The following is a 131,273-nucleotide window of genomic DNA, read 5'->3' as shown; positions in this document are numbered from 1 at the left end:
CTTCTGATGAGCTTCAAGCTTTCCTCCTTCATGTTGCAGTCGAGTTTCTTTTCCACGTGTGGTGGTTGTGCCATCGCCATATTGTCGATTGAGTCGTGTGATGAAGAATTGTCGGCCTAGTGGCCAATGATAGTGCTGGAAAAGCTTGAAGGAGCTTTAGACCTTCTCTCTCTCAAGAATAAACTCAGAAATCCAAAAACCTCTCCTCGAAGTTCCCAGCAATAGAAAGAGATGCAGAGACCTCACGAAATCCTACAAAGATCACAAAGAAATCCTCTGACCTTCTCTGAACACCATATCATGAGTTCCAAATATTAGATCTAGGAGCTTTCTAAAACAAAATGAAAATGAAAATGAGATTTCTAAAGCAAAATGAGCTCTACAAGAAGAGCTACTGAAATGAAGAAGATGCCTTAGAAGGAGGGCTTATACCTTGACTAAAGCGAGGGCTTGTGCTCTCTCTCATGATGGAAAACTCTCTCATACAAGAAATGAAGCTCACAAATCTCTCACGTGGAGATGGAGGATGTCTCGCAAGGAGGGCCACCATGTAAGCCTTTAAAGGAAGTCAAACATAAACAAGGCCAAAGTGGAGCTCCACTTTGAAAGAATACTACCTCACCATGCAAAAGGGCCACTAACAAGCCAAAGGGGCAAGACGTGCAAACTCTTCCATAAAAGTCGGACTAGCTTGGGGACCCTAGTAGTGATAAGATTCTTCACTAGACTCCTGACTATCATCAACTCAAACAAGTCAATCTCATTGCTTTGTTGTGGCTCCTCAAGTGCTAGGAAGTAGAGGAGCAGTTCTTGGCATCCTCTTATTAAGGTAGTCTCTCATGAGTCTCTAGAATTTGGATCCAATGGGGGGACATATTCCTTCCATGGTTTCTTCTATCAAAGGATCAAGCTACATTTTGGCAGAATCTTGCCATGGGGTGAAGGTTGTTCAGATCCCATTCATGAAGGCCCCCTATATGTTCTACTTTTTTAGAGTCATCTCCATTTAGGGCAGTTACGCATTGCTAGTACTTGCCCAAGCGAGCATGGGCAAAGTGTGGATTACACACCAAGAAAACAAGATAACACTATAAGAGCAATATATTTATTATTACAAGCATGTCAAAATGCCTACTTTGTTTAGATTGAGGGACTTGTGATTGGATGGTGGGAGTTCAAATTGTCTTTTTAGAGGCTAGGCGGGGCGATGAGCAAGGGTACTACTTGCCCAAGACAATGGGCACCCCTTTTTTTCATAGAAAATTGCTTCACCATGTGGATGCCACATTGAGATTTATTCAATTCCTTCTCCTTTCTCCTTGCATCTTGAACTACATCTTTTGGTTAGGCCTTTAGGTATTTCTGACAACCATGGTCGATGGCCTATTTGTTGGTTTGTCCATTAGAGAGCTACTCCTCCGGTGTGTGAGGGGTGCTCTTCCACCAATTTAGTACTAGGAGGACCTTGAAATTCTTTGAAGTGATAATCATCCTCTCTGTTAGTTGCCTATATCAAACTAGGTCAATCGTTAGGAGGTAATTGTAGATAGTTAAACCCATCGATATGTATTGCACTTTATTTGGAAAAATTCCCAAGAATTCAATGCAGCACTTTGCTACGATGGAACTGCACACCTCCATTGTCCACTACATCACTTCTACTACATACACTTTGTGAATAGCATTGGTGCTCACATGAATGAGCCTCTGGTGCCCTAGCACCTTTTGGCTTATAAAACCTATACTATCCTTGCTAAAAGTTATCAGAGTAGTTGCTCATGCTTAACTTCCATCCACCCTTAGCCTATACCTCTCCCTGATATCTTGACAAGATGCATGTATTCCATCAACTACTGATCAAGGTTGTTGAATGACACATATGTTGACGTTACAATTTTCAAGCATTCATCAAGATCCTCGACCAGGTGGGAAAAGGATTCAAGGGGATTCTCTTAAAATGAGATAATCCCTCTAGCCTTCACCACAACAACAAAGCTAGAGAGTTCAAGTGTTGAGGATAATGGAGGGGAATAACTGTGTATTTTGGTAGAGTGGGTGCCTCCCATCACCTCTTATAACCATCAATTGGAATCGAGCTAGTAGGACTGCTCCTCATAGTACGTGGTGGCACATACAGGCAACATCCTCTCACTTCAAATTCAAAATTTGTGATTTCTTTACACCATATTGCATGATGGAGCATTAACTCTAGTAACAAAACAAATTGGACAATGTAGGATGATAGCTAGCACCTTCAAGACCTTGTTTGTCCTTGTACCTTTGGCAACAATAAACTCCTTTTCTGGGTCAAATTCTCATGCAAACCTGACCTTCATTTCATTTCCCTTTGTCAAAAAGCAAACTTTTTCACTCGTATTTGTCTTGAAAAAGTACACTTTTCTAAAACAAGAAATTTCCAGCAATAATCAAGCCCTTCTAGAGTACTCATCAATACTTCACGTTTTCTGGCATGACAAACTTTTCAAAAGTGTAGACCTTGTACAAAAAATCAACAATTTATTTCAAACTCAAGATTTGACCACAATATGTATACTTCTTGTGTAATGGTGTGCAACAAGGGCGTTTAGCTACCTTGTTTGAATCTCCTAGTTTGATAAAATATTTACCATTTAATCTTTGCAGTTCCATAAATAAAGTACTCAATCTTTGGCATACATACTAGAAGGTCCAAGATATTACCTCACTCTTAGCACAAATTGGGTTGTTGAGAATTGAGCAATTTTGGATTTTGATAAATAATGAATTGTAATAGACTAGTCTACTACTAATTCATGGGTCTTCATGACTCATACAATAGAACTCAATGACCACATAATCAACTTTCAATGACCATCCTCTAGAATAACAAAAGGTAGATTAAATAGTTTTTGAGCTATTCATTTGATAGACTGACATGATTAGCTATGATATCAAATGAGAGATGGGCCATGAGTGGCCACACTGAGGCCATCGATCATCTATAATGTGCCCATGGCAGATTTTGCATGTACAACCCTGTCGCATCACAAGAGCATATTCTGCTTATTTAACTATTATGGCTATCAATATCACAGTCTATTCTTGATTCCTTCCTAACTCATCCTGAGAGTGTGGACCTTCTCCTCCAAATGCTATACTTGGTTTTGGCTACATCAACAGCCTCTATTTGATGCTTCTAGTTGTTGTCAGACCTCTTTAGAGTCTTTAGCAACTTCACTATAGGCCTCTTGCAAGAATAAAAGAGTACTTTGGGTCCCAAAAAGATGGAGGACCGCCTCTCCAAATTTTCAAGTGCCATGGCATGCTGCTCTGCAATGGTATTGGCATTGTGCTTATCTTTCCAATAGTTTGCCTTCTCTTTCCAATGCAGCACATTCTCATTCTTCCTATGTGCTCCACCACGGCTGCTCTCTGCTTTATTTGCATCTCTCCTGCTTCCTTCTCGAGTTGTATCCTTTTGGCTTTAAATCTCTCCTACAACTCTTGCACTAGTGCCATAGTGTCTGCATTGTCCCTTCTCAGCAGAGCTATAATATCATCTTTCTACTATTCAAAACGTTCTGCATCTAGAGATTTTGGTAAAGAAATTCCTTTTCTTCTCTTTAAGCATCGAGTTGTTCTTTCATTTTTGTTAGATTGGCCTCTGGTTGTTCTCATCCATTTTAGTGTCTTCAAGCTGCTACTATAGCAGCAGGTACTTGAACCTTTTCCTTGTCGACCATTTTTAAAGCTTCTCTTGCTTGGGCCTCAGCACCCTAGTTTGCCCTTTTGCCTATAGGGCCTTTGCTTTTGCCTTCTCTACCATGTCTTGTACTAGCTCTACATTGGCCTCTTCATTCTCCTTAAGGATCTTCTCCTATTGTACTGTTGATGTTGCATGGGTGCTTCCCTCTATAGCTTCCTCATCTCCTTCTCATATTGGCAAAAGACTATATTGAGGCCAGATGAAATCCAAATCTGGTGGTCTCAGATGTCATTTTTATGTATTTTTTGTCCTTTATATTCTTCGAGTTTAGCATGGTCCTAGAGATCACCCTTAAGTAAGAGATCGAATGTCTGTTCAATTGCTCTACTGCTACTTGAACCTGCCAGAACTTCACAATTCCTCTCATATTAGGAAAGAAATGCCTTGTCCCTTTAAAAAAGCCTTAACATTTGCTGAAATCTTGAAGCCTTAACTCCACCATTTCTACTAATCTAAGCTTCAGGGACTAAATCTAAAACATCCTTTTGCCTCCATGCCTTCTCCAAGTAACAAGCTTGTGAACTGCCTCTAGGGATGTTGAGTGCCTTTCCAATCACCCTTTTGTTGATAGAGTTTTTTTTATTATGACAGAAAATATATCCCTCCTTTGAGTTCAAGTCTTTTGTCTCTTGGTGAAGTTGTCAAGAGAACACATAGTTAGCACCTAAAGCTGGTGGAAGTGTGTATCATGATTTCAAGAGTGGAGGAAAGTTGGATGGGACTATGTCTCACAATTTCAAGATGCAAAGAGCTGGATGGAGAGCCAAAGGGATCCATTGGGGAGGGACTAGATGGCAAGCCAAAGGGATCGATAGAGGAGGGGCCGGGTGGCAAGCCAAAGGGATCCATTGGAGAGGGGTTGGATTATGAGTTTTGGAGCTCCTTGTGTCTAGAGGGGAGGGGAGAGAAGTCATAGGAGGGGATAGAACCTACAGGAAGTTCAAGGTGGCTAAGTGCAAGAGAGTGTGCAAGGGTGTAAGGTCAAGAATTGCAAGGGAGTGTGCAAGCAATTGAGATGGCTGAGTGCAAGGAGTGAGTTGGCTGAGTGCAATGGAGTGTGCAAGGGTGGTGTAAATTTGGTGTGGATGATGATATCCAGCTTGCACACACAACCAGGCTTGCATGCACCATAGGATTTGCATGTAGAGTAATAAATTGATTGGATGCAAGTATACGACTCAATTTAAGAATGTAATGATGACTTGTATAGATTGATTCTTTAAATGATTTTGCGTATGTTCAATAATTTCTATGCATTAAAATGACAATAACAAGGATTACATGCCGAGTATGCAGAGCTAGCAGTTAATTAAGAATCATTGACAGTAAATTTGGTGGTCCAGCCATTGGGAATGAAGCCACCTAGCTGGCATGCTTGAAACACAAGGATGTTTAAACTGAGTGTGTGTGTGTGTAAGTTTTGCATCAATTTGAAATAATTTAATGATGATTGGAAATGCAGCCATGATGAGGAACCTCAAGATTGCAATTTCTTCCATTGCACCAACCACCGAGCTTGCAGTTACTTACTAGTCTCACGACTACTTAATTTGGTAGCCTAGCTGGCTGGCATGCATTGGATGCATGATGATTTGGAGATACCACCGGTCTGGCATGCAGGATTAATTAGGCTTGAATTTAGATAGATGGAAGCCAAAACAATTTAGATTTATTGAAGGCAACTCATGATTATTGGACTTGCCACGGGCATGCGTGATTAATTCTGCTTGAATTTAGATTGATTGAAGGAAGCTCATGATTATTTAGAAGTATGCATAAAAGAGAAATTGAAGTCTATTCTACCCACTCTGATGGGTTACATGGAATTACTTGTGAACACAGAGGTTTGCTATGTGAATGATGCCATTGGGACATATTTGTCTAGTCAATATGGCACTTGCTCCTAAAGGGGACCACTCAAGGGGCACAATATGGCCCTTTCCCCTAAAGGGGACCCCTTAAGGGCCATATTTAATTTGATTAATTGAAGTCCTCTTATCATTATTTGGACATGCCAACTGCTCAAACGACATGTGTTTGACTAGGAATTACCGGCTAGTAATACTTAGACACGAGCATAAAAGAGCACCCTTGTCTCTTGCTCATCGGCAATTTCTCCACTACTCATCAGCTCCCCTATCGACTGGGCACAAAAAAGGGTGAGAATGGAAGTGGATGAGTAGGAGGCAGCTAACCAAGCTAAACCGGCTAACCAAGCTAAACCCAACTCTTCACCTGGGAACAATATTCCTACACTTGATTGTGTTCAACATACAAGTTCTCCTTGTCTACCAACTTCCCCAACATAAGAGTCCAACACATGTCAAAAAATTGACTATATGTGCTAATTGCCATGGTGCTACATATGCCCATGGCAATTAGCACATGGCAATCTAGATGTACTTGATAGGACAAAAGAGATGTATCAAAATCATGTAGTTCTAACAAATCTTAAAGGAGGTAGAATCTAATATGCTTTAAAGAACAAGTAACTATGCTATAAAGTTCAAAAAAATGAAAAATTAAAGTACATATAGTGCTTGAATATGACAAAGAACAAAAAGGGAATATTACAAGAACATGCAGGGCATGGCTATTGGAGGAGAGAGGTGAAAAGCAATATCCATTATGCTGTAAAGCAATGAAATATGGTGATTTTCACATGGGCCAATGCATGATTGGGTGTATCCTTTTTTGTGAAGTTTAGGGAATATATTGCATATGGGTAGCTTTCCTGACCCATAACTTCTGCATGGGGCTTAGCATTTTGCGAGTTTTGCGAGTTTTTATTCAATTTTTTCTATATCTCATGGCATGCCATTAAAGATCATATGGTGTAGAACTCTTACAACCACCTTGATTTATAGCTACAAGGATTGATTTGACTTAACCATAATGTTTTTTTTAAATGGGAAAATTTAAGCAAAACTATGCATTTAGCATTGGAAGAAATTTAAAATAATGTTATACTTGTATTCTTACATGCTGAGGACCCAATACAAATAGACACATCTCCCACAAAACTAGAAATTACTGATGTTCAAATATTTGACCTATGGATGACCATTGTTAATATGCTCCATTGGTACAAATTCCTTAAAACAAAACAAAACTTGAGCTATGTTGCCAGAGAGGTATAAATTCCTTGGAACAAAACAAAACTTTTGATACATACACAATTTCACCTCTTTGAGACTAGAAATGAGCTCAGAAAGCCCAAAAACCTTGGAAACAACTGCAAACATAGGTACCTTAAGATGAAACCCCAAAATGCCATCTAGGAAAAAAGTTTTTGGCACCCTATCTTTGTAGCTTGCCGGCGAGCTATTGTTTCAAGCTATTTATGCTTGGCTCAATGAATGCACAAATGCAATAATCATTTGCTAAAAATTGCTTGCCTTTGTAGCTTAATGGTGAGCTATTGATTCAAGTTATTTATCATGAGATCTTGTCCTCTAATAGAACTAGCTCTCTCGTTTACATTGAGTGTTTCCTATGTTTAAGAAATATATTGCCTAGTTTTATTATTATTTATACTTGCATGGTGATATGTAAGAATTATAACTAGCCACTAGCTATTAAATTCACACATAAAAATACTTGAAAAACTCGCAAACTCACAAAAAAATTTACTCAAAAAATGTCAAAACCCTGCATGCATTGGCCTAACAAAATCTTAGTTTTCACTCTATTGGTTCATTGATCATCATGGCAATATGCCACTTGTCACGGCTTGCAAGAGAACCAAACAAAGGTTGCTAGATAGGATAGCTAAAAGCTTGGTCAAGGTACCACGAATAGATTGAGGGGCAAGGAAATAAATGGAATAGTATCAAAACAACAACAGAAGACATGTTTGCAATGTCTATAGAGGGAGAAAGAATGTGAAGCAAAAAGGCTCTTGCAGAGTAGAAGAAGGTAGAAGTGGTAGATGCATGCATTCAAACATTGCAATCAAAGCAAAGAAAATAAGTTATGGTCTCACAATTAGTGGGAGCATTTGTGGTAGCAACGTCATGCCATTCCAATGATGAATACCAGTCTCGAGTCTTCAAAATCTTTAGCTTGCACCCAAAAATTCATGGAGTGACAACTGTACCAATACATTGAGAGATGCACACCCTGGTGAGTTTACTCTCTAACTTGAGAGATGGCCTATGTAAAGTGAAAAGGGGGCACAACTTACATTAACTAGATATAAAGAGGGTGACATTAGCTATGTTGGCGCCCCTTGAAACAAACAAGAAATCACTTGGGTGCACAACATCAAAGATATTGTCAATCAGAACAATGTGGCTCTAGTAATGGTCATAGAGGGGAAGTGATGTAGCTCCATCCCAATGTGAGAAGCTTGTGGGCATCAATAGAATGCAAGAAAAGAAAGTCATTGCTAAGTGACATTATTATGGCATAACAATACAAGAGTTTCAAGGACATATGCAAAAAAGGGACAGGATGCAAGTAGTTTGATGAGCACATTATACACATGCTTGACACAATGCAAGTCAATAAATATTGTTACAATAAGCTAGGTTGTCTTGGAGCTCATGTGATTGTCCTAAACCAGACTAATGATTAAAATTATTGTCTTGTAATAGTTTAAATGTTGAATTTCCACCATATTTTTAATGGTAAAAGAAGTTCTATAAAAGAAAAGAGAAAACACATCTATGTCAGGTTCAAACATGGGTCTACTGTCTAGGGTCCTAAACTTGCTTGATGGTTGGAACAGCAATATATGATGGAGCTGGTTTAGGTCAAACACCAGTTAATGTGATTGTCCTAAACCAACCATGTGGTTGGAACAAAAATGAACAACAAACATAAAGTGGCTACAACCAAAAGGCTCCTGAGTTCGATACATCTAAAAGTCTTTTTGATGTCCCAGAAATAGATGTTTTTGTCTTTCATGAGTTGTGGGCTGTGGCTATGTTTTAGAGTCTTTTAATCAAAAGCTTTTCCAAGTCTTTAAAAATGGTTAATGGCTATATTTTTTCAATAGTTTAATTTATATTCTTAGCATGCCACCAACCCATGTTTATTTTTAATGGTAAAAGAAGTTCTATAAAAGAAAAGAGAAAACACATCTATGTCAGGTTCAAACATGGGTCTACTGTCTAGGGTCCTAAACTTGCTTGATGGTTGGAACAGCAATATATGATGGAGCTGGTTTAGGTCAAACACCAGTTAATGTGATTGTCCTAAACCAACCATGTGGTTGGAACAAAAATGAACAACAAACATAAAGTGGCTACAACCAAAAGGCTCCTGAGTTCGATACATCTAAAAGTCTTTTTGATGTCCCAGAAATAGATGTTTTTTTCTTTGATGAGTTGTGGGCTGTGGCTATGTTTTAGAGTCTTTTAATCAAAAGGTTTTCCAAGTCTTTAAAAATGGTTATTGGCTATATTTTTTCAATAGTTTAATTTATATTCTTAGCATGCCACCAACCCATGAACCAGCTCTATGGTTGGAACAACATGTTTATATAGTTTAATTGATAGTTTATGTCTATTCAACCAATCCAGTGGTATAGTATAATTTATGTTGTTTATGTTAGCCCTGGTTCATCAAGAATCTCAAAGTTTGGGATCTGTGATGTTGCACAACACATATAGACTTTGACCTAGCCTGAAAAGCTTTGAATGACTTGAGATGCAGTCATGCTTGAGCATTGTTTCATGGAGATGGATGCCCATGTATCATAGATGAATGCCTAGTTTGTAGGCCACCTAGATCCTCATCATGTGTTAAAAGGGAGACCAAGTTTGGTAGCCTAAGGTCAGTGTGGGAGCAAGTTGCTCTATCCAAAGGTACACTCTGAGTGGCACTCCAGTGAATGCATTTGTGGCAAATGCAAACATGGGTGAGGCAACATGTTTAACCAATGCAAACATGGGAGAGTGAAGGTAAAACAACATGTTTGTCCAAACGAAATGAGGGAAGACAACCTTTGTTTAAAATGGAGGTGATTTGAACATGTTGTTGTTCAACGATCAGAGTCTTATAGATCACTTGGTTAAATCCATCCCAAAATTTGTGCCTCACAATTTTGCAGCTAGCTGCAAAGGTAAAAAATTTAGGACATGCCTTGCTATATTTCCCCATGACACAATTATTTTCGTGCTAGGAAAGTACAAAAAGCTACGAAAAAGTACTAAATTTATCATGGTCAAACAGTGCTAAAAAATGGTCAAAAAGTGCTATAAAAAGATCTCAAATTCTCTTAAATCCTATAAAAGCACCATGCTAGTTGTAATTAATCCTGAATCAATTAATTGGTACTACCATCGTGTTGGTTATAATTACTCCTAAAACACGTATATTTTACAACCACCATGATGGTTGTAGTTAATCCTAAAATAGCTTGTATAAATGAAAATTATGTTCTCATTGCTAAACATACAAGAAATTTGGCAGAATGGTTTCATTAAAAGTCAAAGATGTACATCTCAAAAATTGTTGTAAAACCATTGGAATAGCTCATGCTTAAGCTTCTTCCTCCCTTCATGAGGGGGCTGCTCCTTCCCTTCATTCAACAAACAGAGCCTTTCTTTTTACCGCCGTGAATGCACATTCAGCTACTACTTTCTCTTGATAGATAGCTACAGTAGGCATGCACAGTTGGTGTCTCCATGACATGAACATTGGCAAATGACAAGCTCTGCATACAAAATTTGCATGCACAAACACCCCAAAGTAAAATACATGCACAAAGTCGCCACATTGAGTCCATCGATCTCGCACTCATCTATAATGTGCCCATGGCAGATTTTGCATGTACAACCCTGTCGCATCACAAGAGCATATTCTCCTGATTTAACTATTATGGCTGTCATAATGAATTATGTTCTCATTGCTAACATACAAGAAATTTTGCAGAATGGTTTCATTAAAAGTCAAAGATGTACATCTAAAAAATTGTTGTAAAACCATTGGATGTTGTGAAACAACTTGTTTCATTAGCTAATAAGATAAAAGTCAAATGCATACACTTTTAAATGAGTTGCATTGTCCTTCCATAAAAAATATCAATGCATGCCCAAACACAAAATCCTAAATTCATACATAATTTTGAGAGGTATGTAAGATGTTGATTCTTAGAGACTAGGGTAAAGTAGCCTACTAACAATGAGTACAATACACAAAGGATGAAGGCTCATTTGGAGACCTTGGCATTTTGATGCTATTAAATTTGTTGCTTTAGTGACATGGTGGAGAGGTGTTATGACTATAGCATGTTGCAACACATGTGTTCTCTATGGTTGCATCATCAGGAGCATGTGAATGCAACTGGAGTGCATATGATTTTATCAATTTGAAGAGACATAACCTAATGAAACCACCAAGGGCTATCAACTTGGTTTATTGTTTTGGACATCTAAGACTCTTGAAAGGATTTAATGTTGTGACTAGGGAAGTAGGCACATCTAACACATTAAATAATTTAGTTCAATAGTTCATTATAGAATTCATGGCAAATTGTCAGGGAAGAGGATGATGAACTTGAATTACTCAGTGAAGCAAGTGAGATCAAGGAGACCAATGATATTATGCATGTGTTAAATGTGACATAGAATGTCCTATGATGCACATATGAAGATTTTGCATCTTGTGTAGTTGCTTGGAGATGGATTCACCAATATGTGCTATGAGCAAGCTCAATCCTCGTGAGTAAGAGAAATATTATAGGAGATGGAGCAAGAGCATGATAGGTCTAAGAGTGTACTATCTTAGTCTCATGGCACACATAAGGCATCACAATAATTAAGAATCCATCTGTCTACTTTTGTCTTGCCATCTAATGTTTCATGTGTATGGAAGAATGTGATAGGCTAAGATTGCACCTCTAAAGAATATAGATATTCCTATAACAATGGTACCATTGCTCTCCTCCAAACACTGAACCTAGCCCCCATGCTTTAAGTCTATTCTCATTCTTGCTAGCACCCCTTGATCCCACCACTACATGAACACAAGGACTTGGTCAAATTTGAGTCAAGGAAAAATGTTTACCTAGTCGTCCAAGCAGTCCAAGTAGCTAGGACAACATAGTGGTAGTCAAGAGTTTGAGACTATGAGCATCGAGTGGGCAAGGCAAGCTGGCATTGAACCTCCATTGAACACTAACATAAGCATAAGAGGCAAGAAAGGCATGGCAAAATCAATGGACAATATTCCCTATTCTATTTGAGTTTAAAGATCGATGTAGAATGGGTGAACTTTTTCTTACTATTATGGGACTACTGCTACTCTGGTTAGTGCCACATAGACTTTGGATAGAGGCTAGTGTCTTGAGTTGAGATGAGGAAGAGAAATTTGACCACCATCATTGTTCTTGCATGAGAGCTTTTCTAGCCATGACTATTGCAATGGGCTATGAGCCTCTTTTTCAAATAATAGAAGTTGCATTTGATTATGCTTTCTCCCCACAAGGAGTGCAAGAGAGGGCATCTTTGCAATACAAGCATCGTTTTGTGCAGTGAGCACTAAGTACTCACTGGTCAATCAAGGGGTGAGGAAAAAAGGCTAGCAACACCCCCATCCATCTTTCATTTCACTTTAGCTTGGGGATAGAGCATTTTAGAAGGTAAAAATATACACCTTCATCATTCTTGTCTTCTATAGGTGTGGCGAAGTTGTCCCCTATAGCAAGCAACATACTTAGGAAGTCACCACTCTCTATTGGTTCATCCACAACAATATCAACAGTATACTCCCCTACATCCTTAATAGGCTTAAAAATATATATTTTCACTTTGTTTGAACGAGACTATATCTTTGAACAAGATGACTTGAAAGCACTATGCACAAAACCATCATAGTAACAAGGCAAATCTCTTATTGGAAATTGACTGCTATTAAAATTACTAAAGATGCAAACGCTACATAAAGCTCATGAGACCACAATCCTTGCATGATTCCACCTCATGGACCTATCTACATCACCGATCTTTATCTCTAAAAATATCAATGCTACTCACCTTTCTTTTTCACTGCTACTCATTGCATTATTGTGTGTATCCTTCAAGAAGCCACAACATCTGCTACTTTATGCAACACTACCCCATCAGTCTTTCCTTTTAACAACTACACTTTCTCCATCGTGTTCACCTTTTCCATGCCCAAAGCCAAAAAATTCCCAACTCATCTCTATACTAGTGAGACCATAAAACCATGCAACAAAATAGAGTGGTCTAGCAGACTTGATCTATGTTGCACATCCATCTGACCATACCTAATTCTTTGTGAATGTGAACCCTTATTCTTGCAACCACTTGCTATGTATTAGTAAAAACTATTGCAAAAAGAAAGAAAGAAAGATCTATTAATGTCTGTCGAAGACCTCACGGGTCTATGAGAGTATCATGATCATTGTCATCTGAAATATAAGATTGTCTTTGATTAGACTCTCCTTGACAAAATATGAAGAGGGGAGAGGAGAAGAGTGGAGATGAGGAGAGAGGGCACAACTAGAGAGCACACCACAAATGACTAGATTTAGTTGAAAAAATATTTAGGGTTAGGGTTAGGGGATCTAACCCTTTCCTTTATAGCACTCTATAAGGTTAGTGCTATGCACATATGATCACATGATGGTGCTATGCACACGTGATCACATGATGTTGAGCGTGAACTCTCAACACCTTCCCTTAAGATCAACATCATGAAGTAGGCCTTCCCTCAAGATGATGATTCTAGGGAATCGAAGAAGGACTGAGCATTACATTCCATCACACCCCTTTAATGGGAATGTCCTTCCTCTGCGTCAAACCAAGAGCTAGTCGATGTTACTCGAATAGCTCTTTACCGAGTGGTTTGGTAAAGATGTCTGCAACATTCTCTTTGCTATCACAATGCTGCAGTGTGATGTCACTAAGTAACACTCTTTCTTTGATGAAGTGCTCTCAGACATCAATTTGCTTTGTCCTGGAGTGATATACTGGATTCTTGGCCAATGCTTGAGCCAATTGATTATCACAGTATATAGTTGTTGGCTTTGACTCATCAAAGTAATCTATTTCTGACAATAGTCTTCTGAGCCATATAGCCTCACATGCACCTGTAGTGCCTATATTCTGCTTCAGTCAAAGACAAAGAAACAGTTGGTTGTTTGTTTGACAACCATGATATAGCACCTTGACCAAGGAAAAATGCATATCCATGTGTCAATCTCCTGGTCTCCTGATCTCCATCATAGTCACTATCACAGCATCCATGCAACTGTGGATGACTTCCTCTGTATTCTATCCCAAACTGTCTTGTACCTCTGATGTATCTCAAGACTATTTTGGCTGCATTCCAGTGAGACTGTTTTGGATTTTCCATAAACTATGCTAGTGAGCTTACTGCATTAACAAATATCTGGCCGAGTGATAGTCAAATATATAAGAGATCCAATGAGCTGCCTGTAGTACCTGTCATTGACTGTAGGCTTTTCTGAATCTTTAGTAAGTTTCAAACTCTGTTCCATGGGAGTGGCTGCAATCTTGCAATCTGCCATATGAAACTTCTTAAGGAGACTGTCAACATACTTGACCTGACTCATGAATGTGCTATCTGAATCTCTCCAGAACTCAATTCCAAGACAATAGTGCATAAGTCTAAGATCTTTCATGTTTAACTCTGCAGATAAGTCTTGTTTTAGTTTTTTGATGAAGCTATCCTTGCTTCCTGTCACAATTAGATCATCTACGTATAAAAGTGCAATAGTAATGTCTTTCCCTTGAACTTTGTAGTAGAGAGTATGATCTGCATTGAATTTCATGTATCCCAGATTAGCAAAATACTTGTCAATTCTGTTGTACCAACTTCTAGGTGCTTGCTTTAAGCCATAGAGACTTTTCTTGAGATGGCAAAACTTATTCTCCTTTCCTGGTTTAACATAACCTGCTGGTTGTTGCATGTAGACTTCCTCGTCTAGGTAACCATTGAGAAATGCATTCGTGACATTGAACTGGTACACATTCCATTTGCTGAGTGTCGCTAGTGATATCAAGAACCGTATGGAATCCATCTTTGCTACTGGAGCATAAGTCTCATCATAGTCCTGACCATATTGTTGCGCAAATCCTTTTGCAACTATTCTGGCTTTGTATCTTTGAATACTGCCATCTGGATTGTACTTCACTTTGTATACCCATTTGTTTGCTATGGCCTTCTTTCCTGGTGGAAGGTTGCATAATTCCCAACTATTATTCTTATACAAAGCATCCATTTCTTCATTCATAGTAGTTTGCCATTTTGGCTTGTCTACTGTGTCTTCGAAGTACACTGGCTCTTATGTAGCCATGATGGTAGTCATAAGAGCATAATTGGTGGTTTCCACATGAATTGCTTTGCCTTTCTTGAGCATATGTCAATCTGGCTGGAGGTCTGCTTTCTTTGCCTTTCTTGAGCATATGTCAATCTGGCTGGAGGTTTGCTTTCCCTAGTAGACCATCTGAGCTGCTGTGGCTCTGCTTGGGGTGTTGCTGGCAATTCTTGCTCTTCTTTATCAGCCTGTTTTATAGATGATTGTGAAGTCGATGCTTCTATCTCCTGTGTAGGTGAGGTTTTCCATTCTGATTCCTCATCAAAGATTACATCTTTGGAGATAATGACCTTGTGGTTGATGGGATCATACAACTTGTATGATTTGCTTTCTTCACTGTAGCCAACCATGATGCATTTGCGTGACTTCGCATCCAATTTCTTGCAGATGATCATCATGTATGTGGGCATATGCTATGCAACCAAATATGTAGAGATGACCAATGTGTGGCTTGTGTCCAGTGAATCCTTCATAAGGAGTCATACCCTATATCGGTTCGATAGGAAGCCGATTAAGTAGGTAGTTTGCTGTAGCTATTGCTTCTGCCCAATACTAATTTGGAAGATGCTTTTCCCTAGGCATTCTGTTTGCTAAGGTCCCATTCTTCCTTTCTGCTCTTGCATTCTGCTAAGGAGTATCTGCAAATGTGAATTGTCTTCGTATGCCGCAAAAGTTCATGAATGCTGAAGACATGTATTCACCTCCTCTATCTGATCTCATGACCTTGATCTTTCTGCCTGTCTGGTTTTCTACCATGGCTTTGAATTCTTGAAATCTAGAAAACACTTCAGATTTCTCTTTCAAAAAGTAGACCCAACAATATCTGCTGTAGTCGTCGATGAAAGTCAAGTAGTAAAGTGAACCATTGATGGTGCGGGTTTGGGCATAACCCCATACATCTGTATGTATCAAATAAAGAATACCTCATGCACGAGAGGTACTTCTGCCAAAGTTGGTTCGCTTTTGTTTTGCCGAAGCAGCATGCTTTGCAAACTTTTCCAAGAAACTGTAGCTTTGGAATCCCAATTGCCATATTCTAATTCCTTGAGATCTAACAAGTACTTGAAATTAACATGACCATATCTTTTGTGCCATTTTGCAGATAATGGCATCTGTTGCGGTTGAGCTAACATGGCATGCTTATCTGGTACTGTAGCTAGCATTCTATATAAGCGTCCTTCCTTGACACCTTTTGCTACTAGGAGCTAACATCTTTTGGATTTATCTCTGATAGTGCATTCATCACCATCGAAGATGAATCGATAATTGTGTTGACCTACTGAACAAGAGATTCTTGCTGAGCTTCAGAACATAGAGCACATCTTTCACCAATCCTTTCATACCAGTGAAATTGTTCATAGGGATAACACCTATCCCTTGAACTGGATCCGGTGTATTGTCTGCTGTGTAGATGACATTTTTTTGACCTTCTAATGGCTTCATTTCTGTGAACCATTCCTGATGATTTGTCATGATGATGCACCACTGTCGATGTACCAAGGATCCTGTTCCACTTGGTTGACTTGATAGCTTTAATCCTCTTTGGGATTGAAATTAGAGTCTAGGTACACTGTATCAGTCTGATGCATTTCCTCGCTTGTAGGAAACACATTTCCATGTTCATTTGAAAAATGACTATGACTAGAATGTCCACCACGATGATTTCCTCTACCGCGGAAATTCCCTCAATTGCTACTAGATTGACCTCCTTGGTCATACTGCTTCTTGCGTGGCAATCTCTTTCATAGTGTCCAAACTTGTGACAGTAGTTGCATTGGATGTTTGACACATTGGTGGATGCATTCCCTCGTCCTTGAAATCTTCCTCGGTTGGAATGATTTCCTCTTGCTGATTCTGATGTTGCTGAGGATGATGCTAATGCTGATTCTGACTTTGATTTTGTTGCTAATGATGACCACTTTTTTGATATGATCTGCCTCTGCCTCTGCTTTTGTCTGAAGTTGTGAATGCCTGATCATTAGAATGACCTTTACGTGCTTGAATTGCTTGAGTTCTGAGTTCTTCACCAAGTAGAACTGACTGAAGTTCTTCCAGTGTCGAAATTTATCGTTGAATGGTAATACTCTGGACTAGATTCTCGTATCCCTCTGCTAGTCCATTCAGAATGACTTGAACCATTTCTGCAGGGTTCATAGTCTCTCCTGCTGCTGCAAGTTGATTGTTGTAGTCTTTTATGCATACATAAGCATGACCAGTTTCGCTGCTGTTGCGAAACCTCGGGTTGATTTGGTTTCTCAGTGTGAGAATCCTAGATGTGTTCTTAAACTCGTAGAGAGCTGCGAACATAATCCATGCTTCTTTCGATGTCTTGACTATGTTGAGTTGTCCTAGCATGACATCTTGCACATCCTGCTTGATCAGATGATAGGCATACTTGTCTTTCTTATCCCATTTTGCTTGAGCTCGGGCAATGGCAGTATTTGCTACTGGTGTGGAAACTGTTTGTGTAGCTGTAGATGCCATTGTAGATCCCGTTGCTGGTGCTGTGATGACAGGTGGAGTAGAGCTACTTGTGGTTGGATCATCCAATGGTCTAGACCCATCGACATACTCCCATTTGTGCTGAAGTACAAGACTCATCGCCATCGTAGACAGCTGATCAGGAATCAGATCCATCTAGGTGTTTCAGGTGGTTCCCTAGACATTCTTTTTCTTCAGGAACACAAACTGGATGTCAGAGATTGCTCCAAGTCAGGTAAGCTGCTTTTAGGCCGAACTTTTTGGCTTCCTGCCTTGGGAACCAGAGGAGGTACATGCATATCAATTTCAGATTCCATTCTCCCTCTGATCATTGGACACGGTACCATAACCCCCTCGAGGGCCCACTTCTGATTGACGGACGTAAGGTTGGTTTCCTCAACCTCTATGCTCCGAACAACAGAGGGGATTGTGTTCTATTTTGGAAAGAGTTGCTCTCGTGGGCTGACATTGCAGATTCGTGGATTATTAGAGGTGACTTCAACATGGTTGAGGCACCTTCTGATAAGCAAGGGGGCAGAGAAGGTGGTATTCATTCCCTCGAGAGAGCAGCTTGGGATGCCTTCTTGTTCAGGTTCAGTGGCAGAGATGCTTGGTAAGATGATGCATTTCATGTTCAGTCTCGGTCACTTTTGTTTTCATGGTTGAACCATAGGGTGCAGATGCCTATCCATGCCCGGATTGACAGATTCTATGTGGATGACTGGGCTCTTGATAGAGGGGGGACAGTTTGCATTGCACTTGGGGTTTCCACTTCCGACCATTTTTGGGTAGTTTTGTCCATCTCAGAGCCCCATCTGAGAGGACGGTCTCACAGTATCAACATCCCCTATACACGGATGAGACTCTCATAGAGGTAGTCTTAGAGATCTGGGTTTCTCACATGCAGGGGGGGTGGCCAATCCTTCACATGTGGCCATAGCACTTGCCAGTATCAGCGACTTTTATCACTCCATTGCTAGTGCTCGGCGAGGTGAGGTACTCAGGCGGGAGGTTGGTATCTGTCGATAGTTGGCAGCCTTGCAGAGGGAGGAGCAGAAACGATCATCAAATGCTTGGGTACAGGAGCGCCTTGGTACGGCAAGGGCTCACTTGCAGACATTGCTTGATCAGAGAGCAGAGTATGCCTTCCATGCACGGGAGTCCTTTTGGACACAGATGGGAGGGAGAGTCAATAAACACTTTTTCTCTACACTTGGTCCTAGACGTAGTAGAGAGAGTATGAGGCAGCTTATTGACTCTGACGGCGTTTTGCAGTCTCATCTGGATACCGTCATGCACTTAGTGACAAATTTCTATGCCTCCCTTCTTTCCGTAGATCCTGACACACAGGCCAGAGATGTGGCTAGAGATGAAATTTGGCAGAGTTTACCTGTGTTGGTCACACCAGAGATGATGTGCTCACTTGATGCACGCTTTACCAACATAGAGTTCAAGACTGCTCTCTCTGCCATTCATAAGGGCAAATGCCCTGGTTCCGATGGTCTTACTCCTTTTTTTACAGCCTTTTGGGATATGATAGGTGATCATATTACTTCAGCCTTGCAGGGCATTTGGGACTCGGGTGAGATGCCTGACTCACTGACCGAGGGACTCATACACCTTATCCCGAAAGGTGGCAACAGGAATTTTGTATCCCATAGGAGACCCATCACTCTTTTGGGCACTCTATACAAAATCCTTGCCAAGGCGATCAGCATCCTATTGCAGCCCCTTCTTCCAGACCTCATCCATGATACTCAGACAGGCTTTGTGCATGGTAGGAGCATATTTGATAATATCTTTTCCTTTTGGGAAGCCACAGAGTGGGCTATGCAGCACAGGCAGAGGATGGCAGTTCTACTCTTGGACTTTGAGAAAGCCTATGACATAGTAGATTGGGGTTTTCTTGAGGGCACTCTTCTACAATTTGGTTTTTTAGATGCATGGATTAGAGGGGTGGCCTCCCTTTATAGATCAGCCCATAGCCAGGTTTTGATTGGAGGGGTAAGGAGTGATAGGTTTCAGATTTCCAGATTAGTTCATCAGGGATGCCCTTTAGCCCCCTTCCTCTTTCTTTTTGTGGCAGAAGCTATGAGTATCTTCCTTAGATCTTATGCTGAGCTTTATGGGTTGAGATTGCCCTTGAGACAGGAGCAGGAGCTTCTTGACTGATGACACTGCTATTTTTATTGAGGCCTCTTCGCAGTCACTTGATTCTTTCTGGACAGCCTTGGATATTTTTTGCTCAGCTGCAAGGGCACACATTAACTGGCATAAATCCTTTGGCTTTTGGATCAGTGATGAGGACAGTCCAGGATGGGGAGTTGACATTGGCTTTTCCTGGATTCAGAGGGGTGTTCCTATCAGATATTTGGGATGCCAGGTAGGATTGGGCACCTCTCCAGCACAGCAGTTTGCCCCAGTACTAGAAAGTATAAGAAAAAATCTCCTTTTTTAGAGCTCAGCCAAACTCGACCTTGCCTCTAGAGTTGTGGCAGTGAACTAGGTTCTCTTGGCCACCGCCTGGTTTGTGTGTTCTTGCTAGTGCCAGACTAGGGATTGCATCACTCAGCTAATTAGACCAATCAGGAATTTTTTATGGAGTGGACTTGATGGCATGGTAGATGTTGTAGCGAGGGTGGCCTAGGAGACCATTATTCTCCCTACATGGGAAGGGGGCCTTAATATCATTGACTTGGACTTGTAGTGCAGGGCATTGCTTTGTAAGGTGGTGGTGAGGGGACTCATGCCTGAGCAGGAACCTTGGAAGGACTTCTTTTTTGGATGCATTCAGGCTTGCACACCTACCTTGGGAGATGATTGGGTGGACAGCCCTCGCTAGATTTTTACTTTCGCCTCTCTCAGGTCTCCTGCCTCTCCTCTCATGACTGCCATCCTAAAAGCTTGGGGGAGCTTCAGGAACACTCTTCGAAGGGTTCTGCCCTCTACCCTTGAAGAGATTGATAGGCAGCCGATCATTTGGAATGATAATATACTTGATGAGCATGGCAGACCACTAGGCACTTCCCTATATGCAGTGGTCTAGATGGGAGAGAGGCCCCGCCTACACAGTAGGCACTTGGAAGGCTTTTATCAAGCTACATGAGGATCAGAGGCTACAGTCCGTGAGTCACCGCAGAGGGGTAGCATGCAAGATTCAGTAGATAGATGCAGCCATCCCGGTGGAATGGACAGTTGAGATGCCTATTACTTCCACCACTTGGATGGGAGCTTTTTCGAGGACAGCAGTTCCTCTACAGGTGATCCTCTTTGAGATCTCGGGAAAGATGCTCTAGTCTTTGATGTTGGGGATGGAGGTATACTTTCTAGATCCATGGATGATATTCTTCTAGAGGTTGCCTTTCAGTCTGTCAGGATTGCTGGTATTGTGGACCATGGAGCGGGCTTGCAGTGGTACTTAGACCCCGACCCTTTGCTCTTGGCCCTGGGATCTTGGAGGTTGTGGTTATATGGAGGTGCACCTATTAGGTGCTTGCACTGGGACCCAGGAGAGTGGGAGTGGATAGATCATGGGCATCGAGAGAGGGGGATTCCCTTTTTTTGTTTCACAGTTGGTTTCAGCTGAGCAGTAGAGGTTGGATTCCCTTCAGAGCCCCCCATTGGGATAGCTTCTTCATCACCGCAGATTTGCGTAGGAATTTCTGGAGGAGGCTCTGGAAATCCCTCAGAAATAGAAAGATCACTCTTTTCTTTTGGCTTTCTATTCATGAAGGGATTGCAGTGAACCTGTGGAGATCATGATTTGGGGCTGATCCCACTTGCCCTTGCTGTCATTCTGCAGAGGAGTCAGTGTGACATTGCCTTTGGGACTACAATCAAGCGAGAATTGTTTGGAAAGGAGTTGCTCGCATACTCAGCATTTTTCATACTTCCCCTTTCTTCATGACTTGGGGCTCGGTCGCATGGTTATCCCTTACTAGGCCCCAGTTGTTTTATGAGGGTGAGCCTTCTTCTTGGGCACTCTCGATCCACCGTCAGCAGGTGATAAAGCCCTGCTCTCTTTAGGATGTACCACATATTCCTTTCAGAGCTTCACATGTTTCAGTGGACACCTCTTGGGAGATTTTGGCTAGCATTTCCTCTTGGCACATTTGGAGAGCCAGATGCACAGAGGCCTTGGATGACACCTAGATACACCCATCACAGGTGTTCATGGGTATTTGGAGTGACACAGTTCACACTTTTATAGCCATATGGGCTAGCATGCAGGGCCCTTCGTGGGCAGCCTCTTCTAGGAGGACTGTATTTCTTTGAGTTTGGAGGGGTTATCCCTTTTTCTCGGAGGTTGCTATCGGATTGAGATGGCACTTTCAGCCCGAATCCTTTCTTTTTGACTCTTGAGCTTTTCATGCATTGCATGGTGTATTCCGTATTCCCATATGGAGCTTGCTCTAACGGTTTTCTTTAATACTTAATAGAAGTCTCTTTTTTGCCCAAAAAAAAAAATCTCCCCTTTATACTCTCTTTTTAACCACCCCACACACCAAGCACACTAATCCTCCCATACCTTCTCTAATCCCTTCTCAACCCATGTCTTACTCCACTTGTGACTTAAACTTTTTTTTAATTATCTAAGAATCCACATGGTTGTCTATATTTCTAGGTAAAGCTGTTCATAATTTTGGTGGAAATTTTTGCAAACTCTAGTTGTTGCATTTTTCAACTTAGATGTCTCAAAGATTTTTCCTTATATGTTCCCCTTTTTTTACTTTTTATCCAATTGATGAAATTAATTATATGGCTCAATTATTGATGGGACTTTTTAATCTACACACACACACGCACGCACCCATGCACACACACACACACACACACACACACACACAAATACATATACATATACATACATACACATACATATACACATATATATGCATATACATATACGTATATGTATACATATACATATCCATATGGCGCAAGAGAATGTTAGCACTCTAGCTCTGAATGCACTACCACAAGAGCAATAGAGCAAATTTCTTGAAGGCATACCCAAGTTGACACACAAAGCAAGGGACAAGATCCATCATGAATGCATGGGAGTAAGTTACGTCAGCAATATAGGCATGGAAAGCTACCATTCAAATCATGTAACATCACACCCAATACATGCAAAAAATATCAAAATTGTTTGCTAGTATGGCACTAGACAGGGCCAGATAAACAACTCCTAGCACAAGACAAAGTAGCTCAATAGTTCAGGGGACTCAAAATTGCCTACATATCCACATACCAAAAGTATAAGGAGAAGTGTAGAAAACTACAAAGTCAAAAGGCAATTATCTCAAAACTAGAACTCTAGCTGCAAAGGACAAAACTATTTCTGCAAAGCACAAAAACACTATATCAAGAGATTGTGAAAAGCCTTCAGGGGTTGAAAAAGTTGATGGTCAAGCATAAATCTATTGGAAGGAGCTGCAACTCAAAGTCTTGAATGCATTACCCATCCTCAATAGGGAATGACCAGTTGGTGAAAAGATAGAGACATATGTCAACATCTAGATAAAAATGACAAGAATGTACCATGTACCGTGTCTCTCAGCTCATACACAAGGATGAAATATGATGCCATCACCGACTATGAATGGCTTATGGGGCAAGTCCACTTCTCTCAATGTTCTCGTTGGTCTTTTTTTGTTTGTTGCGAAAGCCATCCTCCTCCTCCAGAAGCTATAATTATCCAATGTTGAAACTCATCATATCAGCAAAACAAGAAAAGGTTGAGAAATGCATGGCCTATGTCACATCTGACCTACCCTTAAATCTTACCTATCTCTTTTCCAATCTTCTCACATCCCTCCCTGATGATGTTATCATCCTCCTTACATTCCATGATGTACTGCCATTCTCCTTACATTCCTTGAAATCCAAGCCTTAAACTCCTTCTCTTTGCTCATGCCTCCCACCATTTCCAACTAATCTAACAATCCCAAACTTAATCACCCGATAACCTGTAGCTTCTTTCCAAAGCTACCTTTAAGAGTATCAAGAATCTCAAGTCATCTGACACACCCTTCCTAGATTACCCCTGGATCCTCTCCATTGCATCCTTCACCACTTGAAAATAATCATTAAGTTACCAATTGCCCAAGTACACTAAATGGTGATCTCGATTAGTCTCAAGGTCAAGATGACCCTAAATCACACACCCATAATAGAAAGTGGCAATGATGCAAATCAATTAACAAGGATACCAATACCAAGCAACCCTATGAAGAATGTTAGCAAAAGTATCAAGACAAAAAGAGTAGGGGAGAATCGTGCATCACAGGGATCCCAAAATGAGCAAATAACAAAAGCCCTTATGTACAAACTAGATCCACAACCCAATTGGAGAAAGACTTGTTCAAAGAAGAGTACCTCATAGCGCTAGCTTGCTTCAAAAGCATTGCATCAACACAAATGGGATGCAAGCACGCACATGTTGGAACGTGGAGCGCCTTCGAATTGGCTAAAAATTCGTAAGTACTCCAAAATGGAATGGACAAACCAAGGTGCACTCATATTAGAATTGGATCAGACAACATTGATCCAAACCTTACGACTAGTGCCAAATATAGTCAAACATTGGCAATAATCCTTAAAGTCCCCCCATCAATCAACCATCTGCCCCCACTAAGCTACAATCCAAATCACAAGATAGATGCTTAGACTACAAGTTGCCTCTTTCAATGCTGTAACACATCTCGTCACTTGAAGGACAATCTGTTTGTCGATTGAAAGAATGGTTGACACTGGAGTTTTGGATACAAATCAAAAAATCAATGCGACAATCCACAACAACCTCAACAACTCAAACATCACAACACCTCTACCACAAAAGTTGGGTAAAGAAAATAACAACACAAGTTCGACTTCACAATCATCCATAACCTAAGGATTGGTAATTAAATAAATCTAGGGGAATTGGTAACCCCGTTTGAGCAATAATCTAAGGGATAGTCCAAGACATTACCGTGTGTCAACTAGCCCCGCATAGCTTTGCTTGTATTTAAGGCCATCTTTCACTAAGCCTCTTAGTGAGCGTGCAAGGAAGTGACGAAACCCAAAACTCCCTCTGAACATCTCAAGGATGGAAATTTTCTCTCTAAACCTCTATCTTTATACTTTCTAGATAGATTTTTTATCCCTTGACTAAAATTCGACACACCTCATTTTAAACTAAATATATGACATTCTATGCTTGTCATAGCTCTCCACATAGAACGCTTACAACAAATCCATATTTAAAGCAAAACCACAAAACCATCCCACTTTCATTCTCAATTATCTCAACATAGATTTACTACAAAATCTTAACTAAAACACCAACTATGCAAAGTCTTGAAATAATACCATATGCAATCCGACAAGCTCAACCCCGTTCGACACCTAGCAACTTGGAGGAGAAGAGCTTAGGACATGTTGCTACCTGCCAAGTTTGGACTCTTGGAGTATCACTACCTCTTGGATACCACCTTGGACTCTCAAGTCTACCACTGGCTTTTGGACTCCCTCCCTTGGCCTCTTAGAGTACCATTGGCTTTTGGACTACCACTTTTGGACTCTTGGACTTTCATCGACTCTTGGACTACTGCCCTTGGACTCCTGGACTAACACCAACGGCCAACATACATACACACACGCCACACATACACATATACACATGCATACATGCATACACACACATGGACATTTCACATTGTGCGCGTGCGCGCGCGTGTGTCTGCATACGATTGCATTAAAAAAGTGTGCGCATGTGCATGCGCGTGAGTGAGACACACGTACATGCCATTTGGACCCTACATTGTGTCTTTCTTATACCATCCATCCTTATTTTTTCTGTCAACCCTCATGGAAACCAGTTCAGAACTTGCTTCAACTTTCCTATGTTTCTTGTGTCAAGACCATTCCTGTATCCCCCGCAATATGTCATTATCAGACTTCCTCTCATAATGTAGCATAAATTTCTTGTTATGCTTAGCAAAATCTGATATGCTTCCTTGAATGACCTAATGCTATTAGCATGCAAATGTAATGTGACATTGCATAAATATTTACACAGTGGCATCCTATTTTCACACACCCCTGCACGTTGTGTTCTCACAGGCAAACATTAGACTCATACATGACTCAAGCAATCCCTGTAGAGAAAAGATACATAAAATGCAGTCCTTGATAGTCTTAATCCACAAAAACAGATTTTCTACTGCAGTGTGCTCACTAGGAAAAGGTGCCCAAAATGACAGAATTAGTGCGAGCCAGCTGCAGCATGGGCGAAAAATGCAAGAGATACTTGCATTCATATTAATGAGAACATGTACATGCAAAGCATAGCTTAGTTCCCAAACTTCAGGACAATAAGCATGTAGGAAATACAAAAGGCATGCATATATACAAACAATACAGGCCGCAGGGAAAACAGTCCAGATGGACAACATGCAGCGCTCACAGACCTAGTACTATAGTTGATGAGGATGGAGAAGGCATATATTCATGAATGTTGAAACTACTCTTTTAGCTCATATACCAACCATTTGTGTCATCCCTCATAATTTTCCCAAATTGTTTAAGGCATAATACAATCGTCAATGTTCTTTCTTACAATGTAAACCTCACACTGTACAGGCATCATATAGTATATAATCCAGTTGGACTTTCTCGAGTTCCAACTGAATGCCACAAGGGGTACCTTTCTGTTCTTGATAAGATCATTTTCAATGGATCTCAAAACCTTGGCTTATAATTGCAGCAATGCACTTAAGGTGATGGAACATAATGCCAATGAACTCAACCTCAAGAATATATTTAAGTTGACTCACTGTGACTCCAGAACTTGTGAAAACTTGGCAACACTTTGAATCATGCAGGTGGATCTCTCTTCAGTTCCAGTAACGGAAAGTAAGCCCCATTGGTGTGCTGGGTTCTCCAACGCTACTCCCTGAGGATCATGAGATTCTCCCATCAACATTCTTCTCAAAAGCAGAGCAGCAAGCTCTTCATTGGGTGCTGAGCCTACAGGAATGAGGTGGCTGTTGAATTGTCAAGGAGGAGATTTATTTTTTTGTTCTAGACCATTTAGCTGTAACTGCACGCCATAAACAGCTTAATCTATGGAGCACCCCTGACAAAATTTACTACTCCACCTGTGGATGACTACATAGGATACTCATTACAAAAATCTATGCAGGTTCAGGCTCAAGTGTTAATCCCTTCATAACCTTTTCAACTGCTTCCACATTTGTTGAGGGAGTTGGAGATGCAGTTGGCTGCACTTGATCTTCATCATGAGCCATGTACTCAACCTTCACCATGGAAATTTGCGTCATTTCTTTATTTTTCTCAAATGTGTCTTCTAGTTCAAGCTCTGCAAGTTCTAAATCCAAATCATCGATGTCATTTCCTTCAGTAAAAGATCCTGCACCAAGCAATCAAATGATTACAAAGGGGAAATTTTTGCAATAGCAAGAAAAGTAGATCAATCTTTGCCATTGCCACTAAATATTGCCCTTGTAAGCCCATGTAGTTCTTGAAAATGATCAAGAAGATGAAAATTTTGGGTTAAAAATCAAATAAACAATCTTACTATCTTTTGTAGCTGTCTGTGTTGGAGATGGAAATGCACATGAGACAGTATTTTCATTACAAAGCCTACCTAGTGCAGACTTGATGCCCTTCTGAAGAAAGAACAGGACTACAATTCCATTTTCTGTGGCTTGGTCATTGACACATCTTCACAGTTCTCTAAATTTAGAAACCCTAAGCTCTTTTTGTAGCTTGCCCTGCAAGCTAAGTAACCGATGGTACTGTTGCTCACATAGCCCATGCCTACAGCATGATGACATCATTCCAATACATGAACCATGAAATGAACAAAATGGACTAAAATTTCTAATATCACCCTTCATGTTTCTTTTGTGCACAATGTGATACAATGGGTACTCGTGACCTTCAACACGTCGCCATAGTGCCCCTAAGTAGACAAGCTCTCCCAACAAAACACATGGCTTCATTTATCACAATTTCCTTGCGGACCAGCATATGTTGGATAGTGGAAGCACAAGATAGAGAGATCATACTGGAAAATGACATGTAGAACATCAACAAAAGGCAAGAATCTAGCTGACAACGTAGACAGCTGATGAAAAAGCAAGGGTGAAAGATACAAGATAACAAGCTTATTGAAAATGTTTCCGTATATTTAGAAGGATCACATACCAAGTGCATTTGCAGCTTCTCTATGTAGTGAAATAGTTTCATCGAGCTCATCAAGGCAAGCCTCAATGTCTTCTAGAGGCACCATGTGTTCTTTAAGTGCGTCTTTGCCAACTTTCATCGCTTCTGAGACCTGCTTGGGTAGACAGAACATACTATTAGCATAATGATGATTAATCAAGCTAGCAAATCCTCATTAAGAACATTTCCATACAAAATAAATTTTATACAACCTGCTTGGTCATTTCTGCTTGTGAAACGAAGGAAAGAAGTTCCTCTATCTTCCCTTGAAAGTCAGCACATTTCGACTTGCTTGCTGAAAGAGCTCGCAAAGATTGAGCATGCCGTCTAGCATGAGCCTTGTCCTTTTGTTGGAGAGCTTTGACTGCATCCTTCTTGCATCTGAAAAGCTACAGTGTCAGCGATTTCTTATTTATATATATACCTTTGTACGACTAGAATATATCCAATCGTACAAATTTAGAAAGTTTTGTTGTTATATTTGACCAAACAATGTCAAAATTTAGCATTTAGTTATTTTAAGAACATCTCACTTGATGAATGCTTTCTCCAGTAGATCCATCTGTATCTGAAGCTTTTCCACAGTAGAATAAAGATGCAGCATGTAACAGTCCAACTTTGAGATACCAGGTACATGGTCTTGTGTCAAAGAGATTTTCAAGCCCTGCAATACAAAATCATGTGAGCATCTTTCAATGTCATGCACAGATTTAAACCTTCTGATAATCGCGGAAGGAGTTTCATTGTTACTAGCCTTGAAGCCATACTTGGAAGCTTCAAATCTCCCTATTCTGCATTATGAGAATCTTAATAGCAGCATCAAGCCCATATGTTGGCCCAAGCTACCCAAACAAATGAAGTCAAACCTCCTCCAAGTCAAGTTCTAAATCCATATGTGCATGTGTGCATTGTTTCAGGTAGTATCATCCAGATAAAACCAATTCTATTGAATCGAAACGATCAAATGTTCAGCCACAAGCCCTGCAGAGAAATGTCTGGAAATGTCTGGATTGGGTCAGAGTGCGTTCAACAACATGCAAAAAGCCTTTCTTACAAAAGTCACCTGAATTGTTGGCTTTTCCCTAAGATGTGCGTATGCATGCAGGCATGCATGTGCCTGTGTGATTGTTGGGCTAGTCTTCTGCACATGTATGGGTATGGCTAGTGTAGGTACTTGTGCTGTGTAGATACACTGAGAAATGACCAACAAGCTGCACCTAGACGAGGAGCTGTGGCTTCACATGGCCATCTCCATACTCATCGCCACCCTTCCACTCTCATCACCATCCCTTCCACACTTGCCACCCTGCAGGCAGGCAGAAACACTACTAGCAGGTAGTGTTGTTGAGTGGTTCACGCAGGCAGGAGTCATCCATATCTTTTTCCATCTTTTCCAGCAGCAGCTTCTCACCCTCAGGTTGGCAAAAGATGCGACAATAGAGGACAGTAATGCCACTCCAGTCACTCAGCCTGAGGAAGTCAAGGTCCTTGTTACATTCCCTCCAGATATTGCGCAATTGATTGATGCAGCAGAGGAGGGCTTTCGTCAGACACCTCATTGGGTTCCTCTCGAGCAGAGGCCAGCAGCTTCGAGACTGGCTGTACACCAACATGGCGAAGTTGGGTGTCACAATCATGATGTTCAGGCTGCTTACCAGGGAGTACTTCTCATTTGGCTTGCCAATTGCTGAGTAGGCACACAAAGTTGCTAGTACACAATTAACATTGTCATTCACCTTTGGCCATGGCGGAAACGCTTCCTCACGGCCACCACGGAACCCAGACAGGTTGAATTTGGATCCTTTTCCTGCGGAGCTCCCTAATGAGATCAGTTCATGCTGTAGGGTGGTGGACCACCTGGCTAGTCTCATAAGTGCTGTGATTCTTTCTGCAGGTGCCGAATTGTCTTATGCTCAGACTCTCCCAGGGTCAGAAGCCACAACGGTGAGACTCAATTCGGAGTTTCCATTGCCACAGCCCTTGCATCACATACTCCACTAGCAGTGGATCTCAGGAAAAGCAGAGGGTTACTTATGAGGGCCTTCCAGACTAGTGTCTCTTCTGCCGTAGAAGAGGGCACTTCATTAGGGATACTCAGAGTAGACACCCTCGCACCCATGCCAAGTAGAGACAAGGGGATACTTCTACTAGCCATCCTCCTGACAGTCATGTGTCCACACTTCTAGAGCCTCTACAGCCTCGGCTACCACCTACACCTATTGTACCCCCTTGAGCCTCCACAGCCATCACTACCTCCCTTACCTCCTGTTTCTCATGTGCCTCCTGAGTCTCTTGTGCCTGCACGGCCTCTATAGCCAACAATAATTGTCACTGAGCCATTGGGGCCACCAGAGATTGTTATGGTCACTCTTCAAAGAGAGCATCGAGCTAGGAGGACTGGCAGACAGAGACACAGACAGAGATGTATGCCTATTACAAAGACATGGTCTACTATAGGATCAGAGTTGGCTCCAATCACGACATCACCACAAGATTCTAAGTAGAGTCTCAAAGGTGCTCCTCTCATGCCGCAGTCTCAAGAAGTCCCAGTTGTAACATTGTGGAAAAATGGGCTTCCTCCCCAATAGTAGGCGATTTAGCACATCCTTACCACAAGGGATACTCAGGGGAGTTGCTCAGGCTCTCATCTCTTGTTGTTAGCCTCATCACTACATCCTGATATTCGCACCTATGAGGACTGTCTTGCAGGACTCCCCCATGAGTTTTGAGGTTGTCGAATATGCTTGAGCCCCAGATTGCCTCAGCTGGTCATAGGTCTTATGCACGTGTGGTCTCATAGTTATGGGACTTGCGTGCATCAAAGATGGTGAGAAACAATTACAGCCCACTACTGACATCCCGATACATGTCCTAGAGCCTCAGATCACATATACCAAGAGAGGGACCGGGGTTCCAATGCAGTCTCTCACTTTAGGTCTTACTTCCAATTTGGGAGGGGATTCACAGCAGATGAGTGTTTCTAGGTTAAGTAGCAGGTTGGCAGATAGAGATCTCCCTTCTACCTTCCGGTCTCACTTGTCACTAGATACTACGGCCGAGGGCTATCTGAGACTCAAGCTGATCCCAAATTCTTATAGATAGTCCAGTGAGTTAGAGGAGTATCTAGGCTCCATAGTTTCTACCGAGGAGGGTCATAACTTGCACTCCCGTTCAGGTGGTTTCAAATCACATGGGAGTGTGAAATGGGCTTCAGAGGAGATTCATAGCGAGATTGCTAGGTAGATGATGCACATGACATAGATTTCTGTTGTCCATGGTCCGGTTGGATTACATATTCGCTTATTTCAACGGATACTTTGGCCAGGACTCCCAAGGATAAGCATTGCTTTTTCTATTCTTCATGGTCCACGGCGACATTCTCTTAGACCATTGGGCACATTGATTTGACATTCACGATTTGGCATTGAGAAAGAGTACCTTCTCACTTGAGGATGCTATCATTTTTTAATTAAGTCAGGTATAGCCCTCGATCAAAGAGAGTTTATAGATTGTCCTTTCCTCAGGAGATATCCATGTTGATGGCACTGGCGCTTTTTCACTTCCATCTTTTGTCTACATTGTCTATTATTTCATGGAATGTGAGGGGCTTCAGCAGCCACAGATACATCATAGGCATAGGACAAGAGTGTCTAGACTGCAGGTTCTCAAAGTTTGTCTTCAGTCCATCCCTATGGGATTCCTTTCTGATATTGTACTTATTCAGAAACATAAAAGGTCACAAGCCAGGACTGACAAATGCATATCACTCATCAGGTGTCACAGTAGGACTATTTGGAGTCCATTAGATGATGGGGTTTGCATATGGGTTTCTACTAGATGGGTTGCAGACACCATGTTAGAGGGCACATTAGTGACGAGCAGGGTGATTTACATCATCCATTCAAGTTAAGAATACTATATATATATATATATTAGTAAGCACTAGGTTTGCCCAAGGAGGATATAGGTGTTGCTTTGCTTGCTAAGTATGTTTACCTTTTGTTTTTCAAAAAATTTTGTCACCTCATTTTTCTTCTCTTTTGTTTTCTCTTTTATTTTCTTTGTTGAATTGTGGACTTTAGAACAACAAAAATACTAAATTTGTACGATTGGATATATTCTAGTCTAACAAAGGCACATACATACATACATACATACATACATACATACATACATATATATATATATATATATATATAGAGAGAGAGAGAGAGAGAGATGTTATATTAGTCAATCACTATGTTCTGTTTGGTCATTTGAAAAAAAAAAAAACAGTCAGAAGTAATTTACTCCAAGAACAAATTATACAAGAGTGTTGGAAACAGAGGATAGAATCACTCACACCTCACTACCGATCTAGCTCATACAACACTCAGAGAGACGAAGAAAGAGAGCCAAAAAACTCAGATATATTCTTCCACAAACGTGGGCAGACAAAAGCTCAACGGATGAGCATGTACAAACAGCCAAAGGATGCTGTCAAATGCTGAGCCACTTCTCTCCCTCTGCGCGCTTGTCTGTGTGCAAGGCTGTAAGTGCAGGTGATGAGAAAAGTGGGGGGAGGGAGGAGGTTTATATAGGATGGCTGCCAGCCCCTAGAACTGGCCGACTTTTCCAGTCGGTTCAGTCTGTAAAAACCGACCCTTTTTTGGGGCTGAACCTGGGCAGACCAAACCTGGCTGGTCTGGCCTATAAATAGGCCCCCTCTGGTGGCCTTTTGCTGCTGCTGGCTGGTCCTGGTACTGCTCCATGTGCCTCCATACCATGCTGGCGTAATCATCTTGCTGGCGTAGTCCTCCATGCAGCTACTTAGCCTTAGCCCCTTTCCCCCTACAGTATCCTGCCCCCTTGTCCCCTCAAAACGGGGGCTCATAGGTGGGTCTGTGACTTTTCCAACACCCCCTCTCAATGACACAACTGTGGACCGATCCCCATGCGTAAAATGAGGTGTTCCATCTGCTCCCTGGGATGGTGACCTAGGGTGGGGGTAATGCTGGAAGTTCTAGAACCTCTTCGGCAGGCTGTGGCTCGGTCTCTTCAAAGATCACATCCCTGCTGATAAGGATCTTCTTCTTTTCCGAGTCAAATAGGCGATAGGCCTTGGAATCTTCACTTTATCCCACAAAGATATAGCTCCGGCTATGGGGATCGAGCTTTGTCCGCTCATCTTTATGCACATGCACAAATGCTTTAGAACCGAAAACCCTTAAATGACATATGGTGGGCCTCTTACAATAATAAGCTTCATATGGAGTCTTGTCATCAATAGCCTTGGTCTTGGTTCTGTTGAGGATGTGAACCGCAGTGTTCACGGCTTCACCCCAGTAGGCTTTCGAGAGATTCCTCCCTCGCAACATGGTCAACCCTGTCTCTGTGACGGTCCAGTGCTTCCTCTTAGCAACTCCATTCTGTTGAGATGTGCGAGCTGTCTCTTAATCCCGTGCTTCTTGCAGAATCCATTGAGCTCGGTAGAAGTGAACTCTCCCCCTCTGTTGGTGCGGAAGGCTTTGATTACCTCCCTCCTCTCCTTCTCTACCTGGGCCTTTCAATCTTTGAATTTCTTAAAAGCCTGATATTTCTTGGCCAGGCAGAATACCCACGTCATGCGACTGAAATCATCCACTAGTAAAAGAGAATACCGTGAACCAACTCAAGCGGCTTCTTGGCCCATGATGAGGCCTCCTGTGGGAACTTGTCCCTGTGTTGCTTGCCTTCCATGCAAGCCCTGCAGACACGATCATTACCTGCAATCGGTGGAAGTCCATCCACCATCTTTGTCTTTTGCATCTCGAAGAGAGTGCCATAGTTGACGTGACCGAACCACTCATGCCATAATTTGGATTTGCCATTGTCCCCGTGCACCAACATAGCATTGAGCTGATATAGCCCATGCTCCTTGACACCTTGAGCCACCGCCTGTTTGTTTGCCTTGGATGTGACGATGACTTTGCTGTTGTCGAATACCGACATATTGTGCTTGTCCATCTGACTAATAGACAACAGGTTCTTGCACAAATTCGGTAAATACAGTACACCGGAAATCAACTCCTCGTTTCCTGCAGTCGTGATGAATGGAATACTGCCGACACCCTTCACAGGGCATGACCGGTTATCCCCCACAATGACCTTGCAATCGAGATGCGTACCTTCCATGGTTTTGAACCACTCCTTGTTGGACATGCGCTTTGAAGCTCCACTGTTCACAAACCAACCTTCCTCTCCTTCACTGACTGCATAAGTGGAGCAATACTCGGTGATGATGAAGAGAGTGCCGGTCGGCGGTCGTGACGTTTGCCGATTCGGTCTTTGGCTCCTCCTTGGACTTGGATGACTCCTTGAGATCTGCCTTCTTCTTGCGGCACTCTTTAGCAAAATGACTAAGCTTCTCAAAGTAGAAGCACTTCATCTGCCTCTTTTTCTCTCCATCCTCGGCCTTGCTTTTGTTCTTGGAGTCTTTGAACTTACCCTTGCCGGGCTTGTCCCTTGCCACGAGAGCCTTCTCGTTCGATTGAGTAAACAATTTTTCCCGAGCCTCTTCCTACACAATAGTAAAGGCCCAAGCTCCTCGAAGGTTAGTAATGACCATAGTCACGAAACTCTTAAAACTTCGAGGTAGCTTGTGTAAAGTCAACAATGCCAGATGACTTGAATCTACCTTCTGACCAACTGCCGCTAGCTGGTCCCTTACCACCTTGACTTTTGTCAGATGGTCATGAACATTGTCTACCTCAGTCATGTCCAGATTGTACAGTTGATGTTGGAGCATCAGAATTCAAGATGTATTGTCAGTTTTATACAAATCCTTCAGGATAGCCCATGCCTCTACAGACGTCTCGGCCATCTGGATGTGTGGAACAACAGAGTCCACCGTGGTCGCAATGATTAATGCTAGGGAGTGGGCATCTCTCTCTTCCCAATTCTCAATCTCTTCACCATCTACTGGAATGACCATCTTCCCCTTGCTGTCCAGCAAGTCTTCCAGTTTTGCCTCCACCCCTGTTGTTAGCTTCCACAAATTCCGTGCCACCAGATGGCTCCAGATTTTCATCTTCCAGATCAGGTAGTTCGACCCGTCTAGCTTCCCTGACTCTCCGAAGTTCGGGATGGTGAATGAGAGGAATTTGGAGGAGGAAGGAAGAGAAGCGGCTGAAGAGGCAACAATAGCATCTTTGTCCTCCATCCTTGCTGTAATAAAGAACAGTAAACTGAAACTGAATTTGCTGCTGAGAACTTGACCACGCACCAAACCCGAGTGTCGATTGGAGTTGCCTAGTTGCTGAGGTACTGCGGTCTAGAGCTGTGAACCTAGCTCTGATACCACGTTGGAAATAGAACTTGACCACGCACCAAACCCGAGTGTCAATTGGAGTCGCCTACTTGCTGAGGTACTGCGGTCTAGAGCTGTGAACCTAGCTTTGATACCATGTTGGAAATAGAGGATAGAATCACTCACACCTCACTACCAATCTAGCTCATACAACACTTAGAGAGACGGAGAAAGAGATAGCCAAAAAACTCAGATATATTCTAAATGCTAAGCCACTTCTCTCCCTCTGCGCGCTTGCCTGTGTGCAAGGCTGTAAGTGCAGGTGATGAGAAAAGTGTGGGGAGGGAGGGGCTTTAAATAGGAGGGCAGCCAGCCCCTAGAACTGGCCGACTTTTCCAGTCAATCCAGTCTGTAAAGACCGACCTGGTCAGGGCCCTTTTTGGGGCTGAACCTAGGCCGACCAGGCCTGGCTGGTCTGGCCTATGAATAGGCCCCCTCTGGTGGCCTTTTGCTGCTGCTGGCTGGTCCTGGTATTGCTCCATGTGCCTCCATACCATGCTGGCGCAGTCCTCCATGCAGTCTCCTGCCCCCTTGTCCCCTCAAAATGGGGGCTCACAGGTGGGGCAGTGACTTTTCTAACAAAGAGATGAGAACTCGATTCCTAGCCTCTACAATATGAACAAAGAACCAAGGGGGCGGTCTATAATGCCACATCATCTTAAGTGGAGTATCGTGAAAGAACTAGGAACTATCCCAAGTCCTCATGAATGCTATCAATCTCTCTCAAAAGTCCTAGTGCATCTCTCCCAATGACTTGGGATACTAAAATGAGATCAGCCCAAATGGAACCTAGTATATCATCAGCAGTGGATGTGTGTCCACCAATGACTTGAGCACATCTTAAACACCACATCCACCATAAAGTAATGCTGGAAACCACCTCCCAGGCCGAGCCCATCTATGGAGAGGGTAGTGGTCCTGAGCCGTGATGGGAAGTAAGAACAAATCTTGAGGCTCCATGGTGGTAAGATCTTTAGGGCTACATCTATAACGCTGCTGCATGAAGAAGGCATGGTCATCTGACTCAGACTCATTCGGAGTCATATAGAGAAAAAACCCTTAAAGAGCTACTCCCCACATCAGAGTGTAGGACTCACGAGTGATGTATGAGAATAATCTGAAGACTCCTATCCAAGCCATTTTGGCAATATGGCAACTCCACAAACAATGCTTGCTAGATTCCTTTGCAAGTTGGCATCTCATACATAGGGACAGCTTGCTCATTTGCTGAACAACTGGAATACTCTATGAATAGTAATACGAAGAAAGTATGAGGCTTTCTTAGTCCTAATTATCCCCAAGAAGTGAGACCAAAAACTCGATCAATGATGCTCTAAAGTCCGGGTAGATGATGGGTGGCTCACTGTTGAATCCTATATCCAATCCTACTAGAATATGAAAGAATGGAACAAAAGAATCTGAAGCAGTGGAAGCTGCCCAAGACCACCTTGGGTCCTAGTCCAACTCAGCAAGAGGTCTCTCCTGAAACATCCCGTAGCCTCCACCTGGGCTTTGCTGCAACCGTAGTATGGGACGCCAAACACTCCCCAAGCATCTGATATGCCATCCTCTGCTAGTGTAAATCCTCCTGATCCAATGTTTGAGTGAGTATGTGAGAAGTGTCTGAGGTAAAGTATGAGAAAAGTGCTGGTTGTCCTCTCACTCCTAAACATATACTCTTTGAAACACCCTGACCGTTTAAGGATAGTGAGGATCAATATGGAATGGCTCTCTTAATATGGAGTCTAGTACCTAGCAACTTGGGCAAGTGTCCATATCTATGAATGATGGTCTCCTTTGTGATCTCCCGACCTCCACCACTGAACCAGTCACCAATACTAGAAAATCCCTGAGATTGCCATCCTGCCAATCTGGATCTCGGCTCACTACCAAGGTTGACACTGTGATATTACACTACAGGTTTATGAAGTAGCTGCTTGGCGAACTCCTCCTTGTGGATGTGGCTGCTCAGATGAGGGCCGGGTGGAAATGATCCCAAATCTGGACAAGTCCCCTCACCATCGGAGAAGTGGGCTGACAATGATGGTCCACCATGAAAATCCAGCCCACACTCGCTAACCATTTCCTAACCAGCTACTCATCGTGTGCATTGAAGAATACCATGCAAGAATTGCTTGCACGCAAGGGCCAGGCGATGTCAACTATGTGCCAACCTTGTTTCTTTCGAGTTGGAAATGAACGCAGTTAATGTTCCACTTAAGCAACACCTTACCATCCATGCCTCTCTAGTTTGTCGTTTGATAGCCAGATATCTTGAAACTCTTGCACAAACTCTATCTCTTAAAACATGAAATTTGGGACTCTGATGTATTGGTGGCCCCCAGTTTAGATGTCAACATAAGGTGGAGCAACACTGGGTCGAAACAAATCTTGATAGAATACCACCTACCTCCTCTTCATTGCTTCCCCCTCGCTGCTACCCCCTCCGCTACCCCTCGCTCAGCCGCTACCCCTCCGCTACCCCCTCGCTCCCCCTCCGCTACCCCCACGCTACCCCCCCGCTACCCCCCCGCTACCCCTCGCTAAATCCCCTCTGCTACCCCCTCGCTGAATCCCCTCCGCTACCCCCTCGCTGCTACCCCCTCGCTACCCCTTTGCTACCCCCCCCCACCCCTCGTTCAGCCCCCCCCCCCAACCCCCCCTCGCTCATCTTTTTTTTAAAAACCCCCGCTTGCAGCTCCGACCCCTTTTTTTTTTTTTGGTTCCCCCCAAACAGCTCCGACCTCCTGCAATCCCTTCTTTGCCCGCTGCTGCCTCCCCCATAATGAAGGGAACAGGGGGATGAGGATAGGAGACTAGGCGGGAGACCCTTCGGTCCATATTTGCATACGCGTGGAGATGGGGAAGGGGAACGGTGAAAAGGGAAAAACACAAAAGCAACTCAGTCTGGAGGACTTCAACAAACGCAGCAACCGGAGCGGTTTGACACTGGACAGCACCACGGCCCAGAAGAAAGGGGCCCACCCAAAGCCCATGCCGCTCACCACATCCTCGACCTCTATGGTTACCACCACTATTTCACCACCATCATCCGCCTCATCATCTACGCCACCTCTCTCCTCCCCCTCTCCTGCATCATCATCATAGGTCTCCTCTCCACTAGCCTCACCATTGGCCCCACTGGCCACGGCTCCACAGTACTTTCCCCTCGTATCACCTCTACCTCTCAGTCAGCCACCCTTCATCACCTCGTCTGGCCTTGCTACTCCTACATACCACTCCCCTGCCTAGATCATGCTGTCCCCACCCTCAGTACAACCTCAGCAGCCCACCTTCATTCCAACCCCTCTCGAGATCCAGTTCCCACCTGAACCAGGACATCTTAGGCCCCCACCAGATGCTTGGGACTCCCTATTGGCTGAGATACACAGCCTCCGGGCCCATCAAGCAGAGCTGACACATTACACCCAAGAGCAGGCCCGATACACCCAAGAGTTGGCCCGCATTATACATGAGCAAGGCACCCTTATCCAGGGACTCAGACACCACATCACACAACTTCGAGAGGAGCTCGAGACCCTCAAAGCAGCACCTGGAGGAACCCCAGTCACAGAGATGGAGACACAGATAGCCACAATATAGTCGGCTATAGCAGAGACGACTAGATAGGTGGATGTGGCAAAACGAGAGCTCGCAAAGGCAACCGTTTCAGCCGCCATACAGGAGCAGCAGCAAAGGGCTTCGAAGGTCCTCAACATCCGGATACGAGGGATCACGCGAGACAGCACCAGCACCACTATGACGCCCATGGAGGAGGCGATCACCTTTGTGACCACCACCATGGGGGTCCCTGACCATGGCATAGAGGGAGCATGGCGTGTTGGGAGAGACCCCGACCGAGAGCAGCCCCTAGTCATTCACTTCAGAGCTTCACATGCTCGACTAGCGACACTCTGACGCCAAGCCGCTCTATGAGAGCATCCCACCCTGTCCATGGACGAGGATTTGACACCACTACAGATTGAGGAGCGACGAGTTCTTCTGTAGCAACGGGATGTTGCCCGCAAGGAGGGGAAATGGGCCGTGGTCCGAGATGGTATGTTGTTGACCGGCACCCGTCGAGCTCCCACCCGTACCCCCTAAGGGGACGGGACCTATGAGACTCAGGTTTCCGAGACCCTAGCCTACACCATTTGGAACTGTAATGGTACCTTATGGTCAGACCCAGGGAACTTCTCGAAGTCTTATACAGGACGAGACATAGTCTTTTACACGGAGACACACCAGAGCCCAGAGCGTCCACTACCGATAGTCAGTGGCTACACATGGGAGTTAGCCTTCAGGGATGAGACGAAGGATACAAGAGGAGTCCGAGGATCAGGCGGGGTCGCAATATTGTACAAGTCTTCCCTCGTTGGAGCCATCTCCATTGAGAGGAAGGACACACACTCCCGATTCATGTGGATCCGGATCTGACGCACAAACACCCGTGACCTTTTCATAGCAATATGCTACTTCCCGCTAGACACATCCCACTTCGCCAGAGTGGCACTAGAGGAGGGTGAGACATCGCCATATGCACCCTTACATCAGGATATCCCAGACCTTTCAGCCCGCGGGGAAGTTCTCCTTGTTGGGTACTTCAACGCCAGGACGAGCATGCGCCAGGCACCAATCCTGGACTTCCGAGACGACTCTATCATGCTACCAGACATGGACCTAGATGGAGCAGGTATGACCAGGACCTCATCGGACCGACATGGGCCTGTTACACCATATGGACATGCGCTCCTTGATCTGGGCAGGATGCATGATCTCATCATCTACAATGGGCTTGACCTATGGCCCTCCTCAGGTGGTTTTACTTGCTTTCCACACGGGGGGGCACTAGTGTAGTAGATTACATCATGGGATCCCCTACCTTCACTTCATGTATCACCGACTTCACCGTAGCACCACTCCCTCCAGGAGCTGATCACACATACCTATTCTTCACTATCGCCACCCCACGCTTAGCCACACCACACACACCACATAGGAAGCACGACACCTACCACGACATACACTTTGATCACAACCTCTCACCGGCCTACTCTGGACGCCTAAACAGGCTCCTAACCTACATCGATCACATACCACTCATAGAGGACCGTGCTGCCTTGATTAGTCGCAGACTCCACGAGGCTGTCCTCCAAATCTTTCCCCACACCACACGGTCCACTAGACCACCACCTCTTGGTTCTGTACCCTGCAACAACTGGTACGATGCGGAGTGCAAGGCTTATCGCCGACAGCTCCGACTTGAAACCAGATGTCACCTCCCAAACACACCAGACACGGTACGCAAGTACTGACGTCTCGTACGTCAGAAGAAGCAAGCATTTCTTCGCCGAAATGAGGAGCTGCTGCACATCTTATACAGCAGCAGCAAGGATTTTTGACGGAGATTCCTTGAGCGTAGGTCTCCACCACCCCTCACCAACACGAGAGTCTGGCACACGTATGCACAACATCTTTATGATGTCCCACACCAGCCCACTCCAGATCTCATATACACACCTCGCCCCACCACTTGCACGTTGTTCACCAGAGGAGGAGTCAAGGACGCGACATTGAAACTGCACAATGGCCAAGCTAAGGATCACGAGGGGCTATGCACTGAGTTTATCGCATATGGGATCGACACGTTAGCCCCGATCGTAGCAAACCTATTCAATGACGCTGTTTGCCTTGGTTTCCCCCGCAATTGGACACTCAACACCATCACCCCCATCCACAAGGCAAGGGATATGGACCCGAGTAACTACAGGACTATCATGATTGGACATGTGATGTCCAAGATCTATGCAGCTGTATTGGATGCGTCGGTCAGCCTGTTCGCAGAGATGAGAGGGCTCAGAGCAGAGGGTCAGGCCGACGAGACCATGGGACTATGGATCACATACTCACACTCAGGAGTGTCATTGAGGAGGCCAGATCACGGAAGGAGAGGGTATATTGCTGCTTTGTGGATTTCCGCAAAGCCTTTGACAGAGTACCTCGAGCTCATCTCATCACACGCCTACAGACACTAGGATTTGATCAGGAGATCATCTGGGCAGTCATGGCACTTTATGAGAGTGTCTCAGGCTGAGTTCGAACAGGCGCAGGTTGGACAAATGAGATCTTGAGTACCATAGGGGTCAAACATGGTTGTTCCTTATCACCAACCCTGTTTGGCCTCTACATCGATGAGCTTGAGACTTTCATGGGGGCGTTCGGAGGGACCGGTTACTCACTTGCCGGGATCATCATCATGATTCTTCTTTATGTAGATGACGTGGCACTCTTGTCGTCCACACCCGACGGGCTCCAGCGACACCTGGATACATTGCATGCTTTTTGTTTATCCCATGATTTGGAGGTCAACCTTGGCAAGACCAAGGTCATGATCTTTAACACCTCTCGAGCAAACATGCAATGGAAGCAGTTCACTTTCGGTGGGTCACCGGTTGAGATCATATCCTCATACACTTACTTGGGGGCTAGACTGAGTAGGGGATACACCTCACTGGCTCGGCTAGAGAGACAATGCTTCCACTCCCACTTCCAGGACCCTCGGACCAAGGCTCTTCTCTTCGACTCCTTGGTTTGACCAGCCGGTATGTATGATGGCAGCCCTTGTTGGGGGCCTCACGTGTCAGAGATAGAGTGGACACGGGTGGAGCGCCTGCAGATCCTCATGCTCTCACGGATGATCCGAGGGAAACCGTCTGTACCACATCACATCATTTAGGCCGAGTTTGGTGCTTCTCCACTCCAACTAGATGCAGCCTTTCAGACCATCACATATCTACACCGGGTTAGATCATATGGGGACTGCACATCAGGGAGACAGAGGTTGCCATGGTTGGCTCTCGATTCCTCCATGAGGTTGGCAGCAGAGGGAGACGAGCGATGCTGGTATGCACGGACTCACAGATGGTTTGTGAGACTAGGGTTTCACATCGATAGGATACCTCCTTTTCAGTACAGTTTAGATGCCCCTCCAGTACTCCCACCCACTATCCCGATCGGGCCACACACCAACCACGTCATTCGAGAGGATCTCCTGCAGCTACACACCTTTAGGACCTGGTTGGAGCCGACCAGTGAAGCTGAGTTTCTATAGAGATTACTGTCTTTGTATTTTGGAGGAGGGATTCATCACACCACTGGGGTACAGTGAGCTTCATATGCCTCACTCACTACGGATCTCCATCGGACAGTTTCGGGTATCATCACACCGCCTCTGCATAGAGAGCAGAGGGGATTCCTAGGGAGCATCGCTTATGCATATTGTGCGACTGTCAGGAGGTTGAGTCGAAGGAGCATTTTATTTTCAGGTGCCCAGTGTACTACGAGATCCGAGGTCGCTACCACTGCCTCTTTAGAGACGGCTCCGGGCTCCTTTCTAGATTCCTCGCCTACCCAGATCAGAGATGCCTCGCGGCCTTCATTCACGAGGGGGTCCGACACAGAGAGTACTTACTTGGGCGACGCGGCTTGGCCACATCATCAGATGCCTCTTAGAGCAAGATCACAGAGTTCTTCCCATCGAGTGACATTGATCGTCCAGTCTCTAGCCACAGACATGACAGAGACCCCGACCCGACGACCGCAACACGACACACGAGACATCGAGGGGACACACAGATCACTCTGGGGGACCTCCCGTCATTGTTTAGACCCGGGATACGTCCCACGGGAGTCACGGTGGCTCTGTCTTGTGTCAAGCCTCGTCCAGGAGACCGAGACGCACGGCACCCCTTGACGGGCACCAACATCCCATCACCGCCTATGCACCAGCCAAGGCGACATGACATACGGAGGATTCTGCTCCGCTCCAGTCTTTTTTCTTTTCATTGTTACATCCAGATGTATTTGATTATGTATGATGAGACTTAGGATTCAGCACGGGTGATGATGCTCGTTTCAATAGCTCCACCCTTACTGTGATTTGTATCAGGTTTTCTTTCAGTCTCATAGACCCATCGGTCTTCCAAAGACTCTAATAAAATTTCTTTCTTTCTTTCTTTCTTTCTAGCCTAAGCCCCATTGACTGACCAAGACTTGACCTTCGATGGACACTCATGTGAGGACCGCATATTTCTCCTCTCTACTCTTTGACATGGGGAGGTAGACCTTGGGAGTGGCAGTAACACTATAGAGGAGGAGGTAGGAACTGGACAATTTGGGCATGCTAATGAGCAGCAACGATCCATCACTGATTTTGTTCTTTCAATAAATATAGAGCCAATATCAGATGAGATCATCTAGACTATCCTTAGCCGACGGGTGGAGTTGGTCCCACAGACAGCATACTTAGGTCCAATCACCCGCATGGATAGCTGATTTGGCGGCCGACCAGCGACTTCCCATCATTGCCCTTTACATTTTGGGTTCTCTTTCTTGCAATGCCATGTAATTATTTTCTTGTTTTAGACACCAGGCTTGGGAAATGGGTGCCCATTTTTTGTGGCCCCACTCCTTAGCCCTTTTTTCCGATCTTTTGTGGACGTTAGTAAACTTGCTTGCTTTCTTTCTTTCTTTCTAATTTGGCAAAGGAGAGTGAGCCATGGGAGACCTACGACCAAGAGAACTGTAGACTGTCTGCCAGATGAGAAAAGTCATCCAACCAAGATGCACAGTGAAGTCCAGCATTAGCAACCAACTGTATCCTCTCTGTCTGATAGTCCCCCCTCACTCTGACCGATCTTGTCGTCAGAGAATTCAACCATAATGAAATCTCCTCTAACATCCAAGTGTCAACTTGTGGAAGAGACTCCCTAAGCCACCTCCAAAAGACATGTCTCAGCCCTGGTATAGTGGAAGCATACACATTGAGAATACCAACATTATATATTGAAAGGCTTGCTTATGAAATTCTCTCAAAATGCTGCCCTACTATAAGAAATAAATCTGTTCATGTGCTTTGTGTGGAGTGTGTGCGCGCATATATGTTTTAGTATGTAGGTGTGTGCACTCATAAAACATACTAAGCTCAAACGACTAAAGTATTCAAATCTGAAGAAGTATGAGATAATCACACCTCAATACGATTCTTTCCATCTGCAACAAAATATCTTCCTCTGTTAGCTCTTACTAATTCTGCTTTTAGAATCTTTGCATCTTCTATTCGTCCACACAGGTTGGCAAAATGTGATGCCGTGATTACGCATGACGCTGTCCAACAGCTGTCAGTCATAGTCTTCATGACCTCCAACAGGCGATCCTGAATTTTTTCCAAAAATGTCATTCAGACCTGCTTGCATGAGAAACTACATAATTGAAACAAAATATGCAAGACTTTTAATGATGTAAGGACCATAAGGTTTCACAGAATCCAACTCAAACTCAAGGCAATAATACAAAGACACAAAATTCACTCTAAATCCAAGTGTGTACTTTATTTCAAAGAATAAATGCATAACCTTCTTGCTTGTTGGAAAACCAGACCCACAGGCATTGAGTCAGGCTGATACATGACAGTCAAATCCCATCCCTGTTTGCACCCAAGGCAGTACCCTGGCTGGGTGCAAAAAAATACAGGTTGTATTTACATAAACAACCTGCAAGGATCACCAGAAAGAAGCAATTCAAAAACAATAATGGCTAAGGCCAACTTTAGTCGATGCAGCACAAAAGAGGAACTCCAGACTGGGGAGCAGTGGCAGCAGCAACCACCAGCCGTCTCTGCAAAGGCCATGCTAAGACCCCAGCAACCTGCAAACAACTAACTGAGGGAGGCAACTGCAGTTCATAACCTGCATTGTACAATAAGGCTGCTGCTCAAATCTCAGGATTGGGATCCTGAATGCTACATTCCAACTTGCAGACAGCAGAAGGGATGATTCTAGCAACAGCTCACCAGTTACTTGCTAGTCATAGACTCTGGTTGTTGGAGACGCCTTCAGCAATCTGGAGTTTGCTGAGGACAAGGTAGGAGGTGGCTCCTTCTTGGACAGCCTGCCTACAAAGCGTAATTCCTGGGTACAGTTCATCTTTTCCATCCAAGCAAGGGACCAATGGTGGAAGCCTTCACCATACTACAAGGTCGTTCAAACACTCATTTGGACAGTGCTGACATGACAGCTGACTAGAGCAAATGGATTCCTTCTATGGGGGTGATTGGGCAATGTAGAGAGGAGTCACATGCATCTTGGTAGGCACCACGAAGTTAGACCACTTCCCCAATTGTTCTGAAACTAGAAAGAAAGAAAGATTATACTAAAGACTGCCCTAGAGAGCGGTGAGGATTCCAGATATGACCTTTTAGGGGGTGATAGGATAGATGATTACCCAGATCGGGATGGTCTCTTCTACCGAATGGCTAGGCTACATGGGCAGCGGATGCCATACAGAGTAGTGCAGCATTGGCACTCGTGTGGAGGGATTGTGGGAGAGAGAGGGAGAGGGAGAGAGAGGGTGCGCTTTGTCATGACTCGCCTCTGTCAAGAGGATTAAGGCACAGCAAGCCAGCTTCACCATGGCTAGCTGAGTGCCAGGTTGGAATTACAGATGCATTTGGATCCTCATGAGATCTTGGAGATGACTATTGCCTTTTGAGGAGTCCACGCCCCATGGCTGGAGAGGATGAAGCTCATATCCCCTCAGTCGTTACCTAGCCCGTGATGTGTCATTTGGGGACCTCATAAAGCTCTCCTTGAGGTGACTTGACGTGAAATACAGGATGGACTTTAAGTTCTAGTTATAAGCTGCATCATCAATCTTCTTAATGATCCGACATGGACTACAGCAATGAGAAGCTAGCTTATAATATCTCCCAGTTCTTATGTTTTTTATTATTTTGGTATCCTGTGCCACCATCCAGAACAAATACGAGATCTTGGACTACAGCAATGAGAAGCTAGCTTATAATATCGTGGTGAATTTCCATGATCGCACTCTATCTTGAGCAGTCCTAATACTTTCTTTAGATTCCTAAAGCATATTTTCTATATAATGCAAGTAAACTTTACCTTTGCATTCTGTTTTTTTCTATAGAAAATAACTTTCTATTAAGGCTTGAAAAGCCAATCATACAAATTAGCAATCTGGAAGTGCTAATCAAGAACTGCCTGTCAGAAAAACCAGCATGTTTCTAGAAAACCCAGCTCTCCGCCTAGGGAATCTTTAGAACAGGGGCTAACAACCAGGGTGGGTACATCCAATGAATACCTTGCTCGGCAAAAACATAAAAGATACCTACAGGCCATCCTGAAGTCCCACGCTCCCAGATGGTGCACAGGGTGCAAATTATATCCCACTAGATGGCGACAAGGGTGGCTGCCGGGGGAACCTGATGGCCTCCCATCACCAAACTACAACGGGCAGCCCATATGTTCCAAGCAGTGATGCTGGGCAAACACTATCCTATGGCGAGGGCAAAGGGCGTGGGCGAGAAGGAGGTGTCGCATCATGTGCCTCTATCCTGAGGACCCACTAGCCCTGAATCCTGTAGGCTGGGGAAAGGGCACCCCAATGCGAGATCGTCTCCCAAAATCTGGTTGTGCAACGTTGCCATCTACCCGCATTTGCTCTAGCGAAGGGCCAATGTGCACACATTCATGTGCCACCATCCAGAACAAATACGAGATCTTCTAAGGCTTGCACTAGTCCAAAGAAGTGACAAAAAATGGGAGATGACCCCTTGGGGAATATGCTGCTTCACACAATGACGCTCCCGCAAGGCTGCTGCCATCATATGAAGTCTTCGGCTAATGTGTGCCATGTACAAGAAGGGAACCTGTACGAGTGCCCTACTCGTAAGGGCCAAAACCATTCACTTGGGTCCCATTGGATCTACCTAAGAGGCCAGCCCTCCCATAACCAAAGGCGCCAACGCGCCCCCCTCCTGTGCTGTCGAGATTGGAGCTGTCAAGATTGGAACTAGGTCAAAAGTCCATTCCTTGCCAAAGCGTCCCACCACCCTGATCCTTTGCCACTCCAGCGAGTCTAGTGCCTTGTAACTCCAAGGTCCCCTATAGTGTCGAACTGATGAAGGCCTTGGGCTCTACTCTATAAAATCCGCATCGATATCTTGAATATAAGAGACTAGAGCAAAACTTGAATATTGAGGGGCACCCCGGTCTTAAAAAGCCATATGTACTAACAAGGGAGGTCCAAGACACCGTGCAATCCCTCCCACCACACCTTTGGAATCACAGAGTTGATCTCCACCATCCACGTGCCCGACCTCATGACTTTGCCTCCGCCCCAAGAAGGCGTCTCCAAGCCCCGAAAGAACTCGCTAGGCCAGTGTCCCACTAGCCCATCCGATGTGCATCCTTTGCGCTAGCATGAGTCCCGAACCTCCAGATGCCATATGAGTCCTCTGCCCCAGCATGAGTCTCTCCTGGTCCTAAACCTCCAGATGCCATATGAGTCACTGCATCTCAAACATCCTATACAGGGGGTGTTCTTGAGAAGCCCTCGCTGAAGCAAGAGCTTCCAGGACTTGAGAGCCTAGGGTGAGACCGCGTACTACCAGCTTACCTAGAAGGGTTTTGCTCTGCCAAGTCCTCCCTACACCTAGGGTCGGATCATCGTTTGCAAAGTGACCCTGGCTCTAGTGTTTCTTGTACAATCTGAGCTTGCCCATAAGAAGTTGCACAATAGCCACCTCTGAAAGAGCTCGCTAGGCCAGTGTCCCACTAGCCCATCCAATGTGCATCCTTTGCGCTAGCATGAGTCCCGAACCTCCAGATGCCATATGAGTCCTCTGCCCCAGCATGAGTCTCTCCTGGTCCTAAACCTCCAGATGCTATATGAGTCACTGCATCTCAAACCTCCCATACAGGGGGTGTTCTTGAGAAGCCCTCGCTGAAGCAAGAGCTTCCAGGACTCGAGAGCCTAGGGTGAGACCGCGTACTACCAGCTTGCCTAGAAGGGTTTTGCTCTACCAAGTCCTCCCTACACCTAGGGTCGGATCATCGTTTGCAAAGTGACCTTGGCTCTAGTGTTTCTTGTACAATCTGAACTTGTCCATAAGAAGTTGCACAATAGCCACCTAAGATGACCCATACAGCCTCTGTAAAAGCACCAACAAGAGGCTATATACAAAGCTGTTAGCTAGGAGGACCTGATTGGCTACTAGGGCCTTACCTGCTAGAGAGATTACCCTTACATTTGTAATTTGATGCATCTTGGTTGATACTCATATACAAGCATAAAGGTGTTGAGCCCAATGACTAAATGCTTATTACTATTGTGAGCAAACTTTAAATAAAAGATCCTTTCCCACTTGAAGGTTCCTTAGAAACATCTGCTCGTAGCATGTCTTCCATACTCTATTTAGTTTCCTTTGTTTGACCATCTCTTCCCAGATGATTTGCTGAACTCATACTTTAAAGTTGTTCCAAATTTTGATACAACAGTCGACAAATTGTGTGGTGAACTTGCCTAATTCTTAAGCAATCTATGAAGTTTGAAAAGACCATCAACAAAGATTTGGAAATTCTTGAGGTTTGATATTGTAGGAATAAACCTTGCTAGCTTGGTTAGTCTATCCACAACCTCTTAGATAGCATCTTGGTCTTTCTTTGTACATTGTAATACTACCACAAAATCCATTGAGGTACGTACCCATTTACAATCAAGAATCTCTGAAGGCATCAACATCCCACCTACTCTGTGGTGCTTGCCAGCTAGCATTGTTGACAATTGAGGACATAATTCTCAACATAAGATTTCAACTTTAGACAATAAAGGCACCTTTTGACCAAATCTAAAGTCCTTTGCATACCTGGACAGCCGGTACTAGAAGCATCATGACATTTGAAAGAAATTGGCACTGAATGTCATCAAACCCATGGTGTACAACCTTTTCCCACTTTCAATAGTAATCCATTTGTTGTGAAATCCGGCTGGGCTAACTTCAACACTGCTCCACTTATTTGTTTTTTGTGTCCAACTTTGGCTTGCACTTCTTCTTGAGTCGAGGAGGCACAGTAGTTGCTCACATTGTAGTTTGTCGCATAGAGTAGTTGGGCCGCCTTTGTGGGGGCAACCACGTGTCTATACATGTTCTTAGTGGGCTCACATTCTCTTGTTATTGGCTTGTTATATTTTTTTATTTTCTTAAACAAAATAACCAAAGTGTTGTCTCTTTTTCTGTTTAAACCTACGAGTGTTAGGGATGTTAGCTCTCCTGGTCATAGGTTCTTGGATGTGCTACCTACGAGTGTTACGAGTGCTAAGGCTAGGTTTGAAATTTTGATATTTTCATCTTTTTATACTCCTTGCAAACTTGTTTTGCTATAAGAATTTACTTTTCTTGCGGAGTATGGAGAAGATCTCACTATTCAATGGGGAGTTGGATGTTTAGTGGTGAGAAAGACTGTTCTAGGCTGTAGTGAAGAGGTGAGATCTAGCCAAAAGCAAGGTAGCTTCCAGCGACCAAAAAGCGACCAAAATCACCGCAAATCTCACTATTTAATGGGGCGTGAATGTTTAGCGGTACGGAGATTGTTGTAGGGTATAGTGAAAAGGTGAAGTCTAGCCAAAAGCAAGGCAGCTTCCAGGCGGCCCAAAGGCAACCAAAAGCACAACAGTTGGCAACTAGCCACGTGACAACCAAAAGCACAGAAGAAGGTGCTGTTAGTTTCTCCAGAACTCAATAACAAGACAATAGCGCATGAGTCCAAGATCTTTCATGTTGAACTCTGCAAGATAAGTTTTGTTTCAGCTTGTTGATGAAGCTATCATTGCTTCCTGTCACAATCAGATCATCTACATACAAAAGTGCAACAATAATGTCTTCCCCATGAACTTTGTAGTAGAGAGTATGATCTGCATTGGAATTCTTATATCCTATATTAGCAAAATACTTGTCGATTCTAAAGTACCAAATTCTGGGTGCTTGCTTTAAGCCGTTCCTACTAAAACAAACTATAAATGACAGAAATGTTTTCACATATATATTTCATTCATGATGTCCTTAACCATTACAAGGTTAGGTTCTTCTACAGATCTGCCAAAAAAAGCAAATTACATAGGAAACCTTAGATTTATACATGCAATAGAGTTTTCACAACTAGCCTTCCCCCGATACTATTTCCATCTGTACGTGTATTTGAAGCGCTTTCACTAGCCCAAAATACTCCTTTTCTGATTTGAGACCAAAACCAATCAAAGCTCCACAGGGTTCCTTGTTGCATGTCCACCTTTTGTAGGTCACCAGAATTATACATTTCCACCTGCAATAAGAGGACTGAATGCATCAATTCTTGGATAAAATGAGCCATGTTGACATATAAATTCTATCAAGAGCTGCATAAGAACAATTCCTGTCATCAAAGCGTACATTAATGAATGTTTCAACTCTTGGATAAAATGAACCACGTTGACAGATAAAATTCTATCACAAGCCACATAAGCAATTCCTGTCATCAAAACGTACATCGAGCTGTCATGCAGGTTAATGAAATCCCCAATTTTTTGAAGAACTGACGAAGAGGATTGCAAACAGCCTCATATTTGAAAAGAAAAATCATAATAGTTTTTATCCAAGGGATAGGTCTGTCTGTTACATAAGAAAAAAACCGAAGAGGCAAAAGCTTAAGTATATCAGGAAGCAACGCTCTCCTTGTCAACCAAGGTGAAAGGAGCATGAGAGAAGCTTTGACACGATCTTGTTAAAGACACAACGTGGGCTTCTTTAAATTAAACACCAGTTCTTTGATACTACAAGTGCAGGTCTTGAGCGCACTTCTTTTGAGTAAGCCATGGCAAAAGAAAAATGGGAGAAAGCCATGGATGAAGAAATGGATGCCGCACTGCAATACCAGAAGAAATCAAAGCACACCACAGAATGCAATGCCAGGACTCAACATCCAGGAGCAGCTCAAGATGGATCACTTACAGGCCGCATGATCAAGGAGAACTCTTCAGAGACACTAACAGCAACACCTAATCAAGCATAAATGTGTCGGAAAAAAACTTCCATTGCACTAAGCCACCTAGTAGCAGGCCAAATCATATACTCCACCGATCAGCCCTCATTAAATCAAAGCTATACAAATCTCAATCTCACGAGCTCAAAAGATTTTGGCAATATCTACTTCGCTCTAAGATGGTTGTTTATGGCAGTGATAAAGCAAGGCATGTTAGAGGCAAGCCTTAGAAGCCTCATATTTTTCAAAGGTGGCCATTCTAATTACTTTACAATTAGAAGAGGGAAAAGGGAAGGGGGGGGGGGGGGGGTTGACATTATCCGCAAATTCTAGTGTGAATCAAGTTTGAGATCCGTTCCACGTTCATCATGCAGATAATACAGAAAGTAAAGGCATATGCATATACTATAGCTATGCCCAAAACTCGAAATATAGATGAACAAAAAGTCAATGTGAAAAATCATTATCCAAACTGAAGATCCCGAGATGCCACTAGTGACAACTAACAATATCAATCTAATTGCCAATAGCAAATGCCATACTCTACGCAAAACATTAGGATCTAGTCCTTAGAATCAAGAAATAGTATATTATCATGCAAGCCTTGAGCATTAGGCTCTTAACACACACACACACACACACACACACACACATTTTTTGTTTGTTTTTATATTACAAAAGTCAGTCCCCAAGGAGGGGACATGCAGCTACAACATCAAAAGATCTTGTTATCTAACAAGAAAGCAAGATAATTGAGATCCCAAGCGTGCAGACAGCCGAGGAAAGATTTCCGTAAAGATGCCTGGAAGAAGGGATACTTGGCAAGGGACGGATCACCAAAGACCCTATGGTTTCAGTCCTTCTATAAAGTGCATGGTGCCCAAAAGCGTATCCAAGTATCGAAAAGATCACACCCCTGCCTGACGCGGTGAATCCCAAACAGCCAGAATAGCTTGCCAAAGCAAGCACTAGAAAAACATGTCTAAAGACGCTGCTCTAGAAAAACAAGAAGTCACGAGTTTCAGGGTTGAGGCATGTCCGATTGCTGTAGGGAATTCCACACCGACAAGACGTATTCCCTTGGACCAAATAAAATAAGAGCGGAGGGCTCCTGCAAGGCAAGATAAATGAGAAAGAAAGTGTGGCATCATGTACACCCATGGTTGATCACCTTGCATAAACCGAAGCATCATTTTCCCCTTATGTGCTAGAATGTGCATATGAATATTTAGAATATTCAATCCCCCGTGCATCTTCGGCGAACAAAGATGATCGATAAAGTAATCTGTAAGCTTTATGTCCATGATGTGACCGCCATAAAAGCTCCATAAAAGTAGACATGAAACATGCGATATCCTACTTGGCAAACATCATCAAGGGCCAACAAAACTGTATATAGCCAACCAAGATTGATTGGACTATGCTAGAACGAAGATGTGATGATAAAATAGTCATCTTCAACTATTCCAATTTCTTTTTCAACTTGGTAAGCACCCAGTCCATTTGTTGGCATTGAGCCACCCCAAAGGGTAATCAAGACAATGCACGCAGCACAAGCTACATAAGTAAAAAAATTTACTTAGGCCATAAAATCTGGTGCCACTCTTTCACATGCAATGGAAGAAGCTTAAGCTTATAGGCTAGCTGCCACACCATATAAGGGGTGTAAATCACATATAAGGCACGAAAGATCCCTCTCAGTACTCTAAGAATTGAAGAAAAAGTGATCAGCATAAGCTTGCCCAATCAGCGACGTTCTTGTAGATCCAACCCATGGAATGCACCTGTAGCTACTAAGTGGTATTGAGGCATCAGACGAGTAGCTATCGCAATTGACGTACTAAAAAAGAAAGAGTTCATTCATCAGTAAGATCACCAATCAAAATGCCAACAGCTTTACTATCTTGATACAACCAATATAGCAATATCCACTTGCAATAAGAGAACATCCTGCTCAGTACACTTTGTATAATATGCTGCATTTTTTCCAGTATCGAATGCTTTGGCAATGTTCACTTGCAATAAGAGAACATCCTACTCATTATACTTTGTATATTCAATCCCCACGTAAGAGACACACACATCTATCTATACATGTGTGTGTCTCTGTCTGTGTGTTCTCTCTCTCTCTCTCTCTCTCTCTCTCTCTCTCTCTCTCTGCAACTCGTTGTCCCGCCTCAGCAGCTCATCCTCCCGCCTCAGTCGCCTCAATAATTTGTCCAGCAGCTCATCGCTGTGCCACCACTTGTCTCCTCAAGCTCAGCCTCTAAAGTCCAAGGTCACCACCGCCACTCAGGCCTCTCCCGTCAAAAGCCGTGGGGAGTGGAGGGACTCCGGATGGGCTGAAACCCCCCAACCCATCTCGGGGGTTAACTTGCAAGAGAGGGGTCTTTCATGGAGACTACCAAGGTGCCCAAGCCCAAGGCTTTCACCTCCGCCACCCCCGTGAAGCCCTTGTACTCATTTGTTGCAGGTTTTACCCCATCTCCCATCCCATATGCAAGACGATGAAGCCCCCTGATCCACAAGAGCGTATCTATCACCTAGAACTTGAAGTCCATGAACTCAAACTTCAGCTTGCAGCTTTGGAAAGGAAGGTCCACGATAGGGAGGGGAATGGAAAGCAAGAGGTCATCAAGGAGGTGCTGCACAAGTGTAATGCATCTCCCCCAACACTAGAGTTGGTTTCTAAAGTGCATGAAATGGTCAGTACTCACTGAAACCTATGAAACAAGAGATGACAGCAGAATGTAAACAGTAAAGTGAACAAAGCTGATCTATACAGGGAAGTGAAAGAGCAGCAAACCAAAGAAGCCAACAAGCAGATCTTGCGTGTGGCGGTGCTACCAGAAGGTTGCCTTGATACGCTAAGCTGATTTACAGACAAGGCAATGCATAACTGGGGGCTGAATTGCTCAAGCTCGTGTAAGAGCTCATTTGAACACTCCTCGATTGACTAGGGTAAGCTGGTTGTCTTCTCTTTATCCTCGCTCAGCTTGTGAGCTGTGTTTGGAGAGGCCTAGTTGGCAGGGTGATTCACAATGAATGCTTGCAGAGCAAGTTAGTCTTGTTAAGGATTGTGGGCAGGCTCCTTATGCTTTCACCCATTGTTTGGGTATTCCAGTGACTTGGTGGACACTTGTGATTGTTTGGGGAGCGTGTGGCTGTGTTTGGGCTGCTAGTAAACGCACTCAGGTTAAATGCAGGTGTTTGCACTAAGAATGGATGCCTATGGTCACATGGATGTGAGAGCAGAGCCCCGCAGGGCTAATGTTTGGAATATTGATGCCTACTGAGAGTGGAAAGAGCATTGAATGCAAGCGGGTTCAAATTCATTGTGTATCCTATTTGCTGGCTTTGGCAGCTAACATGTTCCATGTGGGAATCTGTTCTTGGTTTCTCTAGGAGATGGGTCACATGCAAGCAGTGGTTGCTAGGCAGTTTTGCAGCTGACGGGGTTGCGTTCACAAATCGGACGCAGCCCTAAAAGGAAACAGAAAGCTCTCTCTCACGGAGGGATCAGGCGAGTGTGAATGAACAGCCAGAGAGGTGGTGAATAGCGCCACTGAAGGCCCTGAGAAGTATGCTCGAAGAAGAGGCCCTGCGTATCCCAATCACGGAGGAAACGTCTCCGCTTCTCCCGGCCAGCCCGGGAATCTCCCTGTATCTGGTCCCACTGGCCTCTGAGTGTGTGTATAATCTCACTCCAGATGTCGGTCATGACCTGGGCAGTCGAAAGAGAGGTGCCACCGAGGATCTGCGCGCAGCGCGAGGTCCAAATGTGCCATCCAGCGATGCTGCTAATAATCTCCCAGACTGGCTGCCTCTCCTGAGATCCTGTGTCAGCCTCTGCCAGGTGCGGCGGAATGCCCTCTAGCGGCCCCCAAGTCCCCTGTGTGATAAGGAACATGGGGTCCTGCGGGCCTGCCTCGAACAACTGATGAAAGCCAGGTGTGGTGCTGCACCAGCAGAACGCGCCCCAAGTGATCAAACCTAGCTCCGGTGCTGCGCGAGTAAGGATCCCGAAGGTCCACCTCCACACTTCTTGGGCGCGAGTGCAGCTCCACAGGCAGTGTTTTGGTGACTCCTCGTCCTCATGACAGATCTGACAAAGTCCATCCTGACCAACCTGCCGCAACCAGCTCCCCACTGGAAGACCCTTGTGGGCAAGTAGCCAAAGGAAGTAGGAAATCTTCCCCGGCCACCAGCTCTCCCACAAGGCCTTCCAGAAGGCCTGCAAAAATAGCCTGGAGATACCCTGAGCATACCAACTGGGCCGCTGGGTGGGCGGGCGGCTCTGCATCCTCCCGAGAACTCTCCTGCCCAATGTCGTGCTGTAAGCGAAGAAAGGGGTCGGCCCCTGGTCTGCCACAACCTCTGGCCATCTCCACTCACCTGGGTCCCAATCAAGCTCTGACAAGGCCCGCCCCTCCCAAAGCCAGAGTCGCCATAACTGCAGCTGATCCTGCTCTATACTAGGATCGGTCCGCCAAACCTTCCCCATGAGGCCTACGACCCGAACCCTCTGCCACGGGAGAAGGGGGTCGATGAGCACACCCTCTCTCCTGAGTCGGCCGTCCCCCAAAACCGCGAAGAAGGAAACAGAGGTGTCGTTCATCCGGCCTGCAACCACTAGTGGGATGCCATGGGGGGTGAACTGCTGTCCAAGCCAACGGTCATCACCAGGCATGAGGATCTGAATCTCGGGTGGAACCAACCAACCAGCAGGAATCGCTTCGTCTATCTCTGTGCGTCTCGCCTGAGCTCCACGAACACCTCCAGCTGCGGCTGCTAGAGCAACGGTCTCCAAGTGTCTGTAAGTGTCCCTCCAAACTCGAAGGGACCGGGCTGGCCCCCGCATCCAACCGTCCCACATGATATGTGACCTCTCCCCCAGCTGAAGGCCCAAGGCATCTCTAACCTGATCGTTTCAGATAAGCGGCCGGCGGTCGATCTCCTCCTGACAGCTAGGAGGGGACTGAATGAGACTGAGACGGAGTCGCCTCCAAACCATGAGAAGGCTACGAATGAGTGGGGAGCAAGGGTGAGTGAGCGGTGCAGAGGTGAAGATCCACCGGAGGGACGGTAGCCACTCTCCACCTCGGCGCGGGACGCAAGAACCGATCCCCTGCTGAAGTAACATCTTCCACGTTTGCCCCCCCGGGGTCAAACCGCGGATAACTAACTTGCCCAGCAGAGCCTGACTCTAAAGCTCAGGATCAATGACCCCCAAGCCACCCTCAGCCTGCGGAAGAATGACTGTCTGCCAGGCTACCCTGGCTCTGGTATCTCTGAGACCATCCCCCCCAGACCACAGGAAATTCCGGACCAACCTCCTGAGCTGTGCCACGCTGGATCTCGAGAAGCACCAACAAGAGGCCACATACCAGGCCGTGGCCAGGAGAACCTGGTTGACTACAAGAGCACGACCTGCAAGAGAGAGCTTAGCAGTGCTCCAGAAAGCCAGCTTCCGTCGAATGGAATCTAGCACCGGAAGAAACTGCTGAGCTGGCGTGATGTCCAGGCCGACCTGAAAGCCGAGATATCTAGCTGTCTGTCCCCGCGGGATCCATCTGAAACCCAAAAACCTCCCCCACTGTGAGCATGCCCCAGGGTTTGTGAGAAAACCAACTGATTTGTTCCAGTTGATTTTTGCACTGGCTGCCGAGCAGAAGACCTCTAAGGCCAGCCTCACCCTCTCCAGCATCATCTCATCATCCTGAACGTACAGCGCTGTGTCATCTACATACTCCGAGTCCAGGAGCTCCGTGTCCTCCCTGATGGGAAGGCGAACACCCCGGATCCCAGTCGACCTCGCCCGAAGGTAGTATGTCATCGCCTCGGCGAAGAAGAGAAACATGTAAGGAGCGAGGGGGCAACCCTGACGCACTGATCTCTCCAAACAAAATCGCTCTCCCATCCTGCCGCCGATGATAACCCTGCTGGAAGCTATCCTGTATAACACTGAGATACCCTGAATCCATCCTACTGGGAATCCTAGTCTCTCCAAAGTACCCTCCAGGAAGGACCAGTCCACTCGATCGTAGGCCTTCTCAAAGTCGAGAAGTAGGATGGCAAGGTGCGACCCACTGTGCTGAGCCCACTCCGTCGCCTCTGAGAAGGTAAAGACATTATCCAAGATACTGCGATCCTGGACAAAGCCTGTCTGAGTGTCATGAATGAGATCAGGAAGTAGAGGCCGAACTCTGGCGCTGATCATCTTGGCAAGGATTTTAGGCAGTGGTGAGGAGAGTGATCGGGCGCCACTGACGGATCTCCTGTCGGTCTCCTCCCTTCGGGATGAGGCAAATCAATCCCGAGAGGCTCTCTGGCATATGTCTGCTGCTGAAAATCCTCTGGAGGGCTGCTAGGAGGGGCTGATGGATCTGATCCCAGAAAGAGGTGAAGAAAGCGCGAGAGAGCCCATCCTCGCCAGGGCATTTCTGCCCATCGATGGCCATCAAGGCCTCCTACATCTTGACAGTAGTGAACGGTGCCATCAACGTCGCCTGCATGCTGGGCTGAACAAGGGCTGGAATGTGCCTCCACACCTCCTCGCGGAAACGTCTAGTACGAGGGGCAAGCTGCTCCTGCTGGAAAAGAGTCCTGTAGAAGTCGGTAGCCAACCCCAAGACCTCTTCCGGATCAGTAACGATGTGCCCCTCCGCTATCCTAAGACTCCGGAGCTGATCACCTGCTGCCCTTTGGCCATGCGTCCTGAAGAACTCTCTGCTCATCCGGTCGCCCTTCCGAGCCCAGTAGGAGAGGGAGGCATGATAAGAAAACTCTGAGCGGCGCTCGAGAGTCTCCTCAAGAAGGGCTCTGGCTCGAAGGGCCTGGATCCGAAACTCCTCTGAACCCGAAGCTACCTGCTGGAGTCGCTGAATGGAGGCGAGGTCCCTACGAAGAGCTCTCTCTCTGCCCCACCACTCCTGGCGAACCTGAAGGGCTGCGAGCTGGCAAATCTGGCTGGACTCCTGCAAGGCCTGCGCCACCGACTCTACCAGATCCACGCACTCGCCCCAATCTCTGTCCCAAAGGCTACCGATACTACTGCGCACCTCCTCCCTAGAGAAGATGGAATCGGGAATCCTGCACGAACGGGGAGGAAGGGACTGAGCTGCCGAGTCTAGTGATAAGAGCACAGGCGCGTGGTCGAAGAGTGTCGTCCCTGGCACTATACCCACCTGACCACCTCTGCTGATGGCCCAATCACTGACATAAAATCTGTCCAGTCTCTCTAGGAGTCTGCCTCCTTCCCTGCGGAAACCCCACGAGAAGTCCAAGCTCCCGTGCCATCGGCGGAAGGACGGGTCTCTCCAGCTGTCCCTACCTCCTGACGCGAAGATAAAGGAGTCCCAAGGGGACTGCTCTGCCTGAGCTATACCTGTAAACTCTGGTCCTCTGCCCTGCTGGTCCTCCAAGGTCTCCAGATTGTTGAAGTCACCTCCAACAATCCATGAATCCATGTCTGGGAGAATCTCTGTGAGTGTCCTCCAGAAAGTGGCTCTGCATCGGAGGTCTGTGGGTGCATAGATGTTGAGGATTCCTATTTTGGAGCCCTCCAACTCTAGGCCAACCCAAAGTGCACGGCCTGGGATCAACGTACCATGACCAAAAACTCCCTGGGCAAACGACTCGCAAACGGAAGTACAAACACCGCCACTCCTCCCCTGTGCACCGATCGAGGGCTCCCAATAAGTGTGAGAGCGTCTAGGGAGGATCTTCCCGCAGCTACGGGAATGAGCCACTGAAAGCTTATGCTCCTGGAGCAGGAGTATATCCAAACGACCAATCACTGCTGGCTGAAGTTCCTGTCTCAAGATGAGCTTCCTAGGACCACGGGTGCCAGAAGAATGAAACCTGTTCACCTTCCAGGAGACAAGGTGTAAGCTCATGATGAGGACTGGTAGGCTGCGAACAACTGTCTGCTCGCGGCTGATGTCGATGAAGAAGCTGACATTTCAGAATGAAGGCACTGACGCTTTTGCGAGGGTTTGGAGGGGGAGGCGGGGTCAACCTGTCCGTTCTTCAAAACTTTTAGCAAAGGCGTGAGGCCTTTAGTGCCATGGACAAATGCTTTCTCGAGCCAACTCGAGATCTCTGAGGTAGTCATCCCGTAGAAGGCTCGGAGTTTCTGAGGAGTCCAAGCTCTGACATCCTGGGGAAGGGGCCACGACAGAGGGGGCCTGAGGATCACAATCAATCTGAAGCGCTTGGCGGCGCAACGCCACCGCAGGCGCACGTCACCCTCGGACCACTGAGTCTCGAGAAGCTGTCCACCCGACGGGCCTATCCAGGAGCAAATCTGAGCATGCGTCTGCTCTCTGAGAGCCTCCCAGACCGAGTCGTCTGTCCAAGTCTCGGTGCCGTCGCTGAGAAAGGTGAAAGCAAAGCTAGGGCCATCCCTCGGGACCAAGGCTGCGATCTTCCCATCCGCCCCTTTTCGGAGCAGGAAGATACTGATGTCGAGGCAAGCAGGGAAGGTCCCAAGGTCGGCCACATCCAAGTAATCCCAGGGACCAGATCTGTAGAAGTCGCGAGGAAGCTCTCTCTCCTGAAGCTGAGGCCCGCCAGAGTCTACAACTGAGGGGGTCGGGCTAGCAGACAGGGAAGACTGCTCCAGGGGTGGTGTAGACTCGGGGTGCCCTGCCTGGGGTGGGGAAGGGGAAGGAGGCTGAGGGGTAGGCAACTCAGACTCCACGGAAGCGACTAGCCGGGGGGGCGGAGGAGGGGGAGTGGGGGCTGCCCGCGGCTGAGGAGCCATCGGTGCAGCTGACACTGCAGGAGAGCTGAGAGGGGCGGGGGAGGGGGGATGGGGCTGAAACGGGGACTGGGGCTGAGTGGGAAGAGGAGGGGGCTGAAGAGGAAGAGGCGGGGGCTGATGCTGCGGGTCGGGAAGAGGGGGCTGCGGCTGGGGAAGGGACTGGGGCTGGGTGGAAGGGGGCTGGGGAGCGGAAGAGAGGGGGACCTGAGGCTACGAAGGGCAGGCTACAGTCGAAGAAGAAGCTCTCCCAGGACCCTGGGGCGGTTGCCTGTCAGGTCTCTGAGGCGCTGCTGCAGGTTGGGTAACCTCTGCCTCCTTGCCTTTGTCAGAAATCTTCTTATTCTTTCCTCTTTTCCTTCTGACCTCGGTCCAGCGGCCAGCCACCTCTGGACCGGACTCCGGCTGCCTCTGCTCCTCCTGACGTGGCTGCCCGGAGGGGGGGGGCGGGGGGGGCCGAGAGGAGCTGGAGAATCGTGGACAAGCAGTAGCCAGGTGCCCAAAGCCGTGACACCTCAGGCACTGGCCTGGCTGTCCTGTGACTACCATGCTCTGAGTAATGCTGCCAGCATCTGTCACGATCTCAATCACTGCAGGGAGAGTCGCAGGGTCTGCCACAACCACACGCACTCGGGGAGCTCCTGCCGCAGTAACCGCGTCGACGAAAGTGTCACGCATCACCCAGCCAAAGTGGGAACCCAGGTCCCTGACTATCGGCCGCAACTCAACAGCAAGGCCTGGAAAAACTAGCGTCACTGGGTGGCGAGGTATGCGGAAACGAGCATCAAAGTCCGCTGCGCTGAATCCACGGTACCAAGGGACTGTCATGATGATCTTTCCATCCACAGATGTGGGGGAACCAGCAATCAGGTTGCTCGCAGCTTTCGCAGTGGAGAGTTTAAGCCAGAAGATGCCCCTTCCCATAAGGGCCACCTCCTCGATGTGGCTGTCCTCTAGCATGAGAGTGGACTGGAGCCAGTCCCTGATGGCTGATCTGGAGGGAGAGTGTCCAATGACTCTGCCATAGACGAAAGTAAGGGCAAAGTCATTGGCAACCTGTTGTACCCGAGACGACTGTTGCTCTGTCAAGGTCACGCGGTAGGCATCTGGAGAGGGAGGGTCCGGCTGGGCCTCCGGTTCCGGGCAGGGAGCCGCCATACCGCCAAGACAAACTGCGAGACCTCCGATGAAGAAGAGGCTGCCACCAAAAAGGGGGGGGAGATAGACGAGGGATGGAGCCTAGGTGTGACGGAAGAGGATGATGAGGCGAGACGAATCGAGGCGGGCAGGGGAAGCGGAGGCGAAGGCGAGGGCAGAGGCGGAAGGCGGAAGGGGGAGGAGGGCGGATGTCGGAGGCGAGAGCGGAGGGCGGAGGTCGAAGGCGAGGGAGAGGGACGGCGGCGGAGGCGAGGGCGGGGGGCAAAGGGGGGAGGGGCGAGGGCGAAGGGCGAGGGCGGAGGGCGTGAAGGGCAAGGGCGGAGGGCGGGGGGGGTGAAGGGCGAGGGGCGGGGCGGAAGGGCGGAGGGGTGAGGGGCGGAGGGGGGGCGAGGGGCGAGGCGAGGGGCGGGGGCGTGGCGAGGGGCAAGGCGAGGCGGAGGGGCGAGGCGAGGGCGGGCGGAGGGGCGAGGCGAGGGGCGGGGGGGTGAGGGCCAGGGGCGAGGCGAGAGGTGAGGCGGGGGGCGAGGGGCGGAGGGGCGAGGGGTGAGGGCGTGGAGGCGGGAAGAGGCGAGGGGTGAGGGGTGTGCGGCGAGGGCGAGGGGGGTAAGGCGAGGGCGAGGGGGGGCGAGGGCGAGGGGGTGAGGCGGAGGAGGGTAGGGAGGTAGAGGCTGCGGAAGGGAGGGAGGGGGGCTCGCAGGAGCTTTGCGACTTAGAAGATAAACTTGTTAAGTTATCTTGATCGTTGTTGAGTAGACTAGGGTTGGGATTCCATGCTCGGAATGGGAAGTATCCCTGGAACCCCAAGAGGGCTAGAACAGGTGTGACAGCCATAGTGTTTGCTATGTCGTGATGCCAGTTCTCTTATGGAAAACAAGTTATTCCATATGTGCGACCCATAGAGTGAGAGACTATTGGTCATAGCAGTCCTGGTTAGAGGAGAAAGCTTGTGTATGCTTTCTTTTTCAGCTTTGAGCTGATAATTGGCTATTTGGGCACTAGTGACAGCTATGGGGAACTGTGTGGCTAAGTGTGGTCACTAGTGACAGTTCCGAGCTATGTGCAAGCTTCCTGGACTAGGGATGGAGACCTATTGCCAGGAGTGGTGAGAGCAGTGAACAATAAAGGCTATGCAAGGTATGTGGATGCCCAGGCCCCAATGGGATGTGGAATGCCCCAGTTGTAAAAAGTGTATTCTTTATGTAGCTTGGATTTCAGGGCCTCTCACTTAATTAAAGAAATACCGAAAGGGGCGCCAAGGTTTGGGGCCAATTTGTGTCAATTACTTGTTAGTTTTACTGCCCTTTAATTTATTAAAGGCCGGTTTCATGTTGTTAAGTTAGTAAACAGTGCACCTAATAATATCCTATCTATGCCGCAACGGCATATACGGCCTTTAGCGATACGGAGCTAATTAAGATGAAAGGGCAAGTGGCCAATCATGACGTCGTGTTATTATTATTTTCTTTTCAAGAAATAGACTTCTATGAAGTAAGAGAAAAATCCGTGAGAGCTCTAAGTGGAATACATCATGAAATCATGACGATAAATAAACTCCCTCAAAGTGAGGTGGAAAACAACCAAGGCTGAGGCTGAAAGTGCCACCTCAACCCTGTAGGAGTCTCAGAGAAGAAAGGAGAATTCTTCCATTCCCTGAAGAAAGAAGCTCTCCTAGCTAAGGCTGCGCGGGAGTCTCCCTGCATACTCGTCCATACGGCCATCAAAGTATGTACGGTGTCTATCCAGATACTAGCCAATGTGTGCGAGGGATGAACCTGAGTTCGCTCCAATGCCTCTGTGCATCTGGCTCTCCAGATATGCTAGGATGCTATGCTTGCTAGAATCTCCCAAGAGGTATCCACAGAGGCATGTACAGCTGCAAAAGGAAGGTGTGGTATCACATCCAACGAACATGACTCAACCCGAAGACGTCAAATCGAAATGGCCCGAGAGGAGTCAAGTCTCTCATAGAATACCTGAGGCCCTGTAAGAGAAAGCCAAGCCACTGAGCCCCATGTCATAAAGAATGGGGAGTGGGCAAAGTGACTGAAAATCCTGGCTACCCCCATCTAAATCATCCTCGCCTGTCTACAATCCCATAAGCAATGCTGAATAGTCTCCAAAGCAGAGAGGCAACGAGGGCAAGTAGGGTCGGCTCCGCCGAACCTGGATCTCCAAAGGTTCACTACAATCCCACCATGGATAGAAAGCCAAAAGAAGAGAGTGATCTTTCTATTCCTGTGGGATTTCTAGAGTCTCTTCCAAAAGCACCTCTGCAAATCCGCAGTGATATCAAATGTCTCCCAATGAGGAACTCTGGAAGGTCTCCAATCTCTACTACTGAGCTGGAATCTCCTGGCATTATTGACCGTGTAACAAAAGAAGGGGATGCTCTTCTCTCGATGCCCTGCGTCAATCCACTCCTACTCTCTAGGCTCCCACTGCAAATACCTAATGGGAACTCCCCCGTAGAGCCAAAGCCTCCAAGATCCGATGGAGAGTAGTCGGGGGTCTGGGTCGAGGAACCACTCTAAATCTAATCCCTGCACTAAAAGCCCTACAACCCTGATAGGCTGAAAAGCAGACTCAAGCAAGATGTCCTTTGTGGACCTGAGCAATCTGCCACCATCATGCACACTAAAAACTAAAGCATCCTCATGTGCATCTCAAAAGGCCAAAACCTGAAGAGGAACACTGCCTCTCATAAAAGTATCTGCCCAAGTGGAGCAAGTGAGTGGCATATCATCTGTGTCTACCCAATCCGCTGGAAGGGCTGCCTCAATCTACAAGATCCTCCCTGCACTCCTTCTGAGATGTCCTGTCAACTGAGATTTGGTCTCCTCTGGAAGCCTGCGGAAAGCTTTCCATGACCCCAAAGATGATGCGGGTCCCCTCTCCCGCCTAGACCACTGCATGTAGAGTGAGGCACCAAGTGGTCTGCCATGATCATCCAATATACTGTCATTCCACATGATCGGTTGCCTATCAATCTCTTCACGAGAGAAAGGAGGAATCCGCCGAAGAGTGCTCCTGAAACTGGCCCATGCTTTGAGTATGGCAACCATGAGAGGGGACGAAGGTGATCTGAGGTGTGCTGTGGTGAAAATCTACCTAATACTGCTCATCCAGTCTCCTCCACGGCTAATAAGAAATGCCTTCCACAGCTCCTGCCTTGGCATAAGTCCCCGCACCACCATCTTGCAGAGTAAAGCTCTGCACTGTAAATCTCGATCAATAATATTGAGACCCCCTTCTTGTGTAGGGAGGATGAAAGTCTCCCAAGCCACCGTGGCTAACGCATCTGTTGTGCCATCAAGCCCACTCCAAAGAAAATTTCTGATCGGTCTCCTAAGCTGAGTGATGCAGTCCCTAGAACGGCACCAGCATGAACAAACAAACCAAGCCGTGGCCAAGAGGATCTCGTTGACCACCACAACTCTAGAGGCAAGATCCAAGCTTGGCTGAGCTCCAAAAAAGGAGCTTCCTCCTGATGCTCTCCAACACGGGTGCATGGAAGAAATATCCAAGCCGACCTGGCAGCCCAAATACCTGACAGGCACACCCCTCTGAACCCAAGTGAATCCTATGTCAAGCCCCCAAACTGGAGTGTCCTCATCACTGATCCAAAAACCATTGGATTTATGCCAATTTATATCTGCCCCCGCCGCCAAGCAAAATAAATCCAATGCTGTCCTGAAAGAAGTGAGCCTCTGTGGTGTGGCATCCAAGTAAACTGCTGTGTCATCTGCCAACTCACTGTCAAGTAGCTCCTCTTCCCTTCTGATGTCAGCTTGAGATCTAACATAGATACTCATAGCTTCAACCACGAAAAAAAAAAAAAAGGGAGCAAGGGGACATCCCTGACGGACTGATCTGGAAATATGAAATCTCTCACCCCTTACCCCACCAATAAGTACCTGGCTTTGGGCTGATCTGTACAAAGAGGAAACACCTCTGATCCAAGCATCAACAAAGCCAAAATGTAGAAGGGTGCCCTCCAAAAAACCCCAATCTACTCTGTCATAAGCTTTCTCAAAATCCAAGAGTAGAATGGCTAGATTCTGGCCGCTCTGCATGGCCCACTCTGAAGCTTCCCAAAAAGAGAAAATGTTATAAAAAATACTTCTGCCATGCACAAATCCCGTCTGAGCCCAAGACCTTACCAGAAAGAAATGGAAGCTTTGCTTCTCTATAGACGACGGCGACGCGGTGGACGATGACCAGACTTTAAAGAATATGCTTAGAGCATATGTTTCATTAAGGCAACATACGTGGGACAAGTGGTTGCCACTACTGGAATTTGCTTACAATGATAGAAAACATTCCTCTAGACTCTAGAGGAATGAGTCCGTTCAAGCTGAACTATGGTTATAGACCAGCAAATCCAACTACAGTTGGGATACCTCATAAAGCGCCGCGAACTTTGTTGTTTAGATGCAGGAGATGCTAGCACTTGCGAGGGCTAACATCCGCCAAGCTATGGACAGAGCTAAGGCGTATGCGGATGAAAATAGATCCGTTAGAGAATTTAAGTAGAAAAAGTTTTTCTTAGAATTCCTTCACGTTCTAAGTCTTTGACTGCAAGAGAGTGTGCTAAGTTATCACCCCGATTGTGGGCCATGGTTAATTCTTAAAAGAATAGGCAAGGTAGCCTATAAGTGAATGACCACAGGGTTGTATGGTGCACCCAATGTTTCATGTTTCATGTTTCTCGTTTAAAGAAGTTTTTGCACCCAGGTAACTCACTAATCGAGGGTGTTGTGTTGTTTCAGGAGATAGAGGATAATGCAAACAAGAATCCTGGACCGAGGGACAATACAAGCAATTGGAAGATACCCACGGTGTTGGTTGCATGGCATGGTTTACCTCTATCTGAGGCTACTTGGAAATCTGTGTACCAGATGCGGAGAGCATTCTCAGATTTCATCATCGAGGACGATGATGCCGGAAGAGGGAAGGAATGTTATACTCTCGTTGAGGTAACATGACCTTGGAAGGGTCAGTTGATATTCTCCTTTAGAGGACCGTCTTGTGTAATATATTTATTGTGCTTCATGTATATTGGTCAAAGGAAATGTCAAGGTCCTTGATGAGGGTGGTTTGGCACTAACTAGGTGGTTCCAAGGCTAGGAGCCCAAATGCCTAGGGGGAAATGGTTTAGAAGGGATCCCAAGAGAGGGGTTCAATGGTGCATTTAGAAAAGGTTCAAAATTGTGACATGTGGCAGGAACCATCTAGGGATCTAAGGGCTCTGGAAAAGCTGCATGAGGAAAAAATGGACGGGAGAAACTTTCGAGGCAGCTTGACAAGAGGTTTGGCAAGGTGGATATTCTAGGTGCCATCGCCCGTGATTGTCAACGATTTGTAAACTATTCATTTCATTGCAGGGTACTGAGCTGAGAGGTGGAGGGCGTGTGGATCAAGTAGTATATCAGGGCAGCTCGGTCCTATAGAAGCAGCATGCAGTTAATGTCTCTAAGCATGTCTAAGAGGTGTGCGGAGGAGGCGGGTTTTAGCTAGTGATCGAAGTGTATATCATGGTAAGTGGTGTGGGTGTAGTGGCATCGAAGTGTATGAGCTGGGTAGTGGTGTGGATACTAAAGAACAGAAAGGTGTGATCTACTCCTGGTGGTGGTAGTGGTGGCGAGGGAGACTTTAAGGGTGAATAATCACATCAAAAAATGATTACAATTCGACACCTTTAGTTCTATTCACCACAAGGTTATGTTGAAATAGAAGGGGAATTTACTGACCAGCACTTGGTGGATGCACAAAGGCACCAATCCTCCTCGCAAAAACCAATGGCGCTCTACCTGCAAGCATGGAGAATTCTTACTCAAAGCAATACAACCATGTGCAGATTACTTGCTTGAATCTATATGGCTACCTAAAAACTGGCTGTTCTAAGTTAAAACTTCACTCAATCATTTTGAATATCCAGCTTGGAAATCGCTGGACTCACAAACTATGGCCAGATGGCACATTCAACTACATAGAAAGAAAAATGGAATCACAAACTTCAATAGGGAGAAGATAACAAAAGCATTAAAGCAGATTCCCAAGCCAACAAATAAAAAGAGGGAGAAAAAAGTGAAGGCCATTAGTTTTTTGAGAGAGGTTGTACACACAGAAATTGCTATCTTATCCAGCTTGTAAGTGTTTAGTATAGCATAGAAAAGAAAGAAAGAAAGATGTATTAACGTCTACAGGAGGCCTCACGGGCCTATGAGACAAAGTACAAAACCAAAAGTAAGTCATACAAGCCGCTATGGGCTGAAGCAAAGAGATACACCTTTTCAAACAAATCTTATGTGGTAAATGAAATCTTACATCAAGCTGATTGAATCAAAGAAAATGCATGACTGGCATATGACACAGTAAATACGGTTTTAGGCTCTGGCACTTAATGAACGCACAGCACAAAATTTTAGAAGACAGATGGAAGGATAGACGATAAACCACAAAGAGACAAACAAAGAGGGTATTGTCTGAAAATACTGAATGCCCTACCACCACGGAGAGGGTGGTGACCAATTAGGTGTAGTAAAAGTCCCACCAATTGACTTCTTACAGTGAGTTTAGGACATATCGCTGGTTTTTTCTTGTGGAATATCAGAAACAGTAGAAACCTCTGAGTAAACGAGGCTGCTTACTTGAACATCAATAGTGACCTCTGTGTAAGGTCCGCTCAGTATGCAGTGCCCAGGGGTCATCCAATAGAAAGGTCAACACCTTCAAACAGCAAACAGCACCAGGAAAACCAGATTCAACCACTGGCAAAGCCAACATGGGCCAGAATAGACTGATTCTGACACTCTCAATTCAAAAACAACCATAAACTTGTCAAGCACTTTCCTCCAACAAGCCCTAAAGAGAGGATACCAACAACAAGGATATGCAATTTACTGCAGATTTTGGGATACTACAATATGAAAAGGAATTAAAGGGGACCCAAACAAAACTGGCATTGGCATAGATTCCACAATGCTAACTCAGTCCATAAGTGGAAAAAACACCGTTACTTTCCCTTCCTTACAAGCCCAATGAGAAAGAGCAATCAAAGTCCCTGCCCTAAAATTCTTCATTTAAAGAGCATAGCATTGGTGTGTCTAGAACTTTCTGATTGGTTTAGGTGGTTGGTGAGTGGAGGTAACACCCCAATAGGTTTAGTGGTTTTGTGAGAAGTTTGAGCGAAAAGAACAACCTAAACATTAGACTAAGATTAACTCTCACAGCTACACGCAGCATAGTACCAGAAATTCATTATTCCAGCAACATATAGAAGACCCTAGACTCCTTCATTAAACTACATCTGATGCTAGATCTGCACTCTACAAATGGTCTAGGACCCTATACACTAGTTGTTCATGCTATAACCTATTGCAGATTCAATATTACAACCAATAAGGGCATTATCCAATCCATGGATCATAAGCCCAACAATCCCTTCCATAATGCAAAATGGTGTCGATTCTTCAAGATTGTATCATGCATCATCAATCGCCTCCTGGAGAAACAAGTTATCTTGTATACCAAGGAGATGCTGCCTTTGGTAAAGCCTTGGTAAAATATGTTTGGTGGATTGTCCATGGTAGGACAATAGATCATCCAGACCTGCTTATTTTCCACCTTCTTATGGATAACATGATACCTGATATCAATGTGCTTGGTCATGGCATGATCCACAAGAATGGTTCTTGGTCAAAGCAATGCGTAATTTATCATCATAACCAATAGGGTCTGACCCTCCTGTCCTATGCCAAGTTCACCAAGTACTTCTCAAGCCAAATTGCTTCTCATAGTACTGCATTTGCAGCCATGTACTTGGTTCCAGTGGAAGAAAGAGCAAGAGCATTTTGCTTCTTCGTCACCGAAGAAATATTGCCACTGCCGAGTGAAAAAGCAGCCCCTCTTCCGCCCTTCTCCAGCCCAGTCCAGACCTGCAAAGCCCTGCCAAAACAACACACAAGCTGCCAAGAAACAGTCAAAAGCATCTCCAGCCCCATCGAGATCCGTGCCAGACTGCCAAAGTCCGAGAAAGTACCTCGATGGAACTTAACCTGACCAAATCTGGTCGGGTTGTTCACATCTGGTTACGTCGGTTGACCCGCCCTTAGTCTGGGTCTTGAGTTGGCCTTCATCTAGCCATTATCTGGCCTTATCTCTAGCCCATACAATTGCCTATAGCCTGCAGGCCCTAGATAGCCTCCTAGTTGTCGACTCTACTCTCTCTCTACCCTCATCTCCTTTCTCTCTCTATGGTAAACAACGCTAATTCCTCGCTAAAGGTTTAAAGAAGGTCTTGCTGTGAATTACACAATCAGATTACCGTTGCATGTTACATTGGTATCAGAGCTTCGGTCTATACCTAGCTTGACTACCGTGAGTGTATGATTGTGTTGAGATCCAGATGCTTTCCATCCGCAATCGAATGTCGAGATGGAAAAGTATAATGGTATGGCATTTGATATTTTGAAATCATATTGTCATGATGCTCAGGGAAAGTGGGAGCAGTTTCTTCCCCTTGTGCAGGCCATTTTGAACGATACCTATTCTTCGAGTATTGGTCGCACACCTTATGAAGCGGGGTGTTTGGACGGCGGTTTACCTCACTCCTCACCTGAATGGTGTCTCCATCTCTTGAAGCCAACAAAACCACCGAATCAATGGCAGAGATTACGGAGTTCGTAAAAAGCCGCATCGCCAAAGCTCAAGCATTGTATACACGCCAAGCTAACAAATCCAGACGAGATGTCCAGTATAAAGAGGGTCGATGGGTGTATTTACGCATTATCAAGCAAAGATTGAAGCAGGTGGGCAAGCGATGCCCTAATCTGTCCTTCAAGAGCTTCGAACCATTCCCTATTATTCAGAAGATCAAAGATGTCTCAATGAAGTTACGCCTTCCAGACAGTTGGACTATGCACAATGTGTTTCATGTAGCTTGGTTGAAGCCATATTTTGGACCTCCTCTTTCAGAGATTTCTGACGCTGAAGTTCTTGATGAAGCTGAAGTTTTGCAGCCAGAATAGATCCTTCTTCATAAATTCAAGCATGGTCAAGACGTAGGATCCGAGAGTTTTACACCAAGTTCCGTGATCGAGGTACCCATGAAGCAGTGTGGTTGGACGAAGATTTTTTCCAGGAGTTTCCCCAGATATTGGCAGACTACTTGGAAGCAATGAACCTACCGCCAAGTTAAGAAGGAGGGAATGTCACATGCACCCCTGCACTTGGGTGCAAAGTGACACACTGGCTACATCGACAAGTGTATGATAGTTCCCTAATAGGAGTTTTTGTCGTATGCTGCGAGAGCCCTTGTGCAAGGACAGTCAGGCACAAGCTACGTAAGTCAGTCTCTCAGCCTTAGGTCAAGTCAGAAGATCAGTCCTTGTTCACTAGTACCCACTCGAGAACCATAGGGTAGTGTTTCCGTCTTAGGTTTAGGGATAGGTTTAGGTCCCGCCTAGGATAGGAGCCCTTCTGGGCCCCCTCAGGGCTGCAACAAGTGAAGAGAATGGCAGGGGAAGGGCTGCCTTTATAGGCTACCCTGCACCCCTCCCTAGGCTGCCATTTATGGGGCCTAGGGCTGCCTTTATGGGGCCTAGGGCTGGCATTTATGGGGTTAAGGGCTGGCATTTATGGGGCCTAGGGCTGCCATTTATGGGGCCAGCCAACCAGCCCCAAAAGCCCTATAAATAGGGGGACTCTAGGCCCTCTTTCCTCATTCAGTTCTCCCAACACTTCAGCCTCCTACAGCTCCTCCTCAGCCCCCTCTGAACAGCCTGACACTCACCCCCAGTGGCCCTCTGACCAGCCTCAGCCCCTCTTTCCTCATTCAGTTCTCCCAGCACTTCAGCCTCCTACAGCTCCTCCTCAGCCCCCTCTGAACAGCCTAACACTCACCCCCAGTGGCCCTCTGACCAGCCTCAGCCTTTGGCATCACTTTAGCCCTCTAGGAAGGTGTTCATGCAGCGCATCAGACGGGGAGCTGGGACAGCGAACGGAATAAGGTTTGGGGTCTGTTTCAGCAGCTTTTTTCAGTTATCTCTTACAGTTTTACACAGCTCATTCTCAGCTCTTTATTTTAGTCATCTCTCAGCTCTCATAGGATCTATCACCCCTAGCTTTCACTCTCTCACTCATGCAGTAACCCTGCATTCCCGTGGACAGCACAAGCCTCTTCCTTGCCTTGCAGAAGTGTCCTACATCGTCAGTGTGGACAGCATCAAGGTCTCGGTATTGGTCGGCGTTGCCCCTCAGGTCTTTGGTTCTGCTCTACGTGTGCACAGTGAGCTCTTCAGAGCGTGTTCTGTGCTCTCTCGAAGAGTGTTCTTTGTATTTCTCAGTTCTCCAAGTATAAAGCAAATTCTCCCCTGATTGGGGGAGGGGGCCCTCAGTGGGTACAGGGACCCAATCGGTTGTCGACTCTACTCTCTATCTACCCCATAGTCACAAGAAACGTTTCGTCCGTTTCGTTGTTTCGAGGTTTCGACAGGTTTTGTTTCATTTCGTTTCGAATCTTCGGACGAAACGGATAGGTTTCGAAATGATACTTGATAAATACAAGGAGAGGGGCAGATAAGACATGTTATATTCAAGTTTAGAGTGAACAAAGAGAAATACAAGTGTCAAGTGACAAGTCCTTAGTCAAGACACCCAGTGTCTAGCCTCTAGGTAATCCAAAACACAAACACATTCAGAATTCAAGTCTCCTTTCTCAAGTTTCAAATTTAGACCAATTAATATTTATGGAGTCAAAACTTAAAAGCATATTGACATTGGACATTGGATTCTAGCATCTAGACTCTAGAGATATGAACATCATTGATTCATTGAAATTTGAATCTAGATATATGAGTCATTACTTTCCAAAATGTCAAGTAAATATAAGTTCCCAAAATAGACATATGAAATAATAAGTTCCCAAAGTGACGAGTTGTAAGCTCAAACTTCAAAGTTCCAAAAATGAGTAGCATGAGTGATAACAAATCATATTTTGAAACCACTCAGTGCTCACTACTCTCTCTACCAAGTTCACTATCACTATCTGCATCTTCATCTGTGGATTCTGTGCCATCGGAACTCTCTTCCTCCTCTACCCTCGCTACCATCTCCTCAAAGGAATCACTACTATGACCACTAGTAGCAAGGGTACGACCACGATCTCGTCGGCGTCTATAACAGCGTGGTGAAGATGAAGTGCCAATGCTTGCAATCAAGGGTGGTGCACTAGTAGATGCTTGTGCAATAACCCTTGATTGCGAACGTGTGACGCGTCGAAAGCGTGCCTCATCCTCTCGAAGGAAATCATATGCTATATCCTCATCGCTGCGCCTTTGGATGAATGATATATCAATATTCTCCCCTCGAGCCAAGCCTTGCTCAAGCTTTCTTAGAACTTCAGGATCAACCTCTTTCACCTTCCAATGTAACACTTCAGCCCCTTCAGCCCCACTGGTACTTTCTTTGTCTTTGAACCGCTCCAAGAGACGAAGGTTGGCATTTACATAGACCAACCTATCAAGCTGTGATGTGCTCAATCTGTAACATGATACATCACATAAAACGTAAATATTTTGAACTAAAACAAGATTGAAAATGCATCTAGAATCTAGATTCTAATTAGTCATGATTCGTAAAATTGGAGAAGACTCAAGACTCAAGAAATGCATCCAACCATTCATAACTTATAAGTTAGATTACCTATTTCTTTTCTTAGTATGGATGTCCGCACATATGCTCCATATGCGCTCAGCTGATCCACTAGTACAATCCTGTGATAAAACTCGAAGAGCTAATCTTTGCAAAGTGGGAGTAAGTCACCCATTTATCTCCCACCATGATACAGCAAATTTCCTTTGCTCTAGACTCATAGCCACATCTCGCCTGAATTGGCTACGGTCATGAACATAGAGGACAGACTCTCTTTCAATCCTATAAGATGAGTCATGGACATTGCTTTAGTGTTAGATAGGAATTAGGATAATGATTCATGAAGTAGACTTTAAAGGCATGCATGCCAGAGTCAAAAGAGGTTGCAAGTAAAAGCTAATTGATCGTACAATATACTAGAGTCTAGAATCAAGAATCAAGATACTTAGAAGTTAGTACTCACATTCCTTGCTCTTCAAAGGGGATAACTGTATCCACATAGGATGTCCATCCATTCATAAGAACAATATCGGACCAATGACTTTCCTGCTTGTACAATGGATGCACCATGTAGGAAACAATATGGATTGGTTTATGAAACCAGTTCCATCTTTTTGTCCATATGGCACGAAGATCATCCACCCTGTAAATTGCAATATATTAAATTTCAATACTATGTATAAATAAACATTCTCTAAATTCTATGTAGCAGGCTAGCAGCTCATGAGTCATGATAGAATCACTAAAGAGTTTGCATCAGCATACCTATGACTTGAGAGAGATCTACAATTGAGCATACTCTCTTTAAGCTTTTGCATGTAGTGATAAAGATGACTCATTGTACTTCCCTCATGGTCAAATAATCTTAAAATGAAGTACAAAGGTGCAATGGCAGCCTTTATGGCTGCAGCTTCTTCCCAAAACATACTGTCCAAGATGTATGAAGTGATTGTACATGCCTCCGCTTTGCGGCTTCCTCTCCAAGCTTCCCACTCTTCACTACAAACAAGACGCCTAAGCACATCTTTGGTTTGTGTCATCCTACAAGTTTAGGACAAGTTAAGAATCAAAATTTGAATACATAAGTATTAAGAATTGAAAATTGAAATTAACTCTCAATTGGCTAGCTAAAAAAGGATGTTGACTTACCTTTGAAGAACAAGAAAGAGATAGCCAAATCTTGTCTTGGATGGCTTCACAAGATCATACTTGCATACTGCTCTGAAAAGAGCTACTGCAATGCTCTTTCTTGTTATGAACTTGATGATTTGGCTTGCTTTATTGAGAGTAGATTGCACCCAATCCAACTTGGCAATGTCCTCCATCATCAAGTCCATCGAGTGAGAAGCACATGGAGTCCAAACAATGCTTTTATAATCTCTCTCAACCAATTCTCCCATCTTGGCACAATTGGAGCCATTGTCAGTAATAATTTGGACCACATTTTGTGGCCCAACCTCCTCAATGGCATTTTTAATGTGTCCATAAATCCATTCCCCAGTGATACTCAAGCCAGGGGTGGAGGCATCAACTACACGAAGTAATGTAGTGCCAGCACAAGATGAGACCAAGATATTTATCATGTGGCGCCGCTGCTGGCCACATATGGCAAGTCACAAGAATCAAGATCCATAAGTAAATCATACATTTGTTGTTAATACTAAAATCAGCCACCACAAATCTTACCAAAGACTCAAGAGTCAAGAGTGAAGGGTTGTACTTATAACTTACAGTGTCACTCCATCCATCTGACACGATGCTACAGCCATATCGCTCCCAACAAGCTCTCAAACCCACAAGCTCCTCTTGAATCTGCCTCACTTGGTTTGTCAAGTGGGTAGTTCTCAAGGACTCAGAATTTGCTGGTTGTAGACATGTAGCTCCTGCTGCGGCTGCTGCCACAAGTGCACGATGGAACTTTTGGTATGCTGGACATCGAGCTATGTTGAAAGCAAGGTTGCATTGATAGAAGAAACGATGCTCAGCTATTTGAGCCTCTTGCTTCAACTTTGGAGCAAAGCTAGCATCAAGGGTGATTTGGCGCCTTGGCAGGTCTCTTCCCCTCTTTCTTGTTGTTGCAGCCTTGAGATGAATATGGGAGGATGTTGGGATCCTCTCATGACCCACAGCAACACTAACAAAGCTTGATGAATGTGGAGAAGCCACAACATGCGAGGGAGCTTCATCTGCATTGACATTGGGTAAAGACTCACCAATGTTAGAAGACTCCGGGGTGATATGAACTTGGGAAGAAGCCCCAGTATTACTTTGAGAAGACACTTGAACTGAGGTTCTTGTTGAAGTAGAGGCCCCTCTTTTCAGCGCTTCACTTTCCTTGGCTTCTTGCACCTTCCCATCGATTATCTCCGAAGGCAAAGGTAGAAGGAGCAATGACCGGACCTCTTCAAACTTTGATGGCAATCCACCATGGGCCAAAAAAATACCTTCTGGAACATGAGTGCAGCCATGTGTTCCTTGTGCTCTCTCCCAAATGTAATGTGCCTTCACCCGGTTTGATGCTCCTCGAATTGTTTCCCCACAATACTTGCAAACCACACATTTTGTGCCAGAAGTACCATATTTGCTAATGAGAACTGAATCTTGCCAAACATCACGCTGAGTGGGAGACTTGCGAGGAGGCATGATGGAGAAGGCCTTGAAATTTGGGAAAAAACAGAGAATTGGGGCAAATTGGGCTGTTGCTCCTTGATCCAGGTGCTGCTCCTTGAGCAGAACCAAAAAACAGCAGCAACAAAGGGGATGGTCGGCAGGACTGTCGATGGCAGCAGGCTGCAGGCCCTAGGCGTGGACGGTCACCGGTGGGATTCGAATCTCGATTGCAGCCTGCAGGTTGTTGATGGCGTCAGAGCGTGGGAGTCGATTGCAAGCCTTGTGTTAGTGGTAGCTAGCAGCAGCTAGCTTGAGCCTTGCAAGCAGCCTGCAGGTCAAAGGAGAAGCGGCAGTGCTAGGCTGCAGGTCAACGGAGCAGCGTCACGAGCCACAAGCTCACGTGAGCGCTCAGCGTAGGAACCATAGGGAGCAGAAGCGGGCTGCGGACTAGCAACGAAATCAGGTGGGAGGATCGCAATCGATTCACGAAGGGCAGAAACGAAAAAACGGGCAAAAACGCCATTTTGAGATTTGGGCGAAACACGCGTTTCGTTGGGAGCGTTTCGTATTGTTTCGAAACGTTTCGGCATGAAACGTTTCGTCCTGTTTCGACATGACGAAATGCGTTTTCATGTGACTATGCGAGTCTACCCTCATCTCCTTTCTCTCTCTATGGTAAACAACGCTAATTCCTCGCTAAAGGTTTAAAGAAGGTCTTGCGTGAATTACACGATTAGATTACCGTTGCATGTTACATCTGGTTATGTCAGTTGACCCGACCTTAGTCTGGGTCCTGAGTTGGCCTTCATCTAGTCATTATCTGGCCTTATCTCTGGCCCATACAATGGCCTATAGCCTGCAGGCCCTAGATAGCCTCCACCAGGCCTGCTATCTCACTGAGAAAGAACTACTTAGCTGTACCTCTCTCTGGGCAGGCGCACCCACATAGAAGCCCTCACTCACTGCACATGAGATGCAATATATTCTAGCACCCTCTCTACAGCTCATAGTGTGCAAACAGTCTAAAGAAGAACACTGATGAAGATGCAACCATGGACCGTCCAACACCACGAATACTCGAATCACCTCGGAGACAACAACTCCCTGTTGGAAAGGTCACCTCCCCATATGAGGAGAGCGTGGGGGAGGGAGACCTAGGGCAAGATGTGCCCAAGAGAGAAAGAGAGAGAGGGGGGGCTGCCACATGGGCAGCACCTCACAAGAGAAAAAGGCTGCAACAGATGGCGCGAATTACAGTGAAGATGGCGGGGCATCCAAGTGATGGAGCGGGCCTGCAAGAGGGCAAATCTGGAGCAGCAGAAGTGCCTAGGATGAGAAAGGCTATGAGCAGGTTAAAGGGCCTGCAAGAGGGCCTGGCAGCAGCACAAGTGTTGCAGGGAGGGGAGGGGCTGCAGTGGGCAGCACCCTGCCCTTATATAGGGCCAGGAAACTGATCATCCACATAGGCCAGCCCACAGCCCCATGCATAGAGGGGAGTGGGAGGGGGCTGGCACACAAAACAAGGGGGCTGGGCCCCCACTTAAAGGCAGGGAGCACACAACCCTAGAGAAATGCCCACAGCCCAATAAATAGGGGCCTGTGGGGTCGGTTCTATGGCAGACTGGTCGGCCATGTTAGAGCAGGCCAGTCGGCTACTGAAAGGGGCCCTAGATGCCTATATAAAGAGCCCTTTGGAGGGGCATAATTCATTCAGCAGTGCAGCTTCCAGCAGAGCAGAAAGGAGCAGCAGAGCACCACCCTTGGGGCCTACATCCAGAAGCTAAAGGAGTACTAGTGTTGCTGCAGACTTAGCTCAAGTTGAGGCTGAGACTTTGGCTGTCTTCTAGGGCAGCAAGGAGCTGAGGTCAAAGGACGGAGAGTCCACATAAGCTCGAGGTGGAGCACACGGGCTCGAGTCTAGAGATAACTGGCTGATAGGAGAAGGACCTTGTGGTAAGATCAGAGGACCACACCATTGGTGGGACTCTGGATCTATATCTTTTGTATTGTGTCCATAGTTTTGGACGGAAATATATTTTGGTGGTTTCTCTATCTGGCTGGTTCATTGTCCATTGATGAGTCTGCACATCTATGTGATGCACATTAAGTGAAGAAGTTTGTGATTCCACACCCCACACCACACTGTGTGACCTCCTAGGCATTACTATAAGTCTTCTGCTGTGCGTACCCTCTGTCGGGTTATTTCTAACATGATATCAGAGCCCAAGTAGGAGGCTCACAGGTATGGGAGCCTGAAGGCAGGGATCTTGCTGAAGGACGACCCTGATTCAAAAGCTCTAGGGAATCGACTTCCACGACTGGAGGATTGTGCCCTTGCGAGAAGGAGGGTGACTCAGGCTCAGTCAGGTGCGTTCAGAGTTCTGGTCTACTGAAATTGAGTTTGGTTGACTTTGCTGTGTGGTATAAACAGCAGAGATGTCAATCTCTACAGCCTCTTCAGCCCTTGCTCTCCCTTCCTCCTCCCCCAGTTTTCTCTCATTCACTATCCCTAACTTTGGAGAGTCTGGGAAACACGGGACCAACTACCCGATCTGGAAAGTGAAGATCCGGAGTCATTTAGTGGTTCAAAAGTTGTGGAAGCTGACCACGCGAGTGGAGGCGAAGCCAGAGGACATAGTGGATAGGCAAGGGAAGATATTCATGGCAGTAGACAGAGAGGAGCTTGAAGCTTGGGAAGATAGAGATGCCCATGCCTTGGCATTAATCATAGGAACTACGGCGGACTCTGTTCTTCCACATATCCAGCTGGCCGAGACGTCAGTAGAGGCATGGGCCACTCTGAAGGATCTATACGAGACGGACAACACCTCCCGAATTTTGCTTCTTCAGCATCAACTCTACAATCTTGATATGGAAGAAGGAGTTACGGTACATAGCCACTTGACAAAGGTCAAGGTGGTGAGGGATCCAGCTGGCAGCAGTTGGTTACAAGACAGACTCACGCCATTTGGCCTTGATGGTACTGAGGAGACTACCTCGGAGTTTCAAGAGCTTTGTTACGACTATGACAGCAGGATAGAGGACCAAACCTCTGACATTTGAGGAGTTTGGTCCATTACTGCTACAGGAGGAAGCTCGGGAGAAGCTCTACAATGAGATCAAAGACGACAAGGCGATGCTAGCAAAGGATTACGCTGGCAAAGGAAAGGACAAGCCTAACGGTGGCAAGTCCAAGAAAAACAACTCTAACGACGAGGAGACTTCGAAGAGGAAGCATAAGAAGAAGTGCTTCTACTGTGATACGCCAAGACATTTTGCAAAGGACTGTAGAAAGGAAAAGGCGGATCTGAAAAACAAAAAGGAGTCCGACTCAGATTCAGAAGGAGAGGCCAAAGCAAATGTGGTAATCAAAGAGTTGTTCCTGGTGACATCACCGAGTGTTACCGAGGTCAGATATGTTGATCCCGAAATCACAGTGAGGATGTCTGACATAGAGATGAGGGTCGATGAGGAGTCAGATGCCTTTGTGAAGGTGAAGAACAGCATGGAGCGCTTGGTACCTTCCAGATGTGTGGTTGTCGACACTGACACGAGGGTGGATTCCATGGAGGGCCCTGGGTTCTCATGGTCAGATGGATGCTATATTTCAGAAGGGGACAGTACAGGATTACACAGGTTTTTGGTGGGTGCCTCAATGAAGTACAGGGTTTGCTTTCAGGGCAAACACACAGGCAGTACAACAGTCTGGTATGTACTTGATATTTTGCATTTAAGCCTTTATAGCATGCTGTGGAGAGACTCTGTTCTTCATTTGTCTCAGGTGATACGAGATTGGAAGGAATTGGCCTTCTTCGAAGGCAAAAGGGGAAGTATTGGTGCTTCTTCAAATCTCGGACGCAGATTGCTAGAAGGTGATGGACAAAGAGTACTGAAGCCAGAAGAGTACCTGCTTGAGAACTCAGCGAGAGTTCATGGTCCAGGTTATCTGGAAATATTCATTGGTTGCAGACCTTGCCAAAGGAAGGACGGGTTGAAACAACCCTAAGAGCATGGTGCCTGGAAGACTCCAGGTTGTTCACTCATTATGAGGGGGACAACTGGAAGATCGTGACGGCTCGATTGCTCGAGTTCGAAGGCGGGAACGTGACTGAAGGAGGTGGTGCCAGAAGGTGCTACCAAAGATGGACTTGTGTACCAGGATGGTGTGTGGAAGCGGAACCAGACCTGGTGGAGAAGGAGCCACTGGATGAAAAGCCAGGAAAAGATTTCGACATCAAAAAGTTCCAGAGGACTACTACGACTAGGGAGTTACTGGAGCATCGTCATCGACGTGTTGGCATTGGGCCGAGATGTGTCGGTGAGAGGGGGTGTTGGAAAGGTCACCTCCCCATCTGTAAGCCCCCATATGAGGAGAGCGTGGGGGAGGGAGACCTAGGGCAGGATGTGCCCAAGAGAAAAAGAGAGAGAGGGGGCTGCCACAACAAGAGAAGAAGGCTGCAACAGATGGCGCGAATTACAGTGTAGATGGCGGGGCATCCAAGTGATGGAGCAGGCCTGCAAGAGGGCAGATCTGGAGCAGCAGAAGCGCCTAGGATGAGAAAGGCTATGAGCAGGTTAAAGGGCCTGCAAGAGGGCCTGGCAGCAGCACAAGTGTTGCAGGGAAGGGAGGGGCTGCAGTGGGCAGCACCCTGCCCTTATATAGGGCCAGGAAACTGATCGGCCACATAGGCCAGCCCACAGCCCCATGCATAGAGGGGAGTGGGAGGGGGCTGGCACACAAAGCAAGGGGGGCTGGGCCCCCACTTAAAGGCAGGGAGCACACAGCCCTAGAGAAGTGCCCACAGCCCAATAAATAGGGGCCTGTGGCATCGGTTTTATCGCAGACTGGTCGGCCATGTTAGAGCAGGCCAGTCGGCTACTGAAAGGGGCCCTAGATGCCTATATAAAGAGCCCTTTGGAGGGGCATAATTCATTCAGCAGTGCAGCTTTCAGCAGAGCAGAAAGGAGCAGCAGAGCACCACCCTTGGGGCCTACATCCAGAAGCTGAAGGAGTACTAGTGTTGCTGCAGACTTAGCTCAAGTGTGAGGCTGAGACTTTGGCTGTCTTCTAGGGCAGCAAGGAGCTGAGGTCAAAGGACGGAAAGTCCACATAAGCTCGAGGTGGAGCACGCGGGCTCGAGTCTAGAGATAACTGGGCTGATAGGAGAAGGACCTTGTGGTAAGATCAGAGGACCACACCATTGGTGGGACTCTGGATCTATATCTTTTGTATTGTGTCCATAGTTTTGTCCATAGTTTTGGACAGAAATATATCTGGCTGGTTCATTGTCTATTGATGAGTCTGCACATCTATGTGATGCACATTAAGTAAAGAAGTTTGTGATTCTACACCCCACACCACACTGTGTGAGCTCCTGGGCATTACTATAAGTCTTCCGCTGTGCGTACCCTCTGTTGGGTTATTTCTAACACTCCCAACCTGGATCCTCGAAACATAATCCACCTCAAACAGCAAAGAGATATGCTTGGATTTTATCATTTTATGCAGTGAATTCCAAGTAAAGAATGATGAGCTGTAGAACAAACCACACCCAATATCCCATGGTGAACACATCACGTCCAGGAACCCTGAAAATGGACTTGGACCACAGCCTGTCCATAGTCTTTTGCACTAAGCAACGAACTTCGAACACATCTAGTTCATTGCTCTATCTCCAAATCTAGTCCCCCTCTCCCGCCCACAAGCCCTCTCTGACTGTAGCACGTGGAGGAACTCATACCTTATTGCTAGAAAGCAGGTACAGTCTGATTTTCCTGAGCAAGAGCTACCCTTGGATCATCTAACCTGTCATCCTATGCCTATGATGATGAAGTCGTGTCCTTGTCTTTAGATTTGCCCTTGTCCTTAGACCGACAATATTTTGCCAGGTGACCTCTCTTCCCACAGGCATAGCGTTGGGGTTGACCTTTCTTTTGAACTGCTTGAAAGTGCCTGATCACCACCATGAGACACCTTCAACTTACCCTGGGATAGTAGAATACATTCCTCCAAGAGAAGGGAGCAGAGATGATCAAAGTCCAATTAATTTGTCGTGACCTGGCACTGCAGCGCTCGAGAAACCACATCATACTCTTGTGGAAGCTTCGTGCGGATAAGTACAGCCAATTGGTTTAGAGGATGAGGCAGCACCCATTACCAGTAGCTGATCATGTATGACCTTGGCCCTCATTAAGAATGACTACATCAAGGAAACTCAAGACTATAGAGCTGACCCTGCAAGTGAAATCCCAGGCATAGAGATCCTCTAACTTGGACCACACTCAGAAGCACTAGTCAAGGTTTGCCATGCTGGGGAGACCTCCTTTGTCATGGTCCACACCAACACCGAGTGTGCCTTAGAATCATGGTCCTTTCAATCCTGAATTTCTCAAGAAAAGCTTCCTCATGGTCAGCGTCCCAAAGCATCGTGTTCTTTATGGAAGCTGAGCATGAAAATCTGGTTCATCCACAAGGGCCTCTGGGAAATCATTCAGGGATACGACAGGAAGTCCGCACATCCTTGCTCATACACGGGGGTACCATGGATCCACTCCAAGCACTCGCACGCTTGCTGAAGGACAGATGAACAGCCCTTATGAAAGGGAGGGTGAAGAAGAGATAGGGAGGGTGGCTAGAGAAAGAGATAGGGAGGGTGGATGGGAAAGAAGAAGAGAAGGGAGGCTGGATGGGGATGTAGAACAGGAGAAGAGGCTGCTACAATGCCTTCTTCAAAAAATTCTGAATCCCTTGCTGGTCATGCCAGTAAAAGCCTTCTCCAAACAGTCGCCTGTGTCACGGGCTAGCCACGAGAGAGTGACATAGAATGAGGCAAGCTAGCTTCATTTATAGGATGGAAAACAGTGCCAATCAAAAGTGTGTGTGACGATGAAAGGGAACACCTAAAGAGTGGCAAGGGGACCCTTTTTATAGGGGGAGCCCAGCCAGCGAACCCACTGACTAGGTCTGTGACTTGGCCAACTCAACCAGGCCAGATATGGTCAAGTTGACCCGACCTGCTCAGTACGATTGACCCGACCCTAGTCCAAGTCCCGGGTTGGCCTTAGTCTGGCCATTGTCTGGCCTGGTCTCTGGCCCATACAGTGGCCTATACCAGGCCCTAAATAGCCTCTATCTCACTGAGAAATAACTACTTGACTATAACTCTCTCTGGGCTAGCACCCACATAGAATCCCTCACTCACCACACATGAGATGCAATATATTCTAACACCTGCATAAGCTGAGCATCAGCAACGATCCATCACTGATTTTCTTCCTCGACGCCAGCCTTCACCAGATCCAAAGCCATTGTAAGATGAGCTCTTCTTGTCTCTCGTTTGGTGGAGTTGGTCCCATAGACAACATTCGTAGGTCCAGTCACTTGGATCGATGAGCATCGGCAACGATCCATCACTAATTTTCTTCCTCGTCCCCAGCCCTCACCAAATCCAAAGCCACTCTCAGATGAGCTCTTCTTGTCTCTCGTTTGGCCGAGTTGGTCCCATAGACAACATACATAGGTCCAATCACTCGGGTTTTGTCTCTCTTGAAGCAACCAGTGCAATGTATTTATTCTCATCACACACATCAACCTTGGGTATGGTTGCCTGTTTAGTGGCCCCATCCCTAAGCTTTCATTATATCTGTTTTTTTTCCAGTCTCATAGACCCTTCGGTCTTTCTTAGACGTTAGTAAACTCTCTCTCTCTCTCTCTCTCTCTCAAAATCATTCATCAGAAGGCACTTGGGAATCAAAATTACCACACCCTACTCAATCATGCTTCTAGAGACTGGCACCAAACCAATTGAAATAAGGGCATTGGAAAGAGTTTTCAAATACATCAAGAAGGTCAAGGCCATGGACATACACAGACTACCAAGAAAGGCATGGGAAGCAAGTAGAAGACTTCAAAAAACAAATAAGAGTAAGATACTATCCTCAGGATGGTGGCTAGATATTCATGGCTGGTTCCAAAGGTGGGAAGTTGCCTCATATTTAGATAGCCCCTCAGACAAAATGGATGAGGAGGCACTGCAAAAAGCGCTCCTTGAAGCATTGCATCATAAATGGCAATCAGCTAAGAAAGGAGCTAAGTTTGAATACTATTGCCAACATATTAGTCCCAGCTATTGGAGCACATATGCTCAAGCAAAGGACAATGTTCAAAGATACATAAGCATGCCCATATCTATTAATGTCAGGCGTATGCGTACCCGTTCTCATATGCTAGAGGTGGAGAGAGGAGCCTGGGGAGATACTTCAAGAGATCGACGAATTTGCCAAATGTGTGATTTGCAGGACGTGGAGACAGAAGCACATGTTTTATTGACATGCCCACAGTATTGCCACATAAGGAAAGATTTTCAGAATGTCGTAGAGAGGCACTCAAATCTTGTGAGCCTACTCACGCATGTACATCCTCCTATCTTGGGCACATATATTGGTAGGATTCTTAAGCACAGAGAACAATGCACGATGTCGTAGGCTATAAAGCAGTGATACTGTGTTACTATATCACCCCTTCCTCTTTGGAGGACAGAGACTTCCTTTTTTGTATCTTCTCTGATCAGATGAGGTCCCATGGGTGGTTTTTCGGCCTCCAGAGGACGATAATACAACATTCTATTCTATTCTATTCTCTCTCTCTCTCTCTCTCTCTCTTTCAGAAACATCTAGAGGCTCTGGAGATGTTCTGCAAAGAGAGAGACCTGAGAGTTAACCTTGGGAAAACCAAGGTTATGATCTTCAACACCTCGTGAGCAGTGTCCCGTCGCCATAGCTTCACATACCAAGACAAGCCAGTGGAGATAGTGCAGTCTTACACATATTTGGGGGTAGTGCTCACCGGACCAGGTTTCACGATGATCCATGCAGGTACCACACAACTCACACGAGGACGGGGAGCCTTGGCCCGACTAGAGAGGAGGTGCTTCCAGTCACACTTCCGGGACCCTCTGACGAAGGGTTGGCTTTTTGACACGCTGGTGAGACCAACTACCATGTATGCAACACCTTTCTCAAAGTGGAAGAGAATTGAGAGGCTCTAGGTGACTATGGGATCCATGATGATTCAAGCAAGCCCTCGGTCCCCCATCAAATTATACAGGCAGAGTTCGCCATGACCCCTCTCCAAGTTGATGCCATCTTTGGCAAAGAATTATCGGACAATCATGGTAAGCAGCCTAATGGCAAGTTATATGGCACGATCCTTGAGTAAAAAATCAGCAAACGGTCAAAAGAACACGGAGTGAGGGTGCCATCCCAGGCAGGGTTCCGCCCCAAGCACTCAACGGTAGATCATCCGGTTGCCATACGGGCTGCAGCTGAAGGAGTCAAAGGTAGGAAAGAGGCTGTGTACTGCTGTTTCATAGATTTCAAGAAAGCCTTAGACACAGTACCGCAAAAGAGGTTATGGGAAAGATTGGAAAAGCTTAAAGTCCCTCGAAAACTCAGAGAAGCCACATACCAACTCTATGAGAAGGTTCTAGCTGAGTTAACATAGCTGCTAGTAGATGGATCATGCTCCAAGGGGAAAGCTGTAATAAGGAGTGACATGGGGGTTAAACAAGGATGCCCCCTATCACCAACACTATTCGGTCTTTTTATCGATGAATTGTAACTCTCTCTCTCTCTCTCTCTCTCTCTCTCTCTCTCTCTCGGTGGCTCCTGTTATTTGCCGCGCGCGGCGATCGCGAAAGAAGTTCCAAGTAGTTGCTCAATTCAGATCAAAAATCTGAGGCCACCATCAGCTCCGAAAGGGGGTAAAACTCCAACGCGGTTGGCCATCAGGATCCCTTTACGCCCCAGCACATAGCATGCTGTTGTGATATCAGGTGCACCTGTTTTCTATCGCGCGCGTCGCCAGTCTTCATCCTGGCGTCCAACACTCTCAACAAAAGAGTCAACAGGAGTGGTTTGGCAGCAGCCTCCACTCCAATGACGAAGAGCTCTGCAGGAAGTACAAGTATGAAAAACTCTTTTTCTCTAACACCAACTAAAACAGGTACTCTGCAAATGACAGTCGGAGATGAGCCACCCCCCACCATTTTAGATGGACAAGCAGTCCCTTTTATTCCTGTTCAAGGAAACATTTTAGCAGCCCCGCTCATGTCAGTGCAAGGAGCTACAATAGACAATTTTCCTAATGAATCTGAAAAATGGGCGTTTCTAACAGCTCTGCAAAGCACATTGGATCGCCAACAGCAAGAGATACATGCACTCTCTTTGAAGTGCCAACACTTACAGTACAGAAATAAAGATTTGGAGCAAAAGGTGGCCATGCAAGAGAGCTCCATAAACAGTTTGGAGGAAAAAAATATCAGTCAAGAGGAAAAATTATGTGAGCTGGAACAGACTTTGGAAAAGATGAAAGAAAATACGGCACCACAGCCTCAAATAGAATGCAAGCCACAGACAAACACCTCAGTGACATGGGCAAATATAGTAAATGGACATGCCTCGCCATATGCACATCTAGACAAGGGGGAAAAATCAGAAGATAAGATAGATGTTGATGAGTATAGAGAGAGAGAAAAAAGATCACAGAACATTGTCATACGAGGTCTAGTAGAAAAAGAAAAGGAAACACCCCTCTCACTTGCAAAGGATGTAGGGGACTTTTTTGTGGAGCACTTTGCATTGCAAGAGGTTGTGGTCTTTGGGGCACACAGAGTAGGGAGAAAGAGAGATGAAAATTCGAGTCAGCGAGCAATTGTTTGCACCATGCTTGACCCGCGCAAGAGAGAAATCATTTTGGACAGCAGCAAGATTTACTTAAAGGGAACATCTTTCTACGTGACAGAAGACCGCACCCCCAAGCAGCAAGAAGAAAGGAGACGTATGTATGAGGCCCGAATCAAAAAAAAAGAGCAAGGAGCTGAACAGGCCCTCTAGGAACACGCGGTCTATGGAACCCAAAAGAAGTTGAAGATCATGTTTTGGAATTGTAGAGGTTTCCCTTGGCATAAAGGGGCTGGATTGAATGAAGTTATGCATGATGCAGACATTATTTTTCTCGCAGAGACTTGGGAAAGGGACATATGCAGAATTCCTAAAATTAACGGATACGTGGTGCACTCCATCTGGCAAAAGCAAGTTGGCCTACGAGGGCAAGGAGGGGTAGCATGCATATACAAGGAGCATATACAAGACATGATTTCCATAGCCAAAGATGACATCCACAAACGCTTCATATGGATCATGGTAAAAGGAATGCACTCACCACTTTACATTGCAGGGTGCTACATTCCTCATAGAGAATCTCCCTTCTACCAAAGACATGAGGTTGACCCAACCCAGCCACTTGGAGACCTGTGCTTGGATATAGCTATGTTCAACAAAAAAGGAAATGTTTTGCTCATTGGTGATTTCAATGCACGGATAGGAGATCTACAGTTTCACTATCCCACTCAGCAAGAATACATCAAGGAACATGAGATAGACATTGACCCCATTTGGTGTAGATGCTCGAAGGATAAGGAAGTGAATGCACATGGTAGGGCATTGGAGCAATTGATGAATGGAATGCACATGTTGGTGGTGAATGGCACAGCCCTTTTCCCAAAATCAAATACCCCTACTTGTTTCCCTGCCAGTGGAGGGGCTAGTGTGATCGACTATGCATTGATTGGTTTGGAAGCTTGCCATCTCATTCACAATTTCTCACTTGGCTCAAAGTCCCCTGATTCAGATCACACACCACTATATGTGGAGCTTAATATATTACTTGCCAAGGCAACTTTAGAAGAGCGCAAAACAGTTGAAGGCAACTATCATATAAATGAGGCAAAGAAGGTGGAGTACGCTGAAACTCTAGAGACGTGTCTGCTGGGAAAACAGAAAATTGGGTGGACAGAATTGAAAAATGCTATTCTCACTACAGCCAAGTCAGTTTTGGGGTACAAAAAGAGCAATAAAGAATGCAAGAAAGGGCTACCATACAATGTTTGGTTTGATGCTGAGTGCAAGGCAGCTAGGAATGCACTAAAGGGGATCCCAATGGGGGATCAGAAAAGAGCAGCTGAGAAACAGCTCCATGCACTTACACGTAAAAAAAGACGTGCATATATTGTGAACAAGGAATGGACTGATGCAATTGATTTTATCAAGCATCCTAGAAGAGCATGGAAAGGAATTAAACAAAGGTCAAATGACATTATGGGAGATTTTACAGAAACACAGATGCTGGAATATGCTCAACAGCTCTACACACATCCCAAGGCTCGGCCCATGGTGAGCATACCTCTCAGCAGTAATACTCAGGGTCTTTTCTCATTGAAAGATGTACAAGATGGCCTCAAGAAAATGGTAAATGGAAAGGCAGCAGACACTCTACACCTAGTGGCTGAACTCATTAAGTGGACCAATGAGCACACGCAAAGGCACATAGCAATGGCACTAAATCAGGCTTTGATGAATGGTTTCCCAACAGAATGGCAAGAGAATTGGATCAAACCAATCTACAAAGGGGGTGACCGCAATCAATTAACAAATTACAGAACAATTATGGTATGTTCCACTCTAGCCAAACTATATAGCACAATAGTAGAGGCAAAATTGAGTGCTTGGGCAGAGAAAGAAAATAAAAGAGCAATGGGACAAGCTGGTTTCAGACCAAAACACTGTACAGTGGATCACCTAGTCACTCTTCGAGTTTTGATGGAGGAAAGCCGCCTCAAGGGGAAGCCACTCTTCTGTTGTTTCATTGACTTTAAGAAGGCATTTGATACAGTGCCTAGGGATGTGCTATGGGAGAGAATGGAATGCATAGGGGTGCCCGAGGAAATAAGGTTTGCTGTCTTTAGACTTTATGAGAAAGTAAAATGTCAACTAAAATGTAAGGATGGGATGTCACAAGAGTTCTATAGTAATATGGGGGTAAAACAAGGATGTCCGCTCTCACCCACTTTGTTCGGCCTATGCATTGATAGACTTGAGGAGTTGGTGAATGAAGAAGCATGTAAAGATGAGTTATACAGCCCTCATCTAGCAGGTCTCGTGATTTGGTTGCTTCTTTACGCAGATGATGTGGTTGTTTTCACTGATAGTGAAAGTAAGATGCAAAAAATGATGGATATCTTCAGCATATTTTGTGCAGAGAGTGGGATGGCTATTAATGTCAACAAAACTAAACTCATGATAGTCAAGACTATACAGCCAAGCAGCCCCCTCCAAATCTTATATAAAGGACAACCCATTGAGACAGTGCACTCATTCAAATACTTGGGTATTGAAATCCCCGCCAATAATAGATGGAACAGCTGTGTGCAACGGAGACTTGATGCAGGATGGGCAAAATACTTCCAATTTGAAAATGAGTGCAACAATAGCAATACGAGAAGGTGGCAAGTACGAAATATGATCTTTGGGGCATATGTGATACAGACAGTACTCTACGGAGTAGAGGTATGGGGTGGGAGTATATCTCCATCAACGTGGAATGAGATAGAGAAAATGCAAAAGTCTTTCATTAGGAGGCACCTGGGCATCAAGGCTACTACACCATACTCTTTGTTACTCCTAGAGACAGGATGTATACCCATAGAGCTACATGCTCTGAAGAGAGTACTCAGATACATCACAAAGGTCAAGTGCATGGATAATGAAAGGCTACCAAAGAGAGCATGGAATGAAAGTCAGAAGCTTCAAAAGACAAACAAGGGCAAGATTTTGACATCCGGATGGGCACAGGACCTAAAAAAATGGTTCAAGAAGTGGGAAGTAGAAGAGTATTTAAACTACTCTTCAGAGGAGATTGATGAAGAGGCTTTTCATTATGACCTGCTGAATGCACTACACAGGAAATGGCAAACAGCAGAAAACAAAGATAAATTTGAGTACTATCGCACATATATCAACCCCGAATATTGGTCAATTTATACAGGAAGGGAGACAACAACGCAGAAGTACATATGTACACCTATAGCAGTGCATAAACGGAGGGCTTTAGCCTCACTTCGCACCCGATCACACCAGCTGCAAATAGAAACAGGGGGATGGAAAAAGATGCCAAGGGAGAGTAGAATATGCCAACTATGTGATCAAGGTATGGTTGAAACAGAAGAACACATGGTAATGATATGCCCTCACTATGCACACATTAGGGAAGAGTTCAATCACCTCCTTGAGGGACATAACAAACTGGCTGATTTGCTGCATAAAGGGTCACCTTCAGCTTTAGGAACATTTGTGTATAAGCTCTTCAAGCATAGGAATCCACCTGAATCCTAGAAGGTGGTTTCTCTTTCCACCCTCCCATCTTCGGGAGGAGCTTTCATGTACTTGTGATATTGTATTGCTCAGGTCCCATAGGCCGGTTTTGGTCTTCAGAGGACGATAATATATTCTTCTTCTTCTTCTTCTTCTCTCTCTCTCAGTTCCACATGAGATCATACAGGCAGAGTTTTCCATGACGCCACTATATGTCGATGCTATCTTCCAGACAGTGACTTTCATTCACAGGGTATGGGCTCTACCTCATTGGAGACTACCGAGGGTAGCTTTGGAATCATCCCGACGCCTAGCAGATGAGGGAGCAGCCACCTGGTATGCACGCACAGACACATGGCTGACTAGCCATGGCATTCAGATGGACAGACTACCCCCATTTCAGTATAGCATGGATGCCCCTCCTGAGCGACTTCTGTGCGATGAGATTAACCGTATCATACGGTTCAGCTCACCACATCCCAGACTTGGTTGAGGGACCAGCCGCTCCCCACCAAGATGTAATTCTATCGTGATCACTTCCTCAGAGTTTCTGATGATGGTTTCATTATCCGATCTCCATATCTAGAGGACAGAGGAGTCTCACATGCACTCCGGATTGCCATTGGCCAAATGCGAGTTTCCTCACATCAGCTTAGGATTGAGGCGGGCCGAGTTGCAGGACTACCCAGAGAACACAGGATCTGCACACTATGCAACATGGATACCGTTGAGACTAAGGAGCACTTCCTATGTAGCTGCCCGGTTTACTATGAGATACGAGGGCGATATCACTACCTTTATGAGGAGAGGACCGGCTTCCGCTCTCTCGGTTGATACACTTCTAGGACCAGGTCTGTGTAGGGTTGTACTTGATGGAGATGCGCCGACACCAAGAGGCACTACTGAGACAGGCCAGAGCACTATCAACACCGGACAGACTACAGGATACAGAGTCGGACCCAGCTCAGAGACAGGTTACAGACTTCTATGCCTTCGAGACGGCTCCTGGACACAGTGGAGTTGAGGATGAGAGATTGTCGACATGAGAGCAGCCTGGATCAACAGTCGGTCACACCAGACTCTTCGGACTACTAGAGCGCACACCATTGAGGTTCGTCCCATCACAGCACTACTTGTAGGGGACCGTCAGAGCCAGAGACGAGGGATCACGATCGACGTAGCCCGATGGGTACTGAGATCGAGGCGACCGCGGCCACCACCTAGATGCGAGACAGCCCGACATTTACAGATACGCGACATCTTCATGGCCCAGCGGAGAGACCTGACCTAACTTGATCTGGACACTCCTAACTCTTGATTCAGATTATGATTTTGTCTCTATTCTATTCTATTTAGACAATAGATTAGTACTTGGCAGGGGCTTTAGCTCACCCCCTTGCCCCAGCCCACAGAGGCTTGTATGAGATCTTTTTTTGATGTTGTATCACTCTGTCCCATAGACCCGCGAGGTCTTCCGAGGACGTTAATATATCTTTCTTTCTTCCTCTCTCTGTGGGGCCGCATTGCATGGACCAAAGCCAGCCAACCTTGATGGTGATGGACTCAAGGATGAGGATGACGATGATGTTGATGATGACAATAATGCCATTACTGATGATATGACTATGTGCTACTTAGCACTTAGCATCCAGCATGGGTGATGATGCCCGTTTAGTAGCTCCACCCTTTCTGCTTGTTGTATCAGTTTCTATCAGTCTCATAGACCCATTGGTCTTCCGAAGACTTTAATAAACTCTCTCTCTCTCTCTCTCTCTCTTCAAGATTGAAGAGGAGTCTATTGATTCCGATCACAGAGCAATATCTATGGGCATCGTAGGGACAAAGCATATAGTAAAAAAACAGGAAATTCCTGCACAACCCAGGCTGAGATTGGATTATAAAAAGGCACACATATATGAACAGAAACTAGAAGAAGAAATAGCACGTTGTCAGACGCCTTCCACATGCCAAGAAATGAGTGAATGCATGACAGACTTACTGCAGAAAACAGCTCATGAATGCTTTACAAAAAGCAAGGGGAGGAGCGCATGCCCTGCAACCATTGGTATGATCAGGAATGTGGAGTAGCAAAAAAAGCATGGACAACAGCAGACACAACCGAGAAGGAGGACAAAGCTAGAGCCTACAAAAAGTTGGTAAGAAACAAAAAAAGAGAGTTTCTCAAGAGCAAACAAATTGAGAGCTTTGATGAGCTTAAGCAAAATCCCAAAAAGTTTTCCCAAAAGCTACATGGCAGCATACCCCAAGAGAGGAAAGCATCATGGGAAGACATGATAGATTTCGTCAAAGGCCTCTATGAGAGAGAGGGAGAAGAGAGGGTCAATAATAGCTTTTCCATCAAAGCTGTAAATGCTGTCATAACAGAGGAAGATGTGGGAAAGGGTTTGAAAAAGCTCGCAAACGGAAAGGCTCAAGACACACAAGGGCTAGTGGCTGAAATGCTGAAATGGGGGGGTGAGAAGACAAAGAAAATGCTCACTACACTCATGAATCGAGCCTTAGAAGAAGGCTTTCCCAAGGAATGGCAGCTTAGCAGGATCGTACCAATCCATAAGAGCGGGGACAGCAAAGTGGCCAAAAACTACCGCACCATCATGGTGAGTAGCCTAATGGCCAAGTTATATGGCACAATAATTGAGCAAAAACTCAGCAAATGGGCGGAAGAGCAAGGAGCCAGGGCACCATCCCAGGCAGGGTTTCGTCCTAAACATTCGACAATAGACCACTTGGTTGCCATACGGGCTGCAACGGAGGGGGTCAAGAATAAGAAAGAAGTAGTCTAATGTTGCTTTGTAGACTTTAAGAAAGCATTTGACACAGTTCCACCCAAAAAGCTAGGGGAAAAGCTCGAAGTCCCTTAGGAGATCAGAGAAGCCACATACAGGTTATATGAGAGAGTATTAGCTGAATTAGTGCAACCACTTGTAGATGGCTCATGCTCTGAAGGAAAAGTCATTATAAGCAGTGACATAGGAGTCAAGCAAGGCTGCCCCCTCTCACCAACTCTCTTTGGTCTGTTCATCGATGAATTGGAAGAGTGGATGAGAACACATAGCGGCAAAGGTGTCCAAATTGCAGGCTATGCCCTCTTATTGCTTATTTACGCAGATGATGTAGTCTTCTTCGCAAAAAGCAAGAAAGAGATGCAAACACATTTGGATACACTCGGAAAATTCTGCAAACACTCAAGAATGCAAGTCAACATATCCAAGACAAAAGTGATGGTGATTGGGACTCGGAATAAACATGTTGATTTCACTTTTGAGGGGGAGCCTCTGGACAGTGTCACTACATACAAATATTTGGGGTTGGAATTTGCACACTTACAAGTGGAACGCATGTGTGGAAAGAAGAATCCTGGGAGGTTTGAAAGCTTTATATAGCTTCCAAAACAAGTGCAGAAAGGCACACTTATGGAACTGGGAAATGAGAAAGTTTTTGTATATCATGCTCGTACAAACAGTGGTCCTTTACGGGTGTCCAGCCTGGACACCTGTGCTCTCTAGGGCCTACTAGAACCGAATAGAGACTTTGCATAAACGATTTCTCATAGGGGAGTTAGGGGTGAAGGCACAAACACTGTACCCCATTTTGTTGGCTGAGACAGGTATGATACCTCTCGAAGGAGAGGCATTGTGCCAATTCATGGCATACCTCAACAAAGTTGGAAAGATGGACGCCAATAGGATACCACACAAAGCAATGGAAGCTACACGAATTGCTGGATGGCACAAAGAGGGGCTGAAATGGATGGAATTATGGGGTATAACCGCTGCTGACATCCCCGAAGATGCATGTGAAATCAGGGAGCTAGTGATGCAGAGAATGCTACAGAAATGGCAAGAACCGGTGGCAAAAATGCAGTTTTATAAGCAGGAAATCAATCCGATGGACAACTATGGAATGCAGAAATACCTCGGGGAAGACATATCAATATTTAAAAGACATTTAATCTGTAAAATCAGAACCAGCTCACATGATCTCGAGATGGAGAGGGGAAGATGGGCAAGACCTAGGGTACCAAGAGAAAAAGAAAGAAAGAAAGAAAGTTTATTAAAGTCTTCGGAAGACCGATGGGTCTATGAGATTGTGAAAATCCTGATACAACGAGCTGTGGTAGTGGAGCTACTAAATGAGCGTCCATACCAATGCAAAATGCAAAATGCAAAAAATGCAAAAAATGCAGAATGGCAGTACTAAGTCCTAAGTACAACATAGTCATGTCGATGGTCGACTATATATCAATCTCAGCATCATCATCAATATCATCATCATCCCCAGCAACAGCAAGATATCAGGATGGATGAGGCAGTGGAGGCATGAAGTCGGCAATAGAGTGCTGTCGGCCACTCAGAGGTGCAGTCCTGGCACGTCTCCTGGTCGTAGCTCTGCATCTAACCAGGGCTACTGTGACCCCCGTCGGTCGGGCTCCAACTCTAAACAAGGAGGGGATGTCTCCAAGTGTGATCTGTGTGTCGACCCTCTGTCTGAGCTGTCGGGTCACGGACTCCAAGTCACGGTCATGTTGAGCCCTCATCTCGTTGGGGTCCATGTGATCTAGCTGAAAGAACTCCGTGATAGAGCTCTGAGAGGGATCAACCGAGGAAGAAGTCTGCTCCTGTCTCTGTGCTCGGAGTATCCTCTCGCGGTGTCTAAGTGCCTCATGGAGAGGAAAGAGTATGTAAAATCTGCTCCGCAGGAGAAGTAGAAAATGAGTAGCATGTACTCCTAACATGTCGAGCATATGTGCAAATCAGAGAATGTTATGGGGGCAATAGAAGCAACCTGAAATCCCTACTGGAGTGGCCAGCCAAAGAGCTAGGCAACTACATAAAGGAAATTTTAGAATATCGCAACAAAGTACTTGGTCTAGCACACAGGCTAGCACAACAAGTACTCACTGCATAGCACATTTATGCTTTTATTTATGCTATTTTCTTTCAATGGATGTAAAGAATCACTACTTGTTGATAGTGATCACTGTCCCATAGATCCACATAGAATGGATGCGTTGCTTGAGTCGATCCCACGAGATGCAATTAACCATATCATATGGTTAGATCTCCTCCACCTCCATACATCTCAACTTGGGGAGAAGACCAAGAGTTCCCCACCAAAATCTAGTTCTATCGCGACCACTTCTTGAGAGTATCGGAGGATGACTCATCATCAGACCCCAGTATCTCGAGGATAGAGGAGTCTCACATGCACTAAGGATTGCCATTGGACAGATGCGGGTCTCGTCCCATCAACTGAGGATTGAGGTAGGGAAAGCAACAGGTATACCCAACGAGCAACAAATTTGCAGGTTATGTACATTGGGGGTGGTCGAGACTGAGGAGCATTTCTTGTGTTTGCCCAACCTACTATGAGATCCAAGGACAATACCACTGCTTTTTCAGGAGGGGAACGGCTTCGGTACACCCTCACGATTGATCCACTTCCATGACCAGGTCTGTCTGCATTGGGCTCTATCTGATCGAGATGCGACCACATAGGGAGTCACTATTGCAACAGATTTGAGAGCAGCAGGAGGCAACCACATCACGTGATACTGAGGTAGACGGAGCACAACGACATGTCACAGATTTCTATACATTTAAGTCAGTTCTAGGACACAGTGGGGTGGAGGTGGAGGAGCTAGCTAATACAAGGGCAGACTGGATCAGCAGAGAGAGACAACACGGTGCAACCAAGAGAGGGATGCAAAGACCACGCACGACAAGTTTCTGATAATATTCGTCTTTAGAAGCAACCTCAAGCAGCAACAATGACTGTCTTTCAGCAAACATAATTGGGTGTCTAGCGCGTCTTTCGAAGCACGTTGCTAGACGATGATTGCATTTGCTTGCACTAATACGTGGTGTTATGTTGTCTATGGATCATTACCTTTGATCCCACGTGCAGGACGATACTTACTTGAACCTAGTTTGCAAATTTCTTTGTACAGAACATCAGAGCTCTCTCTTTTCAACAGCAAATAGAAAATGATTAAGACGGGGAAGAGCTCTAACAATGCAAATTTGACAAGACGTCAGTCAATCTTTGGGTCCTCCGTCCAGCTACATACCGCATTTGTGTCTATGACGAGGAGATTAAGATGGCGAGCCACTTTGATGATGAGTTCTTTCCAAAACTGAAAACGGCCTTCCCAGTCTGTCTTCTGTCCTGTTAGGGCCTTAAACCGAGCGGCAGAGACAATATCATCGTTCCAACCTGGGACTTCAGCAACAAGAAAGGCTTTGAGCGCAGAATCCATCGTCCCCAACTCGTGTTTTCGCTTGTTTCGCAAGTATTTATAGTTATGCAATTGCAAGGTTTGCAAGGTTTTATTTTAGTAAACATTTTTCAAAGCAAAAGTGACGTTATGGATTATTCTTCCCCATGTCTCTTAAATAATCTTAAATTTCGAATCCTTGCTTCTCTTGCATTCAAATTTTAGATCCTCCTCCAGAGAAGGGGCCCTACCTTGAACCTTCGCTTCCCTGACAGCCTTGCTTGAGGTGGTACGTTTTCGTTTGTAGATGGGCTTGGCATTCAAAGCCAGGTTAGGGTGGCCTCCACCACATTTTTGAATTAAAGGATCAGGCATGGCCGTGCATCATGAGAAGCGCGAATACATCACAGAGAAGTAAAAGAGTGCACAAGTGCAAGTATCAAGCAAGTTTTGGGATAAAACAAAATACTTTTAGCACTTGATCATTTGTTGTATTCTCCATGGTGTTTATAGACTCAGCCCACCTTGGGATCATGGTTGCCCAAGTAAAGATGATACTCGTAAAGTTACATTTTTTATGTCATCCTTGTCACGTGGAGAGTCCTGATGATACTCATAAAGTTACATTTTTTATGTCATCCTTGTTACTATATTTTATTGCTATGTCTTGTAGTGAAGACTTGGATTCTCCTTTGTGAATTTCTGTGTGTAATGTTTTCTTTTATTATAGAGTTTTTTTAATCTAAAAGCATGAGTTCTTTTGTGAAAAAGTTCAGTGCTTGCTTTCTTAGTAGGAGGCAGTGCTTAAAAACCAAATTCATTAATTATTAAAGTAAATGGTGTAAGTATAAGGTACTTCGGGCTTGGAAACTCACGAAACTTCTAAGAGGGACCCCCTTATGGGCCCCCAACCTTCCAATGTCCCCAACGCCCATTAAAGAGAAATGGGCCTAAACCAGTACAGGAGCCAACTCAACAACAACCCAGTCCCCTTCCTAAACCAAAGTGGACTGTCAAAGGCAAGGCTAAAAATCAGGACTTGGAGAAAATTGTAGAAACAGGGACAAAAAACAGAATAGTCAAATAGGCAGAGGTTTAGAAGAAACCTGATGTACCTCTAGAAAAGGAGAGAGTAACCTTTGGTTTGGCTGCGAACAATACTTTTGAAGCTCTTATTGACAAAGAAACTGAACAGTGGATTCAAGATGCTCAAATGGAGGAAGCTTATATCAAACCTGGATGGTCCAGAGAGTTTAAAGAAGATGTAAATCAAGTGGATGCCAGCATGAGTGAGTCAAAGTCAGGAGACTCAGATGAAGAACTTCCCTTGGCCCAAAACTGAATAACTCTCCTGGACCTCTAGCTAAACCTCAAGCCACAACTCTGAATAAGAGAAGGATCTCCCAAGTAAAGGGTCAAAGTGCCCCACCCAAAAGCCCAACCCCCAAGGCTAAAAAGGGGAAGAGTAAGAATGGTAAATAAACCATTCACTTTTCTCACATTTAATGTATGTGGTTTAACTGACCCATGGAGGAGTCAGGAATTAGACAAGTGGCTGAGAGACAACTCTCTATCTCCAACTTTTCTTGCATTACAAGAGGCTAAAGTCATACATGACACTTTGGAAAAGAGACTAAAAGGGGTAGACAATAGAAGAATTTGGTATTTTACAAGCCATGATGAAGGCAGGGGTGGCATTGCAATTAGGGTTTTGTCTCACTACCAAGACTGTGTCATCAGATGTAGGCAGGATCCTAACCACATATGGCTTGCTTTGGATTGCAGAATGAAAAGCTTTCTCTTTTCATTGGTCTCAGTGTATGCCCCAACATGCTCTTTGGAAAGAAGAATCACATGGGACTCAATGTTGAACCTAGGGAGTGATTGTATCATTATGGGGGACTTCAATATGGTTGAGACTATTAAAGATAGATGGATGCAGAAGGGGTCAGCTCTAAACATCAACTTTGGGAAGATGTCAAAGAAACTCTACAAGTGGTTGACATTGGGACTCCCAGCACTTTCACTTGGAGCAACAGACAGGTAGGGGACTTGAGGAGAGAGGCCAGACTAGATAGAGTCTATATGGCTCAATCACTGATTGACCAAAATCTAGAGGTCAAGCAAGTTACCTTTTCTTCTCTCACTCTATCAGACCACAAACCAGTGTTAGCTTCTATAGATTTGGGATTTGGAAAGAAAGGTAACTCCTAGTTTAAGGCTGATCCTTCCCTTTTCAAGCTTCAGACAGTACAAAAATAGATCATAGAGAGTTGGCACTTTTCTTTTGCAGCAGCAACTGAATCTATGGCCCAGGGATGGAAGGATGCTATTGAAAAGATCCAAACAATTCTAAGGAAGCCAGAAAGAATAGGGCAGCCATTACAGCAAGAAGAGTGGACAAGCTTAAGAAAGATATTGAGGATCTTGAACAAAGAGCTAGAAACAATGACATCAATGCCCAACAATAGCTACTGATCAAAAGAAAAGAAGTCAGAGTACAAGAACAGATCAAGCTTCATAATGCCAATATCTACTTTAGAGAGTGGTGGGTAGGCAAGATAGACAAGCCAACTAAAGAGAATTTCAGGAGGATAAAAAAAAAGAGGAAGCAGGAGGAAATCCCTTGGCTACACAAGGATGATGGAGATTTGGCTCAATCAGAAACATAAAATATAGAGATAATAATCCACCATTTCAGAAACCTACTAAGCATAGTGGACTTAATAGACCATAATGTCCTAGAGGCCAGATTGAAATGCTATGCAGCCAGACAACCATCTGTATCTAACCTAGACAAAAATCAACTAGAAATAGAACTATCTTTGCAAGAGCTCAAAGGGGATGTGTTTGCAATGGTTGATGGCAAAACACCTGGAGAAGATGGGCTTCCTGCTAAATTTTACAAAGTCTTTTGGGACACTGTTGGCCCTTCCTTATTAGCTGTCTAGAAAGAGAGTATTAAGCAAGGGCTGCTCCCAGAGCATTTAAATGGAGGTGTCATTAAACTTATTCCACAGGAAGGGGACAGGACAGTGCTAAAAATTTGGAGGCCCCTTACTATGCTGAACTGCTCATATAAGATTTATGCTAAAGCAATTGCTTTGAGACTGAGACACGAGATGGACAAGTGGATCCTAGAAGAACAGAAAGGTTTCATCAAGAACAGACATTTATTGGAGGCAATCATCAATCTATGGGAAGGGTGCACCCATGTTGAGTTAAGTAAGCAAGAGATATGTCTTATTAAGATAGACTTTGATAAGGCCTATGATAGATTGAACTGGGACTTTCTTCTACAGTCACTCAAAAGCTTGGGGTTGGGAAAGAACTTTATCTCCTATGTAGCCTTGCTACTATCAAATGCCTCTGCAAAGGTATGTGTGAATGGTGAGATGTATTAGAGTTTTATGTTGAAAAGATCCATCAGACAAGGTTGCCCTCTAGCCCCCCTCCTATTTGCAATTGCTACTGATGCCTTGGGATGGCTGATTAAAGAACAAGTAGCTGCAAGAGAAATCAATGGCATAGAACTCCCCTCAGGAAACCAGTTGGTTAATCAACAATTTGCAGATGACACTACCCTTACAATCAGAAACACAGATGTGGACATAAAAGAGCAATGGAGTGCATGGACATTTTTTGCAGAGCATCTGGGCCAAGGATAAATCACTCCAAAATAGGGTATGCTTTATTAGCTGGAGACAACCTAAACCTGTTGGATCAGCTTGGATGCAAAAAGATACCACATGGACAGATATTCAGGCTTCTAGGTATCCCTATGGGATTTAATGTCAAGATGAAGGACAAATGGGAGTGGTTCCTTGAAAAGTTCAAAAAGAAATTAAACAGTATCAGGGGGCTGCAGGCAAACTTGGCAGGGAGAAGGGTAGTCCTAAACCACTATATTTACCCAATGTCCATATTTTATCTCTCTTGTTGGTGTCCATCCAAAACAGGTTTAGAAAAATTCATAAGGATCTGCAGATCCTTCTTATGGGGTGGGAATGACACCAGAAGAAGGATTGCCAAAGTTAAATGGGCTTTTTGTACTAGGCCAAGAAAAGAAGGAGGAATGGGTGTCATAAATATCCAATTGGTAGCTTACAAGTTAGCAGCCACGTGGATAATTAAAGCTATTACCAACCCTGAAAGGGACTGGGCTAACCTTCTTCTCAGGAATTTTAAGCATGTCAGACCTCTCAGAGCCCCTAGATGAAAGGACTATCCTTTATTGGCAGCTATTGGAAACCTAGAACCTTGCACTACCAAAGGGAGCCAGCTGTGGAAATCCCTATGGGGTGCCTATGAACAAATCAAATGCTACATCACTCTCTCTAGGAAAGGAAGTTTCATGACTTTGGATTCCATATGGGTGTCTACTTTCTTCCCAAGCCAACAGTTGAGTGATAATGATTTTCTAAGAGCATGGCATTTGGTAAAGAAGGGAATCTCTTGCTAGGGTGACCTATGGGACAAGAATAATATTAGATGCAAAAACTGGTTGGAGATAAGAAGAGAGTTGAGACTTCAAAATTTAGACCAAGAGCTGATCATGGGAAGAGTACAGTTGTGGGAGGGGGACATCATTTGGAAGGGGGGCAGAGTGCTTAATTACACCAGAGAGTTTGGATGGGTTGGCAGCTCATCCCTCTTACCTATACCCACACCCTCTGAAGGTATAGAGGAGGTTGTAGTTAAGCTAAACAATAGATGGAACTACTCTGATAATGCAAGAAAATGGACACTCAGATTTGAGTTGATATGGAACAAAGAAATCCCTGAGAAAATGTCTACTCTTTTATGGCTAACTTTGCATAAGGCAGTTTGGACTAATGGTAGAAGTCTCAGTATTGGCAAGGGGGATGGTGCATGCAAATACTATGTGATGAACAAAGAAGACATCTTTCATCTCTTCATTGCTTGCCCCATAGCAAGAAAAGTAAGGAAATATGTGTAAATCAGAATTGGGGAGCCTATAAATTGGAAGGCCATACTATTGGGGGATGCTCTCAAAACACCTTATGCCAAATGGTCACTTATCAAAGCTTATGTTTTATGGTTTAGGAATGCTTTACAATTTAGTGATGAGATCATGCATGCTAATCTGCTCTTTATTATTAATTGGTATGATTGCTTTATGCTTACTAACTGATCATTCTCTGCTATGCCCCAGGCTAAGTTCCTCTTAGATCAAGAATTTCATAACTACAATGACTAGGTTTCCCAACTGCAAACAAAACTGGATGAACACACTCAAGAGGTAGGAAGATGTTCTAGTGCAGAAATGGACATGCAGACTCGGCTCCTCCCTCCACTCTGCCCAAAGAACCTGCTGAGTAGAGTACTATTTATTCTCTATGCACAGGCTTCTATTGCTCAACTATTTATTCTTTATGCATAGGACACTGCTGAAGGCTGCTACCTTGAAAGATGGCATATCAACATCTCTCTGATGGATCCTTCTGTTAACCACAGAACACGGTCTCTCCCTTGGTTTGGCAAGGACTCAAGTGGGGTCCACATTTTGAGACTTAGCCTCTTTTTAAAGTTAAGCTACTGGTTTTGCTTTCTCTTATTACTAGAGAGAGGTCATTTTGTATGCAGTCGTCCCTCAGTAGAGGTGAACTTTAAGTTTTGACAACATTGTACAAATCATATGATCAGAATATAATCAAAATTTATTTGCCCAAAAAAAAAGAAGAAAAAAGAGCTATGAATGTTTGAGTACTATACACAACCATTATATATGTACCATTTGTGCTTGATTATATGCCAGCTAGTTATTTGTCCTTTATATTGTATTCCCATGATGTTAAATATTTGCCCTTCAATCATGTGTAAGTGTATCACTGTAGATAGTAAATGTTGCAATCTAGTGGTCTTTCTAATTACTACAATTTAATAGAACTCTGTTGACAAATCATTTGTTGGTCATTCAATTGTCTCTTGTTGATTCACAAGCTGCAACCATTTTCGCGTATCAATATCAGTGTGTTATTGCCTTTCCAGACATATATATTTCTCAAATCTTACATGAGTCTCAAAGTTTTTGTTAATTATTGGTCTCAAATGTTACATGAGCCCCACTTGCAATGAAAACTCCAAAGTTTGGCATTTATTTCACCTAAATTTTAATTTGTCTTGACACAATATGTCTTGGAATTGTATTAAACTAACTTTATCAACTTCGTGGTTCTTTGCCAATCTATTGTGACTTCATTTAGACATTGTAATATGTGTATAATTAGAAATTCATTACTATTCTTGTACACATATTCATTGATCCTTCTTCCATATTGCACATTAACTTCATATCCATCATTACTTCTCTTGAGGGTTTGGTTCCATTCACCACTTGAATGCGGTCATTCTTCTTCCTCTCTGCCTTCTCGGCGTTCTACTCCCTTACCTCATGAGAAACTTGAGATGTTCAAATCTTGCCTATCTCTCTGTAACATTAGAGACCACCAACGATGGGGGAGGGTTGAGGTATTGGTGATTGTGATGGTCTCACCCATGTATATATGGTTGGATGTATGTTCATATATTGTATGTATGGATAGATGGATAGGTGATAGAGTTATCTAGAGGGCACGAAGTCCCTGTGTGAATAGTCCTTATGGACTTAGGGCAACCCACCTAGGGTTGTGTATATCTTGTATCATCTTCATCTTTTTGGCTATGTGAGAGTGTACATTTTGTATAGCCCAACCGTATGATCTCTCTCATCCACTTTGCCGTATGCTTAGTGTTGATTGTGTTCATAGAGCTGTATGCTCTTCCACACTGTGAAAGGATTAGAACAATCATAAATGTGAGATCTCTTTGGTAGCCCATTAGTATATTCCATTGTTACGAAATGAAAAAGATAACATTGATCTCAATGGCCATCAAGGTGGAGCATATTCTAATGTGGGGGACCATTACAAGGGTAAGTGAAAAATCTATTTGTAGAAGGAGGTCAATGCTACGCATGGAGGAAGTAAAGCCAACAGATACCATCCATCACATAAAGCCGAAGGGGAAGGCCTCCTGCCAACCACCATCCCACAAGTTAGTGGCTGAATATTGCATGAGGGGGAAGACATGTGTCAACACTCCTCACCCCTTATTATTGGGGTTGAGTCTTTATGACATGTCTAGAAACCTTGGTCTACCTTCCAACATGACCAAGCATCAACATAAGGAAATAATATGAGCTATTTCATGCACGTTGTTCTAGCACCAGAGCATCTAGGCAATCTTCATGCATTTTGTTCGAGCGCCAGATTGTTTAGCATAAAATAAAAATATTTCATGCAAGCTACCCTAGACTTATAGAACTTAGAAGGTTTAAAGGCAATCGAGCACACACTTCCTTATAGAGCCTTCATCAAGTAAATTTTCAGACATGGTTTTCAATAGGGAATACCACATGCAACAATTCAAGTGTAGAGAGGCAAGAGAGAATGACACATAATTGTTGTTATTTAGTCAATCCATTGCTTATACTAACCATCCAAGATTTACTCTCATGACAAGAGTAGGACAAGGTTACTGTAAGTTAGTAGTATACTTAAAAGGTAGTACTCTTTAAAAAAAAGAGAGAGATAGTACTCGCATATATTCCTAGTCACGAGGTAAAGTACATAAGCACTTAAAACCTAAGGTCAACTTTTAGAAAAATGAGCCAACGTGAGTTTCTAAACAAGGCTTGACCTTGATATTCTGAGAGTGTAAGGGTAGGACACAAATCCGCTTCTCTGACTATGTGTGTCAAAGTTAAAATTGCACAAGAGAATAGGGGTGTGTGTGTGTGTGTGTGCACCTGCCCATTTCTCAGATCCACACAAGTGGAAAAAAAGGGAATGGGCCCCTTCTTTTCCAAGTGTGGGGCCCACTTCTCAACAGTGATGAAGAAGATGTATCATTAATGGTGGTAACCCAATCACTAATTGGGTGTAATCTTCTATCATTGCCCATGAAGGAGATCCCTTATTTGGGACTTTGTAAAAGAGATTGTAATGCACAATTGTGATATCAATGTATAATTTTCTCAACATTAGAAAAGCATAAACATAGTAAACTAGCCAATATCCACTCCATTTGGAGGTGCCCGTTTAGGATATCTCTCCTCTAGGACTTGGTAGAAGTGTATATGAGCGAAGGAATAGTGTTCACAAATGTTTCAACAAAGCATAATTATTATAATCAAATAAGCTACTTCCCTTTGAAAAACTAGAAATAGGGAGTAATCATACCTAAATAAATGAATCAATAGAACTATGATGAAAATAATCATTGATAGATCCGTTGGGGAGTAGCCCTCAATAGATAGTATGGGGTTCTATCCCTAAAAGAAAGGAAACTAGAGACAGTAAATGATGATGATGATAGAATTAGATATAGAGGAAAGACATTAAAAGTGGACATGGAGGATAATACTGACACTAATAAAAAAAACGGAGAGATTATATTAGGTATATTCAATGTAGATGAAGAAACAACATTAACACTAGGCAATAGATACCATCCACTTTCCTATTGAAAGTGGAAGTGTGAGCAAGCATATGCAAGCGTGTGTGTTTCAAGTCCTAGACCAAACACCCAGCATATGGGTGGTGTGATGCCAAAAATTGATATTTTTTTATTTGGCATTGGTATTGTTTTCTTCTATGTTTGATAAGAGTTTGAGTATCAAGTGATAGCCTAGCGGCTCTCACTTATTTCTATTTTCTAAGATATTCTATGGGATTGAGAGGATGAGTGGAATGGATCATTGTAAATACCATAGGTATGAATTATAAATACCTTGGTATGGGGTGAGAGTTATTCGTGTGTGGGATATTATGGGGTTTTTAGAAAATAGGAAGAGAGTCATATAAAGAGGTGGGCTCATGTCCATGTATTCCAATAATATAAAAGAGGCCACATGCCAAGCGTGTGGAAGGCATGTGGAGTGGAGTCAAGAGGAATCCTTCTAGAATTCCCATGTGGAATAAGGAGGATGTGGACATATGGAAAAGAGAGGGTCCCTACGAGCTCCATGTGGGGAGACTCTTGGCTTTCTCAATATTTTAAGAGTCTTGAGCATCTTTTGATGGGACACATGGCAAGAGTAGCCAAAAAGGGCATGGATGGTGACATACGGGCTTATGTGATTGATGGGGAAAGGAATCTACAAGCAACAATTGTAAATGGGTGAAGGAGGGTTACAAAATCTCTATAAAAGAAGCCCTCCTCTCCCTTTTTCATCATCTCTTCCACCATTAGGCTTCATGTTGCTATAGCTCTAGTCTCCTCAAGCCTCTTCCATGAGCCTTCTCTCCCTCTTGTAGATATTCTCTCATGTAGACTCTAGAGTCCATCTCTCTCTAGTTCATTCTCTCTCTATGAGTAGTCTTGGAGCTTCCGCTCTCTCTTGTACGTATGAAACCTCTTCTTCTCCCTTGTGTTTATAGTATTTTGAGTTGCATTGGAGTGGAGCCTCACTCTATTAATGATGAAGATCACTTCGTATTCCCTCTCTTGAGTCTCTCTTCCCTTTTCTTTCTTTCAAAGCCTTAAAAGTACTTTCTATTTGGCCGCTCATTGCACACACATGGTCCATCCATTTCTTGAGCCACCAAGGGTTTTAATTACTCTCTTCTAGGCAAAATCTATGAGTGTGGATCGTTGATGAAGGTGGAGTCTTGAGGGAGCATCTTGCTCAGGCAAAATTAGCATGGGTGGAGGGCAATTTTTATGATAGTTTGACCCCCTATTAGTGTTTTTCTCATAACTTTCTGCTCAATAGTCCGATTTTGATGAAACTTATATTAGCACGAAGTCTCTTCAAGGCACATTTTCTACATGATTAAACCTTGAATCAAATACTACTATAAAAAGTTATGAGTCTCTGTGTTTGACAGTATATTTTCATGACAATTTTTACCCCCATCGAGTAAACGGCCCATAACTTTCTGGTTGCTTCTTTGTTTCTTACGAAATGTATATCAACACAAAGCCCATCTCAAGATGCATCTCTATATCTGTTTGAATCTTTGGTATCATGTCTCTATTGAAAGTTATAGGCCTCTATGTTTAATGACAGTTTGTAGAGTGTTTTGGGCTAAGTGTAAAAGTATCTATGAAGGAGATGCAATGTTTCCTTGGAACCTAATCAGCCCCTTCAAACTCCTCGATATATATCAGTTCATGTTATTTTGAGCTGCAAGATCTTTTTTCAATAACATATCGCTCTTCTCTTTGGCGCAGATCGGCTTGTTGAGATTATGGCCTCTGCTGATCCTTTCCTTCTCCTATGCTTAAGTACAACATCACTTGGGATGTTACCATCTTCATTCTCATCTAAGGGAGGAAAGTATGGTGTGGTATCTTGGCATAAAAGCTTCTTTTTAATGTCCCTTTCTCAATGATAAATATCTTTGTCACTCAGTTTGAAAGCAGTAGGAACTGAAGAGGTGCGTGAAGTTTATTACGCCCAACTTCATGTCACATCTTTTTGGTGGAGACGCCGAGTACGTTTGGTATTGGATTCATCCCATCTTATTAAACGGTCTCGGGTGTACTTGATTGCATGTCATGCTTAGTATGGGCATGTGTTTTCTGATGTGATAAAGAAGATGCCTAGAAGAACTCCGTTAGAAGAGATTGCAGCCCGTTTAAGAGAACTAGAAGATTGTGAAGGTGATGCTCAAGCTATTCGCACGGTCATCATGATCATATCCTTTATGTTTGCAGTCTTGAATATGTTGATGAATCGACAATGCCGACAGCAGGCACAATGATAGATTGGGGATTCTTTCATGCACTGGTAGCTTGGTGTGAAGAAGAGTTGAGTCTTTCGGTAGTTTTTGACTATAACAGTGGAGTGGTGATTCTCAATGCTTTCAACTTCTTTTGCTATGCAAATGATGAAGAGTACAATATCTTGAAGCTGTTATGTGCACTTCCAATTGTGACAAGGGTGATTCTTGAATGCATGTATACACAATGTTTTCATGATGCTAGTTGGTCTCACTTATTTTTGAAGATTTTGTTGAGGATCACATTGTGGAGGGTTTTCAACAAGTGGTTATGCATAATAAGTTGGTCTTGGTATACTAAGGCTCTGTGGGATCTTGTTTGGGATATTATTTGGATCTTGGTGTTTCCTTTTTGTGTTTCATCATGATGAAGATTCCAGTGTTTCGAGGGACCCAAGGGGAAGACCCGAAGTCTTATCTCCAGGATTTTGTTCGAGGATGCCGGCTTTTTGGATGGTCCATGAAGGATCGGCGGGCAGAGATTTGGCTCGATTTTCTTGAAGGTGTAGCCTTGAGTTGGCATGAGGCCTTACCAGACTCTACCAACGAGGACTGGGACCAAGTGGTGGCTGCAATGAAGTAGAGATTTAGGGCAGTGGAGTCACAAAATGCTTTGATGTTGAAGTTGGAGCGGTTCTATCAAGGAGAGGGTGAGATGGTCTCTATGTTGGCAATCCGATATGAAACTTTATGGACAAAGTATGAAAGGTTAGCTTTGCAAGCTGTGGCATCTACATCATCGGCCCCTCAAAGTCTCGTAGGGATGGAGCACTTAAAGATAAGCAAATTTGTTATGTCTTTGGAGCCTCATCTTCACTCAAAATTAATGAGTAAAGATCCAACCACAAACATGGAGGCACTTTGCATTGCGACCAAGAAAGAAGCTTCTCTAAAGATCGAATCCTCTTTTGTGTCTTCAACAGCTACAACTTGTAAGGTGGAGGTAATGGGCACTGCTCAGGTACTAAAGTCCTTTGAGTTAGATCATAATATCTCCCAATTGATGGAAGAGTTTGCTGATTTGAAATTGCATTTGGTTAATGCACGACAACCTAGAGCACCAAAGAGTGAAGATAGGCCTCGAGATAAGAGTGGGGTCACTTGCTACTATGAATGTAATATAAAGGGTCACTATCGCCCCGAGGGTCCCAGATTGAGAAAGAAAGAAGAAAAACAAGTATCCTTGTTAGAAGCTTCTTCAGGGGATGAGGAAAGAGAGGTAATGATGGCTAAACGGGGGCGTGGTAAAGCAAAAGAAGAATAAGAAAGCAAGGAAGAAGTAGATGAGGAACATCAGGAAGAGGAACGTTGTAGTAAGAAAAAGAAGGCATCCAGAAGGAGAATTAGCCAGTTAGACTCTCCTTTAGGACAAGGGATTGAAAGCTATAACTTGTTGTCCGACCTTAAAGAAAAGGAAGCTCATATCACCTTTGGTCAATTACTTGCTTTGTCTCCAAAACTATGGAAAGAATGGGGAAAGCTAGCAAGCACAAGAGTGTCAAAGAAGAAAAAGCCATTCCTATTGTTAAAAAGGTAGATATAGATGTTGGTGATGATGTACCTGTTGTTGATGTGATCATTGATGGTCAAGTGATTTCTAATGTTTACATTGATGGAGGTGCATTGATTAATGTCATGAGTGAGAAGATCATGATAGATGTTGATTTAAAATACTCTAGTACTACCTCTCCTTATCGAATCAAATTGGTTGACAACACTAGGGTTAAGACCTTGGGAGTTGTGAAGAATCTAGAAGTGGATGTATGTGGAATTTCTGTGTCGACTACTTTTCAGGTGATCCCTACCAAGCTAGATGCACGTGCCTATCCATTGATTTTGGGAAGGCCTTGGCTACACAAGGTGAAGGCTATTCAAAAGTGGGATATTGGAAAATTGATTTTGCAGGGAAATGATAAGATGATGCGCTACAACATCAGAAGCTACAAAAAGGAAGTTGTCAAGGAGGAGTCTTCAACATCGGAGAGTTCGAGCTCTGACTTAACCGATGAAGAAGAAGAGACAGGGTGTAGCTCCCAGGAGTCCAGCTCAGAGGGTGAGGTGGAAGGAGTGGCCTTTGCTCTTTGTCGAGATGAGTCAGGAGGGAACAAGGTAGTGGTACAAGAAGATCCTATAGAGACACTTCATGTGGAGGATGTGGAGCACACTAAATGATGCCAACGCAATGAAGAGCTTCTTGGTGATTTTGTATCAGCTGGTAGTGAGAAGCTCTAGTACTTGGATATGTTAGATGATTTTCCATGTCTCTTTGCAACAAGCTATTCACAGGTCCGACCAGTCTCTCTTGTGGAGCACAAGATTGAGTTGAAGCTAGAAAGCAAGCCAGTTGTGCAATGCTTAAGGCGATTGGGGGTGAGTTGAGGCACTAAAGAAAGAGGTAACACAACTACTTGAGGCGGGATTCATCTTTCCTATTGATGATTTAGAATGGATATCTCTTGTAGTTGTCACACTAAAGAAAGGAAATAAGTGGCGGGTCTGTGTGGACTTTCGTCCTTTGAATGCATGCACTAAGAGGGATCATTTTCCTTTTCCATTCCAAGATGAAATACTAGACCAAGTGGCAGGGCATGAGATGTATTCTATATGTGATGGGTATTCTGGGTACTTTCGAATTCGTATTCAGGAGGAAGATCAAAAGAAAACATCATTTGACACACCTGGGGGAGTTTTTGCTTATAGAGTGATGCCTTTTGGGTTGACCAATGCACCGGCTACATTTCAAAGGTTCATGAGTCAAGTGCTCGAGCCTTACTTGGGAAAGTTCATAAGGGTGTTTTTGGATGATTTTTGCATTTATTCTCGGTGCATAGATCACATGGAGAAGTTAAAGATGGCCTTAGCTAGGATTGATGAAGCAAAGGGGTGTCTAAATGCTAGTGTCATTTGGCTCAAATAAAAGTAGTCTTGTTGGGGCATATTGTGTCTAAAGAAGGCTTGCAAATGGATCCAGACAAGGTTCAAGCAATCATGGCATTGCTAAGTCCTGAGAGTGTCACTGGTGTTTGCAAAATTCTAGGAAAGAGCAAGTATTATCAACGCTTTTGCGATGATTTCATACAGATAGTGCATCCCATGAACTTGTTGATAAGAAAAGGAGTTTCTTTCCAATGGGGTGTGGAGCAACAAGAGTCTTTTCCGCAACTTAAGGAGGCCATGAGTAAGGGCCCAATATTGAAGCCCCCTGATTGGTCTGAAGACTTTTATGTAAATCCAAGTGTATCTTTGCATTCAGTTGGTGCTATATTGTTACAAAAAGAAGAGGCAGGTGGAATGCAACCCATCTATCATGCCAGTTGACAGCTTACAGAGGTGGAAAAAAGGTATGAAGAAATGGAGCAACACGCTCTCTCTTTGGTGTTTTCAGTCAAAAAGTTTCGCTCCTATTTATTACCTCGACCATTTTTCTTCCTTACCTCTCAGTTTGTATTAGCATATCTAGTTCGCAAGCCTAATCCTGGGGGGAGATTTGCAAAATGGTTGTCAGAGCTTCAAGAGTTCTCTTTCTCTTTTGTCACTGAAAATACCACTAGGTCCACTATGGCAGATTTGCTCGCAGGATGGCAGGATCTAAGAGAAGAAAAGAAATATAAGGAGGACATTAATGATGAAAGGGAGACACCACCAACAGCTTTTGTCTTGTATTTTGATGGGGCTTTTACTCCTTCATGCCAACAAGGAGCTGGGGGGATAGTCTTGATGAATTCTGAAGATCAAGAGTTGTGGGCAAGAGGACAAGAGCTTCCAGGTATCACAACTAACAATGCAGCTGAGTATAATGCTTTGATTCTTGGTTTGGAGGGTTGTCTTCAAAGTCAAGTTAAAGAATTGGAAGTAAGAGGAGATTCTCAGCTCATTATAAAGCAAATGCAAGGGCATTACAAGACAAGAAGTCCTCATTTGAAGGAGCTTAATCAAAAGGCTATGGCACTATGTAGTCAATTTGATTTTTGCAAGTTTGTTCATAAAAAAGAAAAGAAAATCAAAGGGTAGATAAGTTAGTTACTTAAGCCATTGTAGTACAAGACCGGGGGGTGGTTTCTTTGGTAGACACTGGATGGCTAGAACTACAAGATGTTTAGCAATATGTGGAAGAAGGCACGTTTCCTCGAGGGTTAACTCCACAACACAGAAGCAGAGACTGGTTACTTTTGGCCATGCCTCCATAAGGATGTATATGAATGTCACCAATGAAACCTATCAACTTGAGGATGTTGACGGCATGGTGATACTCAGATGCACCAATGAGTATCGCCTTAAATTCTTCTATGCTTGACCACCTTGAGGGCCGGCAGACCCTCTCTATGGCTGGAGAGGATCCGCTAGGGGGGGGGGGGAAGATGTGATGCCGAAAATTGATATTTTTTAATTTGGCATTGATATTGTTTTCTTCCATTTTTGATAAGAGTCTGAGAATCAAGTGATAGCCTAGCGGCTCTCACTTATTTCTATTTTCTAAGATATTCTATGGGATTGAGAGGATGAGTGGAATGGATCATTGTAAATACCATAGGTATGAATTATAAATACCTTGGTATGGGGTGAGAGTTATTTGTGTATGGGATATTATGGGGTTTTTAGAAAATAGGAAGAGTGAGTCATATAAAGAGGTGGGCTCATGTCCATGTGTTCCAATAATATAAGAGAGGCCACATGCCAAGCGTGTGGAAGGCATGTGGAGGAGTGTGGAGTCAAGAAAAATCCTTCTAGAATTCCCATGTGGAATAAGGAGGATGTGGACATATGGAAAAGAGAGGGTCCCTATAAGCTCCATGTGGGGAGACTCTTGGCTTTCTCAATATTTTAAGAGTCTTGAGCATCTTTTGATGGGACACATGCAAGAGTAGCCAAAAAGGACATGGATGGTGACATACGGGCTTATGTGATTGATGGGGAAAAGAATCTACAGGTAGCAATTGTAAATGGGTGAAGGAGGGTGACAAAATCTCTATTAAAGGAGCCCTCCTCTCCCTTGTTCATCATCTCTTCCACCATTAGGTTTCATGTTGCTATAGCTCTAGTCTCCTCAAGCCTCTTCCATGAGCCTTCTCTCCCTCTTGTAGATATTCTCTTATGTAGACTCTTGAGTCCATCTCTCTCTAGTTCATTCTCTCTATATGAGTAGTCTTGGAGCTTCTGCTCCCTCTTGTACGTATGAAACCTCTTCTTCTCCCTTGTGTTTGTAGTATTTTGAGTTGCATTGGAGTGGAGCCTCACTCTATTAACAATGAATATCACTTCATATTCCCTCTCTTGAGTCTCTCTTCCCTTTTCTTTCTTTCAAAGCCTTAAAAGTTCTTTCTATTTGGTTGCTCATTGCACACACATGGTCCATCCATTTCTCGAGCCACCAAGGGTTTTAATTACTCTCTTCTAGGCAATCACTCAGTTTGAAAGCAGTAGGAAGTAAAGAGGTGCGTGAAGTTTATTACCCCCAACTTCATGTCACATCTTTTTGGTGGAGACGCCGGGTACGTTTGGTATTGGATTCATCCCATCTTATTAAACGGTCTCGGGTGTACTTGATTGCATGTTATGCCTAGGATAGGCATGTGTTTTTTGATGTGATAAAGAAGATGCCTAGAAGAACTCCATTAGAAGAGATTGCAGCCCGTTTAACAGAACTAGAAGATTGTGAAGGTGATGCTTAAGCTATTCACACGGTCATCATGATCATATCCTTTATGTTTGCACTCCTAAATATGTTGGTGAATCAACAACGCCAGAAGTAGGCACAATGATAGATTGGGGATTCTTTCATGCACTGGCAGCTTAATGTGAAGAAGAGTTGAGTCTTTCGGTAGTTTTTGACTATAACAGTGGAGTGGTGATTCTCAATGCTTTCAACTTCTTTTGCTATGCAAATGATGAAGAGTACAATATCTTGAAGCTATTATGTGCACTTCCAGTTGTGACAAGGGTGATTCTTGAATGTATGTATACACAATGTTTTCATGGTGCTGGTTGGTCTCACTTATTTTTGAAGATTTTGTTGAGGATCACAATGTGAAGGGTTTTTAACAAGTGATTATGCATAATAAGTTGGTCTCAGTATCCTAAGGCTCTATGGGATCTTGTTTGGGATATTATTTGGATCTTGGTGTTTTCTTTTTGTGTTTCATCATGATGAAGATTCCAGTGTTTCAAGGGACCCAAGGGGAAGACCCGGAGTCTTATCTTCAGGATTTTGTTCAAGGATGCTGGCTTTCTGGATGGTCCATGAAGGATCAGGCGGAGATTTTGCCTAATTTTCTTGAAGGTGTAGCCTTGAGTTGGCATCAGGCCTTGCCAGACTCTACCAAGGAGGACTGGGACCAAGTGGTGGTTGCAATGAAGCAGAGATTTGGGGCAGTGGAGTCACGAAATGCTTTGATGTTGCAGTTGGACTGGTTCTATTAAGGAGAGGGTGAGATGGTCTCTACGTTGGCAATCTGATATGAAACTTTATGGACAAAGTATGAAAGGGTAGCTTTGCAAGCTGTGGCATCTGCATCATCGGCCCCTCAAAGTCTTGTAGGGATGGAGCACTTAAAGATGAGCAAATTTGTTATGTCTTTGGAGCCTCGTCTTCGCTCAAAAGTAATGAGTAAAGATCCAACAACATACGTGGAGGCACTTTGCATTACGACCAAGAAAGAAGCTTCTTTAAAGATCGAATCCTCTTTTGTGTCTTGAATAGCTTCAACTTGTAAGGTGGCAGTAATGGGCACTTCTCAGGTACCAAAGTCCTCTGAGTTAGATTGTAATATCTCCCAATTGATGGAAGAGTTTGCTGATTTGAAATTGCATTTGGTTAATGCACGACAACATAGAGCACCAAAGAGTGAAGATAGGCCTCGAGATAAGAGTGGGGTCACTTGCTACTATGAATGTTATGAAAAAGGTCACTATCTCCCTAAGTGTCCTAGATTGAGAAAGAAAGAAGAAAAACAAGTATCCTTGTTAAAAGCTTCTTTAGGGGATGAGGAAAGAGAGGTAATGATGGCTAAACGGGGGTGTGGTAAGGCAAAAGAAGAAGAAGAAAGCAAGGAAGAAGTAGATGAGGAACATCAAGAAGAGGAACGCTGTAGTAAGAAAAAGAAGGCATCTAAAAGGAGAATTAGCCAGTCAGACTTTCCTTTAGGACAAGGCATTGGAAGCTATGACTTGTTGTCTGACTGTTGGCTCTTTCCTATGGCTTCTGTAGGAAGAGTAGGGTATTCTCAGTATGCAAGGTTTTGAGGCTTTTTGTGACCTACAGATATATTGGGGTTGATGTTTGTAGTATACGTGTAGCTTAGGACCTCGAGTCGTGTTTCGATGAGAGACGTAGGCTTAAGTGTGATAAGCAAACATAGTGCATGCATGTGTAAAAGGAACGTGTATCATCATGGTTGAGGTAATGAAGGCTTTTGCCTTCATTGGGGGTTGAAGGGTTTAGGAGGAGTTTAAGGGGTAGAAGGAGGTTCCAGGGTTTAGAAGAGGTTCCAAGGTTAGAAGGAGGTTCCAAGGTTTAGAAGGAGTTTCAAGGTTAGGAGTTCCAAGGGCTAGAAGGAGGTTCCAAGGTTTAGAAGGGGTTTCAAGGTTAGGAGTTCCAACGGTTAAAAGGAGGTTAAAAAGGTCTAGAGTACAGTACATGGTGGAGAACTCGTCTCCCTTATAGATCATGGAGATTAAGGGTTGAGGAACTAAGGGTTTAGGGGAAGCATAGGAGTGGGCGAGGAAGAAGGTGTAAGAGCATGGGGGAAAGAGGAGAGAGGAGGGAGGAGGAGGAGGAGGGAGGAGGAGAAGGGAGGAGGAGAGAGGAGGAGGAGGAGGGAGGAGGAGGAAGAGGGAGGAGTAGAAGGGAGGAGGAGGAGGGAGGAGGAGAGGGAGAGGATGGGTTGCAAGGTTGGAGGAGAGGGGAGGAGGGGTTGCAAGGTTAGGACATGCTTTTGGACGTGGAGTGCAAGGAAGCATGGACACTTGAGACAATTGCTTGGAATACCAAAGTAGAACTCAACACAATGCCCCAAAGAGTGTGGGCTTCATTCCATTATGGGATATTTATACAAGTTGGAGAGCTTCTCTCTTTGCATGTAGAAATTGTAACACATTCTCTCTCTATATGTAGAACATGCATATAGAAGTTGCATGTAGGAGTTGCATGTAGGAGTTGCATGTAGAACTTGCATGTAGGAGTTGCATGTAGAAATCGCATGTAGAAGTTGCATGTAGAACTCGCATGTAGGAGTTGCGAGTAGAAATTGTATGTAGAACTTGTATGTAGAACTTGCATGTAGAACACGCAAGTTGGATTTCTAAGAGGGATTATTTCTAGTCTCATGTGAGTACAAGCAGAGCTTTGCTACTACTCGAGAGACACATTTTGTTCTACCTAAGTCCATGTTGGCACAGAGACAACATATTCCCGGATCCATTTTATTACCCGTCCTCAGGTTATGGCTGATTGCAAGCACATACCTGGGTTGCCATGCTTTTAGTCTAGTGGTTGTGGAACTTGTCTCGTGCCAATGGATGTTGCAATAAAGCCTTGGCACCATACAATTTTTGCTCAGTTTCTAGGTAGCCTGTATCCACCATTTGCTCGAACAGAGATATGTGGCGTGCTTCTAAGAAGATCACTCTTTGATAGAGTCAGCTTGTAATCTGAGCATTGACCCTTTAATTGGGATTGAAACTGAGTGGAGGTAAATGGGAATCGAGGTAACATGGGACCTCCAGAATGAATTCCAATGTTTTACAGAATATAGCACTTAGGTGAAGGAAGCGATCAATGTTGCCGCACATTATTTGCTCATGCTGCTGAAGTGCTCGGACCATTGTGCCTTGGATATTCCATTCTACACCAGAGTATGGTTTGATCATTGGCCAATTAATGGTTCGATCTTCATCCAAAGTATGTATGTTGGCTTCACATTTTTTACGCTGTGGAACTGCATAGAACTTGGGATGGGTTCTGAGACATGGAGGTGCACGTAGGTACTCCTTCAAGAAGATTACATCAAAGAGCTTAGGGCAACGCCAATCAGGTTGTGGATCCAACTTGCTAATTCAACCTTCACTAATTTGATGCTGACGAAGGTTGGTAGGAAAGTTGTTCAGGGTCCATCCACCTCGAGTTTTCATATCAGGATATTTGCTCCAAAATTCCTTGATGGGGTTACTAGGAAGTGGTATCTCATCAAAATCATACCCATCATTGGAACTTGGCATGGGAGTACGAATTGGATTATCTGGATCCTGATATTTAAAATCAAATACTGTGTCATTTTCTGTTGATGGAAGCACAAGTAGTATCGGAGGTGATGACGGGATAGAGAGAGAATCTAGGGACATGGGGGAGAAATATGGAAGAGTGTTAGTTGTGAAAGGGGGAGCAGAGGGGAGGGGGGGAAGAACTGGGCAAATGTTTTGAGCAGCTTGGTAATCCTTAAGGGTAGGATTAGCAAGGGAGGGGAAGAAGCTAGGTGTGAGGGGCTCATAAGTTTGTGACTATTGGGTTAGTTGAAAATGGTGAGAGGCATGAGCAAAGAGACAATGGAATAGATGTTAGGATGGAGCTCGGGGAAGGTTAAGAGGGTGGTAGCAGCAAGGGTAAGTGAGGTTATGATGTTGGCAGAAAGAGTGGTTAGATATGGGAAGTTGGATGTGAGATAGGCCCTGTCATCTTTCGACACTTCTTTTTGCTAGTGCGATGGGATCATCAGCTGCATGGGTGGGATATCGGTTATGTCGTGCCTTGCAAATAATAGTGATGGCCTTTTTAGTAATATCAACAAACCTACCACAACCCTGAGGGGAGGACTACCCATGAGGCATACATATGCAATGAAAGCATCTGTCCTGGCAGAAGATATTTTTCTCATCTTCAGACAGAAGTCTTGGCAAATTATGCGTAGGGTTTTGGTCCCGATGGAACGTTCCCATTTGATTGTTGGATGAGCAGATATGATCTTGATTTGGAGTTGCTTCCATTGGATAAGCACGCATGCGTTGAGGTGATCTTCCACTTGTAGAGTAGCCACAAGCTCTTGGTACACCACCATTGTGCATTGAAGCGGGGCTTCATTGGTGTTGTCTTCCAATGCCTCATTGTTGTGCACTAGCAATTGGAGTTCAAGCTTGGAGATGATTATCTTTTGGGAGTGCATCTCATTCATTTTTTCTTTGTATTAATGGTGGATGGTTGTATATGCCTCCTTAAGCTTTCTCATTTGCAAGGTGACCTTTGCCTGTTGAGGAATGTCATCAGTGGTATTGGACCATTGGGCCAAGACTTGTGCTTGTGAAGTGTTGGCCTCTTGAGCGGTAGCAAGTTGATCCTTTAAGATTCTGCATTCCCTTGTAAGCTCGTCAATGCTAAAGGCACGCACTGCTAAAGATTGTTTCATTTCTTCAAGCTTGTCTTTGCAATCCTGGAGCTCTTCTTCTTTGTGAATTAGAGTGAGTCAAGCTTGTGCCACTACCTCCGTCTGTTGAGCATGTGTAGATGTCAAGGAGTTATAGTAGGTTTGTAGGATTGCTGTTGCTTGTACTGCTGCTGCTAGTTGTGTTTGACTTTCGTGGAGGTTGGAGGTCACATCCCTCACTGCCTTCTCTTGAGCTTGGAGAGCTTGGTTCATGCGCATTTCTTCTACCTCCTTCTCATCCATCTATGCCCGAAGTGCCTTGACCTCTATGGTGATTGCCTGGAATTGGTCTTTGATTTCTGTTGCAGTCTGTCTTTCCAATTCTCTTGCATATTCTTCCTTGCCCAAGCTAGTGAATAGTTCTGACATTTGGATCATTTGGCTAGCTTGACGTTGGAGAATGATAGATGGTGATGAGGTCTGGTGATACTATTGATACAAGTGGTGCCCATGTAGCCAGCCTGTTGACTCTATGCCAACATGGACTTAGGTAGAACAGAATGTGTGTGTAGAGTAGCGGCAAAGCTCCGCTTGTACTTGCATAAGGCTAGAAATAATCCCTCTTAGAAATACAACTTGCATGTTCTACATGCAAGTTCTACATGCAACTCCTACATGCGAGTTGTACATGCGAGTTCTACATGCAAGTTCTACATGTAACTCCTACATGCGAGTTGTAGATGCAAGTTCTACATGCGAGTTCTACATGCAAGTTCTACAAATGACTTCTACATACAACTCCTACATGCAACTCCTACATGCGAGTTGTACATGCGAGTTGTACATGCAAGTTCTACATATGACTTCTACAGACAACTCCTACATGCAACTCCTACATGCGAGTTCTACATGCGAGTTCTACATGCAAGTTCTACATACGACTTCTAGATACAACTCCTACATTCAACTCCTACATGCGAGTTGTACATGCGAGTTCTACATGCAAGTTCTACATACGACTTCTACATACAACTCCTACATGCAACTCCTACATGCGAGTTGTACATGCGAGTTGTACATGCGAGTTCTACATACGACTTCTACATGCAACTTCTATATGCAAGTTCTACATGTAGAGAGAGAATGTGTTACAATTCCTACATGCAGAGAGAGAAGCTGTCCAACTTGTATAAATATCCCATAGTGGAATGAAGCCTAGACTCTTTGGGGCATTGTGTTGAGTTCTACTTTGGTATTCCAAGCAATTGTCTCGAGTGTCCATGCTTCCTTACACTCCACGTCCAAAAGCATGTCCTAACCTTGCAACTCCTCCTCCCCTCTCCTCCAACCTTGCAACCCATCCTCTCCCTCTCCTCCTCCCTCCTCCAACCTTGCAACCCATCCTCCCCTCTTCTCCCTCCTCCTCCTCCCTTCTACTCCTCCTCTCTCCTCCTCCCTTCTCCTCCTCCTCCCTTATCCTCCCTTCTCCTCCTCCCTCCTCCTCCTCCTCCTCCTCCTCCTCCTCCCTCTTCCTTTCCCCATGCTCTTACACCTTCTTCCTCTCCCACTCCTATGCTCCCCCTAAACCCTTAGTTCCTCAATCCTTAAATCTCCATGATCTACAAGGGAGATGAGTTCTCCACCGTATACTCTACCCTGAACCTTGGAACCTCTTCTAAACTCTGGAACCTCTCTCTAAACCTTGAATCTTCCTTCTAACCCTGGAACCTCTTCTAAACTCTGGAACCTACTTCTAAACCTTGGAACTCCTTCTAACCTTGGAACCTCCTTCTAAACTCTGAAACCTCCTTCTAGCCCTTAAACTCCTCCTAAACCCTGCAACCCCCAATGAAGGCGAAAGCCTTCATTACCTTAGCCATGATGATACACGTTCCTTTTACACATGCATGCACTATGTTTACTTACCACACTTAAGCCTACGTTTCTCAACCGAACACGACTCGAGGTCCTAAGCTACAAGTGTACTACAAATAACAACCCCAATATATCTGTAGGTGACAAAAAGCCTCAGAACCCTGCACACTGAGAAAACCTTGCTCTTCCTACGAAAGCCGTAAGAAAGAGCCAACATTTGGTGCTGCTGCCGGGGAGACTAACGTCTCAGGTAACGAGTAAAAATACGCAGGTATGTGTGAAAAAACAAACTACTTCGGACTTTCACAAACATAACACTCAAGGGCAAGGAGAGTAAAATTGTTTCCATTTCTAGCCAAACATATCAGCCCCAAGTATCAACCTTGGGTTACTACCTTAAGAAATTTTCTTTATTTCTTAAATAAAAGCCACTTGATAAACAATCAGGCTAGGTAGTAGACACAAATGCATAGAGCTTGCAATTTTGATCATTTCACGTTTTTGCAGAAGAGCAAACTGAGCTATCCATAAAAAGTTACGGCTCGGGAAGAGTTTAGGGTTTAACCCTAAACCTAAACCCATTTCCTATAAAAACCCACTCAACGTCCTCATTCTTCATCTTTCACATTTTGCCTCCATCCTCTTTCCCATTCTGAGCCCTATGCAAGACACTCCTCCCTCTCCATCGGCCACCACCTTACTCCCATCCTCACATGGTAAGTGACTTCGAGCCCATCTTGCAGCGATAACCTAGCCATCCACCCACCATCCATTGGTCCTCGACAATCCCGTTACATCGAGAAAGACTTGGAGACTGTTCAGGTGACCACCTCTTCCTCCCTTTGGATTTCTGTCCGTCAAGGTTTTTTTCTTCTCTTTTTTTTCCCCCCTCCCATTTCCACCCTCTCTCTCTCTCTCTCTCTCTCTCTCTCTCTCTCTCTCTCTCTTCTCTTCTCTCTCTCTCTCTCTCTCTCTTTCCCTCCCCCTCTGTCTTTCTTTCTCTCTCTCTCTCTTCCCCTCTCTCTTTCTTTCTCTCTCTCTCTTCCCCTCTCTCTCTCTCTCTATCCCTCCCCCTCCCCCTCCCTCTTCTCTCTCTCTCTCTCTCTCTCTCTCTCTCTCATACCTCTCTCTCTCTCTCTCTCTCTCTCTCTCTCTCTCTCTCTCTCTCTCTCTCTCTCTCTCTCTCTCTCTCTCTATCCCACCCCCTCCCCCTCACTGCTCTCCCCCTCCCCTCCCCCCAACCCCCCGGTCAAAACCCCCCGCAAACCTGCACGCCCCATCTCGACCCACCTGTCGCTTGTTGCCTACGCTCGTCACCCACCGCCCCGGCCCATCGCCCATGCCCTGCAGCTTGCCCCCCGCTCGCCCCGCCGCCCGAGCCCCACCCACCCACCCCCCCCACCCCTCCCCTCCATCCCCCTCTCCAACCCTCCCCTTCCCCTCGCCCCGCCCTAGTGCCCACCCCCCGTACTGCCCTCTGCCCGCCGCCCCCGTCCCCTCTTCCCCCCTATGCCACCGCTTTACCGCCCTCCCCTCCCCTCCCCTCCCCTGCACCCCCCTGTGCGAACCCCCCCCCCCCCCCCCCCCCCCCGACTGCGCTGCCGCCGGGGAAGCCCCCCCCTTCCACACAGTTACTTAAAAAAAAAAAAAAAACCTAACACTAACCCTAGGTTAGGTTAGTTTTCACCTAGGTTAGGTTAGCTATAACCTAGGTTAGTCTTAACCTAGGTTAGATTATCTTTAACTTTAGTTAGGTTAGCTTTAACTTTAGTTAGGTTAGTTTTAACCTGGGCTAGGTACTGATAATTAGGTTAGTCTAACTAACCTTCAGTTAGTCACTAACTGAAGTTAGTAAACTTAGTTAGGTTAATCTCCCAGTTACAGTAACTGGGAGGTTCAAACCCCTCAGTTGGACTTAAAGTCCATTCACACCACCCTTAGGCCCCCCCCAAAAAAAAGCAAAATTTACCCCTTCTTTAACCCGTCGTAACTCATCCGTTTGGGACCCAAACTGAACCCCATTTGAACCTAGATTTCACACATGGAAACACCGTAATTAACTGATGAAGCGTCTGAATGGTACCTAGACCTTCTAATGGAAGAGCGCGCCACTTGGGGCCTACTTCAAACAGAATTCAATTGACGCTTTCAAATGGAGAGGTTACAAGATGATCCCGCTCTCCAACTAAGCAAGATCAAACAAGGCCGCCGAGAAGATGTATGCACATACCTGGGTAAGATGAAACGATTAATCGCCAAATGTGACCCACGCCCAGATGCAAAGTACCTCACGGCATGGTTCATTGCAAGACTAAGAAAGAAAATCCAAAAGGATATGAAAAAGATTAGCAGCTATGAAACGTTCAGTGCTACTCATGCGGCAACCATTGACATCGAGGATGGCATGACCGACTCAGACACTAGCAGTGATGACGGCAGATCTAGTACACAAGATAAGCGCTCGAAAAAAGGCAAATCCAAGTCCCCTGCTAAAAAATGAAGATCGCCTAGAGGCCATGACCCTAAAGCTGAAACAAGACATGATGCAGGCCATGGAACAAAAACTTCACTTGTCTCAGCCGCCAACTCATACATATCCACGACAAGAAAATGTTTGGTGTCCACACTGCATGGCCAATCATATAGCAAATGAGTGCCCGGTCCTAAGAGCTAAGTTGCATCTTCAACATGCGCAACAACCCGCCTCGACCTCAACAATACCAAGCGGCACCCATGCTAGTATACAGGCAACCGGCACTTGCACAAGTGCCCCCAGCTCCGAGGCTAAATCTTGTTCCCATTCGGACATAAGTCCCACAACTACTTAGGAATCTGAATCCACAACCATATCCAAGAGCACCAAATCTAGCTCCTCAGGCACTTCCAATACATCAATTACAAGTTGAGGAAGTAGACTCGCCATTTGAGTATGAAGTAGAGTACCCAGTGTACTCTGTAGAAGGTGCAGATGGTCTAATACCAGTTTATGCAAATGAAGTACGTCCTAACACATATCGCGCACCAATCAAGTGCTACAGCTGTGGCGAAAATCACCGGATCGCAGAGTGCCCACATCATGGTAGCCCAGCTACTTTCCAACCACTCTGCAGAGATTGTGGCATAGGACATGCCTGTATGGATTGTCCCATGAAAAATAAGGTCCCAGAACAAATAGAAATTAAGCTTGACGTCCCCATCGACATCATTGGGGTGGACCATCAAAGTCTAGGTCCGGCAAGTGTAATATCACAACCTGTAAATGTAATTACACGCCAACAGAAAGAGGCCACCAAGGACCCTAACATTCCAATCCATCCAAAGTGACTTTGAAAAAAGAACGCACAAGTGCCTCCACCTCCGCCAAGCAATGAGCAGCCGAGCTCATCCACATCAACTCCCATTGAGCCTCAAATAAAAGAAGCTTTATACCCAAATGTAGAGGTGGAAAAGGCTCATTTTCAGGCACTTCAACAATGGGTACAAAAGGAACAAGCTCAATGTGAGGCTGAGAAACAAGCTCAATTTGAGGATGAGAAACAAGCTCAAGACCCAATCCATGACGGCTCCACAAAGTATTGATACTGTACTCGAGCCTTTGTTGCAACAATAGACTCCACAACATAATGTACTATCACATCCACTTGAAGGAGCCGCACTCTCTAGCATCCTAAGTTGCCTTGTATCAATTTCCATCAGAATCCTCCTACAGAATTGTCCCAATCTCTGGGAGAGTTTCAAAGGATGGAATGAACTTGCAAATCCCCTTCCACCTATGAATGACATTGAAGATATCCCTGTGCGGATGGGTGAGAGAGATGACATATGCAACATTACTATGCCTTTGATCCACAAGGCATATAATGAAGTCCAAGCCATAGTGGATGGTGGAGTAGGTGTAAATGTCCTATCAAAGGAGCTCTACAAAGAATGGGGTCTCCCACTAATGCAAAAGGCTAATTTTAACATACGCCTTGCTCATGATTCACGGGCTAAACCCTTGGGAATAGTAAATGGCGTGTCCACAAAGATCACAGGAGTCCAATTTTCCCTTCAATTCACAATCTTGGATCTCCCCAAAAAATTCTATCAAAACTTACTGGGACGTCCTTGGTTACGGGAAGCATTAGTCCTCCATGACTGGGAACTGATAGATTGACAATCTAGAATCGCGACACCACAGTCAGGGTGAATGTGGCGATAGGAGCTATTAAACTAATTGTGCCTAAAGCATTGGATGACACATCTTCAACAACAATCTCAAGCAAATCAGCTCCCTTGCAACAGCTTGCCATAGCAGGTGACTCACAAAGCAATGCCAATAATTGGATACAAACATTGGCAACTATTGATAATTGCCATTCATTAGACCCCATCTTCTCACAAATAGATGCTAAGGCACTATAAGTAGATCCTCCACTCCCACATGAAGAACCAATCAATCTAGAGATGCCATTCTTTATGGCTGATCTCGAGTGGGATAATGAACTTGAAGAAGGTACCTATACCAATGATGACTAGGATTTTCCTTGGGACCTTGAAACAGAGGCTGAGAATGCTAAAATTGAAGGTCAAATCTTTGATAATGACTTAGCCATTTTGCATGCCCTAATGACAGTCGAGCTCCCAAAAGTGGAACCTCCAAAGTTGAATAACAGCAGAAGATCCTGCAAGAAAGCTGAAGGAGGAAATCGCAGAAAAGACAAGGCCGAGCACTTCAATGAACTCGAACGAGTCCAATCAAGGATTGTCGAATTGTACCTTGCAAAGTCAGCTCCCTTAAAATCAGAACCACCACCTCTTGAATGGTCCCTTGAGGGACTGGAAGGAGTATGCACAGCAAATGAACCCTTACTTGGCAGCACTTTACCAGTGGAAAAGTTACCCATAGTTCCCCACGTAAGAAGTTTCAAAAATATAGGCCACATGTGTGGATGAAGCTCGATCAAGAGACTTCAGAAAAAGAAAGTCAAAATGAGCCTAACAAATTGGTAAATGACACGATGCGACCCAGTACACATGGCACATGTCAGGCTAGTTCAACACCATCAGAGGCCAATCTTTAAGAAGTGCTGGAATACTTCAAGAATTACACAAGTGCCAGTGCGCCACTAGCAATGCCAAGACCACTAAGAGAATCTGAAGTCTAAGAAATCGATAACATTGGAGAAACTCCAATCTATGAGGGACCGGTAAAAACATGCACAATAAACCTCGCCCTTGAAGGGGAGGAAGAAAAACTGGTTTTTATTGGGAAACAGCTTCGTCAAGAAGATGAAACTCAAAGCATTCCTAATGGAATACCGTGACTGCCTAGCATGGTCATACAAAGAGATGAAAGGAATTTCACTAGAAGTGGGCAGTACACACAATACCTATAAGGGAAGGTGCTCACCCTAAGGTATGTGGACCTTATCACACAAATCCTAAGTATGGCACCATGGTTTATGACGAGCTGGAAAAAATCCTAGATGCTAGATTCATCTACGAGATAGAGCACACTGATTGGGTTTCACCCATTGTCATTGTGCCTAAACGCAACAAGAAGCTTAGAATATGCGCGAATGCTGCCACAATTAGGGATCACTATCCCCTACCCTTAACAGAAACAGTGTTGGAAAAGGTGGCTATGAATGCCGCCACAATTAGGGATCACTATCCCCTACCCTTAACAGAAACAGTGTTGGAAATATATAGCTTCTTAGATGGCTTCGGTGGCTATAACCAAGTGCAAATCGCTCCTAAAGACCAATCAAAAACAACATTTGCTACAGAATGGGGTAATTATACCCAAATAGAGTCATGCCATTCGGCCTTTGTAATGCCCCGGCCACATTCCAGCGAGTCATGTTCATAGCTTTCAAGTGCTATGCACACGTCGGATTAATAACCCAATGTACATCGAGTTAAAGTCCACTGGGATAGCATGTTGCGATACCGTTGACTCCATCGAGTTAACTTTGACTCTGCCAAGGTAGTGTTGACTCTTTTGGGTTAGGACTGGTGACATCTCTGGCACCTTCTGACTTGGCCTGACAGCTGACACCTGACATAATCTTTGATAGTTGGCATAATTTATGACCAAATCTTGTCCAAAATATAGGTCAACTTAACTCCATGCACGTCGAGTTAGTAAGTCCACACACGCTAAGATAATAACTCAACGTGTGCCGAGATAAGAACTCCATGCATGTCCAAATAGTGCATGCTGAGTTAGTAACCCCATGCATGTCGAGATAGTGCATGTTGAGATAATAACTCTATGCATGCGGGGTTAGTATCCTAGCACACGCCAAGATACTAAGCCAATGCACACATCGGGTTAATAGACTGACTGATAGGGGGAGACTAAAAAACTCATAGGCTAAACCTACTGGTGAGCACCCACCTTGAGCTACCTACATGCTATTGAGGTCTAGAAAGATCCTAGGAGCTGAGCCAGAACCGGAGGATAGTGCATCCAACAACTTGAGATCGAGCTAAGAGACCACCTTAGTATCAGCCTCCTTGGGAATCTTGTTGCCTAGCTCTTACTTGGTGCACAGTCCACCATAGGGCAACACTTTAAGTTCAAAAGACTCAATGAGATTCGATGCCAAAATGGGGGAGAACCCAAATATGGGGGCCACTATAGCTCCCAACTGCACCTCGGTTAGGCCCCAATCTCCCACCCCCTCCACTAAGGGAGACGTGGCTAAGGGAGACATTCTCCAATATTATGGGAAGGTTTGGCTTGGCTGACCTTGATGTCAATCCCTTCACGAGGCAAACTCGGCGGATGATCAAAGAATAGCAAGACTTTCCACCAAGGCCTACATTAGGCAGTGTTCAAAGCAGTCCCTTGCTAGCCTCAACTGAAGAGCCTTCAGGGCTGTTAGAACCCTCCTTCATGAGAACTTTTGAGCCCTGGGTACCCAGGTTCTAGCCACCAAGTCCCAGGGTGCAAGGTATGGATCAAATGAATCAAATGAAATTAAGGGAGAGCACCTTGCCTCATCCAACAGTCCCTCATCCTGATTTGAATGTGACTTGGGGAGGGGGTCTAGATGGTACTCCCTTCCCCATGGCTACAGCATATAGGCCGATACCTAACACAAACATACCAATGCCGAGGCCCATACCAGTGAGGCCAATTAACCGAGCCCACCATGCATGTTGGCTCCAGGTCCTATGAGGCCAGGACTAAACAGTTTTTATTCAGCTGATGAACTACTATAACCCACCCCAAGGACCACCCAACTATGGAACCATGCCAGTCCCCCCAGCACCTCCGCCAGTGCCATAGACAATAATTATCGATGAGGCAATATGGATCCTAGTGCAAGCACTAGGAAGAGGGGCCACACCACAAGTAGTCATGAGGAGAGACACTAACGCTTCATGAAGCCATCTGGTTAGCATCTCTAAGATTATCACTAAGTTTCTAGGAGAAGGAGATCCAGTCTCCCATGTGGAAAGGTTCGAGCAGGTTTGCAAGACCTTTGGAGACACCGGTGACTTGGACAAAGTGAATGCATTTGGGCTATACCATTCACTTTCGTTAGTGACGGTAAGGCGGGCCAATGGTATAGGGCCTTAGAAGCTGATAAAAGAATAAATTGGGAGACGTTAAGGAAGACCTTTATATTGGGATTTGCTCCCACTTGCCGGAAATGGAGTCTAATCAACTAATTGTACAAGGTTAAGCAAAAGGAGCATGAAACCCTATGGGAATACATCACCAAGCTTAAACATATGAATTCCCACTAATGAGCCTCATGAGAGAATGAGTGATGAACGGCTCCTACCTCGATTCATTCTAGGTTTAAAGGATGCAAAATTGCATGATCATCGGTTCACCCTGAACCCCACATCATTCGAGTTGTACAACAAGACTGCTATACTCTTGGATGAAAATATGAAAGATAAAGACCAACTTGTAAAGTCTCGTGTCACTCCTTCAGAAGTGTCTCATGTTAGTAAGGCAACTAGCATAGGGGGAGTCCAAGGAGACATCCCCTATGCCCAAGGGGGAAAATGTAGATGAGGTGGCCACCGATCTCTTGAATAGAGTGGCCCTACAACTTAAGGGAGGATTAGTAAGAGAAGCTCCCAGCAATCCTCACCTATTTCACCATGCCATTGTTGTTGCCAGCCCATCCTACACAAGGTCTCTAGGAAAATGACACGTGGCATCAGTTTAGCCAACCTTGAAGAGATAGGGTTGGTTAAGTTACTTGGGGCTTAGTCAGATTAAGTTACTTTGGTATTGGTTAAGTTAATCTAACCTTGGCTAGCCAAGGTTTAGTTAGTTGTCAGATTTAACCATGGTCAGTGGTCAGATTTAACAATGGTTCAACTAACCATGTGTTAAAAGGGTTGGTAAAATTTATGCCACATGGCAACCTTATCCATAGGTGCCATGTCATCATGCACAATCATTAGGTACCCAATTAGCAGCACAATCAATAGTGCCACCTCAGCACATAGTGCCTCATAGACACAGCTTGTAAGCAGTATGTGACCACCATTGCCATGTCGCACTGCCACATCACCATAGGCCAGATCATCAATTTGGACCCCCTCCTTGAATCAAAATTTGGCCATCCTTACGGGAGCTATATCTTTTGATCCAAGGGGAATTTGGAGGTGATCCAAAAATCAAAAGTTCTTGCTAGATCGCGCTCTACACGCTGAGCACCTCAGATCTACCATCCAACATTTCCACAGGTCAGCATCATTGATTCCTCATCATCAGAACCACCTCTTGATCCTTTGCAGTGCACCCAGCACTTAAAATGAATCAAGATAAAATTCATTTACTGCATTTGATGCTTTGACGTGCAATCTAGCTGTAGACTAGCACTGCCATAAAGGATATCTAACTCCATAAAGCCAAGTTAGCCATTGCCACATTACCCGATTAGTTCCAACCGGCGTCAATCCATGCGGTTCTATCATCGGTATACACATTCCACACTGATATCAGCTCACTCCCTTTGCATTCGACAGTTCACCACACCAGCATGACATTTGGCAAAGTTCTTTCTCTTGGATTTAGGATGGTTGCATTCTTCTTGCACACACACATGCCACCCATGTACAGTCACATTTGTTGACTATTTTTTGCATTGGTTCCTGCACATAGACATCAGCCTTGTATAGCCTCTTGGCTATGACACGCAATTGTCATCATTCTACTGCAGGTTTGATCCTTGGCACATAGCAATTCTCACATGACTTGGTTCTAACAGTTTAGCGTAAGCCCCTAGTGGTAGCTCTCATACAGTGTTTTCATGGGTAGACACTCTTGCTGGTACATGGGTCGGTACACGGGTAAGCCTCTTGCACAGAGCACCAGACCGCCTCTAGCATGGAGTTATCCACATCACACAGTTGTTGATACACCAGTCATGACTCCGAGATCTGTGAGTGGAAAGAGAACCTTCTTCGACCATTTATTGCCACAGGATATATTCCAGTGTATGATGCCGACTCGAGCCTCATTGGCCTTGATAGAGCAGATGTAGATGCTTCAGATGTTAGCATGGATCAACTGGCAATTTTTGATCATGCACATTCCTCGGTAAGCCCTCAGCATGAGGCACACTTCTTGGTAAGCCCTCAGCATGAGACACATTCAGTAGTAAGCCCTTAGCATGAGGCATATTTGATGGTAAGTCCTTAGTACAAGGCATTCCCATTTACATCAGCTCAGCCTGATTCTAGTGATGTATAGCCATCACATTCATGCATGGATCCAACTCCATCTACTGTCACATCATATGTAGATACTCAGTAGGAGATCACCAGTGATCATGTAGTTATTCAATAGGTAAGTCCTCAATACGAGGCACTCACATCTTCTGCTGCATGTAGAGATATATCCCCCAGCACATCTAGCTCTTCAGGTGATTCCATTCCAGCATCCATCACTAATGCTTTCACCTTTAACATAGAGCATACCATGGGCTCAGTTGTAGTTTAAGCTTCTAGGCCTTTATATTGTCAGCTCCTTCTTGATGAGCCTACAACAGCTGCTACATCCTATGTCGATGGGTGTTTAGCCATGCAGACATCAGATGACCTTCAGCTCATGACAATTGAGCATACAGGTTGGACAGGTTCCTATACCTTGTCAGTTTTACGGGTCTCTTCATCAGTAGAGTAGCGTATCATACATGCACCTTTGCCCCCAGATTTTCAACCCCTGGATCACTTTGTCCACTCCAACTATGCGGTCTTCTTTGACCTTGCATCATTCGATAGAGATTACATTACTGCAGCATACCTCGCACATTGCTGTCAGATCTTTTGTGTTGGTGACACCCTTGTATGTCACAACCTACCAGATCACATCATCGACTAGCCTCACATCTGGATGCCTCTTCCACAGAGCAGCTGCATAGTCCACGGTGACTTATGACATGTTTAGCTTTGACATGCTTAGCATGTAGCCGTACACAGTTCTCCACGTAGTCATCTTTCGATCGACCAGTCTTTAATCTAGGTGGACTTTACTTTCTTCATATTTCCTTCCTCTTCCCTTCGGCCTATTTTTGGGTTTCATTCCCAAAGGCAAAGGATGACCCACAACTTAAGAGGGGGAAATCCACATCTTGTACAGGACCACATAAGTTGTACTCATTGTACATGCTTCCGTTACATAGTCATTGTGCTCATATATGCACATACTACTCTGATTTCTTTTCAGTTTTGGATGCTATCATATGCACCAAAAAAAATCCACAAACAAGTCTTGTACATGCACCCTCTACTTACCTAGTGCAATTTAAGGGGGGGTGTTAAAGAGTGTAAATTGCACTATCCACATAGGGCATAGGGGCAAACCCTAACCCTAACCCTAAGGGGTTCACATGTATATCTTCATGTTCATTGTCGATATACTTAGTGTATAGGTAGCTATATCGTGTGCACTCCTCTCTCTCTCTCTCCCTCTCTCACTTCTGCTATCACTCAGAGACTACCCTTATAAAGATGATCAACTCTTACCTCTAGAAGCCATGTTTGGCATAAGTATGCCATTATGCATAGGCTGTGGGGTGGATCACCTCTTTAAGGATTGTCCTATGAGGCGACCCCAGACCCTAAGACCAATATTAATCTGTTGAGAATTGAAAGGGGTCAAGTTTCGTTAGTGCCCTTGAATGTGATCACTAGGGCACATGCAATAAGGTAGCTTCAACCCAAACGAAGAGAAAAGCTGTTCAGGAGCATCAAGATTAGAAAGGGATCAGATAAGGTTATATCTAGAACAGGTCAGATGAGGACATCTCCTTCGTATCCACTTCCACCTTGTCTATAGGTATCCAGTCGATGCTAGGTAGAGCTGACCCTTCGCCCGAGAATGAGAACAAATGTAATAGGCAGATGGCCACCAAGAGAGTCACGGGCTTAGGCTCAACGGTGCACAATGAATACCCCGACCACACAATTGAGAAGCAATGGCTTGAAGAGGCACAACAACTAGCCCATGAAGCCAGGAAAGATTTGAGGAAAGGCTTAGGACCAGTAAGGGTAGGGATACCATACACCCAAGCCACCAAACCCAAAGTAGGGCCCCAAAGGCCACCCCTACACTAGAGAAGGTAGAGGAGTAGGGCTCGGAGGGCACCTCGGCAAGAAGTCCCTCTTAAGGCATAAGATGTTTGAGGAGGACACTAGGTGGCACTAAGCTGTGAAAGAGGATCCTACGTCCTTTTATGGCTTTAAGAAACCATAATTGAAAGGTTGAGAACCCATCACCCAACCTCGAGATGTAGCATGGCTCACCGCCTTCTTGTCCATAGACGTTAAAATGCATGTAAGTAGCTCTATTGAGGGGGAATCTTGTCCTCTAGAGAGACCTATTTGACTAGATGAATGGACACCCCAAGAGGTGGCCACCAAGGTAGTGGAAGTAAGCCCCAACAGAGGAAGCATGATTGCTAAAGATTTCGGTTGATAAGCTAGGCCAATACTTTGAGAGCAACAACACCGATTCCGTGCTCCCAATTACCTACCAAAGCAGGAATGCCACAACAATCTTGGACAAAGGAGCTGGTGTCAGCATCATTACTAAATAATGCTGGGCTAAATGGGAAAGGCCTGACCTCGAAAACACCAACCTGGTTGTCAAATTAGCTTGATAGAGCAACCGCCCAACTGGTAGGGGTGTTGAGGGACATTAAGATTAAAACCTTTGGCCTTAGCTATTGTGTCTGGTTTGTGGTAATAGATTTCCATGGATAGACTGATGGTTATGAAGTTATTTTGGGAAGACCCTTCATGCACATGGTAGGACTAGTCCATGACTCGTCCTCAAATAGGATGTATGTGCATAAGGATGATCAAATTGTCTAGATCAATCTCCACACATGGAAGGCCCACCGGCAACTTATGTGCTGTTGAGTCGGATATTACACAAAGAACTACCTCCCTGAATGTATTCCAAGCATGTAACAAGAAGGACCGGACCGAGATGAGCACTGGTATGCTCTGTTTCCTGAGCCCGAGTTCTCACAAAAAAGGATGCATGTCCTTGCTACAATAGATGCAATTGAGAGGACAGAGACAAAAATGGTGGCCTGCAATACCCAAGTGTCTAGGAAAATAGTCCCCCTAACTACTATTAACCTCCTCAGGGCACCAAAAGAGGTCCAAGGGGTGCAGAAA

The 131,273-nt window shown here is 44.9% G+C and overlaps 1 protein-coding gene and 1 pseudogene across 6 annotated transcripts; both read right to left on the bottom strand.

Moving 5' to 3' along the window:
- Positions 1 to 26,080: 26,080 nt before the first annotated feature.
- Positions 26,081 to 95,659, bottom strand: LOC147902315 (SNF7 family protein). 6 transcript variants are annotated; one of them, XM_087373507.1, is made up of 10 exons: positions 95,462 to 95,532; positions 67,551 to 67,629; positions 66,651 to 66,710; positions 50,100 to 50,282; positions 44,135 to 44,317; positions 28,310 to 28,440; positions 27,989 to 28,157; positions 27,759 to 27,888; positions 26,762 to 26,958; positions 26,081 to 26,481 (listed from the first exon to the last, which is right to left on the bottom strand). In XM_087373507.1, the coding sequence occupies exons 2-10, from the start codon at positions 67,608 to 67,610 to the stop codon at positions 26,359 to 26,361; spliced, it is 1,236 nt and encodes a 411-aa protein (XP_087229633.1). In that variant the 5' UTR covers positions 67,611 to 67,629; positions 95,462 to 95,532; the 3' UTR covers positions 26,081 to 26,358. The 6 variants fall into 6 exon arrangements, with proteins under 6 accessions (XP_087229633.1, XP_087229634.1, XP_087229628.1 ...); XM_087373508.1 differs by lacking the exon at positions 95,462 to 95,532 and adding an exon at positions 95,311 to 95,387; XM_087373502.1 differs by lacking the exon at positions 67,551 to 67,629 and having other exon boundaries at positions 95,462 to 95,659.
- On the bottom strand, positions 71,907 to 73,592 carry LOC147902316 (uncharacterized; annotated as a pseudogene).
- Positions 95,660 to 131,273: the final 35,614 nt, after the last annotated feature.

Source organism: Dipteris shenzhenensis, chromosome 4, assembly GCF_047967505.1.
Source record: "Dipteris shenzhenensis isolate YYH24624 ecotype China chromosome 4, Dip_SZ_1.0, whole genome shotgun sequence".
In the NCBI taxonomy this organism is placed as follows: Eukaryota; Viridiplantae; Streptophyta; class Polypodiopsida; order Gleicheniales; family Dipteridaceae; genus Dipteris; species Dipteris shenzhenensis.
Note: the sequence above shows the minus strand (reverse complement) of the source record. Positions and strands in the feature narration are given on the sequence as shown.

Coding starts and splice junctions, on each gene's coding strand:
- LOC147902315 (XM_087373502.1), bottom strand. CDS start 95,650: ATGGATTCTGCGCTCAAAGCCTTTCTTGTTGCTGAAGTCCCAGGTTGG. Junction 44,318..50,099: donor TTGTGAAAACTCTATTGCAT/GTATAAATCTAA, acceptor GAAAAAATTCAG/GATCGCCTGTTGGAGGTCAT. Junction 28,441..44,134: donor ATGGAAAGAATCGTATTGAG/GTGTGATTATCT, acceptor TTTGTATTGCAG/GGCTTGAAAATCTCTTTGAC.